The following is a 110,905-nucleotide window of genomic DNA, read 5'->3' as shown; positions in this document are numbered from 1 at the left end:
ATGACAAAGTTCCCCAAGATCTGACACCACCTACTTCCAGCTTCATTTCTAACACCCCTCTCTTTAAAACGAAGGATTTCTAATAATTATCCCATTTAAAAAGGTGAAGAGGGGCTTTGCACATTAAGAAAAAAAACATTTAAGAAGTGACATAAAAAGGCAGAGGGAGAGTAAATGAAATGGGAGGGCCAGGGAGATGGCTGAGTGGGTAAAAGGCTCCTTCCACCAAATTTGAAGGCCTGAGTTGAGTGCCCAGGACCCGTATGACAAATGAACTAAGGCACCACACGCATACACACAATAAATAAAATATAATTTAAAAAAAGAGAAATGAAGTCAGGAGTGGTGCATGCCTTTAATTCCAGCAGAAACAGGCAAATCTCTGAGTTTGAGGCCAACCTGGTCTACAGAGAGAGTTCTAGGACAGCCAGGGCTACACAGAGAAACCTTGTCTGAAAAACAAAACAAAACAAACAAACAAAAAAAACGACAGAGAGAGGGATGGGGATGACAGAGAGATGGGGGAGATGAAATGAAAAACATAAAGAACAGAATCTAACCACCAAGCGAAAATATGAAGACAGAGAGAATGATCTTAGAACTAAGCAACAAGAAAGACAAACTGGAAGGATGTTGACTACCTAGACTCAGGGTCCACTGGGTACCCAGCATTTGGACCGGAAAATGTCTCTATCAGAACCAGCGCTTAGAGTAAAAGGCCAGAAGCCTGTTTCCTTATAAAGAAGCAAGAATCAGAACAATCTAGAAGCCATAGGACAATGAACCAGAACCTTCAAAATCTTGACAATTATAAACCCAGTTAATCATATCTGAAGGCAGACTTAAGATGGAACTATTTTTAAGTCAGGCATGGTAGACAGATGTGCAATTGTGGTTCTCTGGGAATCTGAAATAGAAAGTTTGAGGTCTGGTGTCATGGTGCAAGCCAGGAACACCATAGTGTAGGAGACTAAAGCTCAGGGATTTCAGAAAGTTCCAGGCCAACCCACACTATGTATCAAGACATGTCTAGCTCTTTTCCACTTGAATTTTTGTAGCATTTTTAAAGATTCTCTGTATATGATACTTTGATGAAAACAAGAGCTATGGCCACACTACTGCTCTTCGTAAGATTCATCTTGCTGATTCAAATAAGGATATTTCTCAGAAGCCTGGGAACTTAGTTTACATTCCCACCTAAGCATGTTGCTTAGCAACAGACACATCTGATTAAGGGCATTTTGGAGTGCGTGTATGGGATGAACAACTTTAAAAAAAACATTTATTTATTTATTTATTGTTTATTTATTTATTTATTTATTATGTATACAGTGTTCAGCCTCCATGTATGCCTGCAGGCCAGAAGAGGGCACCAGATCTCATTACAGGTGGTTGTGAGCCACCATGTGGTTGCTGGAAATAGAAATCAGGACCTCTGGAAGAGCAGTCAGTGCTCATAACCTCTGAGCCATCTCTCCAGCCTGGGATGAACAACTTCTAAACACTTGAGAGCATACTGGCCACCCATGGCATATCCCAGTCGTCCTGGCTATTACCAAATAATTTAGGAGGCTGACGTATGAGGAATTATTTGAGTCCATGAGTCTAAGAAGAGATACATCGGGTGGGGGGGGGGCATAAAAACATGAAGCAAAACCTTGGGGGTCACATGTGATATGTGAGCCAAAGTAGTTGCTTCTTGCCTATCTGGTACTATCTTCTGATTTCTCTCTTAAAAAAAAAAAGTTTCTATTGGGGGCTGGAGACATGGCTCGGTGGTTAAGAGCATTGCCTGCTCTTCCAAAGGTCCTGAGTTCAATTCCCGGCAACCACATGGTGGCTCACAACCATCTGTAAATGAGGTCTGCTGCCCTCTTCTGGCCTGCAGACATACACACAGACAGAATATTGTATACATAATAAATACATTTAAAAAGAAAAAATAGTTTCTATTATACCTATCACTGTGCAACAATTTACTCCCAGATTTAGTGACTTTAAACCACAAACATTTCATCTCACGGTTCTGCTGGGCCAGCAACTAGGAGCTGATGATTGAGCTGAGCTATGTGACTCAGTCTCGTGCTATTGCAATCAAGAGTGAGGTTGCATTCTTCTGAAGTCATCCTAGGGCTGGACATCTTCAGACAACAACTCACTTGTATGACTGTTGGCAGGAGGCTTCGGTTTCCTGTTGACTTTTCTTCCCGTGTGGGACTTTCTGCTGATGTAGCCTCGTGGTTGGCAGCTGGCTTCCTCCTGAGGGAGTGACCCACAGGAGAGTAGAAAGGAAGCCTCAGTTTTTTATAATGACCCAGGCTCAGCAGGTGTATGCTGGCTGCCACATACACTTTAATCATCAGGAGGAAGTCACTGGTCTGGGGAAGAGGAATTAGGCTCCGTTTCCTAAAGTGGTAAGTGTCATGGCTGTGCACACAATCTAAAATAATCATACCCATCAGTACTAAATTATAGGGTGCAGATTAGAAGACTATGTGTGATTTATGAGGTCTTAAGTCTGTTACTTAATTTAAACATTTAAACATTTTTATTTAGTATTTTTTGCATATGGGTGTTTTGCCTGCATGTATATCTGTGCACTATGTGCATGTGTGCAGTACTCTTGGAGGCAAGAAGAGAGTATTGGGCCCCCTGGGGCTGAACTATAGATGGTTGTAAAGCTGCTATGTAACTGTTGAGAATTGAACTCTGCTCCTCTGCAAGAGCAGTCAGTACTTTCAACCATTGAACCATTTCTTTAGTCCTCTGTTATATTACATTATTGACTCTCAAATAAGCTAAGACTATCCTATATTTTCATAACCCATCTATTTTACTCTGATATTTAAAATTCTTTGAGTATTGGTGACATTTCTTAGACTATTTTTGAGATTTATTTTTCTGATCATGGTGTGCGTGTGTATATGTGTGTGTGTACTCACATGCATGCACATGCATGAATGCAGTTGTCTGTGGAGGACAGCAGAGGAGGACAGCAGATGCCGTGGAGCTGGAGTTACAGGATGTTGTGAGTCACCCGTGTGGATACTGGGAAGCAAACTTGGGTTTGCTTCTAAGTTGCTGAGCCAACAAAACTGTAGGATGTAACGTTTATGGTTCAAAGTACAGTATATACTTCTGAGACGTCTCTTCAGACATTTTTGTTAAATATTTCTGCTTGGCTGTCACAGTGCTTAACATATTCATTTACATATTTTCTCTATATAAGTATACATCAATTCATTTGTGGAATTACTGTGGAAAATTAGAATTTTGCCAAATGGGTAAGAGAAAAAAGAACCAGGAGTTGAAAAGGTTGAGGAGAGTGATGTTACAATTATGTTCCCTTTAATCCCAGCACTCGGGAGGCAGAGGCAGGCGGATCCCTGAGTTCGAGGCCAGCCTGGTCTACAAGAGCTAGTTCCAGGACAGGCTCTAGAAACTACAGGGAAGCCCTGTCTCGAAAAACCAAAAAAAAAAATTATGTTCCAATTTATGCTCATGTCTTTTTTAAAATCAGAGAATAAACTTGTATTATATCTTATGTGTATGGGTGTTTTGTCTGCATGTATATCTGTGCACCACTTGCATGCCTGGAGCCCATGGAAGTCAGAAAGGGGCATTAGATGGAACTAGAATTATGAAGATGGTTGTGAGCCACCATGTGGAGGCTTGGAATTGAACCCAGGTCCTCTGGAAGAGTAGTCAGTTTTCTTAACCACTGTGCTATCTGTCCAGCTCCTGTGTGCATATATTTTTGCTGAACTGTTCTGAGTTGGTCTGCCTTTTATACTCTGCCTTGTCTTTTCTTTTCCTTGCTAGAGTTGACATTTATTGGTATGGACCCACTCATTTGATGAGAATAGTTATAATGGGGTGGGAGAAAGGACTTTCCATGCCTGTTATCTTTGTTTATTATCTACTTCAAGAACCATATTTAGAAAAACTACAACAGAATACTAACATAATACCCACACCATCTTATTCTATTAAATTTGGAGGCCTTTGTCATTTTGGGCATTAATTCATATAACTCTGTATGTATTTATAAAGCATATTCATTTATTTTTAGGGTGCTTGGGATTAAACCCAGTTATATGCTACACAAGTGCTCTATTAATGTTATACTCCTGGACAGAGAATAACAATGTAAAAGAACACAATACCACATGCATGCCTATGTTGGATTAACATCTTTAGTTATGTTGTCTATTTGATATTCATGATGACCTTCTAAAGTATGTACAGTTATACTGATTTCACAAAGATATCACCACCCCCCCACCACAGAAAACGTAGTCCTAACAGACTTCAAAGTTCCTCCCTCAGTCCCTGTAGAAACTTGATCTTGTGTTCCTCATCTATCCCACCTCCTTCCAATCCTGCCGATGTCCTTTCTCTGCTAGAAGCGAGCAAGTTCTCGACCTCAGGACCATGCCTTTGCTGCTTTTCCTGTCCAGAAGACTCTCCAGTTGGTGGCATGGTGGGCACCTTCTGATCTTAGATATGTTCAAAATTCAATTTCCTCCTTATCCCATAGCATCCATTGTAGCATTTATTACTTTTAAATATTTTTTATGATTTATTAATTGCTTATGTATCTGTACATTAGGGTTCTCATGCCACTTTTAAGTGGGTTCCATGAATTCAATTCAGGTCACCAGGTTTCCATGACAGGCACCTTTGCCCACTGAACCATCTCTATGGACCCTACTCAAATCAATTTTAATCTCTTTAACAGATCATAAGCAGGCCAATACTCTGAGTGACTAGAAATTACCTTCTTCTACACATGCTGATGATATCAAAAGGCTGTATATGTAGAGTGTTTTCATTATTTTTAGGGTGCTGGGGGTTAAACTCGGGGCTAGGCAAGTGCTGTACCAACGTTATACTCCCAACTGGAAAATAACAATTTGAGATAAAGCTCAGAGGATAAGCAAACTTGTTGCTCTTTTTTGCTGTTGTTTTGTTTTTCGAGATAGGGTTTCTTTGTGTAACAGCTCTGGCTATTCTGGAACTCACTCTGTAGACCCGCTGGTCTCGAACTCAGAGCTCTGTCTGCCTCTGCCTCCTGTGATTGAAGGCGTGCGCCACCACCACCAAGTGTACTCCGTGCTCTTGGTGGAGAATCTGGGTTGGAGAACCAGTAGCCACATAGCGGCTCACAACCCTCTGTAACTCCAGTTTCAGGGAATCATGTGGCTTCTTCTGATCTCTTTTGGCACCAGGCACATATGTGGTGCACATACATACATGCAAGTAAAACATTCATATGCATAAAATAAAATAAATAAGAATTTTAAAAAATCACGGCTGCTTGTAATTCCAGTGCCAGGAGATCCGACGCCATCTACTGGCCTCTGTGGGCACTTGCAGTTGTGGCATAAGTTCACACAGGTATACACACACGCGCAAACACACACACACACACACACAAATTTGGGAAAGAAAAAGGCTGCATCTGGAAATGTAACCAGTTGGAAGAGTGGTTGCTTAGCATGCAAGAGACCCTTGGACTTGATTTCCACCGCACCATTAGGAAGCAGGAGGACCAGAGTTCAAGTCCTCAGCTCCAGGGAGAGTACGAAGCCAGCCTGGGTTATAAGAAATTGTGGAGAGAGGGGGAGGGGGGGAGGGAGAGGGAGGGAGAGGGAGAGAGAGAGAGGGAGAGAGAGAGGGAGAGAGAGAGGGAGAGAGAGAGGGAGAGAGGGAGGGAGACAGAGAGGGAGAGAGAGAGGGAGGGAGAGAGAGGGAGAGAGGGAGGGGGAAAGAGAGGGAGGGAGAGAGAGAGGGAGGGAGAGAGAGAGGGTGAGGGAGGGAGAGAGAGGGAGGGAGGGAGAGAGAGATGGAGGGAGGGAGAGAGAGGGAGAGAGAGAGGGGGAGAGAGGAGGGAGAGAGAGAGAGAGAGAGGAGGGGAGGGAGGGAGGGAGAGAGGGAGGGAGGGAGGGAGGGAGAGAGAGGGAGGGAGAGAGAGAGGGAGAGAGAGAGGGAGGGGGAGAGAGAGGGAGGGAGGGAGCGGGAGGGAGGGGGAGAGAGGGAGAGGGAGAGAGGGAGTGAGAGAGAGAGGGAGAGAGAGGGGGAGAGAGAGGGAGAGAGAGAGAGGGAGAGAGAGAGGGAGAGGAGGGAGGGAGGGAGAGAGAGAGGGAGAGAGAGAAAGGAGGGAGGGAGAGAGGGAGAGAGAGAAAGGAGGGAGGGAGGGAGGGAGAGAGAGAGAGGGAGAGGGAGAGAGAGGGAGAGGGAAAAGGAGAGGGAGAGAGAGAGAGGGAGAGGGAGAGAGGGAGAGAGAGGAGAGGAGAGAGGGAGAGAGAGGGAGAGGGAGAGGGAGAGAGGAGAGGGAGGGAGGGAGGGAGGGAGGGAGGGGAGAGAGAGAGAGAGAGAGAGAAAGGAGGGAGGGAGGGAAGGAGGGAGGGAGGGAGGAAGAAAATCTTGTGACTTCCTCTTCTTTTTCATTTTATTACAGAGCCTTCAGCGGTTCCAGGAAAGCAGTGACTTAATACCGAGGCCAGTCGATAGCGGCTCCCGGCTTTTCCCACTCTGGCCTGTAGGGGACGGTGAGGCCAGAGGCCTCCTTCTGTGCTTTCTAGGCTTTCTGCCGCTTCGGGAGTCCCAAGAAACGACCGGGTCACCGCGAGCGAGAGGCCAGCCAACCGGAAGGGGCGGGGCCACAGCGATCCCGCCCTCGGACCGCCTCTGCACCCTCGCCCCGCCCCCTCCCCCGCCCGGGCTGCCATGGCCATTCCCGGCATCCCCTATGAGCGACGGCTTCTCATCATGGCGGACCCTAGAGATAAGGCGCTTCAGGACTACCGCAAGAAGCTGCTAGAGCACAAGGAGATAGACGGCCGTCTTAAGGAGCGTGAGTGAACCTTTCCACACTCTCTCAATGCCTGGACCCGCTTTCGTCTCTGATAGAGCGGAGGCTTCGGTCGAGCCCGAAAACAGAGCGCCCGGCTTGGGAAGGCCTGAGTCCAGGGCAAGGCGCTTTGTCATCCCGCCCTGAGCTGGGGTGCAGCACAGCCTCGACCGTGGAAATGGCCCGCTCCCGGTCCAGGTGGCATAGGGAATAGCCACAGTTCTGAGGTGGAAGGGGAGGGGAGGACTAGAGGAATGAATTGGCTGGGGACATTATCCCAGGTGCAAGGAAAGTAGAATTGGAGTCTCGGGACTCGGGGACGGGAAGACGCTTGGGTCAAAGAAGCTCCAGCAGGACGTGGGACTCACTGAGCAAAAAGCCAGTCGTGAAGCCTTAAAGAAAAAGGGGCCAGTGGCCGTAATAACCTTTCTCGTCTTTCCTCAGTCTTTATACTAGGTGCCTAGTTCGCCCACCCTGAGCACTTGCGTTTTGAAAAGCCTGCATAGTTGAGTTATATGAAAAAAGACCGCAGCTTATATGATTCGGTGAAGAATTGCGTTGGTTGTCTTTAGTATGGACAAACATAGAGTAAGCCAGGTGATCCCGTGTAGCAGTGAAAGATCTGATTCACGGATTATCATTTAGTTTTGTAGCAATCCGAGGGTGGCAGGATGTCATATTTTGTAGTTTGGTACAGTGGGTATGAAACCTGCATAAAGTGAACGATACATAAGTAAACATTTTAACGCAGTTATTGTTTAATTTAAAATGTTGACATTTTATTATTTCAGTAAGGGAACAGTTAAAAGAACTTACCAAGCAGTATGAAAAGTCTGAAAACGATCTGAAGGCACTACAAAGTGTTGGGCAGGTAGGTTATAAAGTTTGAAAGTGAATGAGTAATTTGCCTTTTTAAAAAAAAAAAGCTGTTGGCTGAAGGGTAATGTGACTTTTTTCTTTTGTAGATTGTGGGTGAAGTGCTTAAACAGTTAACAGAAGAAAAATGTAAGTGGGTTAATTTACTATTTAAAAAGCAAAAACAAAAGACTCAGGCCCTTCCCAACTTTTGAAATGCCTATTTTGTCTTTATTTTTTTATTTTTTGGTTTTTCGAGACAGGGTTTCTCTGCAGCTTTAGACCCTGTCCTGGAGCTAGCTCCTGTAGATCAGGCTGGTCTCGAACTCATAGAGACCCGCCTGCCTCTGCCTCCTGAGTGCTGGGGTTAAAGGCGTGCGCCACCACCACCCGGCTTTGTCTTTATTTTTGAGATCAGGTCCTATGTAGCTCTGGATGCAGCTGACTGTAGAACAGACTGGCCTTGAACTCATAAGAGTTCAAGCCTTTGCTTTCCCAGTGCCAGGACTAAAGTCGTGTACTGTCATGGGAAGCTGTTTTAATTTTTGTTACATTTCTTCGTTTGTGAAAATGTGTGAGGGTGTGTGTTCATGTACTGCAGCCCACATGTGGAGATCAGAGGACAACCTGTGGGAGTTGGTTTTCTTCTCTCACTAATGAGACCCAGGGATTGGACTCAGTCGGGTCAGTGGGCCCTGCAGTGCCTATTCTAGAAAGTTGGTGTTTCCTGTTCTTGGGGGTCAGAGGTAAAAGTGCACCCACCATAGATGTGGATATATTTGTCTTCTAACTTTGTTTCCAATTTGTTCTTCTAGTCATTGTTAAAGCCACAAATGGACCAAGATATGTCGTAGGTTGTCGTCGCCAGGTAATACTTTGCGTCTGTATAAGGCTCTGTAACAGAAAGGGTACTTACACGTAAGTTACTTAATTCTTGAGATAGGCAGGTCAGGCATTGTGCCCATAACTCCCAGGGGTGGTTTGTTCAGACGCAGCAAACGATTAGCAAAGCCTGGATTCAGGTTAGAGTTTCTTCTTCCGCGCTGTTTCACATTCTTAGTCAGATATGAGTACTTAGAAATCAAAGCATCTTATAATTAAAAAACGCTTTAATATAATGTCTTTCTTGGAGAGGGTTAAACGTGTTAGGCTACCTGTGTTTTACATTTAAATATTCAAAAATGGTACTTATAGACTCTACAGTAGTTAATTTTATAGGTGGGCATTTAGAGCAGAATAGGCAAATTGGGTTTGTTTGTTTGTTTGTTTGTTTGTTTTGCTTTGTTTTTTGAGACCGGGTTTCTCTGCAGCTTTAGAGCCTGTCCTGGAGCTAGCTCTTGTAGACCAGGCTGGCCTCGAACTCACAGAGATCCGCCTCCCTCTGCCTCCCAAGTGCAGGTTTTAAAGGCGTGCACCACCACCGCCCGGCCTAGAAGAGTTTGATTTTGCAGACATTAGACAAATGACTGAGAGTGATCCAGTAGCAGCTGCAGTCTGAACATCATTCTGTTCTTTAGGAAGTGTTTTCAGCATTGACTTGAGGACTCTGAACATTGCTCATATTGAGTTTATGCTTTCGTTGTTGGTTTTCTTTTATGCAACTTGCTATGTGGCTCAAGTTGATTTTAAACTAACAATACTGGTGCCTTGGTCTCCTCAGAGTAACATATGCCATTTTTCCAAGTTCAGGTTTTAAAACATTGATTCAGCATGACTCTAGAACAGTATTTAACTTTGGGACTGAATCTAATGTTAGGATTTCAGTATATAACTGAATAGTATTCTAATCAAATCTTATAAGTATTGGGGCTGGAGAAATGGCTCCAGTTCAGAGCTACTCTTCCAAAGAACCCAGGTTTGGTTCCCAATACCCACAAATGGGCTCACAACCATCTGAACTCCATTCCCAAGGGATCTGACATCCTCTTCTGGTCTTTGCAGGCGCCATGCATGCACGTGTTAACACAGTGTACATGCAGACAAAGCGTTCATATACATAAAATAAACATTTAAAAAATATTACAGGCATAGAGTCAGGGTTGTAGCTCAGTAGAAGAATGCATGGCAAGCATGTGAGAGACCTGAGGTTCAGCCCCTAGTGATTAAAATGTATTTTCTGGCCAGGCGGTGGTGGCGCACACCTTTAATCCCAGCACTTGGGAGGCAGAGGCAGGCGGATCTCTGTGAGTTCGAGACCAGCCTGGTCTACAAGAGCTAGCTCCAGGACAGGCTCTAAAGCTGCAGAGAAACCCTGTCTCGAAAAACCAAAAAAAAAAAAAATTGTATTTTCTGTTATGTCCTAATCAGGAGGGCTTTTGTAGTCCTTTCAAGGCTCTCGAGATGCCAATATTTGGCATTACTCAGCTATTGATTGTATTGAAGTAGCTTCCTACTGATTACCTCTCTTCAGGTACGCCTTATAAAGACTTAAAAAAAAGCTGGACAGTAGTGGCACACGCCTTGTAATCCCAGCACTTGGAAGGTAAAGGCAGGCAGATCTCATGAGTTCAAAGCCAGTCTGGTCTAAAAAAATGAGTTCCAGGATAGCCAGTACTGTTTCACAAAGAAACCCTGTCTCAAAAAACAACAACAACAACAAACAAACAAAAAAAGAAAAAGGACTTTTAAAAAATACTCAATCCATTAAATTTAGTGTTTTGCCTATTTTTACTTGTGTGTGTGTGTGTGTGTGTGTGTTAAGCGTGTGGTGCATGCATGTGATTGTGATGCACCTATAGAAAGGCCAGAGCAGGACATCATTCTCTGTGTTACTGCTTTGAAACAGAGTCTTATATATAGACCTGGAAGTCTTGGCTAGTCTGGCTGGCCAGCTATCTTGTGATCTGCCTCTCTCAACGTACCAACTCTAGGCTAAATCAGTAGCCGTGCCTGGCTTTTTACAGAAGAGAGGTAGACAGTGCTCTTGTAAGCTGAGCCATTTCCTTACCCCTTACTTAATTTTGAAATGACTAAGGTCACACCACTCTCTCCTGGTGTTATTTTGTCCCTGCCCGGTCACTTCTCAGCCTTCCACCCCTAACAGCTACCTTGACAGTGCTTCTGGGACTGTCCACACCTTGACCATGGTCCAAATGTGATTATGTGGTGCCTGGAAGATACTGATGGGCCTTGTAAAAGAAGCAGATGTTTCGAGACCAGCCTGGTCTACAAGAGCTAGTTCCAGGACAGGCTCCAAAGCTACAGAGAAACCCTGTCTCGAAAAAACCAAAAAAAAAAAAAAAAAGAAGAAGAAGAAGCAGATGTTACTAGGCAACTCCAAATCCCGCACTAATTCTCCTCTCCCCCCCCCCCCCAACACCTCCAGCACTGATTAAGGTTTTGTCTCTAAAAATGCTATATGCTTGAGCTTGGGCACCAAGAAACTTTCCAGACATGAGAGTCAGTTCTTGGTCTGGCCATTAATAAAGGACTCAATACTTTTAATTGATTTAGTCAGTGACAGTATCAGTAACTATCATGCTTGGGTCATTTTAGTTTTAGTGAGCACCATCTCCTAAATTTGTAGCTCATTGTAAAGTCTTATACAAAGTAAGTTATGATTTTGAAAATGTAATGGCAGACAATTTTGAAACTATTGGAAAGTAACTTTTTTATTTCTGACAAGTGATAATTTAAGTATAATGTGCATTAGTTGAATATAATGTCCAGTAAGTTACCATGCAAAGGTGTGCTGATAAATTCAACCTGATGCTCTCAATGTAAGGTCTGTTGTGTACAAAGATGGGGTAGTTGAGTTTTTGTTTTGTTTCTGCATTCCGTAGGTTTTAGTTTTGGTTAATTTTGGTTGGGTTGGGTTGGTTTTGGTTTTTTGACACAGGGTTTCTCTGTGTAGTCATGGCTGTATTGGAACTCCTTCTGTAGACCAGGCTGGCCTTGAACGCAGAGATCCTCCTGCCTCTGTCCCCCAGGCCTGGAATTAAATGCATGTGCCACCACCACAGGCTTGCCACCTTAGTATGTTGATGAAAATCTCTTGGGAGGAAACAATGGCTTTCCTTATCTTTTATGATTATGCATGTACATGTTTCCTTCTAGAAGATTTTCAAAATATATTTAATGGATACACTTACAAGCTATTTCCCTTCCTCCCACAAATGTTCACTAAGGGATTTTTTTTTCCCCTATAAATATTCTGGTACCAGTTCCCAAACTAACTTTTTTTTCTATAAATTTTGAATCAAAATAATGAACAAAATTATATTAAATAATAAGCCTTGAGAATAAAATCTCAAAATCTATCCTTCAAAATCATAGCCACTTCAATAGCCACCAAGCCTGGCCACATAAATTCAATCTCAAGAACCCATGGTAATAGTAGGTAATGGTAGAAGGAGAGAACCAATTCCTGCAAATTGTCCTCTTTCTATATATGCACACTATTGTTTATACATATGCACATACATATAAATGTAAAAAAAAGTTTAAAAAACTAAAAAGGCAATTGTTACCCCAGGTTTTATGTATTAGTGATCTCTGACTTTACGCTGAGTTTGCACAAAGGACGTCCTTATAAGGGTCACATAGAAAGAACTTCAGAGTTACTGCTTTATTAGCCCTTCTATTGACAGGGCATTTATAATATGATATTTGGGTCATTTATGATATATTAACTTATATACAACTTCTGAATGTTGAGTAGTGTTTTTCCTTTTTAAATGTTTGTGTAACACTTTTTGTTTTATAAAACTAGCTTGATAAAAGTAAGCTGAAGCCAGGAACGAGAGTTGCTTTGGATATGACTACACTAACCATAATGAGGTGGGTTTCTTATTGTTTACTTTGCGTTTCATTTTCACAGGGAAGATTTTCTAAAAATATGTGATTTGTGGAGTCATCAAACATTTTACTACTTCTTACTAAGCTGAATGCTTTTTGTTTTTGTTTTATTTTTTTTCTGGATTTTCAAGACAGGTAGCTTTGAAGCCTGTCCTGGAACTAGCTGTTGTAGTCCAGGCTAGCCTCAAATTCACAGAGATCGGCCTGCCTCTATCTTCCAAGTGCTGGGATTAAAGGTGTGCGCTACCACCACCTGGGAAGTTAAATGTTTTTAGAAGGTCCTTACTTATAGGTGCTTGTATAAATAATTTATTTACTATGTAAGCAACGAGAAAATAAGTCATTTGAAAGAAAAGTACCCGAATCTTTTTTCATTTTAGGTATTTGCCAAGAGAGGTGGATCCTTTGGTTTATAACATGTCTCATGAGGACCCTGGAAATGTTTCTTATTCTGAGATTGGAGGGCTGTCAGAGCAGATTCGGGAGTTAAGAGAGGTGGGTGTTGTGTTTCTTTATCTAAGACTACTGCACTACTGCATTTAGGATACCTGAAGAGAGAAATGGGAGACTCCAGCTGGCAGTAGCAGTCTAGCTATAAGCATAGCTGGTGCATATTATTTTGGAGATGTTTGGTGTTAGGAAAATCTCTTTTATGACAAAAGAGAGAAGAATGTAGGGGAAAGTGGAGAATAACTGATACAATCTAATGCCCTTGCCATTTATAGTTCTCAGTGTCTTTAGTGTACTTGGGTCAGAGCTCGTAGGGCAAAGCACTATGTGATTTTTCTATAAAGCCAGTAATGTTAACATCTCAGTCCAATAGGATTATTGTTACCTTTGCCGTAGCATTTACGTTTTTTTATTTTATTCAAACTGTTTTTTTGTTCTTTAGGAAAATACTGGCTATAGAAGTGACTTAAGATTTTAAGTTTTTTTGTTTTTTTTTTTCTTTCTCTGTGTAGCCCTAACTGTCCTGGAACTCCCTTTGTAGACCAGGCTAGCCTTGAACTCACAGAAATCTACCTGCCTCTGCCTCTTGAGTGCTGGAATTAAAAGCAAGAGCCATCAGACTGAATTTTTAAGCTTTTAAGTGGTGAATCCGATTGGGATCTCCTTGTCTCCTGACCCAGGAAGTTAGATTGTTTTCCTGATGCAAGCCTAAGTAGGAATGACTGAGAAGGGCTGGGAGTAGTTCTTGGGTAGGTAGTTCATAGTCATTCATACTTCTTAGACCTCGGCTCATTACACTTTCTGAAACAGTTACTAAGGTATAGGCTTCTTGGGCTGTTAAGATAGCATCTCCAGTAAACATGCCTGCCCTATAAGCTTGGTAACCTGAGTCTGATCTCTGGGGTACAACTAAAAGAGAAGGTAGAACTGACTTCATAAAGTCCTCTAGTGTGCTGTGGCATGCACCTTTGTGAAATCAAGTTTTTCTTGGCAATATTTGAGGAAACACTATCCTGATTAGAAAATCAAAGCACACCCTGATGTTTGAGCTAGAGGAAGGAAGCTGAAGGAAGAGGAAATGTTTTTATGAAACTTGCCTCCCACCAGTGCCTTGTTGCATTTCCTCTGCACGTGCTTTATATCTTTAGATATTTTGGATGTTGGTTTTTTTCCCACACTTTGTATAGCACAAATAATAAAAACCCAGAGACAGATACTGGGGTTCAATCTGAACATCAGAAAAGCAAAACAGCCAGCCACTGACTCTTCTTAACTCTACCTCGGACTGAAGTGGGCAACCGTGCCTCCATGAATCCTCAGACTGAGACTGAGACTGAGTCTGAGACCTATCTTTTCATGTTTTATATTCCTCTCTAGTGCTGGGATTAAAGGTATGTATCACCACCACCTGGCCTCTATGGCTAACTACTGTGGCTGCTGGGATTAAGGTGTGTGCCACCACTATCTGGCCTGTGTGGCTGCTTTGCTCTCTGATCTCAGACAAACTTTATTTATTAAAACACAATAATATCCCACTATACTTTTGTCCATCCTAACCATTCTTTACTCGCATAGTTCACATAGACTTCATCTCCTGTAGTTGGTACTGTGAATAAATCGGATGGTCAGACTTCTACCTCCTCACTTCCTCTTCCTCCTCCTCTTCCTTTTCCTCCTTCCTTTCCTCTTCTTTCTCCTCTTCCTCCTCTTCTTCCTTTCCTCTTCTTCTTTCTTCTCTTCTTCCTCCTTCCTTTTTCTCCTCTTCTTCCTTTCTCTTCTTCCTCTTCCTTCTTTTCTTCCTCCTCCTTTCCCTCCCATTCCTCCTCCTATTTTTCCTTTCTCCTCTCCTCCTTGGAGACAGTATCTCATATATCTCATGCTAGCCTTTGATTCACTGTATCTGAAAGTTACTCTGAACCCCTGGTCTCCCTGCTTTCACCTCCCTAGGACTGCAGATGAGGTTGTAGGCACTCACCGGCACACTTTGGAGATAAACCCAGGACCTTGGCATGTTAAATAAGCACTCTTCCAACTGAGTATATGTCCAGCTCTTCATTTTTTTTTCCTGTGAATTAAAGAGTAGGAAATAGAACTGTTTTTTGTTTTAGACTGTGACACAGTGCCAACAAAGGAAATTTTATATATTTTCTTTCAGTGACCATTTATTACATCAAATCATTCCTTATTTTGTGATTATTTGCATTGCATTCTGTAAATTATTATTTTTCTTTGTTGATTATTATTATTATTACTGTTTTGTTTTTTGAGACAGGATTTCTCTGTATATCCCTGGCTGTCCTGGAACAGGCTGGCTTCAAACTCACAGAGATCTGCTTATCTCTGCCTCCCAAGTGCTGGAATTAAAGTTGTGGGCCAGTACTGCCTGGCTATTATTTTTTTAATACTAGCTATTTACCTTAGTACTGCCCATATGGCAGGCAGGCGGTCCACCACTGAGCTGCACGCTAGTTCTTTCTTACTTTGTCTTCTGAGACGGTCTTGGTATTGTACTCACTCTGGACTTGACCTTGTGGTCCTCCTACATTGCCCTTCAGGCATGTGCCACCAGGCCCAGCTTCTCTGATTTCTTTATAGTGCAATTTTTACTGAGGTGAAATGTGAACCTGATAAATGCACAGGTTTTAAGTATGCATTTCTAATAAATTTTTACAAAGTATATACCTGTGTATAATCAAATATATAGCCTGCTAAAACCAACCGTTTTTTAAGTTTTTAGTTTTAAGACATCTCTATCTTAAATAAACCCAAAACTATTTAAATCATCTTATATATTAATAAGCATGGTATTAGACTTTAAATATTTTAAAATATATTAAAATTTTTACTTAATTTTAAGAAATGTGCAACTTCTTTTTCAGGTAATAGAATTACCTCTTACAAACCCAGAATTATTCCAGCGTGTAGGAATAATACCTCCAAAAGGCTGTTTGCTATATGGACCACCAGGTTGGTATCAAATTATCTCTGCCTCTTCAATAAAGGAGTAGGTGAAGGAATGAAAAAGTAGTAAGATAGGAATTTAATGTAGGCAATCCCACCCAGTCAGGCATGTGGAGGCCCTTGTCCCAGGCCATGTAATTCTATAGACAATAGTCCTTAAACTGCAGTTCATGGGTATAAATGTTCCCGAGACGAGCAGCTTACAGAGACAGTGTGATAGAGCCTTCAAAATCAGAACTACTGTCATCAAACTAATACATTATTGGTCTGTTTCCTGTTGTTGCATCTACTGATGGTCCAAAGGCCTTGTAGGTAAAGTTGCTCAGCCCTGGCATGCAGCAGTTGTCGTCCCTGTGCTTGAGTACCACATACTTGTAGGGTCAGTGTAGATGGCGCGCTCACTCTGCAGGGTGCTGCTAGAGGGGTAGGAGTTATTCTGTTACGTTTTCAGGTGGGAAAACAAAGTATGTCTGGACAGTTGCATGCTGAGAAGGTCATTGTGCTTAGAAAAAGCATTCCTTTAGTTATTTGAATGCCGTCTAAGTGAGAGGCTTTACTTTACCTGAAAGGACAGTTTGCAGGCTGTGGTGACCTCAGACTGCTTGGTGCTTACTGGTGATTAGATATTGATTATTTAGCCTAAGTTTTCTGGAATGATTGAAATGAGTGATACAAACTATTTAGTCATAAAGTTCATTTGAGATCTCAAGTGAAATTAGAACTTTTTTTTTTTTTTTTTTTTTTTGGTTTTTCGAGACAGGGTTTCTCTGCGGCTTTGGAGCCTGTCCTGGATCTAGCTCTTGTAGACCAGGCTGGTCTCGAACTCACAGAGATCCGCCTGCCTCTGCCTCCCGAGTGCTGGGATTAAAGGCGTGCGCCACCACCGCCCGGCTGTGAAATTAGAACTTTTAAAAATAGTTTATTCTTATGAATCTGTATGTCTTGGGTAGGGTTTCTGTTGTTGTGATAAACACCATGACCATAAACAACTCAGAGAAGAAAGGGTTTATTTCAAACTTATAGCTCTCAGGTTGCACTGGGAAGTCAGGGCAGGACTCAGACCTGAAGGCAGGAGCTGACGCAGAGGGTGAAGGAGGGTGCTGCTTACTGGCTCGCTCTGCATAGAGCTAATGTAGCCTTCTTTCTTTTCTTCCTCCTGTTTTGGCTTTTTTTTTTTTTTTCTTTTTGAGACAGGTTTCTCTGTGTAGCCCTGTCTGTCCTAGAACTCATTCTGTAGACCAGCTTGGCTTCAGACTTAGAGATCTGCCTGCCTCTGCCTTCCAAATGCTGGGATCAAAGGTGTTTTCACTACCACCCAACATAAATAATTAAAAACAAAAATTGTTAGCCAGGCTGTGGTAGTCCATGCCTTTAATCCCAGCACTTGGGAAGCAGAGGCAGGCAGATCTCTGTGATTTCAAAGCTAGCCTGGTCTACAAGAGTTAGTTCCAGGACAGGCTCCAAAGCTACAGAGAAACCCTGTCTCAAAAAAACCCCCCCAAAAACAGAAAAAACTTTAGTATGCATAGCCCATATTGTAAGAATTTTTTATTTATTTGTAAAGTTCTGTATTCATTGTGCCTAAAATTAGAAAATGAGATGCTGTCACAACTATTAGAATGGCTGCTTTCAAGGAAGGGGTGAATGCGTGGATGAATGCAATGAATAGCAGGTGTTGGCAAAGATATGAGAAAGAGAATTCTATATCACTGATAGGAATGAAAATTGATGCAGCCATTTTAGGAAACAGTATGGGGTTTTTCAGAAAATTAAAAATAAAACTGCTCTGTGACCTAGCAGCCAGTGTGCAAGGCGACTGGATTCAGGATCTTGAGGAGACATTTGCACCCATGGTACGTTATAGTGATATTCACAATAGCCAGAGCAAACCTCAGTAACCTCAATCAGCTTGTGAAAGGAGAAGACAGTGTGCATTGTGTACACAGTAAAGTATGGTTTCGTCTTGAGAAAGAAGTAAATTCTGTCATTTGTGTCACCATGGATGAATCTTGAAATGATGCTAAGTGGAGTGAGTAGGCCCAGAAAGACAAATACCAATGATCTGTTGAGAGTTGTAGAGAATGGTTTTATTTTAGAGGGCCTGCAGAAGGCGATGATTGAGTTCACAGACGATTACAGAAATACGACTGTTGTATTAGGTATTTCTAGGCTGATGGAAGAGTAGGCTGTAATTGTTCCCATCACAAAGTACACTTAGGAGTTACTAGATAATGTTAATCAGCTTGATTTAATCATTCAACAATGTATACTAGTGGGTTTTGGGGGGTTTGTTTTGTTTTATTTTGTTTTGCCTGTGGATACATCTGTGAAGTTGTCAGACCCCCTAGAACTGGAGTTACAGGCAGTTGTGAGCTGCCATATGGGTGCTGGGAATTGAACCTGGGTCACCTGGGAAGAGCAACCAGTGCTCTTAGCCACTGAGCCCCTAGTGTTATATTCTTAATGTTTGCAGTTATTTCCAAATTAAAATCAGGAGTGATATCTCAAGTTAAAATTAAAGTTTTAATATTGCAAGTAAATTACTTTAGAATTTTAAAAGGAAATTCTATTTAGGATTTAGCTTAAGTTTTAGAAAATTTACTACCAATAGGATTATGTTGTTGTCTGTGTGTCTCTGTGTATGTGAATGCTGTATGTGCGCCCAGGGACACCAGTTCTGCAGAAGTGGAGCCGCAGGTGATTATGAGCTGTAACAAGGTGCTGGGACTGGACTCTGGGCTCTTTATCACGGAGATATCTTTCCAGCTCCAAGATGATGACGATGTTGAAAGACTTAAAAATGCTTCTGCTTTTAACCTAAACGACATTTGATATTTCTCTAGGCACTGGGAAAACACTCTTGGCACGAGCTGTTGCTAGCCAGCTGGACTGCAACTTCCTAAAGGTAAGGGGAAATTCTTTTATACTTATTGAAATGAAATTTATTTGAACTGTCTAATTTATATTTCTATTTTTCTTTTAATCAGGTTGTATCTAGTTCTATTGTAGACAAGTACATTGGTGAAAGTGCTCGTTTGATTAGAGAAATGTTTAATTATGCCAGGGACCACCAGCCATGCATCATTTTTATGGATGAAATAGATGCTATTGGTAAGAATGACACCTTTTAAATTTTTTCTTAAATTTTTTTGTAAGTATTAGAGGAAGTTGTTTAAACCTGAAAGAACCTCCTACCTGAGCAGTAGTTATGACTTGTATGTATCCGGTGAGTGGGTATTCTCAGAGTACCATCTGCCTGAATAGGACTTCTCAGAGGCTAAGAGTGTGACCATTTTTAGTAAATTAACCAGAACTATTCCAAAGTCATTCCTCACTCAATTTCTACATAGTATTTTTAACCTGAGTACTATTACATTCTGTTTTATTAAATGATGGGCACAAAGCAAAAGAATAATGTGTATATATTTCCAAATTTATTACTTTAGGTGGCCGTCGGTTTTCTGAGGGTACATCAGCTGACAGAGAGATTCAGCGAACTTTAATGGAGGTAATACTTGGTATAGAGTGGTGTGTGTGTGTGTGTGTGTGTGTGTGTGTGTGTGTGTGTGTGTATGTGTGTGTATGTACATAGAAAGTTACTTTTTTTGTTTTGTTTTGTTTTAAGACAGGGTGGCCTCGAACTCACAGAGAACCACCTGTCTCTGTCTCCTGAGTGCTGGGATTAAAGGAGTACACCACCACTGCCCGGCTAAGAAAGTTACTTATTAATGAAAAAGTTAAGGTTGCATATTTGAAGTTGAAGTGTATATAGCAGTTTAGATGAAGAATTAAACATGAAATTTGTAATGTTGCTAGTAATGAACACTTTCATATGTTATAATCCCTAATAAGAATAATTACTGATCTGTTGTTTGGGACAGTGGCTCAGCAGATAAGAGTGAATGCTTTGCGAATATGACCTGCGTTAAAATCCCCAGCACTCATGTAAAAAACTTTGCTTGGCAATTGTGCACATTTAATGCCAGCATGAGGGGTAGAGACAGGAGAATTGCTAGGATTTGCTTACCCAATTACTGCCAGTGTAACTCCAGGTTCAGTGAGAGATTCTGTTTCCAGGGCATAAGGCAGAGAGGAAGAGGAGTATGCTGACATCCTTCCATGGGTGGCCTCCAGAGTGACCCCACCACACATACACATTACATCTACACACGTACACCAAAGGAGGAAGTGACTGCTGCTGGAGAACAGGGAAAGACAGGAAAGGTTGATAGTGGACACCAAGTGGACAAGAGCAAGCAGTTTTTTTGTCTGTTGGGTACTGGGGTATCTCTAAAAATCAAGTAATGTCTATTTCAGAAGAGTAAGAAAAATTAGTGTTTTCACCATGAAGAAATGATGAGTGAGGAAACACATGTTTCATCTGATTTAAGTATTATACATGTATGCATATATTAAGACATGGTACCATATAAATGTGCAGTTTTATTGTTAAAGAGGGGAAATGAGGGGTTGGGGAGATTGCTCACTGGTTGTTCTCCCAGAGGCATCGGGTTCAACTCCCAGCACCCATATGGCAGCTTACAACTCTCTGTTACTACAGGGGATCTGACACCTTCACACCAGTGCACATGAAATAAATTCAAATGTTAAAAAAAAAAAGAAGAGGAAAAATGAAGAGAAAATTTGATACTGAAAAGTAAAGTTATTGGGCTGGGTGTGGAGGCACACACCTTTAATCCCAGCACTCAGGAGGCAGAGGAAGGAGAATCTCTTAAGTTTGAGATCAGAGCAAGTTCCAGGACAGTTACCAACTAGTAGGCATTGCCTGTTATCTAGTTATTTTTTGTTGTTGTTTGGTTTTGGTTTTGGTTTTGGTTTTTGGAGACAGAGTTTCTCTATAGCTTTGGAGCCTATCCTGGAGCTCACTCTAGACCAGGCTGGCCTCGAACTCACAGAGATCCACCTGCCTCTGCCACCCGAGTGCTGGGGTTAAAGGCATGCACCACCACGACCCAGCCTAGCTAATTATCTTTAAATAATTTTACTTTACTATTTCATTAATTTTTGTGTGTATGCCCATACACATGCATGTGTTTGGTAAAGTCTGTCTCTTGATTTTTTATTTAGTTACTAAATCAAATGGATGGATTCGATACTCTGCATAGAGTTAAAATGATCATGGCTACAAATAGACCAGATACACTGGATCCTGCTTTGCTCCGTCCAGGAAGATTAGACAGAAAAATACGTGAGTCACTGTTTTGTTGGTCTATGTCAATTTTTTCTTCTCACCACCTTCCTCTCACCTTCTTAAACCAACAACTGGAGTACAAAGTCATTTCTTATCATTTTCAGATATCGATTTACCAAATGAACAAGCAAGATTAGATATATTGAAAATTCACGCAGGCCCCATTACAAAGCACGGTGAAATAGGTAAGAAAGTTGAGTGTTTTATTCGTGTATGCATCTAGCAAATGAAGGACAGCATTATGGGACATTACTCTTGGTTTGCTGAGCCTAGGTTTATTTGTTTGTATGCGTTTTTTTTTTTTTTTTTTTTTCTTTTCTTTTTTGGTTTTTCAAGACAGGGTTTCTCTGTAGCTTTGGAACCTGTCCTGGAACTAGCTCTTGTAGACCAGGATGGTCTCGAAGTCACAGAGATCCGCCTGCCTCTGCCTCTGGAGTGCTGGGATTAAAGGTGTGCCACCACTGCCTGGCTTTATTTATGGTTTTTTGAAGCCAGAAGTTCTCTGTGTAGCCCTGGCGGTCCTGAAGCTCACTCTGTAGACCAGACTGACCTTGAACTCTGAAGTCTGCCTGTCTGTGCTTCCTGAGTGCTTGAATTAAAAGCCTGTGTCACCACACCCAGCTTGAGCCTAGTTTTTTTTGTTTTGTTTTGTTTTTTTGTTTTTTCAAGACAGGGTTTCTAGAGCCTGTCCTGGAACTAGCTCTTGTAGACCAGGCTGGCCTCGAACTCAGAGATCCGCCTGCCTCTGCCTCCCGAGGGCTGGGATTAAAGGCGTGCGCCACCACCGCCCGGCTTGAGCCTAGTTTTATACCAAATAAACATGGTAGTTTTAATTGAGTAAATTTTTGCTGAGCTTACAGTGAATGCTAGGCGGTGGAAGTGATAAGAACGTCATGGCACTGAATGAAACAAATTCTGGCCTTTAGAAAACCTTGATTATTTCACAGAACAGATGAAGGAAGTGAAATATACTGCAAATTAGATGGCGATAGACGGTGTGGAAAAAAGTAAAGCAAGGAGAAGGAGATGGGAAGTGCCAGGAGATTTTGAAGTGGGGAAAGGTTAGTAGACTGAAAGCTTTACCAAGAAGGCCACTTGGTTCATTCATTTATTTATTTTAAGTGCTTGCATGTATGTCTGTGGGTAGACATGTACACCTGAGTACAGGAGTCCACAGAAGACCATAGGTGTCTGGTGTTGGATCCCTTGGAGCTGGAATTACAGGTAGTTGTGAGATCCTGATGTGGGTTATTAGAACCAAACTTGGGTCTTCTGCAAGGGCAGTGTATGCTCTTAACTGTTGAGCCATCTTTCTGGTCATCACGGAGGTCGTGTTTAAGCTATGACTTGAAAAGATGAGTTAACTAGACGTGGATACTCAGGGAAGGCCGCCGAGCAGATGGGGGCCTGGCACATTCAAGGACCAAGCAAGAAGCTAGGGGCTCTAGAGGAGTAGGGATAGAAGCCTTGGAAGTGATGGTGTGGACCAGACTGCAGTGCCTGTGGCGGTCATAAGGTAGGAACTTTAACTATTAATCATGATGCCGACCTCAAATTTAGTTTGTTCTTAAAGGTTGTATAGCTGTAATAGTACTATGTTTAAAAATGGCTACTCAGTTTCTCTTTCTGTGCCATTACTAGCAGGTACATGTTTAAGTTAATTTGAAAGCTGGATTTTGTTTTTTGCTTTCAGTATTATTCGTGGCCAGTCTTGTTTCATCCATAATTTCTGCTGCCTGTTGCATGTTTAACAAACAAATGAATTTTAGGCATACCATTTCATGTATGAATACTTCAGTTCACATAAAATTGCTTTGATAGTGTGCTGGGGACGAATTAGAAACAACAAAGAAAGAAATAAGACATTATTTCAGTAAGTCAGATAAAAAATGGTGGTGATGTGGTAAAGGCTTCCCTCCCAGGTTTGCTGAGATATAATTATAATCCTTTGAAATAGTGAGACTTGAAAGTCATACATGATGACACAGGCCTGTGATACACACACTTGGAAAGTGGAGGCAAGCAGGCAGGTCAGAAATTCAAGATCATTCTCAGCTACAGGGCGAGTTCGATCCAGCCATAGCTCCATGAGTCCTTGAATCAGCCAGGCATTTCATCAGTAAACAAAAGAGACTCTGGATTTAGTTTATGGAGATGTCAGGACGATACAATGTCAGATGCAGACTACAGAAAGAAGCAGGAAAGACTTAGGTTTGGAGGGCTGGTGAGGTGGCTCAGTGGTAAAGGTGCTTGCTGCCAAACCCAACAACCTGTGATTGTTCCAGCACTGTATGGTGGGAGGAGAGAACCAATTCTGCAAGTTCTCCTTTGACCTCTACATGGAATCCTTGGCATGGACATGCTTATTCTCAGACGCACATAATAGATGAATAAGTAACCAGGTGATGGTGATGTATGCCTTTAATCCCAGTACTCAGGAGGCAGAGGCAGGCGAATCTCTGTGAGTTCCAAGACAGCCTGTACTATGCAGAGAAATCCTGCTTCAAATAAAAATAAATAAGTAAACAAATAAATTCTTTCTGTTTGTCCTTTTGCACAAAATTCTTGTTGACTTCTGAACTAGGGGAATCTACTATAATTGGTTGACAGCTTTTAAAACCCTCTAGGATGGGTTGGGGGGGCAACACAACAGCGTATTGCTTATCTACAGTGCTCTAGGTTCTAGGTTCAAGCACCATTACCACCCAAACAAGAGAAGTTCTTAGAGCCAGGCATAGTGTCACAGCTTTGATCCAAGCACTCTGGAAGCAGAAACAGGAGAATCTCTTGAGAATTTCAGGTGTGATGAGTTTATTTAGAAAGTTTCATACTAGCCAGGACTACAAAGTAAGACCCAAGACCCTGTGTCAAAACAACAAAGGAAAACCCTTAGAATTTAATGGTTACAAATAGCTACAAATAGTAGATGGTTACTGCTCGCTGTTCATTCCATTGTTCCTTTGAGGAATTTTTTTTTTTTTTTTTTTGGTTTTTCGAGACAGGGTTTCTCTGTGGCTTTAGAGCCTCTCCTGGAACTAGCTCTTGTAGACCAGGCTGGTCTCGAACTCACAGAGATCTGCCTGCCTCTGCCTCCCGAGTGCTGGGATTAAAGGCGTGCGCCACCATCGCCTGGCGAGGAATTTTTTTTTCCTGATTTTCGAAACAGGGTTTCTCTATGTAGGTTTTTTTTTCTTTTTTTTTTTTTTTGTTTTGTTTTTTTTTTTTTTTTGTTTTTTGTTTTTTGAGACAGGGTTTCTCTGTAGCTTTGGAGCCTGTCCTAGAGCTAGCTTTAGTAGACCAGGCTGGCCTCGAATTCACAGAGATCTGCCTGCCTCTGCCTCCCAAGTGCTGGGATTAAAGGCGTGCGCCACCACCGCCCGGCTTCTATGTAGTTTTTGAGTCTGTCCTGGAACTTGCTCTGTAGTCCAGCCTGGCCTTGAACTCAGAGATCCATCTGCCTCTGCGTCCCAAGTACTGGGATTAAAGGTGTGTGCTACCACTGCCTGGCTCCTTTGAGAATTTTATGTTGGAAAGATTGATGTAAACAAAGGATGCCAGTTTCTAAGTAGCTTTTACAAATATTGATCTCTCTCGGTGTTAGATACCGTGTTATCCTTGGGAATCTTCTTAGGAAGCTTATGGTGATATGAATATGATTTAAGTGCTAACTAATTGCCCAGAGATTGCACGTAGAGATTGATCTGCCGTGCATTGCCTGACAAAGGTGTCCCATCGTTCATTCATACCAAGTAGCCTGTGCTCTGTAGTTTTCCTCACTGGTCTATGTCAGGCTCATAACTAGCACAAAGCTGTAGCTCTTCAGGTCATGTCTGTGTTGTGAGGAAGCAGAGACTTCACTATAACTGTTATTTCAGGTGATACAACTTGGAGTTAGCAAAGAAAATCAGAAAGCTAATAAATGCTTTCTTTAGCATTTAAAGTTCTTATTTTGATAAAAATAATGTCTGCCGTTAGTACATTTTACATTTAATCTCCATAACTAAAGTATATTCCATTTATTGTTACTGTTTTATCTATTTTATGTGTATATGTCTGTGCACATGTGTGTATGTGTGCAGAAGTTAGACAGTTGTTAGTTGTCCTGTGGGTACTGAGAATTAAACATGGATCCTCTGCAAGGTCAGCAAGTGCTCTTAACTGCTGAGCCTTCTCACCAGCCACCAAAGTATTATGTTTTTATTGTTTGATTTTTTAAAAATTTTTATTTATTTTTTTGGTGGGCAGTGACTGAACTCAGGACTTTAGAAATGCTTAGGCATGCAGCCAGGCTGTGGTGGTGCACACCTTTAATCCCAGTACTTGGTAGGCAGAGGCAGGTGGATCTCTATGAGTTTGAGGCCAGTATGGTCTACAGAGCGAGTTCCAGGACAGGCTCCAAAGCTACACAGAGAAACTCTGTCTTGGGGAAGGGGGGATTCTCTGTTAGCCCAGTGGTGATGGTGCATGCTTTTAATCCTGAGAGACAGAGAAAGGCAGATCTACAGGAGTTCAAGGCCACTTGGTCTACAAACTGAGTTCCAGGCCAGGCTCCAAAGCTACACAGAGAAACCCTGTCTTGAAAAACCTAAAAGAAAGAAAGAAATGCTGGGCATGTACTCTACTATTGAGCCATACTGTACCCCTCAGGATTTTGTTAGAGTACCATTTTCATATGTGTGTGTGCTTTGTGTTTTGAACATATTGACCCCATTTCTCCTCTTGTACTTTTCCCACCTCAACAGATTCCACCTCTTGATTTATTTTTATTTATTTATTTATTTATTTATTTATTTATTTATTTTTGAGGTAAGGTTTTTCTATATAGCCCTGGCTGTCCTGGAACTCATTCCACATACCAGGCTGCTGGGAATAAAGGCATGTGTTATCAAGCCCAAATGTTTTTATTATTTTATATGTATGGTTATTTTATTTGTATGGGTGTTTTGCCTGCATCTATGTCTGTGTACCATGTGCATCACAGAAACTAGAAGGAGGAGTTGGAGCCCTTGAAACTAGAATTACAGTTGTTAGCCGCTGTGTGGGTGCTCAGAATCAAATCAGGTTCTCTAGAACCATCTCTCCACTCCCTGACCCAGTGTTTAGTTATGACGCCTACAAGAGTATGGATGCTTTTCCAGTGGTTAGCCACTGAATAAAATGTCTCTCCCTCCTCCATTAGCTATTTATATATTCTCAGCGAGGAGTATTCTTGTGTGTGTCTCGGGTTGTTTAAGCTGAGGTCTGTTTTTCCACCTGGCTTGGAATTTGTCTTCCTGCTACTTTTCTTAAGTCTTGGGGTTGATTACAGGAGTGCAGCAGGTTTAATGAGTCGTGGCTTTGTTGTTACTTCAGTTTTTACTACTTAAAGCAGGTACCTTCAAATCTTTTTTTTTTTTGGTGGTTGTTTGTAGTTTGTTTGTTTGTTTGTTTTTGACACAGGGTTTCTGTGTGTAAGAGCCCTCACTGTCCTGGAGCTCACTCCGGAGACCAGGCCTGCCTCTGCCCTCCAAGTGCTGGGATTAAAGGCATGTGCCACCACTGTCCAATTTGCCTTCAAATCTTGACTTTTTTTTTACTAAAAATTCAGGTGTATGTCTCCTTGATTCTGGTTTGTTTTGCAGTATTTTTATTTAGTTTTAGTTGTTAATGTTGTAAAATAGTAGCAAGGGTAATGCTAATCAAATTCAAATCAACTAGTCCATTTAAAGTTTCTCTGTGGGCAAGACTGAGTCTTGTTAATTTCTTTTTTTTTCCTAAACAGATTATGAAGCAATTGTAAAGCTTTCCGATGGCTTTAATGGAGCAGACCTGAGAAATGTTTGTACTGAGGCAGGTGAGAGGACAAAGCATATTTTTACCATCTATAACAATGCTTTGTGAGTTTATCCGAGAGCAGAGCTGCACCTTTTCAGGATTTCAGTGTTTTGTTTTGCTTTTGAGGTTTGATTTCAAGAAGCAGAACAGAACAGCCCAAAGGAGAAAGTACCACTGTAGTAGTTGATCTTGATTTCTTGTAAGGGGCCTTAGGGAATCCCACAGGATTCCTCTGAGGATTGTGTAGCTAAACATGGAGCCTAGAACATTTATTTACTAGCACCCCTCTCCCATTGGACGGAATCTGCCCTTGGGGTTATTATCTCCAAGCACTCTGATTCCTGCAAGCATGCTGGGGGAAGACTGAATTGCAGGACTATTTGGCAGTTCTGTGTGTGTTTGAAAGAATTACTTTAAAAGTCTGTGGTCCTGCAATTTGTTTAAAATGAAGTTTTAAGATACAATTCTGAATTTTTTGATTCTAGTTTTATTTTTGGTAACAAGATACTTTGAAGCCCTACCTAACTAGCTAGAATCATTTGGTTTTTACTTTCCATGCAGAATATCCACACCCAAGACCTGTGTGCCATCATTTTTATAGTTACTATCTCAGTGATAATAAGTCAGCTAACATATGACTTGAACTATCTAGGATAATTTGTCACATTCCAGAATCTGTATCAGATTGCATTATTACCAAGGATGGCTTCAGTGAACCTGGAGTCAAAAGCAGCACTGTGGGCTTTTTTTGGGAGGGGTGGTGGGGTTGTTTTTTTTTTCGAGACAGGGTTTCCCTGTAGTTTCTAGAGCCTGTCCTGGAACTAGCTCTTGTAGACCAGGCTGGCCAGAACTCAGAGATCCGCCTGCCTCTGCCTCCCTAGTCCTGGGATTAAAGGCGTGCGCCACCACCTCCTGGCAGCACTGTGATTTTTTTAAAGGCTGATGCTATCAAAGTTTGATAGATGCTTTTTTCTCTCACATTGAAAAATGTTTTTGTTTTTTCTATTTTTTAACTGATTGATGGAAATTGCACATTAATATAGGAATCATATTTTTATACATGTATATATCACATAACACTTAGATCAGATTAAATGTACTTGTCTCCTCAAACATGTAACTTTTCCTTCATGGTAAAAACACCTTGAATCCTTTGTTCTAACTTTTGAAATACATAGTAAACAGTGATTATCCTGCCTCTCCCTCCCAAGTGCTGGAATTATAGACTTAGAGCATACAGTGCTGATGGTTGAACCAGCCTTTTACAGACTAGGCAGTACTTCACTGACTCCTATACCCCCAACCTCAAGCCTTGCTGAGTGTCAAATAGTCATTACCAAAATTATTGGGAGTTGGTTTAGTTTTTGCATTGCTAGAGATCAAACCCAAGGCTTTGGGTGTGTTAAGCAAACACCTGACATGTTCCACATCCCTAACCCAGGGGTTTTGATCTTCTGGAGAATCGTTGCATGTTAAGAGACTTCAGTCTAGAATGTGTAAGTCTTGATAATGTGTGTTTGGAGAGGGGCTGGAGAGATGGCTCAGAGGTTAAGAGCACTGACTGTTCTTCTACAGGTCCTGAGTTCAAATTCCTAGCTATCACATGGTACCTCACAACCATCTGTAATGAGATCTGGTGCCCTCTTCTGACATGCAGGCATAGATGCAGACAGAACACTGCATACATAATAACCCTTACGAAAAAAAAAACCCAGAATTACCTTGGAGACTGAAGAGGTGACTCAGAGGTTAAGAGCACTGGCTGCTCTTCGAAAAAAAAAAGGGGGGGTGGGGGAGTTACCATTGGACTATGCAATCCAGATTTTTGTTTTGTTTTGCTTTGTTTTTGTTTTTATGAGACTGGGCTTTGCTGTGATTTTGGAGACTGTCCTGGAACTAGCTCCTGTAGACCAGGCTGGCCTTGAATTCACAGAGGTCCAAGTGCTGAGATTAAAGGTGTGTAGCACCACTGCCCAGCTGCAATCCAGATTTAAATATTTAGATAATTACATTATTTGCTTCATTTAAAAATTATGCTACTCTGCTTGCGGAAATGATTTGAATGGAGATGGCGTATTTTAGTAAGGTAGCACTGCTGGTCAGAAGTAGAGGATTTATACAGCTTCACATTTACTCCACAGAGTTTTCTTCCTCCTTTCTTTTGAGAGCAGGTCTTGATAGTTGCCTGGGCTGGTTTCAAACTTGGAATCCTCCTGTTTCAGTCCCCTAGTTGCTGAGGTTATAGGCATGTTGTAGCTTAGTTTTCTTATGGATCTGTAATTCACATATCATAAGCAGCAAATTTGTTTTGTTTCCACAGGTATGTTTGCCATTCGTGCTGATCATGATTTTGTAGTTCAGGAAGACTTCATGAAAGCAGTCAGGAAAGTGGCTGACTCTAAGAAGTTGGAGTCCAAACTAGATTACAAACCTGTGTGATTTGCTATCAGGTTTTTGATGGCTGCATGACAGACATTGGCTTAATGTAAAAATAAAGTTAAGGAAAATAATGTATGTATTGGCAGTGACCTCATTAAAAGTGAATAAACATATATGAGCAACATAATAGTATGTAATTTAGTAATTCTTTTAAAATTGATACAGAAGAAAGTTGTATGTTAATGTTGCATTTACTGCAGCACAATTTACAAAAGACATATTGAAACTTTTCATAATTGCTTTGTGAGCATTTTGTATAACATTTAAATGATTTGAGATAGTACAGGAGAGCATTTCTTATGACTTATTTTATATTTGTTTTCCTCATTCTGAAAAAAATGGAATAAAATCTGTTTTAGTTGTCCTATATATATTCTTGTCTTTTCTAAGAGCACATTTATTCTAATCTTTCTGGTTTAGTAAGTGAATGATTTGAGAGCCTGGATGAAATTGAAAATTGAAATGGGGCTTTGAATTTTTTTAAAACAGTACTCATAAAGTTCACAAAATTGTCTTGTATACACCTTATATGTGTGCATGTGGGCACATACATGGGCATACATGCATTTGTATCTTCCAGGAAGTACTTACTCTTTACCTACTGCCATTAGCCTATTTGATAGTTAGTTTTAACTTTTTTTATGATTAGCAGTAATGCTTATAGTTCATTTGGTATTCTGAAAAAATAGTTTTCTTTTGAGGCTGTTATGGTCTGGATCCAGGAAAAATCTGCATTACAGAGATACATAATTTTGCATATACATGGTTTCCAGAGATGCATTATTTCCTATGCTCACCCATGGATTCTATACATATCTGTGGGTGGATACCAGGCTGAGAGTGTCTACTTTAGGGAATGTTAATGTCAGAAATGTTTAGAAGTTCTGTTACTTGCACACAATTCTTTCTAATTTCATGTGGCAATCAAAGGTATATAAGGAAATCATCATTGCCTAAAGATTGAGATTTTTTATATTTAAAGGGTTGTTTAAACAAAGATATCAAATTTCAGTTTCATAAATACCAAAGACCAACCATAAATGACCTGTCTAGCTACATAACTCTTTGTTTCCCCTTTCTTTTTGAGACAGGGTCTCACTAGGTAGCCCTAGGTAGCTCACCTGGAAACACTACATGGAATAGGCTGGCCTCAACTCAGACATTCTCCAGCCTTTGCCTTCCGAGTGCTGCGATTAAAGACATTCACCATACCTGCCATCTGATTACTTTTTAATTAAAAATCACTCGCACAGTATTCTTGCCTTTTATAGTTTTTCGAGCTGGATAATAGTTTATGTAGTACTAGAGAACACGGAACACTGGCCAATAAAGTAGGCTGGCCATCTACTTTATTGAACAATTCTACTTCTGGATCCATTCCATACACAAGATGAAGAGAATGAGAATGTCTAAGTTAAATACCTGTATGGCCCTTCCACTTTTTCTAAAGGATGAGTTTTAATAATAGTAAGTTCCAAGGTCTTTAGACTGTTAGTTACACACCTTGCAGGCAGTGAGACCAAAGGTTCTCCAGAAGTTATAGCTGGGCCTGATGTTGTCCTTTAATCTCAGGACTCAAGAGGAGACTAGATAGATTTACTGTGAGTTTAAAGATGAGCTTGGTTGACACAGTGAGATCCTAAGAAAGTATATTCCCAACCTTTAAAACCTTAACTCTAGCATACGCTCCACTCATGGCACACACACACACCCAAGCACGTTATATGTAGAAATTTAACTCAAAGGGAGCTATCGTTTCTGGTGACTTTATTTATCATTTCCAGGATTCTCTGAGTTGTTACACTCCGGAGTTTCCTAAGAAGCCACTTTAAATTGTTTTAAGGAGATGGGTATCTCGTTTTCTGCATAGTCTAACATGGATTTAAACTGAACTCCCGGTTTGGGTTATAACTTCCCTCACAAATTGGGTGGGCAGTCTCCCTTCTGAGTGCCCATCTGGGAAGGTCGGCCTAGCTGGCCTGACAGCGGATGGCCTTCTCCTGGGACCTCCCCTCCCTTCCTCCGGCCACGGCCCCGCCCCGCGGGAGGCCCCGCCCCCCGCGTCTGCGCGCTCGCGGACGGGTGGGGCGGAGGCACGCTGACACCTGGCGGCGGCGGGGGCGGGCCGTCGGCGAGCGTGGGCTGGGATTGGCTGTGGCGCGTGGGTGGGGGCGGGAGGAGACGGTTATGGGCTCGTGCCTGGGCCGGATCACGGCTGTCTGAGGGGCGCGAAGACCTGCGGAGGGGGACGGCCGCAGCATGGCGGCCGGCAGCGCGTCACCTTGCCCTCTGCCTTCCTGTTGCAGCCGCCCGGACACCGTGGTCCGCGAGTGCTCGCTGTGAGCCCGCCGCGCGTCAGCCCGCCGTCCGCCCGCCCTCCTTCCCGCGTCGCCTTCGCCAGCCCGGGGGACGGCCGGGCGCACCGCTGTTCCTCGCGCCGCGCCCACCCGCCGGGGCCCTGGGACCATGGAGGACGTGAAGCTGGAGTTCCCCTCGCTCCCACAGTGCAAAGACGACGCCGAGGTGAGCGCCCGCCCCGCCGCAGGCCGACCCGGGACTCCGGCCGAGCCGCGACTCTAGCCCAACCGTCGTAGACGTTTCCCTTTCCCTTTGGGGGGCATCTGTGAGGTCCTGGTAGAGTACCCAACCTGAAGAGTAACCCCTGGCCTCTCCCTCGGCATTGGGGATTTATTTGAAGATAGACTCAATTTTGATTGCCAAAGCAACACGCTGTGGAGTTGTTTTTAATCTGCGCTTGATGTTAAATTCACACGCGGGACACATAGCCCCACGTGTGGAATAGACCGGAGGCGTGAGCTCTGGAATTGCACCCTCGTAATAGTTCCCTAAGTTAAAACAAAAACAAAAACAAAGTCACAAACCTAGCTTTGAATTTTAAAACTTTTAATCACAAATCTTGCCCTAGGAGGCAATTTACTGTTGAGAGCAAATTACCTTTACCTTCTCCCTATTCCGTAATTCAGGGTTCTTTTTCACTCCACCTTGATTTTTCTCTACGTACCACTTGCAGAGATTTTCCCCCCTTTGTTTTAAGTATTTTATGGTATCAGAAACAATTAACTTGGAGTTCAGTAGAGGCTGTTAGTAACAAGACAAGGACTCTTAGCTGTGACACTGAATAGGATCAAGAAAGGATTCTAGAGTTTTGTTTGTGTGTTTTGAGACAGGGTCTGTCAACATAGCCCTGACTGTCCTGAAACTCAATATGTAGATTAGGCTGTCCTCAGACTCACAAAGATCCACCTGCCTCCCAATCCCAAGTAATGGGATTTTAGCTGCGTGCACCCTTTCATCCCTCCAAGTGCTAAAAAGGTATTTGGAGGGTGGTATAGCTGCCACATTCGTGTGTTTCCACAACTTGGGAGGTGGAAGCAGAAAGATCAGGAGTTCAGGATAGGCTTGGTTTGTATAGCAAGTTTGAGGCCAGTCTGAGTTACATGAGACCCTGTCTCAAAAAAGTAATTGCTTTATTTTGGATTGAGTTTATGCCACATGCTCGTAATTCTGTTGAATATCTTCATTTGATGTTTACTTTTTTGGTGTTTGTTTTGTTGTGGTGGGTTTTTTGAGACATGGTTTCTATGTAGCCCTGGCTGTCCTGGAACACTCAGTGTGCAGCGGTCTGGTCTTAAACTTTTTTTTTTTTTTTTTTTTCTGAGACAGGGTTTCTCTGTAGCTTTGAAGCCTGTCCTGGAACTAGCTCTTGTAGACCAGATTGGCCTCAAACTCACAGAGGTCCGCCTTTCTCAGTCTCCTGAGTCCTGGTATTAAAGGTGTGTGCCACCAAACCTAACTACTTTTTTAAAATGATTTTTAATTTTAAGACAAGGTCTTACATAGCCAGGCTGTCCTGAAAATTGCTGTAGCCAAGGATGACCTTTAACTTCTGATCTCTCAAGTAGACAACAGGCATTTGGAGAATTCTCAATCTTATTTGTAGTAGTGATGCTTGAGACGTAAATATATTTTAAGTTGAATCATAAAAAAGAAAATTGCACTTTTTTCTTTAACATACAGTGGTGTGAGTGAGGTATACTTTTTGTCTTCAAAGAACAGTAATTTCAGTTCTGCAGTCAGTTTCCCTTGTGATGGAACATGATGGAAGAACACACAGCCTTATGACCTCCACTCAGGCATTGTTTGGAACCACACACACAGATTGAGCAGATTGAGGTTTACTTAGAATAAGGGTTATATCCAGGCATACCACAGTACACAATAACTTTGCATTCTTGACTCCTGGTTCTTTTCTTTTTTTAAAGATTTATTTATTTATTATGTATACAACATTCTGCCTCCATGTATCCCTGCATGCCAGAAGAGGGCACCAGGTCTCATTACAGATGGTTGTGAGCCACCATATGGTTGCTGGGAATTGAACTCAGGACCTCTGGAAGAGCAGCCAGTGCTCTTAACCACTGAGCCATCTCTCCAGCCTGGCTCCTGGTTTTTTAGTTTTTAGTCCTGGTTTTTAAATACACCTTAATTCTTCCCTCCCCTATTCTTAGAAATTCTCGTTTAAATTTTTTTTCATATTTTATTCTAATGTTTATAGTGTATTTATTCTCTGGAAAAACTGTAACTTCTTACTGGGAATAATAACTTTTATCTGATTAGCAACATCAATTTACTATTTCTCAGAGATATATGTAAGGCATCAAGAACAATCAGCATTTTCTTCCACATAGAAAACCAAAATTTCAAACCAAATCCTGCTTTGGTAAAAGTGAAATTCAAGAAGAGAGATTTGAAGTTGAACATGGTAGTGCGCACTTTTAATCCCAGTATTCTCTGCTCTTGAAGCAGAGGGCAGGCAGATTTCTGCCAGTTTGAGACTACCCTTCTCCACATAACGAGTTCCAGGACAGCCAGGGCTACACAGAGAAATAAATGGCAGGGATGAGGATGTTTAACTTGGCTTAAGTTTAGACAATAGTTAAGGTTTTTTTGTTTTGTTTTGTTTTGTTTTTTGAGACAAGATTTCTTTGTATAGTTCTAGAAGACCTGTAAACCAGCCTAGCCTAGAGACCTGGCTGCCTCTGTCTCCTAGGTACTGGAATTAAAGGCATAGGCCGCTACCCCCTGACTTAGGCAGTACTTCTTCAGAGAAACTTTGCCTGTCTTTTACCAGCTCCTCTCACCGTTCTCTTTGCCCCAGACCCGTTTAATATCCCATACTACTGTAACCCTTGTTTATTTTATATACCTACCATCATAAAAATTATTGTACTTATTACATTTTTGTTGTCTCTTTTCATGAAAGACTGAACCTTCCATAGGGGACATGGTTGCATGAGGTCTAGAGTTTGAGTCCCCAGAGCTCACTAAAATCTAGGGTGATGGAGGAGGGTCATCTGTCTATGTGTTACTTTCATTGGTTAATAAAGAAACTGCCTTGGCCCTTTGATAGGACAGAAAATTAGGTAGGCGGGGAAGACAGAATAGAATTGTGGGAGAGAGAAAGCTGAGACAGGCAGTCGCCATGACTCTCCTCTCTGTGACAGACGCAGGTTAATCTTTCCCGGTAAGCCACCACCTCATGGTGCTACCCAGATTACTAAATATGGGTTAAAGGAAGATGTAAGAATTAGCCAATAAGAGGCCCAATAAGAAGCTAATGGGCCAAGCAGTGTTTAAAAGAATACAGTTTCTGTGTAATTATTTTGGGTAAAGCTAGCTGGGTGGCAGGAAGCAGCCCTCTGCTTCTCCTTCTACACTAGGGAGATGTGCTGTGATTTCAGAACATTGGAGCTGGAGAGATGGGATCCAGGAGCAAGCTGGCTAGCAAGAGGAGTCAGAGTTCCAAGTTCAGCAAGAGACCCTACCTTAATAAATAATACAAAATAGTCAGATGGGCACACACCTTTAATCCTAACACCCAGGAGTCTGAGGCAGGCTGATCTCTGAGTTCCAGCCCAGCCTGATCTACATAGTAAGTCCCAGGTTAGCCAGGGCTACTCAGTGAGACCCTGTCTCAAAAATAAAACAAGCAAATAGATAAATAAAATAATTAGAAAATAAAGAGCAACTGAAGAAGACACTAGATATCAACTTCCCACCTCTATACATGTACACATACACACATACACACTTGCACTCACATGTGCACCTACATATACCACAATTCCTCCCCTTAAAAAAAACGACAAACAGTTAATAATGGAAAGCCAGGCATGATTGTTCATACCTCTAATCCCAGCATTTGGGCAGTGTCAAAAGGATTGCCGCAAGTACCAAACCAGGCTAGTCTGGGCTACATAGTAAGTCCTACGTCAGGCTTACCTTAGCCATAATGCAGATACCACCACCACCCACAGAGAGAGAAAAGAAAAAGAAATGGGCTAGAGAAATCTAGCTCAATGCAGGATTTTTTTTATTTTTTTAAAGGCTTATTTGGGCTTCTTGTTAAGTACAAGATCAAGGGCCATCATCAATTCATGGCCTTGTTGATAGAGTCCCCAGGTAATATATGATAACATATTACAAGAGACAAAGAATGGTGTGTGTGTGTCTATTCATACATCTCTGTCTTGTATGTCAGTCATCTGGTTTTCCTCCTCAGCAGGATATAGTCATTAGGATTATGCTAATAACATTATTTAAACCTAATCACTTTTCAGAGGCCCCCTCCAGCACACTATAGTTGTATTGATTTTTCCCCCTTTTAATTCTCATAATAGAAAGATATTTCAACACCTTTTCCTTAGGTAATACACTCAAACCATATCTGAAATATAACTGTAGGGTTAGGATAAGAGAGCTCTTGACGATTAGGATCTGATCATGGCAACGGGAATAGTTTGAAATTAAATTTTCTCTGAACATTTCTAGGTTTCAAAGACCTATACTTATTACATGTTGTTTAATAGGCTTGATGTTCTCCAAAAAAGGTTATGTATGTATGTGACCTGTGACTAGAAATAGCTTTCTATTCTCTTTCTGCTATACAATTTGCTTTTCACCTTAGGATTTATTTTTATCATCATCATCATTATTATTATCATTATTATTATTATTAATAGCAGCAGAGTCTCCCTTTGTATCCCTGGCTGTAGAAGGAGCAGCGGGCTGCGTTCCTGCCACCTGGCTCCCGGCCGCCTGGCTAGCTTATGCCCCAAAAATAACGACACACAAATTGTATTCATTTAAACACTGCCTGGCCCATTAGTTTCAGCCTCTTATTGGCTAATTCTCACATCTTGTTTTAACCCATATTTAGTAATCTGTATAGCACCACAAGGTGGTGGCTTACCAGGAAAGATCTGTGTCCATCTCAGAGAGGAGAGTTATGGTGACTACCTGAGGCGTCTGCCTAACTCTGCTTTCTTTCTCCCACAATTCTGTTCTGTCTACTCCGCCTACCTAATTTTCTGTCCTATTAAAGGGCCAAGGCGGTTTCTTTATTAACCAATGAAAGTAACACAAAGACAGATGACACTCCTCCATCACCTGGCTGTCCTGGAACTCAAGAACTCACCAAGTTGGCCACAAACTCAGAGATCCACTTGCCTCTGCCTCCTAGATGCTGGGATTAAAAATAAATGCCACCATACCCTCCATAATAACATTTTTAAATATAAATATGGAGACAGTATGTCATGGTCTATTGTCTACAAACTTACAGAGTTTGAAATTTTGATTTTGTTTAAAAATTGACATGCCTTTAATCCCAGCACTCAGGAAGCAGAGGTAGGCAGATCTCTGAGTTCGAGGCCAGCCTGGTCTACAAGAGCTAGTTTCAGGACAAGCTCCAAAGCTACAGAGAAACCCTGTCTTGAAAAAAAGAAGTAAGGAGTTGAATGGTGTAACCCAGACCCAGAAAGTCAAATATAATATCTACTCACTCACCCTGTCTCGAAAAACAAAAAACAAACAAAAACAAAATATCTACTCACTCATAAGTGGCTTTTAGACATAAAGCAGAGAAAAATCAGCCTATAGTCCATAGCCCCAGAGAACTTAGACAACAAAGAAGACCCTAAGAGAGACAAGACATACATGGATCAGTCTACATGGAAAGTAGAAAAAGACCAGATCTCCTGAGTAAATTGGGAGCATGCAGATCATGAGAGGGCAGAAGGGGAGGGGGGGGAAGAAGGGGAGTGGAGAAAAATATATAGCTCAATTAAAACAATAAAAAATAATAAAATTTTTTAAAAAGCTGAGCAGTGGTTGCATCCTTTGCATTTGAGGATCTCTCTGAGTTACAGGATAGCCAAAACTACTCAGAAAAACCTTGTCTTGAAAAACCAAAGAGAGAAAGAGAGAAAGGTTAAAATTTCATTTTATTGTTTATGTTCTTTTTCTTTCTTTTTTTTTTTTTTTACTTAATAGCTTAATAGTATTGAAAGTTATCCCCCTACACCCAATTAAATCTTTTGGGGAGGGGAAGTACTTTAAAGATGCACTTCACCTTTGAGTTCTTTCTTCTAGCTTCTTGCTAAATTGAAGGAGTTCAGAAAAGTTCACCCCAAAATAGTACTGTTTGACATACTGATAACTTTGATATATAAAAACAGCAGATGTAGAAGAGGCTTTCTGAATGCCCCTTAGTTGCCTATAGATACAAAAGGAATTTAGTTCCTTCTCAGGAGGTTTAGTAAATGACAAATAATAGCTTACATAAGAAAAAAAATGGATACCATACTGAGATCACAAGCCATCACCTGATATTCTAAGAGTACATGCATATCTGTGTCTTTTTCTTAAGGATACACACACATACACACATACGCAGTCTCAAAACTCTTCCTATCCTACCTCAGACACCCAAGTGCTATGCCTGCAGGCATGTGCCACCATACGCTCCTAAATATCACTTGTGTTAGATGATTACCCTGTGCATGTAGTAAATTTATCCCTTTTCTCTTATTAGTCTATTTACTATCAGTTTATTGCATATTCTTAATTTTTATCATACCCTAGAGCAGTGGTTCTCAACCCTTTGGGGGGTCACATAGCAGATATTTGCAATTCATAAGAGCAGCAAAATTACAGTTATAAAGTAACAACGAAATAATTTTATGTTAGGTGTCACTGCAACACAAGGAACTGTATTAAAGGGTTGCAGCATTAAGGCTGAGGACCAGTGTTCTAGAGAATAGTCTTCCCTCTTCACACAAGTACCCCTCAGAAGATCTGGACACTTCTCCTATAAGTGCTTCTGTTTTGTTTCTTATTTTTCCCTTTTTAGTTTCTCGAGACAGCATTTTTCTGTGTAGCCCTGACTGTCCTGGAACTAACTCTGTAAATCAAGCTGGCCTTGAACTCAGTACCACCTGCTTCTGCTTCCCAAGTGCTGGGCTTAGAATGTGGGCACCACCACCTGGCTTGGAAGAGAACTCTCAAGCACTGTGACAAGGACGCTGAAGTGTAGCTCTCCACACTGGACAGCTTCTGGCGTGAGAGTGACTAGGGAAAGACTCAGTTTTCTTTTTTCTTTTTTCGGTTGAGACAGGGTTTCTCTGTGTAGCTTTGGAGCCTGTCCTGGAACTTGCTCTCATAGACCAGGCTGGCCTCGAACTCACAGAGATCTGTCTGCCTCTGCCTCCCCAGTGCTGGGGTTAAAGGTGTGTGCCCCCTCCGCCCGGCAAGGGGTTAGCTACTGGGAGTTTGAGCATGTTCCAGTGAGTATATAGACAACACAAATTGGACTTGTGTTTTGTTTTCTTTTGTGGGGGTTGGTCATAAGGTAGGGGGTGGACCTTGGAGGACTTGGAAGTGAGTGTGATCAAGGAATATGAGAAATTTACTAATAAAATCAATAAAAATAATACATGGGGGAGTTGGGGATTTTTATTTTGTTTTGTTTTGTTTGAGACAAAATCTCACTATGCAGTCCTGGTTGGCCTGAACACTGTATAGACTAGGCTTGCTTTGAACTCATCGAGATTCACCTGCCTCTGTCTTCTGAAAGCTGGGATCTGCCATGCCCAGCTTGGAAGAAATCTTTAAGTTTGTAAAATTTTATCTGTGTGCTGTTGTAGGAGCAGGGCCCCTTGTTTGTCCCAGCCACCCGAAATAATCACACAGAAATTGTATTAAATTACTGCCTGGCCCGTTATTTCTAGCCTCTTATTGATTAACTCTCCCATATTAGTTTAACCCGTTTCTAATAATCTGTATATTACCATGAGGTTGTGGCTTACCGGGAAAGATTCTAACCAGTGTCAGTCTTAGACAAGAGACTCATGACATCTGCCTGTCTCTGCTTTTCTTCTTCCCAGAATTCTGTTCTGTCTTCCCCGCCTACCTGAGTTCTGACATATCAACTAGGCCAACGCAGTTTCTTTAATAACCAATGAAAGCAACACAAATACAGAAGGGCCTCCTACACCAGTGTGCATAAGTGGATACGCTTGTGTATTCACACACAGTCCTTTATCACTCTGCCTGTTCTGAGCAGGGTCACTGCCATGAGTCTGGTGCTCATTTTTTCTTGGCAAAAGCTGAAGGCCAGGAGACCCAAGCAATCTCCTGTGTCTGCCTACCTCAGAGCTGGAGTTACATGAATTGGTGGGTTTCCTGGCCTGTGGCATGAGCACTGGGACCAGAGCTCTGGTCCTGATGGCTGAGCCACCTTTCCAAGGATGCTTTTATGTGGCATTGCCTTCTGTTTATTCTTGTTCCTGAAAAGTTGACTTTCTGAGCTTTTACACTGGTGGTTAAAGTACTGTGTTGCTAATTTTTTTATCTGCATGGCACACTGAGCAATTATGAGGAACAAGCCAGTAATTAACAGTCCTCCATAGCCTCTGCATCAGCTTCTGCCAGCTTCCCATCTAGTTTGAGTTACTGCCTCAGCTTTCCTCAGTGGACTATGACTTGGGATATGTAAGCCAAATAAACTGCTTCCTCCCCCCAAGTTGCTTTTGGTCCGGTGTTTGATCATAGCAATGAAAACCATAAAACAGGCTTACTTTTGAATTTTTCCTACCATGGCTTAACCTAATTCTTTTTGTTATATAGTGTGTCATTTTGGCTAAGTGCTCTGTTGTTGTTGTTGAGTTGGTTTTCTTGAGAGGTTTCTGTGTGTAGCTCAACTGGCTGCTCTGGATTCATCCTGTAGACCAGGCGGGCCTCGAGAGATTCCCCTGCCTCTGCCTCTCATGTGCTGGGATTAAAGGCATGTGCCACCATGCTCAGTTTAGGTGCTCTGTTTAGAGTGCAGTGTACAGGTATTAAATGTGTAACTCAAGGAATTTTGGTAGATACACTGTACTCATTACTACTGACTACTGCTGTGTCAAGACTGAAGAATATATAAGTGTAGAAAGGTATCATTGAGACTGGAGAGATGGCTCAGTGGTTGCTGCTTTTCTAGCACACTTGGGTTTGATTGCCAGCACTAACATGGCAACTCACAAACATCTGTAACACTTTCAGAGAATCTAACACCCTCTTCTGGCCTCTGAGGGAACCAGGCACACAGTGGTACACAGAATACAGGCAAAGCACTAAGACAATGTAATAAACAAAAGAAAATAAAACTAAAAGAAGAAAAGTGTCCTATATCTGTTCAGACGTAATACCAGGCAAATTGTACCCTGATTTCTGTCACCAAAGATATCTGCTGTAGGGGTAGATGTGTGTGTGTGTGTGTGTGTGTGTGTGTGTGTGTGTGTGCAGCCCTGGTTTGTTCATTGTGTAAACCAGACTGTCTTAGACCTTCCTGGCAGTCCTTTTACTTTTGCCCCCTAAATTCTGGGATTGTAGACATATACCACCATAACAGGCTATTTTTATTTATTTGCAGTTCTAGAGTTCAAACTTGTGTCCTCATGCATGTCAGCCAAAATTTCTACCACTGAACTCTTGTCCAGTGTTGTAAAAAGTTTTCAAGTTTAATGTAGTTTGTTTTTAGGGGGTGCAACTCCGTGGTAGACAACTTGCCAAGCATGCATAAGGCCATGAGTTTGCTTTCCCAGTACCACACACACAGAGGTATAATGTTTTAAAACTCTGTATTAAAAAATTATTATGCTTAATGTGGAATTGGTTCTTTGATTTCATCTGTCCGTGGGTGCTTCTGTGAAATTCAGGTTGTCAGGTGTTGTCGGGGTTTCTGTCCTGCCCGGTTCCCACAATCATTAAGTCCCAAAGACATCACACAGAGGTCTATATTAGTTATAAACTGATTGACCCATTAGCTCAGGCTTCTTATTAACTCTTACAGCTTATATTAGCCCATTATTATCTGCGCTAGCCACGTGGCTCGGTACCATATTCGGCGGGGCAGTCACATCTTGCTTCTTCTGTGGCTAGAACAGGACTGCAGACTAATCTTTCCTCTTCCCAGAATTCTCCTGTTCTCCTTGACCCACCTCTACATCCTGTCTGGTTGTCCCACTTATACTTCCTGCCTGGCTACTGACCAATCAGCATTTATTTAAAATATAATTGACAGAATACAGACCATTGTCCCACACCAGTCAAACTTGAGTGTGGCAAGCACCCTTTACAGACTAGCCATCTTGCTGGTCATGAATCTAATTTTTTGGTCACATCTATATGGCACTTAAAAAAATAACGTTTTGTTGTTGTTGGTGGTGGTGGTGGTGGTGTGTGTGTGTGTGTGTGTGTGTGTACATGTGTACATGTATGTGCTTGAGTTGTGTTCTCACATGCTCAGAGAGCATTTGGAGGTCAGAGGATAATTTTCAGAATTCCTGTCTCTTATCACCTGGGTTCCAAAGGATCAAACTTAGGTTATCAGACTTGAGTTATCTTATTAGCCTGTGATATTTTTCATGCTATTTATTTTAATTTTTGTTTTCCTTTTCAAGGAGTGGACTTATCCTATGAGACGAGAGATGCAGGTATGACACCTTTTACTTTATTCAAGACAGCCCCCCATTATTAAATAACTCTTACTTTACAAAGGAGACCTGCTGCCTCATGATCTGTAGGTTTGTCATATTTACCTAGTTATGAATATTATATAATGTATATATGCATTATGTGCCATTTGTGTCAATAAAATTTTAATATGTGAAATGAATTCTTTATCTCTCTTGGATTAGATTCAGGGTCAGAACAATATATGGATGTGCTTAAGGAGCCACTGCTTCTCTCATTTCAAAAATGACATGTTTGGGGCTGGAGAGATGGCTCTGTGTGCTTAAGAGCACGTGCTGCTCAAGTGTCAGCTTTTCTACTGAATTTCCCTCTCACAACCCTCATGTTTTATAAAGCCCCAACTCTGCCTCATACATGGAGAGAGAAAAAAGCTCCCTTTTAAACTTTTAACCATATGTGAGTATATATGAGAACTAACTTGATGCTATGAGGAATGTAAACATAAGTAAAATGTGATTTATACTTGTAAAATGCTGTTGGGGCCATTCCTATAATCTCTGCACTCAAGATGCTGAGCAGGAGGACTTCCTGGATTTCAGGGCGAGTCTTAGAAGTCAGTGGGCTCAATGCTGTCCACCGTGATTAATTATGGCTGGTTTTACTTTTGTTTACTTGGATGACATTTGGGTCCTGTTTCATCTTGTGATACTTGTTTTTGAGGGGAGGACAGGGTCTGAGTGTGAGTTCCTGATGGCCTGGAACTTAATCTGTAAACCGCCCTGCTCAAACTAAAGATCCTTCTGCTTCAGCCTCCTATGTGCTGGGATTATAGGTATGTTCCACTGTACTTGGTTCTTGTATTGCTTTTGTTTTGACTAATTAAAAGTTAGTGTATGTATAATTCGTATAATTCTAAAGGGAAGATTTTCTTTGTCTTTTTTTTTAAGACTATAGCAGAGGGTAGAAGCTAGAGAGGTCTTATTAATGTGAACATCAATAATATAATGTGCAGACTCTATCCAACCTTCTTTTAAAAAGCTCTATAGGGTCTCAAATCTCTGGCTTTTTAGAATGAAATTTAAATTTGGAGCATCTCACTTGGATTTATAAAGGCACCACCTGTGTTTCTCATACCAGTTTGCTAAATGTGCCTGGGAAATGCTCCCTGAATAAAGTTTTAACCAGACTATTGCAAAGCCCCTGCATATACAGACAAATCCAGTTATATGTTACACATTTACTATAGGTTTAAGTTTGACATAAGTATTTTTTCTTCTAGGAAGTTTTGCCTGGATTGTTCTTAGGCCCTTACTCTTCTGCTATGAAAAGCAAGGTATGAACTTTAGCTTAGGTTCTCCAAGAGGCTTTAGTAAACCAACTTTTTATCAGGTAAGTTTTTAACAGTAAGAGTTTTAGACTAGGGAACATTTATATACAACTGTGTTCATACTACTTGTATGTACTTCCAAATTTACTGGACCATTAATAGTTTTGAAGTGAGCCAGATGGTAGTGGCACATACTTTTCATCCCAGCACTTGGGAGGCAGAAACAGACAGACAGATCTCTGAGTTTGAAGCCAGCCGGTCTATAGAGCAAGTTCAGTACAGTCAAGACTACACAAAGAAACCCTGTCTCAAAAAAATAATTGGAGTGTTTCACCACAAATTACAAGTGAATTTTTATAATTTATTTTTCTCATGAAATCTTTTTTGTTTGGGGATTTTTTTTGTTTTTGTTGTTGGGTTTGTATTGATTGATTGATTGATTGATTGAGACGGTTTCACTGTCCTGAAATTTGCTTTGTAGACCAGGCTGGCCTTGAACTCACAGAGATCTTCCTGCCTCTGCCTCCTCAGTGCTGGGAAGACAGGCATGCACCGCCACTAGATTTGCCAATCCTACAATCTTTAGTAATTTATTTCCTATCTTAAAAATGTCACATCTTAGCCGGGTGGTGGTGGCGCACGCCTTTAATCCCAGCACTCGGGAGGCAGAGGCAGACGGATCTCTGTGAGTTCGAGGCCAGCCTGGTCTACAAGAGCTAGTTCCAGGACAGGCTCCAAAGCCACAGAGAAATCCTGTCTCGAAAAAAAAAAAAAAAATGTCACATCTTGGGGAGGTTGCCAGGGCAGAGGGTGGATGTGAGGGGACAGGGAGATGAGTGGGATCAGAATACATGATGTGAAAGACACAAAGAATCAGTTAAAGTTAAGTAAATAAATAAATGTTATATCTGTTCTTGCCAGACATCGTCTAAAAATATCAGATACATGCAAAGTATCAAAGTAGGAAACAGCATTTTTTAACTTTTATCAAAATAAGAGTGCATGTTTTATAGTTAGTATTCTTTTAGAAGACTGGAGTCTGAGGATCATTTAGTTAGGAAAGCCTTGTCCTGTAGACCCTACAGATTAGAAATTGACTTTTTCAGTTGCTCAGTTAAAATCAAGAGAGGTGTCTTCATTTTAGTATATAGTGTTGTTCCTGCCACTTCCTAAGGTATTCATTATATGGATTATGGGAATTATACTAATTCTTTTTGAGTGTTGCACAGTGTGGAACATTGTGTAGCAAATATTTCCCCAAGGATTTGCTGATTTCAAAGTCAGTATAGTTCAGTCTGATAATTTCATGAAATAGTTTTCAGAATCATCTTGACAATTGAGGTGGCTAACAAGGAAGCTTGGAAAGGGTAGGTTGTAAAGTGAATCAGCAAATAGAAATTTGACTTTCTAGAAGATAGTGTCAGCAAAGCTGTTGCCCCAGGAATATAATGTTGGTCAAGTGCTGGTTGTACCCTTATTAAAATGTATAATTATGCCTAATAATTGGTTTTCACTGACATTTGTGCTACATGTATATAAACTATTTTGGTCATATTCAAATACCTGTTATCCTCTCCTTTCCTCCACAGACTCCCATTAATCCTTTTCCCAACTCATGTGTTTGTGTATGTTTATATATCTCAGAGTTACCTTAATATAGTACCTTTCAACAATAAAAAGTAATAATGAGGATAAAGAAACCTAGAGGGATAAATTCCTTTTTCAAGATTGATTTACTTAAGGCATTTCTCTTACTACATTCAAACACCATTTAAATAAAAGATAAATTCAAGTGCTTGGTAACCAGTGATCTATTTCTTTTTATATTTTTTGTCTATTTGTATATAAAAGATAAGGTCATAGTTTTTTAATATAAATGCATCTGTTGAAAAGTATAAATATTCTTTTTGCTCTTACGTTAGAATTTCATTCTGATAGGTTTGCTTTACTTTCTCTAATGTGCCTTCAAAGTTTTTAAAGGCGATTTCTTGCTTTGCTTTGCTTTGTTGTTTGAGACAGTGTCTCATCATGTAACTCTAGCTGACCTGGAACTTGCCGTGTACAACAGGCTGACCTCACTCAGCTCCACTGCTGTGTCATAGTTAGGGTTTCTTTTGCTGAGACGAAATACCAAAACCAAAAGGCAAGTTGGAGAGGAAAGGGTTTACACATCAGCATTGCCGTTCATCACGAAGGAAGTCAGAATAGGAACTCAAACAGGGCAGGATCCCAGAGGTAGGAGCTGATGCAGAGGCCATGGAGGGGTGCTGCTTACTGACTTGCTTCCCATGCTTTGCTCAGCCCACGTTATAGAACCCAGGACCAGCAACTCAGGGATGGCATCACCTCAGCGTGGGCTGGGCCCTCCCCCATTGATCACTAAATGAGAAAATGCCTTACGGCTGGATCTCAAGGAGGTATTTCCTCAGCTGGGACTCCTTCCTTGTGTCAAATTGACATACACAACCTCCCAGTACATCCTGCTCTTGCCTCCTAGGTGCTGAGATTAAAGGCTTCTGCCCCCATGTCCAGTTACAGCAGATTTCTTTATGTCCTCTTGTAGTTTTTCATATTAGTAAAATTAAATAGATACAGAAACCCCATCTTGATCATTAAGTGTAAATTAAGAAATGAATGTTGAGTTAATTTTGGAGGTTGCATACATATAGAAGGTTGGATTATTATTAATCCTATCAAACACTTCTAATTAATTCATTAAACACTCCTGCTTATATCCCAGGATATACTTAGAAAATACAAAGATAACTGAACTCTGATCTATACTGACAAAGTTTGCTGTCAAAATTAACCTTTAAGACTTTGAAAACCGCCATGCTGTGGTGGTGCACGCCTTTAATCCCAGTTCTCGGGAGGCAGAGGCAAGCAGATCTCTGAGTTCGAGGCCATCCTGATCTGCAAAGCAAGTTCCAGGACAGCCAGGACTGTTACACAGAGAAACCCTGTCTCAAAGAGAGAGAGAGAGAAAGGGAGGGGGAGGGGGAGAGGAGAGAGAGAGAGAGAGAGAGAGAGAGAGAGAGAGAGAGAGAGAGAGAGAGAGAGAGAGAGAGAGAGAGACTTTAAAAACCCTATTGTCTTAGTCAGTTTGGACACCTGTGATAAAATAGCAAGGCATGAGTAACTTGCTGCTTACGTTAGTGCCTGCATCACACATTATGCTCCTGGGAGCCTGGTTTGGGCCTTTGAACAGTATCTCCTTGCTTTGTAGTCACATGGGCACAAAGTGAGCATGTTCTTTTCTTTGTCATATAAAGGTCATATTCTGACATGGGATTTCCATCTCATGGCCTGTTTAAACTAAGTCTTTATAATACACTTTTTTTTTTCTTTCTGTGTATAGTTAGTTGTAGCTGCTCAGGTAAAGGTAGTGTTTTTCCCCATTCTCACATAACAGAACTGAGCCACACATGGGCAGAGCTGGGATTTCTAGCTTAGGTTCTCACGATTCTAAACTCAATGGTTTTAGCCATGATTGTTACTAGTACTGGCTTCTTGACAAGTTATCTTTAAGTTCTCCTCAAGCTCTAGAGTCAAACATAAATAATGTCCATGTTAAATTCTAGAGAACAGTTTAATGTGTTAATCTTGAATCATTGAATTGCTTATGGATCTTGTCAATTACCATAAAATTAGTTTTCATCTTCTGTAGTTAAGTAGTAGATATGAGTTTTGTCTGTTGTCAAACTTCTGTATTAGGGTGAGGTGATTGATGCTTTGTGTTTTAAACTATTATTTCTTCTCTTTTTCATAGCTCCCTATATTACAGAGACATGGGATAACTCATATAATTTGCATACGGCAAAATATTGAAGCAAACTTTATTAAACCAAACTTTCAACAATTATTTAGGTAAGAATTATTGCTGTGATTTATAGAAAAATGTTAAGGGCCGGGCGGTGGTGGCGCACGCCTTTAATCCCAGCACTTGGGAGGCAGAGGCAGGCGGATCTCTGTGAGTTCGAGGCCAGCCTGGTCTACAAGAGCTAGTTCCAGGACAGGCTCCAAAGCTACAGAGAAACCCTGTCTCGAAAAACCAAAAAAAAAAAAGAAAAAAGAAAAAATGTTAAGGTCAAAACATGTAATGTTTTATTATTGTTACTGATTTGAAGTGTTAAGGATTGAACGCAGAGCCTTAAGCATGCTAGGCAAGCATTCTGCCTGTCCTGTAATGACCTTGTTTCAAGTTTGTTACACAATATAACTTTCCTTTGTACCCACCTATTTTGTAAATATCAGCTATTATGGAATATATTTTAATAGAATTTAAAATATTTAAATCACGTTCCTAATTCTAGAGGTTTAAAAGGATGTATAATAAAACATATGTTTCTGTACTCTTATCTCCTAGATAGTCAGTCCCCTTCCCCAAAGGCATCTACTGTTATTTCTTCATTGTATGTCCATTCAGAAGCATACAAGCTAATTCCTATAGATAAGGTCGTTTTACTAGTTTTTTGAGTCTGCTCCTCACCCCACTTCCCACTCCTATTTACACATGTCAAGGAATAACCAAGTTGAGACTTGGTCTTTTGTTCACAGAAGCATGTGCCAGGTTAATTGGCCCTCAGGTTTTGGGGCATTCCCTGCCGTAGGAGAACCGGGCTTACAGATGTGAGCGTCCAAGCTTAGCTTTACTTTTCAAGATACTGGATATTTTTGTTTTGGTTTGGTTTTTGATTTTTCAAGACAGGGTTTCTCTTTGTAACAGCCTTAGCTGTCCCGAACTCACTCTCTAGACCAGGCTGGTCTCGAACTCAGAGGGATCGTCTGCGTCTTCTTCCCAAGTTCTAGGATTAAAGGTGTGTGCCACCACTGATCTGGCTCAAGACACTGTTTTTAATTATGTGTGTATGTTTCTGTGGATATGTACACTGAGTGCAGATACCCCTGGAACTGGACTTACAGGTGATGGTCACCTGCCAGATTTGGATGTAGGAAGCAAATTGAAGTCATCTTTGAGAGCAGTCTATTCTCTTAACCACTGAGCCATTCCTAGCTCTCATACCTAGCTTTTAAAAAAAATTTCTTATTTGCACTTCAGGGCAGGCCCCATGCCCAGGAATAGTTAATTGGCCAGCACAAAATAAACACCATGTTTTACGTGTGCTTTTTGTTTTACTTTGTTTTACCATGTTTTGTCTTGTTGGGTTTTATTTGTTTTGATTCTCATTTTTTGCGTATGTGGGTGTGTGTACGCATGTGTGCGCGCATGTGTCTGTTTTTAAAGAAAACCCTTTCATGTGCATGGGTGTTTTGCCTATGTGTATGTCTGTGTATCAGTTGTGTGCTTGGTGCCCATGGAGGCTTGAAGAGGACATCAGAACCCCTGGAACTGAAATTACAGTTGTGAGCTGCTATATAGATGCTGGGAATCCAACCTCAGTACTGAAAGAGAAACCAGTTCACTTAACAATAATTAATAGTAATTAATACTTAATAGTAATTAAGTAAACTTTTTCTAGCCTCCACACCCAGCTTTTTATATGGTGGGTCTTGGAATTTTAACTCAGGCCCTCACAGTTGCATGGCTAGTGCACTACCCACAGAGCTGTCTCCCCAGTCTTCCCCCAAACCCACTATTTATGTTTTTAAATTTTTTTTGAGAACAGGGTCTTATGTAGCCAAGGCTGATCTTAAATGAATGATCCTCTTGCCTCAGCTTCCTAAGGCCTGGGATTTTATCAACACTATACCCAGTTTTAATCAATGTCTTGTGCATTTCTATGTTTGCAGATTTTTTATATATTCATATGTCTATATAACATGTAATAATTTTCATTTAATTTAAATGTAAATATACTGATAGGGTAAATTTGTAGAATTGTATCTAAGAATATGAGCACATTACATTTTAATAGGTTGCATATTACCCTCCAGTGTAATGTATCAGTTTATATTTCACTATCAAGAGTGAGTGACTGCTCTCTTAGTACTTCTCCAAGACAGTTATAAAATAGGAAAATTTGTTTCCAGTCTGCTGGAGTTAAATACTTTTTCATACAATTTTTGCTTTCTCATTTTATTTATTTATTTTAATTTCTCTATATAACAGCCCTGGCTGTCCTAGAATTTGTGCTGTAGACTAAGCTAACCTTGAACAGAGATCCACCTTTCTCAGCCTCCTGAGTATTGTGATTAAAGGTATGTGCTACCAGCACCCAGCTTCTCATTTATCTTACTGATAAGTGCAGAATAACTAATGGTCTGAATATTTGTTATTTTAGATTCATTTTTAAAATAAAGTTGGGTTTAGTGATTCACTCTTATATTCCTACCACCAGGAGACTGAGGCAGGAGGATTATAATTCAGTGCCAGCCTGGACTCCATACTGAGACAGATTTATAAGACAAATAGTATAACAGTAATAAAGACTATATTACACATGCTAAAGATAAAAGGCAAATGAGCCCCCTGATTATTGGAAGATAAGTATTACCAGTGTTTTCTTTAATATTTTTTATAGAAATACCCTGTGTCTATATAAAAGTATTTGTTAAAAATATCTTCTTTAACTTAGGATATGTAAGCCAAATGTTAAGAATATCTTAATGCTTGTTTTACTGGTTGTAAATAATGAGTGTAATTTATATATATAGGGCACTCAAATGTATGTGCAGCTAATAGAATATTACATAATTAAACAGGAGTGAATTAGACATGTGTGTTGATCTTAGTGATTTCAAGAACAAAGAAGGGTGCGTGTAGATGTATATTCTCAGTATTTAAAATATTTATACTTTATGTATATAGGTGTTTTGCCTGATGTATATCTGTGTACCATGTGTATGCCTGTGGAAATCAGAATAGGGCATCAGATCCCCTGGAACTAGTGTTACAGTATGAACTGCCTTTGCTAGTGCTGGGAATCAAACCCAGGTCCTCTTCAAGAGCAGCCAGTACTCTTAATTGCTGAGCCATCTCTCCAGCCCCAAGTTTATATATTCTTATATGTATATTGAAAAGTCCTGAATCAACATGCTTGAAGCTTGTGTAGTTGCTTTTGAGAGGGAAAGTCATGGTCCAGGATAGTAAGGAATCTGTTTTCCATCTTATACAATTTTCCACTGTTAAAGTTGTTTTTTTTTTGGGGGGGGGGGATTTTTTAATTTTGTTTTTATTTATTTTTGTTTTGTTATGTTTTTCCTTTCTTTCTGCAAGTTAGTATGCTTCCCAGACTCAAAATTGATCTTCCTGCTTCAGCCTCTTATGGGTATTGCTGGATTGTGCTGTACTATTAGAGAAGATCAAAATTTAAAAACCTCTCCTCAAAATGAGGTTTAGGTTTTGTGTACCACTGTCCTTGAACTCAGAGATTTGCCTTCCTCTGTCTCAGAGTCTAAAGCCATGGGTCACCACACCTAGCCAAATTTTTAAATATTGTTGTTTTGTTTTTTCTTTTTATTTTGGAGTTGTTTTTAACTATGAGGAATGTTTGCTTCTTAAGTTTTTAGGCATGCAGGAAATGTCTGAGTTATTGCAGTTTTAGAGTTGGGGGTATTGATGGCAAGATCCAAAAAGAGAAGGAAACTAAAGTGATGGGTTTTGACCTGGGTTAGGGGTGGTAGATAGAAGGAGCTGGCTGTGAGCGGGTATGTTCTCTGTAAAGGCTTCTGTCCTGGTATTTACTTTGTCTGCAGCTAGAGTGCTGATGGTGCTGCCTTTCTCCTGTTTTCAGAGGGCAGTTGTGCAGTGATTAGGAGGAGCCTGGGGTGTACAGAACAGTGACAAAAAGGCTGTTATTAAGTCACATGTCATTCTGCAGTCCTGGGGAATACTTCAGAAAGTGGACACTCCCCGCCCCACCTAGACTTTCTAGGATGTTGATAATCATACTGGTTGCTGATGTTTGAAATGGCACCATGGACCTGTCAAGTAGTGTAGGTCACCGCTATTGTCAGACCCTTGTGGTGTGTACATGGACTTCCCCTTTATCCTGAGCTTTAACATCTCTTTGTTAAGACCTGAATTTTTTGAAGATGTTACCTTTAAAAGGGTCATTGAAACCTTATATTTTTAAAAGCCAAAATGATTTATAATAATGATTTCATAATTTATCTACAGTTTGTCCTTAAACATAAAGTGATGCTGAATAGTTGAAGTTAGAAAATTTTTGCAAACTATACTATTTTTTGTAAACATAGCATAATGGTGGCTCCATATTTTGATTTCTAGCATAAAATTCCAGGATGAAAATTCTCTTAGCTGTTTTTTGCTTTACTGAAGATGACTGGTTGATTCAATGTTTCACCAAACTTGTTTTTTAAAAAATGTATTATTTTCGCCAGGCAGTGGTGGCGCACGCCTTTAATCCCAGCACTCGGGAGGCAGAGGCAGGCGGATCTCTGTGAGTTCGAGGCCAGCCTAGTCCACAAAAGCTAGTTCCAGGACAGGCTCCAAAGCTACAGAGAAACCCTATCTCAAAAAAACAATTATATGTAGATATGTGGTTATGTGCATGTGAGTGCAGGTGTCCCTGGAGGCCAGTGGCATCCAAGTCTTCCTGTTGAAGTTAGAGGCGGTTGTAGGCTACCTGATGTAAGTGCTAGGAATTGAACTCAGCTCCTCTAAAAGAGCAGCACATGTTCTTCACTGTTAAGTCATCTCTCCATCCCCTTGTTTTGTTTTTTAAAACTAGAATCTTAGTAGCTCAGGCTGGCCTGGATCTCGACAGTCTTGCTGCCTCAACCACCCCACCCCCGGCAAATGTTGGAACTGCAGACTGAGCCACCATATCATTTTGTTTTTGTTTAGCTTCCTCTCCCTCAGTCAAACATTAAGCTTCCTTTGAAATGTCCTCAAACCTTCAGAAGCAAGGAACACTTTCAGAACTCTGGAGAACCATCTTCTGCTCTGAGGAGTGAATGTACTTTTTGTACTAATTTTCTAGATCCTTCGGAAGCTCTCTTTACTGCTTATGGTTTTTGCTTTAACTAGATAAACATTTTATACTAAAATCTTAGATGCTGTGTTACATGGCTTTAGGTATCCTTGGACAACATAAATCTATGGCACAGTCCTTTGGTATATGATACTTTTTTTTTTTTTTTTTTTTTTTTTTTTGGTTTTTCGAGACAGGATTTCCCTGTAGTTTCTAGAGCCTGTCCTGGATCTAGCTTTTGTAGACCAGGCTGGCCTCGAACTCAGAGATCCGCCTGCCTCTGCCTCCTGAGTGCTGGGATTAAAGGCGTGTGCCACCACCGCCCAGCTGATATATGATACTTTGAAAATTATTTTACACCTTTTTAATCAAAATATTATCAGGAGCTGGAGAGATGGCTCAGTGGTCAAGACCACTGACTGCTCTTGCAGAGGACCTGGGTTTAGTTCCCGGAACCCACATAGTGGCTTACAACCATTGTAACTTGAATTCGAAGGGAATAGGCTTTCTTGAGTACCAAGCATACATGTGTGAACATACATACACATATAGGTAAAACACTCTTACATATAATGAAGTCTTTTTAAAAAGTAATTATCAAACCAGGCAAGAGGCGTAAAGTTTGGGAGGAAAATGTTGGAGTCTCTATTTGGGAGGAATGTGGGGATCAGAGAATGAATATGCTCTAAATATACTGTATGCATGTATGAAATTCTCAAAAAACTAATAAGAATATGAAAAATAATTATAAATTTTCACACATTAAAAATGGTGCACACCTTTAATCCCAGCACTCAGGAGACAGAGGCAAGCATATCTCTGTGAGTTTGAAGCCAGCCTAGTCCACAAAAGCTAGTTCCAGGACAGGCTTCAAAGCTACAGAGAAACCTTGTCTCAACAAAAAACAAACAAACAAAACCATATATGGAAATGGAGCTCACAGATTAAGTATAGCTTAAAAAGTCATTTTGGGGGCAGGAGAGATGACTCAGCAGTTAAGAGCATTGACTGCTCTTCCAATTCCTAGCATCCACATGGCAGCTCACAACTGTCTGTAACTCCAGTTCCAGGGACCTAACGTCTATGGCAAAACACCAACGCACATAAAAAAAACCAAACTTTGTTTTTAAAGTCAAACTGTTAATACACAGATATCACATACATGAAGATTAATAGAAATGTAATTGAGGATTATAATTTATATATTTTTTTATCTTTTGGTTTTTCAAGACAGGGTTTATAATTTATATTTTTAAATAAAGAGATAGGTTGTTATTTATTTGGGATTTAAAGCATCAATTTTTTTGTATGGAGATTTATCTGAGAGTATACTTATCATAAATTTTTTTTTTCCAGATATTTAGTTTTGGATATTGCAGATAATCCAGTTGAAAACATAATACGTTTTTTCCCTATGGTAGGTATAAGTATTTTAATATCACTTAAGACTTATGATTTAGACCTATTAATTTAGATTCTAAAACTACTTTTACTTCATTATGGCTGAAAAAATGTGGACTTATTTTAAAAAGAAAGTGAATTACTTAAACCTTAAAAGTATCACTGAGGACTTTTTATTTTTATATTTATTATTGTGTGTTGCCTGAATAGATGTGTGTGTACCACATGCATGCAAAAACCCTCAAAAGTATTGAATCTCATAGAACTGGAGTTATGGATGGCTATGAGCCAGGTGCTGGGAATCAGCCCCTGGTCTTCTGCATGGGCAGTGAGTAGCTAGTGTTCTTAATTGCTTAACCATCTCCCAGCCCCCTCACTGAAGCGTTTTGTTGTTGTTATTTTAATTATATTACATTTTATGTATGTAAGTTTATGCATGAACACAATTGTGTATGCCATGTGTGCGTATGAAGGTCATAGGACATCTTTTGGGAGTCTGTTTTCCCCACCATGTGTCCTAAGATGGAACTCGGGTCAGGCTTGGTGGTAGGTGGCTTTACCTGCTGAGTCATCTTACTAGCTCAAGAATTTTCATTTTTAAATATTTTAAAAATCTTTTTTAAAGATTAGGTCTTTCTTTGTAACTCAGGGTGACTTTAAACTTGAATCTTTTCAACTCTTTTGTTTTATTATATATGTTTATCGTGTGTGTGTGTGTGTGTGTGTGTGTGTGTGTGTGTGTGTGTGTGGTTTTTCGAGACAGGGTTTCTCTGTAGCTTTTGGAGCCTGTCCTGGAATAGGCTGGCCTCAAACTCACAGAGTTCCACCTGCCTCTGCCTCCCAAGTGCTGGGATTTAAGGTGTGCACCACCACTGCCCAGCTTTATGTTTATCTTATTCTACATGTTTTACTGTAACCTGTTGTCTCTTGCCCACAGACTAAAGAATTTATTGACGGAAGCTTACAAAATGGAGGTAAATATATTTTCTGTTATTAAAAGATTTATTTAGGTTAGGAGTATTTTGTCTACATGTATGTATTTGCACTACATGTGTGCCTGGTGCCTGCAGAGGCCAGAAGAGATCACTTGATCCACTGGAACTGGTGTACAGGCAGTTGAAAGCTGCCATGTGGGTGCTAAGAATCGAGCCTGGTCTTCTACAAGAGCCACAATGCTCCTAACTACAGAGCCATCTCTCTAGACTATAGTGTTTGTTTTAATTTTAGGAAATTATTTTGTTGCAGTTATCTTTTGGTTGATAGTTTTTTTGAAATGTATGATAGGGTAATTCTATTTTTATATGGTAGACAGTTTTCTATATTTTCCAGCTACTTCATCTTGTTAAACCTTTTAAAAATTTCCCACCCAACTACTTTCAATTTCTCTCAATCTGTTGTATTCTGTGCATAATTAAAATAAAGACTTGAAAACTAATAGTTAAGTGGCATGTACATGATATAAAATATTTAAGGAAGAGATAGCTCAGAGGTTAAGAGCATTGCCAGCTCTTCCAAAGGTCCTGAGTTCAATTCCCGGCAACTACATGGTGGCTCACAACCATCTGTAATGAGGTCTGGTGCCCTCTTCTGGCCAGCATGCATACACACAGACAGACTATTGTATATATAATAAATAAATAAATATTTTAAAAAATACTTAAGGAAGACTCACTGCAGCCTGATGTAGCTTTGGTATATGTCTGAACTCTGCTCTTTTTTAAACTTTTTCAGGAAAAGTTCTTGTCCATGGGAATGCAGGAATCTCCAGAAGGTATGAAGGTAGACAATCTTGGGTCTCTTATGTTTAGTTATGAGTTGTTTTCTAATTGTTTCTCTGTCTTCAGTGCTGCCTTCGTTATTGCATACATCATGGAGACATTCGGGATGAAGTATAGGTAAGTGAGCATACTCAAAGTAGTACTTCACCTCACCTAAATGGACTTAATAGAAATAGTTGGGAATTTACAGCTAAATATTCCTTTTTGAAAAAATATATAGTCATAATTGATTAGACAAAACTGGAAAACTTGTTGAGAATTGATTTGTCTCAGTTTAAAAATTCTTGGTACAAATTTTGTTGTTTATTTTAATTGATGCAATACTAGGTATGATAGAATTAATGCCAGTAATCAAAATACTCAGCAGACTAAAGTAAAAGGATTACTGTAAAGGCAAGCCAAAGCCTGGACTGCACAACCAAGACTACAGATCAAGATTGTGTTTAAGAAAAGAAACTTAAGTCACACTCTTTTATTAAGCAGTGAATGAAAAATTAATTAAAAATTGTCTGTAGCACTCGTTTATAAACCAAGCTGGTATGAAGTACTACTTTTCTTACGAAAGAAAGCTGGAAATCTTGTCCTGTCCTTGTTAATAAGTCTATATCACTTCCAAACTGAAAAGTATTTCTTTATTTGGATTAGAGAAATGGCTGAAGACCTGGTTCAGTACCCAGGTGGCGTCTAGCTGTCTGTTAACAATTTCAGGGGATTAAACACTTTTTTTCTGCCTCCTGCACGCTCCATGCACACATAGATGATATAAACAAAGCTCTCATACACATTTTTTTAAGTAGTTGCCTCTAATAGATTTAAGGAGCATGGAAAACATTGCTTTCAGTTATATACCCATTGATGACCCTACCAGGCTCTGATACATAGTTCCGACTCAGAGTCACACACTAAATTGGTCTGTTGTGTGACAAGACTTTTCCTGTGCAGATGCAATACACACATCTACTTACCTCAGTATGGAGCCCATGACAAGTCAAAGTATGGATATTACCACAGCCCAGCTTGGTGAGCCACTGAATTTTATTGGGGTTACTGACAGAAAAATGGGTGAGGAGTTACTTAAAGAAGAAAAAATGAATCAGACAGCTGCATTGCCAAGCCCACCCCTGCTGTGGATTAATGCTCTTGTACACTGTAAAGATTTGTCACTCATATTGATTTAATAAAACACTGATTGGCCAGTAGACAGGCAGAAGTATAGACGAGACTACCACACTAGGAGAATTCTAGGAAGAGGAAAAGCAGAGACGCAGTTGTCAAAGACAGAGGAAGCAAGATGAGAATGCCTTACTGAGAAAAGGTACCAAGCCATGTGGCTTGGTATGGATATGGCAACTAGGAATAATAGAATAGGACCTTGGTTCTATACACAGGACTCTTTTGAGGCCCTGTAATTAGAATGAGTCCATGTTAAATCCTTTAACAAGGATTCATTGGAAGGCAAATCTGCTGCCAGCATCCGCAGTAATTCCAGCACCAGTAGCGTATATTAAAAGTTGCTGCAGTTAAAAAGCTCATACTTGGATCTTGGGAGCTGGTGGTAGTCCACGGCACCCCTTTTTGATGCTCTTAGCTCTTAGCTGAGTGTCCCTTGGCGCTCAAAGTGTTTACCTTGAAAAAATTAGAGTGTTTAAAGATTAAGGGGGAGGTGTGGAAATTCATTTCAGCCAATAGCAATTTGAATACTAACCCATTAGGGCATGATCTGAGGTACTATAAGCACAGACAGGAAGCAATATTGCTCTCTTGGGTGGTGGTTGGAGAACTGATTGCAGCTCCTAGCACAAACACAGCAGAGGACTGCAATGACTCTCTACCTTGTTGTTAGTGTTACTCAATAAATAAATAACCACCCCCTTTAGCTTGTGGGCTTTCGTGGACTTGCTTACACATGACAATACACCCCAGCCTGGGTGACAGCTCACAAAAGCTGGAAACCTGGAACACACTGTACAGGTTGGAGAATATACTTTACATGTGACTTAGTTCTTGTGTGTAAACCTTTCAGGCAATTTAGTGGTTATCAGCTTCTTCAAGGCAGCTTAGGTTGTCAGAGAGTATCTCTGAGTGTTCTTTACTCTTTGGAGCTAGGGGCTTGTCAGTCTGGTCAGTTTCAGGGACTTCCTGAAGCTATTGAGTTGTTTGCTTTAGCTTCCCTGCAGGAAGGAATGTTTCAACCTTGGAGGAAACTTTACACAACAGGGTCACAACACCAAAAGTGATTAATCCCTGAAAGGGATTGGCAGACTGAAGAGGCAGGGTCCAGAGCTCCAAAGGGGAATGGGGGTGGGTTGATAGGGATGGGCAGGTGATAAGAGGGTGGGGGGGGGGCTTTCACATGTGTGAAATTATCAAAAATAATTGATCAATACAATTTTTAAATATTTGAATACAAGTGTAGATGGAGGCTGTTCGTTTGTTCTTAGTCGCTCAGACCCAAAATAATCACACAGAAACTGTATTATTGCAATACTGTTTGACCAATAGCTTAAGAATATTTCTAGCTAGCTATATCCTAAACTAACCTATCTCCATTAATCTGTGCATCACTACAAGGCGGTGGCCTACTGGCAAAATTTCAGCGGGCTCCACGGAAACTTCTCCCTGACTCTGCCTTCTTTCTCCCAGCATTCAGTTTAGTTTTCCCACCTACGTCTATTCTGCCCTATCACAGGTTAAAGCTGCTTCTTTATTCATTAACCAATAAAAAGCAACACATACAACTTGCCACATCATACAAGTACTTGAAAAAATATTTAACATACATCAATAGACTACATTTGATATTCTTTTTATTTGGAATCTTGTCAGTGATATTCATCATCTCTTGATTCCATTGTGCTTTCTACTAGATGTCACATGACATGAAGCTTTATAATACAAGGCAGTTAATTACTAATTTAATATTTGAACATGTGACAGGTATGCTACATGCACAAAGTGCTTTACACTTCTCTCACCTTCATTGATCTCAAAATCAGCATTATATTATCTATTTTACCAGCAAGAAAACGTGGTGCAAGTTCCCTGTGATAGGTGGTAAGCCTGGGAACTGTGAATTTAGTTGACCCAGCTTCTATCCACAACTTACTACTTCTCTATATTATTAAACTGTATGAATATGATTTCCTACTTTGGCAAAAATTTTAGGTGGTTTTTAATGTTGTAGGTTTTTTTCTGCTGTATTGGGGACTGAACCCCAGGGCCTTGCATAGCTAAGATTCTACAGGGCTCTATCCTCAGCCTTAGGGGAAATTTCAAATAAATTCTTAATGATTAAAAATTTTCTTTCATGAAATACTTTCCTTATATTAATTTTATTTCTGTTTTCAGAGATGCATTTGCTTATGTCCAAGAAAGGAGATTTTGTATTAATCCTAATGCTGGATTTGTCCACCAACTCCAGGTAATAACTCTCTTTAAGGATTAAAATGACCTGTCTATGCATCTTAGGTATAGAATTTATTTCGTAAATACTTGATATTACTATAATTTAACTAAGTTGATGATTCCAGTTTGCATCTTTATTGAAATGTTCTTTTGGTTTGGGTTTTCTGAAATAGTTTCTATTACATAGCCCTGGCTGACCTGGAACCCTCTATGTAAAGTAGACTGGCCTCAAACTTACAGAGATCTGCCTGCCTCTGCCTTCTGAGTATTAGGATTAAAAACATATACCTCTTCACCCAGCCCTTCTTTTCTTAAACTGATCTTGATGACTCGTATCTGTAATCCCAGCACTCAAGACACTTGATGCAAGAAGATTGTCATGAATTCAGGCAAGCTTGGATTGCAGTTGTAGTTACCAAGAAAATGGGTTAAAAGTACATAGTTAAATACAAGGTAGAGGCCAGGTGGTGGTGGCCCATACCTTTAGTCCCAGCTCTTGGGAGACAGAGGCAGGCAGATCTCTGTGTTTGAACCCAGCCTGGTCTACAGAGCAAATTCCAGAATAGCCAGGACTACACAGAGAAGGACTGGGGAGATGACTTACTAGGTTGAGGTACTTTATAGCAAAGAACCAAATTGTCCTGCCCTTCACACACACATCAAATGTGTTTCTTTCCCCAGTAAGTCAATTTAAATGAATGACTGAATGCAAATAAAAAATATATACAAGATAGAAACTATGGTGATTTCCCCTCCCCCCAGTTTTACAGTCCTGAAAACTTCAAAATTAAAGAAAGTCACTACATACTAAGTATATGAGCACATTTTTCTGTTGTTTTTTTTTTTTTTTTGATGCCTTGTACAAAAACATTCATTTTACAGTATATTTTTGTACTTGAAAAAGTAGGGTATAATATGATAAATAAAATGACAATTTAGCATTGTGTAAGAATCAGATGTAAAATTAAGTCCTTTTAATAATAAATCTTGAAGAAACCAAGTGTAGTGTCATATACTATAATTTCATTTAGGAAGGAGAGACAGGTATATTGAATAAATACGTTTAAAATAATAACATCGAGCATATTTCTGTAATGCCGTCATTGGTCACAGAATGTTTCTATGCATAATGGGCCGCACATACAATGGTGGTCTCATGTGACTACAGTGGAGCTGAAGGTATCTTATTACATAATGGCTTTGGAGTCATGATACCATTTCAGTGCAGTGTGTTACTTTTGTGTGTGTGTGTATGGATGTTTTGTCTGTTTGGGTGTCTTTGTAGCAGGTATGTGCCTGTTGTCCTTGGATGCCTTGGGACTGAGTGAGAGATGGTTGTGAGCCACCATATTGGTGCTAAGAACTGAACCCTCAGAAGGAACAGGCAGAACTCCTAATCACTAAGCATCTCTCCAACCCCTACAACTTGGTACTCTTGGGTTTGTTGTGATGCTGGTAGAAAACTTCCTGCCATAGTTGACACTCTAGTGGAGGAATGCTTTCTTATGAGAAGGTCATTCTGGCTAATATCTTCAGTGAAGACTATAGAGAAAATTGAAGGCAACTGCCAGAAGGAAGTAGACCATTTTAAAGGATGTATTAAGAGAAGTCAAGAGAGGATAATACTGGGAGCTAGTGAGATGCTTTAGTGAGTAAAGGCACTTGCCAAAGACCTAATCCTGATCCTGGGAATTCCTGTAAAAAGAACCAGCTCCACACATTTGTACTCTATCCTCCATGTGTGTGCTGTAGCAGGCATGTTCCCATATGCATATACATGCAAACAAGAATAATAAAAAAGATTGTGTAACATGAACGGGGCCTGCTTGTTGGGGTTTCTGTCCCGCCTAGTACCCCACAGCCAGCAAGCCCCAAAGAAAATCACACAGAGATCTCTATAAGTTATAAAGCTGATTGGCCCATTAGCTCAGGCTAGTTACTAGCTCTTGTAGCTTATATTAACCCATTATTCTCATATATTTTTGCCATATGGCTGGGTACCTTTTTCAGCTGGTAGGTCACATACTGCTTCCTCGGTGGTCTGCACAGGACTGGGAAGAATCAACTTCCTCTTTCCCAGAATTCTCCTGTTCTCATTGCATTGTTTCTACTTCCTGTCTGGTTTTCCCGCCTCTACTTCCTGCCTGGCCAATCAGTGTTTATTTAAAACATGATTGACAGAATACAGACAATTCTCCCACACCAACATTGGCTTAAACAAAAGTGGTAGTGGAGGAAAATAGATCAAGGTTTATTTGAAAGTGTTGATAGCTTGGTAGGACGTGTTACTTGATGGATATAGGTTCTGAGAGGGGTGGGGATAAAGATGAATCTCTGTTACCTGATGGATATAGGTTCTGAGGGGGTAGAGATAAAGATGAATCATTGTTACCTGATGGATATAGGTTCAGGGGTGGGGAGATGTTTTGAGGCTCCTCTACCATTTGTACTAAGTTTAACATGGAATTAGACCATTATAGCTAATGCTCCAGCGGCAGAAGATATATCTGTCTGGCAATGGGCTATTGGCACTACTTAATTTCTAATTATCAGTAATTGACAGTTACCAGATAAGGATTGTGAACCTTCATTCCTTTTGTGAGACTATGGTACCAGTCTTTTGGCTGTAACCTAAGAAAACAAATATCCACCTAATCATTGTTTTGGGTATTCAAGAATATAAATGTATATCTGAACTAATTAAAATCTTCTTATTAGGAGTATGAAGCCATCTACCTAGCAAAATTAACAATACAGATGATGTCACCACTCCAGATAGAAAGATCCTTATCTGTTCATTCTGGTACCACAGGTAAGGGTGTTTTCTTTTTCAGAAAATTGAAGGGTAATGGTGGGGGAAGTAGTACTACTGGGCAATCTAAGTTCTTTAGAAACTTGAATAAAATTTCAGAAGGATTAGCTTTCTAGTAATAAACAATGATGATAAACCTTTGATGTTCATAAACTATAATTCATAGCCAATTACAGTAACCATTTGAAGATCACTTGGTTTAACTTTCTGTTAAGTTGTATATAAAACTATATTTCAAATTCAATAGTGTAGCTAATGTGAGCTACCTCAATTTCCCACTACTATTTTGAGTTTTTGTTGTTTTTAAGCTTTATTTTATGTATATGAGTGGTTTGCCTGTATATATATATATATGTATATATACATACATACATACATATATACATATATATATATATATATACATACATATATTCACCATGTACATGACTGGTTTCTGAAGAGATAAGAAGGTGGCAGCAGATCTCTGAAACTTGAGGTATAGGTGGATATAAGCCACCAAGTAAATACTAGGAACCAAACCTAGGTCGTCTGCAAGTAGCCAGTGTTCTTAACTGCTGAGCCATCCCTCCCCTGCAATGGTTGTTTTGAGACTGGGTCAGTGTAGCACTGACTGTCCCAGAACTGGCTATGTAGACCAGGCTGACCTGAAACTTACCTGGTGAAATGGCTCAGTGGATTAAAGTGCTTGCTTCTGGAGGCAGGAGACATGACTCAGGTTAAGAGCACTGGCTGCCCTTCCAGAGGTCCTGAGTTTGATTTCCAGCAACTGCATGATGGCTCATAACCATCTATAGTGGAATCTAATACCCTCTTCTGGAATAAAGGCATACAAGGTGTACATGCAGATAGAGCATTCATATACAAAATAAATAAATAAATAAATCTTTAAAGGAAAAAAAGGAGCTTGCTACTGAAGTCGACAACCTGTCTAGTCTCCTGAACCTATATGCTATAGGTGAGAACTGCCTCTACCTTCCAAGTGATTGAATTAAAGTTGAAAGCCACTGTACCCAACTCCTACTTTGATCTCTCCTCTAGTTTTAGAATAACTCAAATCCACTTATTTCTTACTTAACAGTCTAAGCAAACTCTCAAATTTTAATCTTTACCAATTTCTTGGCACTCATTTGTAGCTAACTGTTCTTGTTGAGCTGGCATTTAAGCACAAGTCCAGAACACACCTTTCAGGCCTGATGTTCTTTCTTGGGCCCTGCTTCCCAGTTATCTTTGACTCTTTAATCTTGACCCTCTCTCTAATCACTGTTTAAACACTGTAATATTTGTCAGAATCTTTAAAGCACACTTCCTTCTAAATAGTACTTTAAAGGCTAGTTAGGGCAACACAAGCCTTTTGCTAGATTATCCTGGTATATTCTGTACATTGTGCTCAAATTTATTTTCTTATTTGTAATGATGTTTTTATTTTGGCAAAGACTTCATTGACTATTCTTACAGAAGTGTAGATGGGGAAATCCAAAATGAGCATGCCAGTTTAAGAGAACCCTAATGGTTCTCATGCAGAGCCACAGCCAGCCAAGGTAGTAAATGTGTAGTAAAAACCCTTCTGACTTCTCAGTTTGTCTCATTGCTCATCTTGTGTCTACACTCCAAAAAACTAAATGGATGGTCTTCTGCGGTGTTTTTCTTACTACAATGCATAAGATTCCTCTTCCCTGGTCTCACACATAGCTTAGACACCATCTCCTCAGATGAGGCAGGGTAAGAGCACTCTTCTCCAACCCCCAGGCGTAGAGTCCTGGAGAAATGCTTTACTTTGCCTGTTTTAGCCTTAGGCGTTGCTTTCCACTTTGACTGTGTTGATACTATATTTGCATCTTTACTGATCTTCTAGAGAAGAATAACTTGTTTAGAACTTGCAATCTAAATTATGACTTAGCACAATTCTAAATCCATGCTGTTTAGTCACAGAATACAGCTAGCTTCTGGCTTAACTGTTCCTTCAGGTTCCCCTTCATAAGACTCCTTTTTGAATGTATCTACAGGCATGTAGAGAATTCTGATTCTTTGTGGGATGTTTTTGTAAAATTGACTCTGGTGTAGGGAATAAATCAGAACTTTTAATCTGCTATATACTGTCCTTGCTCTTATCCCATAGGTCTGGATGATAAAAAGCCACAGCTTTAACAAAGTATTTTCAACTGATCTTCATACAGCAGCTCTATGAACAGAAAAACTATATCTAAAAATCATAGAAACAAACTGACCTAATAGATGTGGTGTCCTATGACATGTTAATGTTGCCTAAAAAGCATAAAGTTTGGTGGTAACCAGATTTAATGTACCACTGACTCTTGAAATGTTTTACTTTTCATGCTATTTTAAAACTGTTTATTATGTGCAATACCTGATACTGTTACTAAAGTAACTTTACTTCATGATACAACAAAAAAATTTACTAAAGTTTGCTATAAATTCAAGCATGAAATTTTTGTAATACTTATGTATAAATTCACGTAGTGGAAGAATATATTTTGGCTCCCTGTAGTATCTGAACATGAGTTTATGTAAGTTTTCACTTTATATCACTCAGGTAGTCTGAAGAGAACACATGAAGAGGAGGAGGATTTTGGAAACATGCAAGTGGCAGCTGCACAGAACGGCTGACTCTGAGCACTGTCACACAAATGTGAATGTGTCACAACGGATGTGAATTTTTGTTTAGAAAGGAGGAGATCCTAGTGATGATAATGTAAAGTGGTAAAAACACAAGTAGTTTCTTTTCAATTATATGTTGCTTCCAGACATGTTTCTCTGCAACTTGTTGAGCAACACTTTAAGATGTTGGACTTCTACAGTAGATGGCGCTGGTGGGTGATGGGTTTGCTTTAAAATAACAAAACAAAAAAAAAAACACTTTATGGTTTTATTGTAAACCAAGAATTTAGGACTTGCAAAAAGGTATTATTGCAATAATGCACTTTTCATACTTGAAGTTTATTTGTATGATATAAAGTTATTACTTTAAACAAAATGCAAGTTAGGGGGATTTGTTTATAATTTTTGGATAATTTATAACAAACAAATTTCCTAGTGTTTCCTAAAAGCTCATTTTGTGTTATATATATTACATTTAAGTAATTTTACAGTTAAATTTTCTGATGGAGCCTCTTACAGAAACAGTAACAAAATGTAGAACTCTTTCACATTTTTAAATATAATTCAGCCACTTAATTACCATTTTTTTTAACTTCTTGGTCCCTTATTTTTAAATCATGATTTTAGCCAACTATCCTACTTTACTAATTTATCTAATTAACACTTCCTTTCCAATTGCCTTCCTTATTGTAAACAAGAAAAAAAGTTGTAATGATGAAAGAGGTCTTACTTATTCAAAATTAAGGATAGTGTTATATTTCCACCTGCTGTTTTTCTTTTTGCTGTTTAAGCCAAATGTTGACTTGGTCTTTACAGAGTTGCCTAGCCCTTTTCACTTTTGTCCAAGATGGTTCAAAGTAGACTTTTAAGAAACCAAACCAATGTAGCACTGTTTCTTCAGTATGAACCCCAAAGAAAAGTGCCTTGCATCAACCAATTAAATCCTCGTGACCTCTAAATTAGATAGCAGTATAAAGCTATGAACATTTTTTGTAATTTTTTTTTTTGTTTTTAAACCATAAACTAAACTAAATCTGTGAAGCTTGAAGAAAGTAAATTATTTGGAATAATATGAGACATTTACTTCATTTCATGTTGTCTTGCTTCTGTGAGGTTCTTAAGTTGACTGCTTTGAAAATTCATTGGATAAAGCAGTTCGTGGGTGGCTTCAGGGTTTTGTAAATTACTGTTTTAATTTGTTCTTAAATTAGTTCAAATTTACCCCATAATTTGCAAAGTCACTTTATGGCTCTTTAGTTTTCCATGTTTTTATCTATTTGTATAAAAGTTGTTCTACAAAAAAAAAATTTGCTATTTTAAGTGTGATGTGCAGAAGAGAGAAGTGTTTTAACCTTCTGTTTGATGACTTTAGGGTAGCACAAACACAGCTCCTTTGTAGCTCACAGTCCGCTCTCAAGGTGCTTTACTGTTGGGAATGATGTCTACATTTCCAGGGTACCATGAGGCATGGTGTGAGATAGCGTGTTACTTACTTTCTTTGCTCTCCATCTTATGGTGTAACAGTACAGAGAAGGCTCTGTCCTGCACAGTAGGAGCTGAATGTAAACCAGAAGTACTATTAACTAGACTTAATTTCTCTTTGGATTTCGCATTCCACCCTAAAACCAGCATTGTGATCCACTGTTCTCTTGTGTCACTGATATGGCGGGCTAGTGGAGTCAGGAGTATTATTGGGTGTTCAAAATTCCTGTGTACACATCATCACTGGAAAAAGTCAATAGAGATCTCTCAGTCAACTCAATCTATGGTTCATTGAACAGAAATTGTGCGTCAAGTAATCTCCATAAAAATGATTTTTCCAACATGAGACATTTGAAATAATTTTTTTAAGTTTCATAAAAATACATATTCTAGCCGGGTGGTGGTGGCACACGCCTTTAATCCCAGCACTTGGGAGGCAGAGGCAGGCGGATCTCTGTGAGTTCGAGGCCAGCCTGGTCTACAAGAGCTAGTTCCAGGACAGGCTCTAAAACTACAGTGAAACCCTGTCTCAAAAAACCAAAAAAAAAAAAAAAAAAAAAAAAACATATTCTATCTCTTTAAGAGTTTGGCCAGAATTACAGAATAGGTTATTGATGGTCATTTATAGCTGGTAATTTGTCATTTTTCTAACCAGTCATTTTTATGTTCTCACATAAAGTGCCTATCCAGCACGATACACTGGAGACAGTCTCAGACATTATAGACTGCTATCACGTTGAGCACAGTTGATGTGAACAAATGAGGTTTGTTCTTTCATAAGAAGCCTGCAGTCACTGTATTTACTAAGTAGGTCTTAGGTTCCATTTCCAGTGATGTTTTGTAACAGTCAGCTATGATAAACTTAACCAATCATGTCTTATTCTCTAGACAAACTGAATGATACATGAATCATGAATGTTCACCCAGTTTCAACATAAATGTGTAATCTGGGTTCAGAATTAAGATTTTTTATCAAAACATAGGGAACTTCATTATTTCCCTTTTTGAAAGTTTTGAGACAGATACTGAACTTTGGAGTGGGGTGTCTTATTTTAACTGGTTCATGTTAATTTCTTGTCCATTAGATGTTGACTTGTACCAACTCTGTAGTAGGAATGTTCAAGTGTGATAGCATTGCTACCAACTTTGAATCACTTGTAGAACAGAATATTCATTTGTAAGGGTATGGGGTTGTGCTTAATCTCAGTCTAGAAGTAATGTCAGAAATGCTAAGCATGTCCTTTGTAAGAAAACTTAAGGTTCCTAATTGTTTAATTACTATAATTCAAATTAATTAGAAGTATTTAAGTGCAATCTTGAATTATGAAGTTGAGATGTATATATTAGGATCTCAACTTGATGTAAAGTAAATGAGCAGTTACCTGACGGATTTTTTTTTTTTAAATAACTGGTTTAATCCATAATCCTAAAGCATAGCTTCACTTCAGTATTTACATTATTTTTGTCCATTCAACAACACTCCAATAAGGAAATGATAGGAAATAGCTGAGACTTACTCAAGGATTTTATTTTTTTTTAATTAGGAAGATAAGTTTCTAGAGTCTTGAGTGCTGGATATTCTTTGTCTTTCCCATTCATGGCAGCTAAAACAAAACAAAAAAAATCACTCAAAATATTCAGGTTTACATGTTAAGCTCTCTTACAGGGAGCGGCCATACCTCACAGTTCAAAGTGTTTTCTCAATCAGTCATATGATACTGACATGTAATTGCAATTTACTATGCAGCAAAAAATGATTCAAGAAGAATAACATAGTGTCTAGTTACCTCTGTATAGGCAATTGCTTACGTTACTTTGCTTTTAACATTTGTACTCAGATAAAATGCTTCTGTATGTATAGGAATGTCACAGATGCAAGATGCTGCTAGCCTGGGCACAAAGTATTAAAATTATTTTGTGAAGACTGGTGGTTGTATTTAAAGTGCTGTGCTATTGTACCTCAACAAATGATTGAGAAGCTCCCTCATACTTAGGCCTTGAAACGTCTTAGCCTTCTGGGTAAAAGTAGCTCAGCTTTACTCCCACAAATTAAGAAGTGTGAGTGAACATTTAATATTGAAACTGTTGGTGACACAATGCAACTGTTTCTGTAAAGGGGGATTTAAGAGAAGCCTTCAAAACTCCATGGTATTATTGAAACACTAACATAAATGGTTTTACCTCAGAGTCTAATGGTAAGATACAGAATACGGTATTCAGTTTTCACTTGGGGGCAGGCTTATTTAACATGGGTAAAACTTCATGAAAACTATTTTCACTAGTGATATAGGTCACTTAGTTTACTGAATCAACTGTCAGGTAAAACCTGTCCCTCTACATTTCTATTCTGGAAAGTCAACTAGTAATTAGAGGGAAATCCAAATCCAATGGAAATAACTCCAAAATACATAAAACTACGCTGTTATACGCCATTTCTTAACCTCAAAGACTCCAGCCTATTTTGGCGATGCATGCCTGTAATACAAGCTCTTGGAACATGCATGGAAGTTCAAGGTTCTTTCTTATATTACATAGTGAGTTTCTGCTAGCCTGGATTACAGGTTGCCCTGTCTCAACAAACAAAAACACAAGATTCTAATGAGAGACTATTCATATAAACAAGTTTAATGTAAATAACATGGAATACAAAAAAGATTAGAACCATTGTTAATAAAGTGTCTAATTCTACCTTTAAAAATCATTAAAATAAATAAAACAGGACAATTATCAGAATAATAATACCATCATATAAATAGAAAAGCTACTTTTTTTTAAGGATGGAACAAAGACAGACAGTACCACTTTTTTTTTTTTTTTGGCAGCTCAAAAGCTTCAGATGCCCATGATATGGAAACCAGGTGAAAGTACCAGGTGAAAGAGCTGCTCACCCACTAATGAAAGAACCCTGGGTCTCTAGACTTGCCCTTGGATAATTCTAACATCACTTAACAGACAAGACAGGTGGTGCAGTGTCTGCACAGAACTATATACCAACACTTAGTAAAATAAACTCTTATACCTTGTCCAAGTTGTGTGGAGTCTTAGAATCAACAATGTTTAGATGATCTAGTTATAACAATAGATGTGTCCAACTCCCTATAATGTGAGAAATGATGCACCCTTAAGTGTATTTAGGTATATGAGGCAAAAATAATTTTATGTGATAAAAGCCTTATTCAATATATATACATATATTTAAAAATGAGCAGCACAGAGCAGATACAACTCTTTACTACCCATACTCTTGACTACTTCAGAAATGAAGACAAACTTTAGAAAAATACAATGCAAGAAAAGATTCAAGTTGAAAATATATTCCTTTGGTTAAAAATCATCCCCTTTATGATCATTTGTATTCCTTGAACGCAGAGCAGTCCCAGCAGCCACAGGCATGCTCTTGTGTCACTACTACAGTTGCTTCCAGTCTAGAAGGAATGGAGCTCACTGGGCTGCAGCAACAGAAATGAACGGAAAAGCCCTGGAGCATTATCTTCACGGTGTTCTTTACTTTAGGTACCTCCGACACATGTAATTTTCTTCAGACACTGTATAACCAAACTTTTGGTAGAAGCCAACGTTTTGTGGTAGACATTCAAGGGTGATCTTGTAACAGTTCAGCTTCTTGCTTAGCAAAGTCAGAGTTGATAATAACCTGAAATTTTGAAAAGGGAAGTGTGGGAGACAGTATTAACCAAAATGGGCCTTGATGGTGATACAGATTAGTGTTAGACAAATAAAAGTATTTATTCAGCATTCCCTTACATATACAAAGTTGATAAGCATTTAAATTCCAGAAGCATTTTTATTTTATTTCAAACACAGTTTCTAGCCTATTAATAACTAGCTCAGCCGATAGCTCTTTTTTTATTATGGGAGGAGGGGTACAAGTACAGCATGAATGGAAGTCAGAAAAGGACAATTTAGTGTTTTCTCCTGTAGATGGGCTCTGGGCATCCAACTCAGGCTTATCCTGCAAGTGCAGTCACCCTCTCACCCATCTTGCCAGCTTCTAAACCTTTTTTTTTTATTATTATTAATAAAGTGTAACAATTTATGAGGTGCTGAAGAGATGATTTTCCAGAGGACTGGGGTTTAGTTCCCAGTACCCATACAGCTGCTAACTGTATCCACTTGCAGGTGATCTGTTACCCTCTTCTGGCTTCCTGACCTCTACAGGCATCAGACATGCAAGTGATTGACAGACATATCCAGGCAAAATACCTATATACATAAAATTATTTACAAAAAATCACACAAAGGCTACAGAGCTGGCTTAGCATTAAGTTAAGAACATTGGCTGCTCCTGGACCTGACTTCTGATTTGATTCCCAGTACCCACATGGTAGCTCACAATCATTTGTTACTCTTGTCTCAGGGCATCTGAGGGCACCAGGAACACATGTGGTATGGAGATATATATGCAGGTCAAATACCCACTCAAGTAAAATAATTTTTTAAAAAAGAATTTACGTATGAGCCTAGGTATAGTGAGTGGAACACACTTGTAATCTCATTGTTTGAGAGCCATGACCTGCATTATTTTTATGAAAGGCCTCAAGCTGGCTGTGGTGGCACACCCAAAGGTGAAATAAAGTAGGAAGGTGTGAAATTGAAGGTCATCATTTTCTATAGCAACATGAGACCATAAGTCAAAAGACAAACCCCAAAATACCTTTGTTTCAGGGGCTGAAGATGTAGCTCAGTGATGAGGGTTGCCTAGCATGCAGAAAGCCCTGAGTTCCCATCTAACACTGTAAAAGGTTGTACATTAAGGTACCTTTGTTCTAGGTCTACTTCAACTATACACTTGCTATGTTCACATAAAATGAGTAATAGCTATAGTCTTGAGTTATATAGCCTTGGCTGGACATGGGCATGCCACCATGCCAAGCTTCTTTAATCATTTTAAAAGCTGCTTTTTAATGACAGTGTAAATTAGATAAACTCAAGATTGGTCTGAATAATATTGTAGGCATACTATTCAGAAACCATCTTACAAAGCCCAAGGAATCAAAATCTTGCATTAATATACGATCTAAGCTGGGCTGTGGGGTGCACACCTTTAATCTTAGCACACAGTAGGCAGAGGCAGGTGGATCACTGAGTTCAGGCTAGCCTGGTCTACAACAGGGCTACACAGAGTAACCCTGGTCCCAAAAACTGAAAAGGAAGAAAGAAAGTGATCTAGCTGCTCTAAGAGATTAAAAACTCCAAAGGTGCTAACTAAAGGGTTTTCTCCTGTATATTTACAGATCCTGTCATACAGCCCAAGCTAGCCTTGAACTTGATGTGGTCTTCCTGACTCAGCTTCCTGTGTGCCAATTTTATAGCTAGATACCACCAGCACATCTGCCTTATATGTTTTAATAATTATCATTTTTGAAAAACAAAACTTTCTAAGACTTTAGTTAAATGGTTTAGAGGAATAGTAAATGCTGATATGTAGCACAAATTCTAGTTGATCTTAGTAAAACTTAGAGTCAGATATTAGGGGGTGAAAGCTGAGAGATCAGAAAAGCAGAGTAGACAGCCACTCTACCAATGCTCATACTGAAGGGGCAATCCTGTCTCTATGAATCCTCAGACTAAATCCTCAAGATTGCATCTGAGCTCCTGTCTCCTCCCACATATTCCTCTCCGTCCAGCCATATCCCTTCCCATCCCCACCTCCTTAGTGCTGGGATTGAAGGCATGTGACTCCCATATACTTGGATTAAAGGTGTGAGCCAACATTGCCTGGCTGTTGCTCTTTGATACTGGATCAGTCTACTATAGCCCAGGGAGGCCTTGAACTCAAAGAGATCCTTCTGCCTCGGCCTCCCAAGTGCTGGGATTAAAGGTGTGTGCCACCACTGCCTTGCTTCTATGGCTAACTAGTGGCTTAGCTCTGCACTCCGATCTTCAGCCAAGCTTTATTTATTAGATTACAAACAAAATATTACTATACTGATACATACAGTCAAGTATTACAAATACCTAGAATACTATCTGATACATACTTGAGAAGACTCAGATTATATTTAAAGGGAGATTCTGCTTATAACTTGGCTATAAACCTATACAAATATTAAACATTTCCTTTGATTTTAATCTGACATAGGCACTGGGTACTCACTGTAATTTGTAACTACTCATGTCTAAGAATGCTAGTATTAAAAATTAAAGAGGTTACTTTTTATAAGCCAACACTGTTTTCCACTACTCCGGAGGCTGAGGCAGGAGGGTCACAAGTTCATAGCCAGACTGAACTTAATGAGACACTTGTCTCAAAAAGAAGAAAGCTAGGCAAGGAACACACCTTTAATCCTGGCACACCTTTAGTATCAGCACTAGAGAGGCAGAGGCAGAGGCAGGCAAATCTCTGAGTTAGAGACTAACCTGGTCTACAGAGCGAATTCCAGGACAACCAAGGCTACACAGAGAAACCCTATCTTGAAAAAACAAAACAGTGTAGAGGGGGTGCTACTAGCGACAATGCAATTCAGTTCTTGTTACTCTTGGTATACTCTATTGAGTATGTTTTCAATTCTCAAACTCTGGGGTGAAACTAATAACACTCTTTAATTTTTCATTAAACTCAGTCTAAGACACAGAGTGAGAATGAGTTCAGAATAAACGAAGATCAGAAATAATCAAGAAAACCTTATGAAATAAGTTTCTTGGCAAGAGACCAAACTGGGACAGGCCATCCAGTTTGCCAGGGTCATGTGTACTTACAGTTTGCCGAGCTGCTTCCCTCTGCATGCATCACTAACAACGACGTCTTCTACTCTCCCTCTCTGCAAACAACCACAGTTGGACAAGATGAGCCTTCAGCCTGTTTTCCACTAAGCTAGCAAGTAAGAGTTACAATTCCAGTCTTTATTATAGCTCCAATCTCAATCACCATAATGTTATCTTGCCATAAAGATAGTATATTCAGCTTGTTGCTTAATAACAATTTACCAATTTCAAGTGCAGAAACCAAAACCAATAACTTACAGAGTGCTTTATTTTTTTGTTTTTGTTTTGGGGGACAGGGTTTCTCTGCAGCTCCGGCTGTCCTAGAACTCACCAGGCTGGCCTTGTCTCCCAAGTGCTGGGACTAAAGGTGTGCACCTTCACATTTCTAAATGTTTCTAAATGACCCTTTTTTCTACATTCAGAGAGAGAGTATGAGTCAGTGTGTGAGAGTGTGTATGTGGGGGGGGGCATCTGTGGAGGTCAGACTACAACTTATAATTGTTGTCTCCTTCCACCATGTGGGTCTCAGGGATGGAACCTTGGGTGGTTAGGATCAATGGCAAGTACCTTTACCCCTTGAACCATTTCACTGGCTCATCTATCTGATTGGATTGTAACTCATAAAAACATCAGAAAAGTGTCTTCTACTAAAGAATTCCAGCAATGAAAAATTATGGAAAAACTGATTTTGCTAATGAAGCTTCCAAGTCGGTTTCCTTAGAAATCATCTGTGCATTTTACTCATAGACATTAATGTGAGCACATACCTTAGCACATGAATGGATAAATTTATGTTCTATTATCAGAGTTGCTGTTGCAACAATTTGTCCTAGGGTGACATCTTCCACAACTGTAACATAGTAATCCCCAGACTTCTTCATATGCTCAAAAGATTCTGTGGAAATGTCAAAAAAATCTGTTAGATAGTGGACATTCTATTTTATTAAATTCAAGAAAAATGCCAGGCTTGTCTGACTTCATCTTTAAATATTAAAGCTGTTTTCCCACGGGGCTTTAGTTTCCACTTTTTTTTTTTTAAAGACAAAGCAAGTGAAATAGACTGAACATGAGATATTTATTTATTTGTTTGTATGTTTATAGAGACAGGGTGTCACCATGTGGCTCTGGCTATTCTAAAGCTCACTGTGTAGATCAGACTGGTTTCAAAGAAGAGACCTATCTGCCTGCCTCTGCCTCCCAAGCTCTGGGATTAAAAGTGAACACCACTACACCTGGCTAGTTTAAACTTATAAAAGTACTTTTATTTATTTAAAATGCCAAGGAGCAGAAATACCAGCAATCAGCACTGAGTGGTCCATACATTTAAAGTCAGCTGTCGTTAGAGCATGGAGACACACACATAATCTGCTAGCAAAGTTAAGACTCGGGGATATTTTAGATGAACAACACTGTATGGCAGATAAATTGTACATGTTGCCGTCTCTGTGACTAATTAAAATGTCAGTATCTGCCAATTTAATTTATATTTATTTAAAACAAACACTCAAAGATTCAAGGAACAAAACTGCAGGGTTTTACAAGAGCCTTTTATATCCACGATCCATACATAGTCTTGGCTTCAAAATATTTTGACTAAACAGTTTTCCATTTATTTTTCCAATGTTTCATGATTAAATATTTGTTCTTTTAGAAACAGGATCTTTGTTTGCTTTGAAAGCACCTTACAAAGATGACACAGATACGTCCCCACTTAAGCAGTTTTTCCGAAGTTGTACAACAAGTGGAAGCAAAGCTGTGTTCCCACAAATAATGTTTAGCACTTTAAACTGCTGGAAAACGACAGTTCTCATCTAACATGTATGTATGCAAACCCAAAGTTTGTTTGTTTTTTGGTTTTGTTTTTGTTTTTCAAGACAGGGTTTCTCTTTAGCTTTGGAGCCTGTCCTGGAACTCACTCTGTAAACCAGGCTGGCCTCGAACTCACAGAGATCTGCCTGCCTCTGCTTCCTGAGGACTGAGATTAAAGGCGTGCGCCACCACTGCCCAGCTAAGCCCAGAACTTTAAAAGTTTAATTTGATAATGAAATTTCTGTGTTTAACATAATCACATGGAAGGAGATAACTACAATAAAAGGAAAATAAAGTGGTCCCCTCGTAATTACTTTTGCATTCTATAAATGAGGATGGCTAGTTCATAACCTTCAGCTCTTTGAATGACTGGGCACTGGACCGCATGCTAACCATTCAGACAAGGTACGCTGTGGTACTTACTCATGAACTGCTCAGGGCTGACGACGCCAGTCTCTGTCAACTGACCCAGTACCTTAAAAAAACCTAGTTTTAAAACATTTCAAGTCAAGAGAAAAGTAAAAGAAAGATTAAAATATGAAAAGAAGCAAAATGTTCGCTGGGTGGGTTAAAGGAAATTACTTTTTCAAAACACCATAATCATGTTTCCATTATAATCTTAATCAAATTTTGTTGATTAAACCTGCAAATTTCCCACAGATCTGTTGTGTCACGTACATAGCACTGAAAGACATTTTCGTACTAGCACCTATTTTTTTTAGAATCAGAATAGCAAATAACAACCTTCAACAATATCTACCTGCATAAAACTAGAATTGTGCGACCTTAATATCAATAATTACAGAACCTGCATATACACTGTTCATTGCTATTTGTTTTTTTTAAAAGGGATACTGCATTTTCCCAAATACTTAAAGTGCAAGATTCTCACCTCCACCACATATCACTTGTAAGCTAAAGTGCAGCTAATAGAACACTGTTGAGACAACTTTATAAATTTCTAATTGTAGTATTGTACTAATGCTAATATAGCTGGGGCACAGTGGCGCACGCCTTTAATCCCAGCACTCAGGAGGCAGAGGGAGGCGGATCTCTCTGAGTTCAAGGCCAGCCTAGTCTACAAAGAGTTCTAGAACAGCCAGGACTATACAGACCCAGTCTTTAAAAAAACAAAACAAAACAAAACAAAAACACTAATGATAATGCTAAAAGTACATTTAAAACTTTGAGTCTTAATTTTTCTACATGCGGTAATTCTGACCGAAGTTATTTTCTTCAAATACCCATGAAGAAGAAAATAGTGAGGTAAAATGTTATTTATTACCAAAGTTCCAGAAAATTATTTTGGTTAATTTAGATATTAAAGAATTAGGGACTGGAGAGATAGCTCAGGGGTTGAGAGCACTGGCTGTTCTTCCAAAGGACCCAGGTTCAATTCCCAGTGCTTGCATAGCACTTCACAACTGTAACTCAAGTCCCAGGGGACCTTGACACTCTGACAGACATAAATGCAGGCAAAATACTGATGCACATATAAATAAATAAATCTTTAAAAAAATTAATTGTCCTTCAATTTGTCCAAGGAATGTTATTTCTGACTGTCTAGCTTCTTGGAGAAAAACTCTTACATGTGTTTATACATTATAACTTCATTTTTGTTTTTGAGATATCTTTTTGTATTTAGTTATTTTAAATACATCATAATATCTGGCCTCCGTGATACATACCTATTACAAGTGAGTGCTCAAGTCATTTTAAGTACAAAATCAAGTACTGTTCTTTTAATTTTTTTTAAGATCTTATTTATTAAGTAGACAGTATTCTGCCTGCATGTATGCCTGCTGGCCAGAAGAGGGCATCAGATCCCATTATAGATGGTTGTGAACCACCGAGTGGATGCTGAGAATTGATCTCCGAACCTCTGGAAGTGCTCTTAACCTCTGAGCCATCTCTCCAGCCCCTCAAGTACTGTACTAAGCATCATGCTTATGAAAAACGCATCAATTTCTAGTCAGGTTTTGCAAAAAGTTGGGGCGATACCTTTATTCAAGTCTGCAGTACAAAGAGGCCTCAAAACCAAGCCTTCTCCAGGATTCTTTGGAGAAATGGCTGGAGAAAATGTGGCTGTATTCTGACTCCAGTCCACTTCTTCAAGCAGACTTGGGTCAAACATAGGCGTTTCATCGGGTTTCATCTTTCCAGTAAAATCTAAAATAAAATTTCAAATGTTAAGAGGCTTTATTAGTTAAAAAAAAGTGCTTGATAATTTCATCACATAAATGATTTTTATAACACTATATGAGCTGTTTTACTTTAGCTACCTAGAATTGACAACAATTTTACTATCAGATGGAAAATGGATTGCCATTAGGGGTGAAAACAATGGATGAAATCAAAAACAAAACTTTAAAACTCCATTTTCCAGAAGGTCCCTGAAGACATTTTATCCTGTGGGCTGGTGCTACTAGTGTGGTGGTTCTCAACCTGTGGGGCACAGGCAGGGGCTGTCAAATGACCGATTATAGGGACCACATACCAGACATCCTGCATACCAGGGATTTCCATTATGGTAACAGCGAAATTACAGCTATGAAGTTCCAACAAAGATAATTCTATAGGTGGGTATCCCCACAACACAAGGAACTGAATTAAAGATTCCAGCATCAGGGAGTGTGAGAACCACTGCTCTCTAGTAGAACACCGACATCTTGTGGACCCTTGTGTTTGTACAACTGCAATCTTGCATCTTAGTGCTAGGCTCCCCGTTATTCGGCATCTCCATCAATAAAGACTCACTTGAGCATGTGACCTGTTTGTTTTATATGAACCACAAAAAACATAACTGGGAATTATTCAAATTACTTCATTATTCTCTGTGTTCTTAGCCATGACAGACACTGGGTGTCTGCATTTTGTTTTCATGACAGCTTTCTTTTAAAAAGCCTGTGTTAGCTGCTTCTAAACAGGTTAAGACTAACCAGTGGGTTTTTGTTTTGTTTTTCTCATGCTATGCAACAGACATAGTGGTGCATGCTTGTAATACCAGAACTTCAGGCACTGAAAGAAGGGTTTTAGGCCAGTCTGGGTACACTGTGGGTACTGCCTCAAAACACACATGACCAATGTGATAGTGAAACTCTATCTAAGGAAAAAAAATTATGAAGTTATAATAAATTTAACCAGTTACTAGTTTCAGTTTCCTGTACATTTAACTAGATGGTCCTATTCTGTGAATAATCACAGATACGTAATATTAATTTGGTGAGTACTTTATAATTAATTCTTAAATAAGCAATAAAAGATGTATCCTGATTTATCCCTAGGATAAATAAACAAACCAGGAAGTAGACAGAAACTTGCTCCTGGGCAAACAGAAATAATAAGGCAGAGACGGCAGCACAGGTTAATGTTCGCTGTATCCACCAGTGAGCCCTGCAACTGATTCTACATGTTTACCACAGTTACACCACTGATTCTGCTCCACAGTAGGATGTCTGTCATCCTGTCAACTACTAGACCAGTGCATCTGAATCCCCGCACCCCGCTGTCAACTACTAGACCAGTGCATCTGAATCCCGCACCCCGTTGTACTGGAGTTAGAACAGCACTTGCAATCTCTAGTTTGGAAATGAGAATTTCAGACTAATCAAATGTATAAAAGCATTCTTGATAGAAATAACCCATTGTCCAGGCACCAAGAAATGACTATCGTGTTCTTTTAATATGCTGTTTACAAAACAAGCAGCTACATTTGGGTTCACTTGAACTCTCCTCAACTAGTAAAATCCTGTGGCAGCCAGAGAAGGGGAAGATGTTGGGAAAGGGAAGGCAAGATGTGATTGACACCAGATTCCCTGGAGAATTTTAAAGAACTAAATGGGTTATTAATAATTGATTTCCAGATGGGCGGTGGTGGCACACACTTTTAATCCCAGTATTTAGGGACAAGGTCAGCCTGATTTACAGAGTGAGTTCCAGAACAGTTGGAGATACACAGAGAAACCCTGACTTGAAAAATCAAAAATAAATAAATGATTGATTTCCAAAAGAAATGCCTTAAAGGCTCCCAGATAAAAGCTATACGCTCACTGAACTGCACAGCTGAAGCTCAGTCTCATCACAATGTAAAACCTGCAGCTCCCAGGTACCTGAACTCGTGGCAACTCTTAGGTCTGCCCAGGGAAGGCATGCAAGCTGTGCCCCCAACCCCTGTGGGGCGTGGCCTCACTCTGTAGTTCTGCCCCTTCCTCCCTTTATCCCTTGCTAAACTGGTTCATCAGGCATGCTGAAAACGCCAAAGGTCAGAGCTCAAGGAGCAAGTAAAAAAAGGTTACTTGTGATTGGCAGGGTAATTTCTAGCCACATTCTGCTGATCAGCCACCCGTGTCCAAAGGCAGTGGGTGAGAAAGCACATTAACTACACGGAAGCCACATAAATGATGGAGGAGGAGAACTAAACAGCACAACACCATCACCACTTCCTAGGAAGAGGGATTCACGGTGTAGCTTAGGTTGCCCTCCCACTGTGTTGTATGTGTGTTGGGTACACGTGCACACATATGCCTTTGAGTGTGGAGGCCCCATGTTGACATCAGGTGTCCGCAATCACTTCCACTGTATATACTGAAACCAGTTCTCTCCCAAACCCTGAACCCACTCTTTAGGTTGGTGTGAACAGCCAGTTTACTCACAGGATCTGCCTCCTGATGCTGCAAGCACTAGCCCTCCCTACTTCCTCACATGGGTTCTAGCAATCAGTCAGAACTCTGGTCCTCAATCTTGCACTGCAAACGATTTACCCTCCCAGCCACCTCCCTGGCCTACCTCCCACTCTTGATTCTGCTTCCATGTTCCCCATGCTGAGACTACAGCAGTGTCCTACCATGCCGGACTCCTTCCTAGCACCCATTACTAAACAGATGAGGACAGTCACTGGTCCAATTAAACACAAGATCTAAGTAATAGTCAAACTCCTTTTAAAACAGGATTTTAAAAAAACCTCAAACAGGAAAAAGCCTATCTTCCTAGTCATAAAGATATGATTCATGCCTCATTACAAGCTAATAAAAATTCAGATGAGGTGGCAAACACCTGTGATCCGGTGCTAGGAAGGCTGGGTCATGAACAATGGAATTCAAGGCCAGCAGGGCTATCACAATGACACCTGTCTCAAAAACAAAAACAAAACACACACACATATAAAAACTAATAAGGATTGGAAAATTCTTTTTAAAGTTGATTTTTAAAAAGCCATACACCAAACTTCATTTATAATAGTTACTGAGGTTTTTTGTTTTGTTTTCTCCCAAATTGAGTATTTTTTTAGAGACAATTTCAAGTTTGGCTTCCCAGCCTCTGAATGAGATTGGATACATACATACATACATACATACACACACACACACACCATACACACACACAAACACACACATATCCCCACACCAGTGCACTGGGTAGGGCAAATTTTAGGTTAGCCCCAGCTACATAATACCTTCATTGTTTAGAGGTCAATCACCAGCTAACTAAAGTTTGGTTCTATGAATAGGAATATACAAAATGTAAATAACTCACAGCACTGGCCCACCAACCTGCTTGTTTACCTGCTAAATTAGCATTCAAGGACAAGGCGTGAGGATTGCCTTGGCTGTAGTGCAGCAAACCTCTAGTCAACGAAGAATGACGACACAAGAAAAAAAGACTGCCACACTTCCCCAAGTGACATCACAAAAGCCATACACCAAACTTCATTTATAATAGTATCGAGGTTTTTGTTGTGTTCTTTTTCACCCAACTGAACTTGACGATTTCAAGTTTGGCTTCCCAGCCTCTGAATGAGATTGGATACAAATGGGGAGCAGTTGCTCCTAGGAAAACAAAAGGGAGCAACAAGTAGTGAACACTGAAGACCAAGATCTACAGATTTCTAAATATGATCTACAACCCTATCAAAATTCCTGTGATAGGTGACAGGCAGGTAACCTTCACTCTTCAATGTTTGAAGTATTTCTCCAATCTAGTTGGATAGTTGGAGCATAGCTTTCCCAAGACTAGCCTAAAGGTGCCTGTGATGAGGGTCTTCCGGTTGTCCCTCTAAGCTCTACAACAGAAAACAGACGACAATCTTTGCATCACGGTATCTGCTTCTACGTGGTCTACCTTATCTACGAATTCTGCCTTAAAATACCTCAATTTCCTGAGACCCATTCTTGGATTAATTAAGGGGTGATTATCCCAACAAAACAAATCCCCACTTATTTTTACATTAACAAATTTTGTGTTTGCCTTTCACAAACATTAGTTCCTACACATAACAGAAATCACACAGCGTTTGTAGGGGTACAAATCCCAGATCCCCCATCCCAGGCTTCAGACAGTCTGAGCAGGTGGGGTTCTTCAGAGCCGGAGCGTGTCTTCAGCAGCTCTGACCGCTGGACCAGTAAAGGGGACCCCAGTGTTAAGCGCCCTCTCAGAGCAAAGGCTGCAGACAGGGCGAGGACTATCCCCAAGTCCCATGCCACTGACAGTCCGGTTCCTAGGCCATCCAGGACCCTGCCTGGCCGGAGCGCGGGCCACCATGCTTAGGCGCCGGGCTCCTGGGCAGGGGCGTCTCGGCCTCAGCGGTCTGCAGCCTCAAGGCGGTCCCAAGCCCGCCCTTTCTCCCGTCTGAGCCCCGGGTCGCCTCACCACACCGAAGCGATCCACACTCCCCTCCAGGCGCGTCAGTCTCCCGGCCGGTCACAGCGCCGCATCCGGATCCGGCTGCAGCGCCAGCCCCACCCCCTCCCTTACCACCCCCCACCGCGCCGCAGCCGTAACGGCCGGGCCAAACGTGGCAGGACCGGCGCCTCCGCCCTGCCCCGCCCCGCCCTCACGCACGGGCTGCGCGCGCGGAGGCCGAGCCACGCACACCATTCCCGGGCTCCGGGGGCGCGGGGAGAGGCGGGGCTACGGGAGGGGCGGGGCTACGGGGCTCCTTGGCGACTCTGAGGTGCGTCACCAGTTTACCTTCTAGGCGCGGGCCCTAGCTAGGTGCAAGACTGTGCCACTCACTCCTTACCTGAAATAAATTCAAAGGAGTTTAAGCAGCTTATTGCGATGCTCCCTCCCTGTAGGTTCCTTTGATTCTCAGAGCCCTAAGGCTCCTGCCTCATTAGTCCCCTCTGTCCTCTGTCCTCTCCCTTCACATGCAGTCCGTTAATCAGGACTTCGGTTGCTTACTGGGGATCACGGCCTCTGATGCCCAAATGCCTGACACAGGGCTCTTGTCTTCTAGAAACTTGAGTTGGGGCCCCTCATCCTCCCCCGTCTGTGCTGTTCTTTCATTTCTCCATAGCTTTTTTTTTCTGAGACAGAGTCTCTCCACATTTCGATGACTGTCCAGAGGAGGCTGGGCTAGGTCTCCTGTGCCTCCCAAATGCTGGCTTAAACGTGTGTGCCACCATGCCTGGTGAGCATAGTGGGCCCCGCAAGTACAGCACTTCATCATCTCAGGAGCATTTCAGCTCGCTCTGGGGAAGAAGTGGCGCTGGGTTCTCCAGACAGTAACGGGCAGATGCGGAGGCCAGGCCTCTGTAGAAATCACCTTAACAGTGCGCCGTACCCAGAGCGCTTGGCCTGTAATGTCAGTAGTGGGGAAACTGAGAAATACGGCTTATGAGAAGAAGGACAACCCTTCTGTGGGCTCCCACCTCTGAAGTGTTTTTCCTAAGTACCATTTGACCGTGAGGAAGCAGAGATTTGGAGCCCCTAACTGCTTTAGAAAGTCACACAAGTGGTAGCTCTTGTTAAAATTAGAAGGTATTTATTTATTCTCAAGGCATAGGTTCAAAAGGCAACGGATTATCAACAAGAGTTGTATTGTCTCTCATTTTGAGATTTAAATTTAAAGGTTTTGTTGTGGTTGTTGTTGTTGTTGCCAAGATTACCCTCGGCTACCTGTGCCCTGACTAAAAGCAAACAAGCACCTGGTATCGTGACTCAGACTTTTAATTCCAGCACTAGAGAAGCAGAGGCAGACAGATCTCTGTGAGTTCAAGGCTAGCCTTGTCTACACACAATGAATGGACAGCATAGTGACCATTGCGTTTTGACATTGCAGGCCACACTTCTCCAGCACATTTTAACTTTCATTTTTAATGGTTCTAACTATTAATGCCTTTCCCTTTGAAAAATTTTGTGGGGACTTTAATAAAGGATGAAAATGTGTAAAATGGGGCCGGGCGGTGGTGGCGCACGCCTTTAATCCCAGCACTCGGGAGGCAGAGGCAGGCGGATCTCTGAGTTCGAGGCTAGCCTGGTCTACAAGAGCTAGTTCCAGGACAGGCTCTAGAAACTACAGGGAAACCCTGTCTCGAAAAACCAAAAAAAAAAAGAAAAAGAAAAAGAAAAAAAAAAAGAAAATGTGTAAAATGGTAGCCTCTCCTAAACAAAATAATTCTTTGGGAAAAAAATCCCCACCACCATGGAACCAGAAAAATGACGGTGCCCTCCTAATTACACCAAGAGCAGGAAAATTGGAGATTTACCAGGCACACGTAATGGATGAAATGCCTACAGTTCAGAGCCTGAGGCCATTAAGTGAAGGAGCAAAACAAATGCCATTTTGAAAAAGAACTCCAGTTTAGACAGGACCTAACCAGGGGGGTGAATTCAGTCCAGCAAAGTCATAAACGTTCCCAAGAAACCGTGCTGTCCTGGTCAAAGTGACCCCCCAGGGCACCCAAACAACATCTGTTTATATCTGCTTGTTTCAAACGTCCTTGTAGGCACCTGATTAACCACTGTTTTGCCCCTAAGCTTAGCACAGGTTCAGCAGAAGTCTGGAGGATGTAACCAGGGGGGCTGTTGCTATATGTTAGATACTAATAGCCTATCCGAAGCAAACAGCCTTCAGCTGTGACCTCGCCTTTAGCCAATTGTGATACAGGCTAAGTAATTTTGTATTTTGAGACTGTAACCTTGTGACTGCTTTGTGTAAACGGGGTCCTTCTCCCTCCATCTGCTGTATCATACTGTGAGGCAGAGGACCCGTGCTAGCCCGTACTTAATAAACAAAAGCTTGCTTTTGCATTCAGAAATGTGGCTCCGTGGTGGTCTTCTTAGGGGTCCTTGGACTCAGGCACAACATAAGGACAAGACTTCCATTCAGAAATACAGAAAAATCAAGATGGTAACCCGTAAAATGGGGACAGAGGCAGACATCAGTGTTAAGTATTTTCTTAAATGCCAACTTCTCCCCTGACACAAATAATCCCAATCAGACCAAATCAGACCAAATTAAAAGGTGCCCAGGTTTAATAGATGAGAATACTCCCTGGGTGGCTCTGGGAAAACATGGAGAGGGGAAGAGAAAGAAGGGGAGACCAAGTGTAACCGGGACACCACGGGTAACCTGGAAATCACGTGTTCATTCTCTGGGGCAGTTTAAATAGCCTGTAGGATTGGTCTTTACCCTCCCTGAGGAGGGGTCACCGTTTGGTGGGCTTTCTCAGAGGTGGAGTTTGGACTGAGGCAACTCCCAGGGGAGGAAGCTTATGCCAGGAGCTGGGGTGAAGCCCCCAACTAAATACTCCAGACTTTTTGTATAAAGGGGTACCACGGAGCTGAGGTGATGCTTCCAACCAAACACTCCAGACTTTTTGGATAAAGGGGTGACAGCAAACTGAGGTGAAGCCCCTCAAACAAACATGTTAGATTCCTTGGATAAAGGGGTGCCGGCTCAAGTCAGGCTACTTCCTGCGGGCATGGAGTGACATGGGAGTGGGGAGAGCTGGGAGTTGGTGGGCTCACGCTCAGCAAGAGGTGTGGCTGGAAAGGCATCCAGTTTACTGTCATCCTGGAGATCTCAGGCAGCTGTTTCTTGAGGGAGGTGGGAAGGCAGGTGGCAATGGTGAAGTCCCTGCAGATGGTGCAGGTGTTGGCATTGTCTGGAAAGAGCTTTGTAAGTTGGTCTTGGTCCAGACAGCAGGAGTGACCTGTAAAATATGCTTAAAATGGGTGGGGTTAAAACAGGCTCTGGAGACTGTTAGCTTTTACCAGGCCTGATATTTTTGATAAATCAGTAGAACTTTTTTTGGGAATTTGCAGGTATCTGTAAGAACTGGAAAAGGAACATTTTAGAAGGCAGTTAAAGGCAATTGGAAACTCTAAACCTCTGAAGGTATACCTGAAACCTGCTAGTCCTGGACTATGAAGCCTGTTAAAGAGGCACACCTGTCTGTATTTTAGCAGAAAACTTAATAAAGTAATGAGCTACCAGTACCTTAAGTCATCAAATGCCATTAGATAGAGCTAAGGGAGATAAATGAGCAGAAATGAGACAGCTTTTTTTAGTGCCCCAGGCAATCCTAAGTCTCTCCTTAGTCCTTGGAGAACACCAGCCTTAGAAGCAGTGCTTGCTGTTAGCTGTTGAGTCCAAGAGGCCCAAAGATTTTCCTGTGGGGGGAAGATTAGTCTACCTGTCTTTGGCAGGATGAGAAGATCGATTCCCCATGTGTAGCATCCAGGAAGCTGAAGAGGTAGAAGGCCACATTTTGTAGTGTAGGTGGCTTTGCCAAACACAAAGGCAAGCCTCCAGGCAGAAGGTCTTTTGCAACCATGTATCTTCTTGGAGGAGCTCTAGGATGCTGCTGGAGCTGGCGTGTCTCTGTGTTAGCTCTTTTGTTAACTCTCAGATCTGTAAAGGCACTTGAGAATTGGGTACCTGTTATATTTAAACTAGACTTATAAGTTAAATTTAGACATCTATTTTACCCAGTTAGTTACATCTTACCAATGCTAGTAAATGTAAGAAGATTAAAAGAAATATTTTAATAAGTCAAAGAATACTAGCACATGTGGGTACTCTTACCCAAGATGGTGGTACAGTCAAAATGGAGGTTACCCACGTGTTTGTATTTTTCCAGAGCTGTTGTAATCAGGAGTTACAGATTAAGCCTTACAGATTTTTAAACACGCACACATACACATAGAGAAATGAGACGAGCATATTGTGAAATCAAACACACATACTCACAGAGACATAAAGCAAGCATACTGTGGAAACATACCCCCATACTCACACAGACATAAAGCAAGCACACTGTGGCCACATTATTTTAACAGACAGACAAAACTCTTTTAGGAACCTGTGTGAGCTGACCAACTTAAAAAATCTGGTGTAGGCAGGCGACGGAAGCCAGGAAAGCACAGAGGTGGTTTAAGAACCAGATTAGCAGATGTTGCAAGAGGAAACAAAAACAAAAGGACAAAGAATTATATGGTTTTAGAGATGAAGGACAGTGGGAAAACAGGATTTTTTTTAATAGGTTGCACTGCTGCCTGCTGCACTTTATTATTATTATTTTTTTTTTGCTTTTTATTGAGCTCTACATTTTTCTCTGCTTCTCTTCCTGCCTCCCCTCACCCCCCTTCAACTCTCTCCCAAGGTCCCCATGCTCCCAATTTACTCAGGAGATATTGTCTTTTTCTACCTCCCATGTAGATTAGAACTATGTATGTCTCTCTTAGGGTCCTCATTGTTGTCTAGGTTCTCTGGGATTGTGATTTGTGGGCTGGCTTTCTTTGCTTTATGTTTAAAAACCACCTATGAGTGAGTACATGTGATGATTGTCTTTCTGGGTCTAGGATGCCTCACTCAATATGATGTTTTCTAGATCCATCCATTTGCCTGCAAAATTCAAGATGTCATCATTTTTTTCTGCTGTGTAGTACTCCATTGCATAAATGTACCACATTTTTCTTATCCATTCTTTGGTTGAGGGACATTTAGGTTGTTTTCAGGTTCTGGCTATGACAAATAATGCTGCTATAAACATGGTTGAGCACATGTCCTTGTTGCACAATTGAGCATCCTTTGGATATATACCCAAAAGTGGTATTACTGGGTCTTGAGGAAGGTTGTTTCCTAATTTTCTGAGAAATAGCCACACTGACATCTAAAGTGGTTGTACCAGCTTGCATTCCTACCAGCAATGCAGAAGTGCTCCCTTTTCCCCACAACCTCTCCAGCATAAGTTGTCAACAGTGTTATGGTTTTTGTCTCTTTAAGAGACAAGTCATGCCGGGTGATGGTGGCTCACGCCTTTAATCCCAGCACTCGGGAGGCAGAGGCAGGCGGATCTCTGTGAGTTTGAGACCAGCCTGATCTACAAGAGCTAGTTCCAGGACAGGCTCCAAAAAACCACAGAGAAACCCTGTCTCGAAAAACCAAGAGAGAGAGAGAGAGAGAGAGAGAGAGAGAGAGAGAGAGAGAGAGAGAGAGAGAAGCCACACCCACTCCCAGTGACCCCCTGCCCTCCTCCCGCCATCTTGGATTCTGTCTGTCCCCTCTTGGTGTGCGTGTATCTCTTCTCTCTCGGGCCCTTCTCTGTCTCTCTCCTTTCTCTTCTCCTTCTTCCCCCCACACTCTCTCTCTCCTCTAAGTAATAAATGTCCAATTCTATTCCGTACAATGTGTCTATGTGCCTTCTACCTGCCGCCTGCTCACACCTGCCAGCCTGCTGGGACCAGCTCATCGCTGCATGGCTGGGCCCTCCCCTGCTGCTCGGGACCAGGCACCGGGACCAGGCACCGGGACCCACCAAAAGCTGCTCAGGACTGGCAGCCATCTCTGCCTGGAACTGGCTGTTCTGTGGGCCTGTCTGCCTACTGCCACCGGGGACCCGCCAGCATTTCCTGCTGCCAGCTGCTTGGGACCTGCCAACATTTTTTTTTTTTTTTTTTTTTTGGTTTTGGTTTTTCGAGACAGGGTTTCTCTGCAGCTTTTTTAGAGCCTGTCCTGGAACTAGCTCTTGTAGACCAGGCTGGCCTCGAACTCACAGAGATCCGCCTGCCTCTGCCTCCCGAGTGCTGGGATTAAAGGCGTGCGCCACCACCGCCCGGCAGGACCCGCCAACATTTTTAAAAAATCATAAAAATCAGTGCTTTTGATCTTGGCCATTCTTATAGGTATAAGATGAAATCTCAGAGTTTTGATTTGCATTTCTCTGGTGACTAAGGATGTTAATCATTTCCTTAAATGTCTTTCAGCCATTTTAGATATCTCTGTTGAGAGTTCTCTCTTTAGGTCTGTACTCCATTTTTTTATTAGATTATTTGTCCTTTTGTTGACCAATTTCTTGAGTTCTTTGTATATTTTGGAGATCAGCCCTGTCTGATGTGGGGGTTAGTGAAGATCTTTTCCCATTCTGTAAACTGTTGTTTTGTCTTGTTGACCATGTCCTTTGCTTTACAGAAGATTTTCAGTTTCAGGAAGGCCAATTTATTAATTGTTTCTCCCAGCTACAGCAGATTTTTAAGTTGGTCAGCTAACACAGGTTCCTAAAAGAGTTTTATTTGTCTGTCAAAATAATGTGGTCACAGTGTGCTTGTTTTATGTCTGTGTGAATTCCCTTTAACTGCCTTCTAAAATGTTCATTTTCCAGTTCTCTTACAGATACCTTCAAGTTCCCAAAAAAGTTCTACTGATTTATCAAAAATATCAGGCCTGGTAAAAGCTAACAGTCTCCAGAGCCTGTTTTAACCCCACCCATTTTAAGCATATTTTACAGGTCACTCCTGCTGTCTGGACCAAGACCAACTTACAAAGCTCTTTCCAGACAATGCCAACACCTGCACCATCTGCAGGGACTTCACCATTGCCACCTGCCTTCCCACCTCCCTCAAGAAACAGCTGCCTGAGATCTCCAGGATGACAGTAAACTGGATGCCTTTCCAGCCACACCTCTTGCTGAGCGTGAGCCCACCAACTCCCAGCTCTCCCCACTCCCATGTCACTCCATGCCCGCAGGAAGTAGCCTGACTTGAGCCGGCACCCCTTTATCCAAGGAATCTAACATGTTTGTTTGAGGGGCTTCACCTCAGTTTGCTGTCACCCCTTTATCCAAAAAGTCTGGAGTGTTTGGTTGGAAGCATCACCTCAGCTCCGTGGTACCCCTTTATACAAAAAGTCTGGAGCATTTAGTTGGGGGCTTCACCCCAGCTCCTGGTGTAAGCTTCCTCCCCTGGGAGTTGCCTCAGTCCAAACTCCACCTCTGAGAAAGCCCACCAAACAGTGTCCTCTCCCTGTGGGGGAGGGGGTCAAGAAGGCCCACAAACAGTAATCCCTCCCTGGGAAAGGTCAAGGGCACTCCCACAGGCTATTTAAACTGCTCCCAGAGAATGAACACGTGGTCTCTGGGTTACCCATGGTGTCCTCTTCTCTCTTTTCCCCTCTCCATGTTTTTCTGGGGTCACCTGGGAGTATTCTCATCTATTAAACCTGGGCATCTTTTAATTGGGTCTGATTTCATCTGATTGGGATTATTTGCATAGGCCAAGAGGTTTGGTGTTTAAGAAAATACTTAACAATTAGGACCTTCCCTTTCAGGAGCCTGTGAGGGGAATGGCCCAGACAGTAAGACTAAGACAGAAAGGGACACACTTTGGGAATAGTTCAGTACTTAACCCCCCCCCCCCCCTTTGAGGAATGAAAATTGTTCTTAAATTGTAGTGTATTGTCTGATCCCCAGGTCAGGCATTTGGATAAGGACCTCTACCCGCTCAGGGGCTTGAGGAAAGTTCCTGCTTGCTAAAGCACTCATTCTCCTCATCTCTGGCAAAAAGCACATGTGGCCCTTCTGTTAACACTTGGCTGGTGCCTATTAACTCGTCAAGGTCAATGCTTCCTCAAACCCTATCTCTGGTAACACTTCAGCCCCCCTCCCCCATTTAATTCTATTTGCAACTATAGAGTATAAAAGGTGTATTCTTTTTCAATAAATGCTGCTGGCAGCCATCCCAATTCACCCTGAGATCGTGTCCATACACCCCCACCCCAGCGAACTACACACATCCTCCTCGGGACCTGAACTCCCGCTTCAGCTCAGGGCAGCCAGGGCTACACAGAGAGACTCTGGCTCAAAACAAACAAGAAGAAAATGTATAGTTCTATTTATTCATTCACTCTTACTATGTACTCCAGGTTGGCCTTGAGCTTTGGCCTCTCCCCAGACCTCATCTGCAGTTTAAAATGGGGTGGTCATTGAAGGCTTCTCTGGGATGTGATTTGAGTAAAAGTCTGAAAGGAAGTAAGCCTTGTAAATATCGTTAGAGAAGGAACTTTCCAAGGAAATAAAATTATTAGAGTTTGAACTCTGATTTAGGGGTGGAGCTTTTGCTTGCCTAACGTGCGCAAGACCCTGGGTTCAATGTCAGAACCAAACGGTAAATATAAATTAACAATAAAACAACAACAACAAAACAGCTAGAGCCGGATAAAGCTACATTTTGCTTGTTTTATCTAAAAATTCTCATGGAAAATTTTTCAAAAAATAACTGTAAAATTTGTTTGTTTGTTGTTTGTTTTTTTCAAGACAGGGTTTCTCTTTGTATCTCTGATTGTCCTGGAACTCACTCTGTAGACCAGGCTGGCCTCAAACTCATAGAGACCTGCCTGCCTCTGCCTCCTGAGTGCAGGATTAAAAGTGTGTGCCACCACTGCCCGAATCTGCAGAATTTTAATAGAGTTTTTGTATGCATTTTAGGAAATGGCCAGAAAGTCTATAAAAATTAATAATACTTTAACCCCCTCCATTTTTTGTTTTGTTTCAAGGCAGGGTGTGTAGGCCTCTTTGTAGGCCTGGCTGTCCTGGAACTCACTCACTCTGGGGACCGGGCTGGCCTTGAACTTACAGAGATCCTCCTACCTCTGAGTAAGTGCTGGGATTAAAGCCACTGCCCAGCTCAGAAACTTTCCCTGGTCATATGTTTATGGCTCTTCTACTTTTAAAATGTTCTTACATGATTTGATTTCTGTTGTCATAGAAATCAGCTACATCACATAAACATTTGGTAACTTCCATCATATTTGGCTAAAATGACTTAGAGACTCAGAGCTAGACAGGGATGACTGCGGCAGAAAATGGGATCCGCCCGGGCTGAGCCCTGAGCATTGGCTCAGCTCACTGGACTGACTATCCCGTGGAATAACTCCCAGATGCACAGGGAGTGTCCTGGAAAGACCACTCCTGAACTACTCAGTGCTTACGGGAAATGGTGGCAGGACGGTCACTTAGAACTCTTGTTGCAGACATGTTTTTACCATTAGTAAGACAACTAAGGCATGGTGTCCGAAGAAAACACCACTTGTTGAGGCATTATATAGAAACAGTTGAGGCAGGCAAGGTGCATGTAGCTTAGTGCAAAAATGTTTGTTAGCGCATGTGAGGGCCTGATCTCTATCCCCGGTGTGAGGGGAGGGGTGTGGGAGAGAATCAGGCAGGGTGAGTTCATGACACCAGCAACATTAAAATCTGTTTGGTTTGCATTATGCAGTTTACCCTAATTAGAATCTGTTTTGTATGAGGCAAAAATCTCTATTTGGAGAATGTTGTCACCTTCAGAAGGAACAGTTATTACAGTAAGCTACCATCTGGTTGTGGGCAGTTTTAGGGTTTAGGATGAATGGTTTTCATTGGCAGGACAGACTTTGATGTCAAACAGAGAAAACACATGGCTTTATGGTAACTCAAAGTCTTACATACTCTCTTGAGAAGAGAAGCAGTAGTTTTAGTCTCTGAACCTTAATATTATTTTCCCATTTGAAAAAAAAGAGAGAGATAGTCTTTGTTATGCAGGTTCTCTAGACTCACAGAATTTATGGCATGAGTATATATATGATTTATATATTTTATATTTATATTATCTTATTAATAATGTATTACTAATATTATAAATTATTTGTATTTTATATATTATATTTATTAAATTTATTAACAGATTTATTTTATATATCTGTATAAATATATATGATTTATTGTAATGGCTTCCAGACTTTTCCAGCTAATCCAACAATGGCTGGCCGTGAACAGAACGTCCAAGAGTCTAGTATTTGCTCAGTCCCACAGGTTGGATGTCTCAGCTGGTCTTCGGTATACACTGGAATCCCAAAGAAGTAGGTTCTAATGCCAGTTAAGGAATGGAGGTACTGTAAGGTGAGGGCAAGCAGGGAAAGAGCAAACGCTTCATTCTTCTATGTCCTTATACAGACTTCCACTTCCGGAATAAGGTTTGGTCCAGATTGAAGGTATGTCTTCCCACCTCAAGATTTGAATTAATGGCTTGTGTCTTCCAGCCTTAAGATCTGGATCAAAGGCATACAGTAGAGAATTTCAAGTCAGCCAGGACTGAATGACACCCACACAATGTCAAACCAAAGAAGCCAGGCATAGCGGTATCTATACATCTCTCATCCTACCCATGAGAGCCAGAAGCAGGGTTGCTGCAATTTTGAGGCCAGCCTGTGATCTACATAGAAAGTTCTAGAGATAAGTACGGAGATCTTGTCTCAATATCTATACCCTGTGTGTGAGATTTGAAAGAAAGAAAATGAAAAGACAACAAGCTGCCCAGAAGAACATAACGGCTGAGGTGACAAAGCCCTTGAGCAGAGGGCAGATGCTGCGTGGACAGGAGATAGGCCCAAAGCACACAGGCAGAGGGCAGATGCTGTGTGGACAGGAGATGATAGGCCCAAAGCACACAGGCAGAGGGCAGATGCTGCGTGGACAGGAGATAGGCCCAAAGCACACAGGCAGAGGGCAGATGCTGCGTGGACAGGAGATGATAGGCCCAAAGCACCTGGCAGAGGGCCTGGGAAGCAGCTGCAGACTGTTTTCAGTGAGATCAGGCAGCTGCCAGTAAAAGTCTTCTGTCCTTTAGTCAGGGGATCTCTGGCAAGGATCAGGGCTAAGTAAGGAGAGTCAGACCTAAGATGGAAGAACCACATGAAGTGGTGTGATTGCGCTGATGTCAGCAATTATTTAGTCTGTCAGGACTGCCCTCAAGCCTGATAGAATAGGAACCTTTGAACTTTTGTACCTGAACACTCAAAACTCACCTCCAGGAGAATGTTTAAAGGTGATTAGTTTTCGCTTGTGGGTATTATCGTTAGTTGGTCTGTATCTGGCTCCCTTTTATCAACAGCTAGCTGATAATTGGTAGTAATGGGTAGCGGAGTTCACAGTGATCCATAGACTAAGGCTGCCATCCAGTGAGCACAGGGCAGTTTTAGACGGCCCTTGGGCCACACAAAGTTGCTTTTGTTATATCGATTAATGCTAAAACTAAGACTCGCCAAATTAAGAAACTTGGCTAAGACCACAAAAGTAATAAATAACTGATTGGGTTTCAAAATCAGGTCTGAAAAAAAAAAAAAACCAAAAACACAAAAGCCAACCTCCAAAACCAAGGCTCTTTGACAATGATGCCTCTTAGAAGAAAGGATTAAGATTCTTAAATCTCTTCTCAGCCATTTATTTACTTTTTTAAAGTAGGTCATATAATCACTTGGTACATAATTCAACAAATACGAACGGGTAGAAGCTGAGTGTGGTGGGGCCCAGCTGCCGACCCCGAGGACGGGGGACTGGTGCGGGGGGGGGGGGGGGGGGCAGGGAGAGGCTGATGGAGGAGGATAGCCTTCAGCCTCAAGCCCATCTGACTGCACAGGGAGACCCTGTCTCAGCCAGAACTATGCAGAAAGTGTTGTTTCCAGATTGTGACCCCCAAGGGAGACCACCAAAAACCAGAGAGACCGGACTGCAATGAACAAAGTTTTATTGCCAGCTAGTTCAGAACTCCAACACCCAGTTGCAGCAAGGTAGAGAGGAGTTAAAAGGTTGGGGGGGGGGGGGTTAGTTTTCAAAGGCGAAACTACACGCAAGCCTTTCAGAGCTCCTTTGGCTCCCGTGCAAGGTCTTCTGCTCTTTCCCGTCCTGGTCCTGCCACGTTAGCTTTGTTTTCAGAGCAAGGTCAACTCTGCCATCTTTATCACCAGGTGGTGGCTGAGTGTCCTTGTGCTTTGGAATTTCCCGGGTGGGAGGGGGGAAGGAAAGCGCTATCTTTCTGGGAACGTGAAGCTAGTCTGTGTTTCTAATTTTAAAACATTCTGCTAGGAAATTCCTTCTTGTCCCTTTGAGAATAGGGGTGAGGGTCCCACAGAAAGTGGGTGCGAAGGAGATGGCTCAGGCAGCAAGAGCCCTTGTGGGTGCAAAGAGCCTGAGGACCTGCTTTAAGCTCTCCAGAACTCACATAAAGGCCAGCTGTGGTCCTGCAGCCCCAGGGCTAGGGGCAGGCTGATGGTAGGGCAAGGCAGACACCGGAGTCCGGCTGAGGCTGGCTGAGGCTGGCTGAGGCTGGCTGAGGCTGGCTGAGGCTGGCTGAGGCTGGCTGAGGCTGGCTGAGGCTGGCTGAGGCTGGCTGAGGCTGGCTGAGGCTGGCTGATCTCTAGCTCCACCTTCAGCGAGACTGTCTCCAGAGAGTAAGCAGGCAAGTGACAAGTCCGGACGCCACACGCCAGAGAGCAAGAGACAAACAACAGTGATTAAACAGGCACAAACCTTACATACACGCCCTCCCTCCCTCCCACAGAACCCCTCAATACAAATGAACATTCACTCAAAACTGCTTTCCCTCTACCTCCTTCCCTCTCCCCTCCCTGCGCTTCCCAGAATCCTCAGCTCTGGCTTCTCCTCTCCCTTTTCTCTGTCGCTAAAACTTAAACCCAGGCCCTGATGCACGCTGCGTGAGTGCACTACATTCCCAGAGCGAAATCTATAACGTGCCCACAGTCACCAAATTCCCCTTTTCTGGGTGTACTAATAATACCCCTATCTATCTATCTATCTATCTATCTATCTATCTATCTATCTATCTATCTATCTATCTATCATCTATCTAAAATGTTTCTTTTAGATGTAAATATTGTCTCCTTCTTAACAGAAATGTATGTATACACTAGATCCCCTTGGTTTTATTCCCTCCACCAACATAACTTGGAATTCACAGCTACAGCCTCGCATCCAGGTTAGCCAGTGTTTGAGTCTTTCATTAGTATCCATCCTGCTGAATGTTTAGCGTTCAGATGTATTTACTGTTCCCCCGGCCATCTTATTTGCTTCTGACAGAAGAAATGAGAAAGAAAACGGCCGAGAATAAAGCAGCAGGAGGTGACAGGGCTCTTCATCAAAGACCTCCCTTCTTCATGTTCTTGCCTTGCCTCTCTCCCTCAGCCACAATTTCCTGGTGTGTGTCACATAGCCATGGCCTCTGCTTTCTACTTCCGGGTTCTTCATAAATGCTTGCACTAGGAATGTGAGCGCTTACTTGGTTCTTTTAGCAGTGTGGATCATCTGGCTCCTAGCTCCAGGCTGAGAGACGCTTCTACAAACATGACTGGCCAGTCTAGAACAAACCTCACAATCCCCAGGTCTCTGTCCCATTATACAGTACTTGATTGCATTCAGTCTAATGGATTTCACTGACTGCTACTTTCATGCGGTAAATTACAGTATAAAATGTTGAGGACTGGGCTGTAGAGATGGCTCAGCTGTTAAGAGTGCTGGTTGTTCTTATAGAGGAAAAAGGTTCAATTCCCAGCACCCACATGGTGGCTCAAACCATCCATAACTCTAGTTCCAGAGGATCTGTCGCCTCCTTCTGACCTCTGTAGGTCAGAAGCATGGATTTGGTACAAAGACATACATGTGAACACAATACCCACACACATAAAATAAAAATAAATGTTTCTTAAAAAAATCTTGAGGGCAGAGGCCCCATTTCCCCTCGCTATGCTGAAGCCAGGCAGGTATGTATTTATTAATAGATGCCAAAGAACAGAGGATAAATTTATGAGCCTAATGCTTCCTTGTGCCTCGACAGAGGCTGCTTCTATTATAACGTCCCACACACTCCTACATCCACGTCTCGGTTAAAGCAAGGGAGATGCCCACCTTGCAGGGCCCTTTATTCCTCTACCCTCATTCTCCTGGTTCAAAATCAGAGCCAGAAGAAGGGAGAGGCTGTGCGGCGAGCGCAAGTAGCAAATATCCATTTTGGATGGTTTGCTACATTTTTAGCAGTTTATTTGTGTGCACGTGCAAGCATATGCCAGGACACCCATGTGGAGGTCAGAGGGCAGTACGTGACTCCCCAGATTTGAACTCGTATGTTCAGGTTGACCACAGGTATCTTTACCTGCTGAGTCGTCTCACTTGCTCCAGATGCAAGTTATTAAACCCTTTTTCCTTTTAAAGGAAAAGATTGGGCCTGGTGGCACAAGTTTTAATCCCAGCATTCAGGAAGCAGAGATAGGTAGGTTTCTACGAATTCAAGGCCAGCCTGGCCTAGCCTGGCCTACATAACAAGTTCCAGGCCAGCCAAGGCTACATAATGAGGCCCTATCTAAAAAAAAAAACAAACAAAAAAACCAAAAAAAACAATAAATGAATAAATTAAAATAAATAATAAATGAAAGAAGACAACTCTTCCATTGCTCTTTCTATATCTTTTAATCTTTCTTGTTGTGATAGTAACACATAAAAGGGTGACCCTACTGCCAGGCTGTAGGGAATTGACCTTGTGCTCCTAGGTGCTAAGCAAGGCCTCACCACTGAGCTACATCCTCAGCCCCCTTTTACTCTGAAAGAGTTGTGTGTGTGTGTGTGTGTGTGTGTGTGTGTGTGTGTGCCAGGTGATTTATACACCCCACATGTGTCTGTCAGCCCACAGAAGTAAGGTGAGGGGGTCAGATCCCCTGGAACTGGAGATAGAGACTATTGTGAGTGTAGAGGACAGAACCTGGATCCTACTCAAGAGCCTTCTCTGTAGACCCCAAACCCTCTTTATACCTTTTAGTTTAGGACAGAGTCCCACTCTGTAGCCCAGAAAGGCCTTGCATTCCTGAGTCTCCTATTTCAGCTTTCTGAGTAGCTGGGATCACAGGCCTACTCCAGCAACCACATTTTCAAGGGCCAAGTCTAAGAGACAGAGAGAGCAGACATGAGCATGGGTGACTCAGAGGCAGAGTCTGCTTTTGCCTGTCCCAAAGGTTTTATTTGGCTGAAATTATCCCCCCCCCCCCTTTTTTTGAGACAGGGTCTCATGAATTCTAGGCTTGCTTCAAACTCATTCTATAGGCAAGAATGACCTTGAACTTCTGATCTCTTTGCTCCGTTTCCAGAGTGCTGGGATCACATATGTGCCACCATGCCTCTGTGATGCTGAAGTTTGAGCCTATGGCCTTGTCCATGCTAGGCAAGTGCTCTGCTACCAAACTGAACTACATCTCCAATCCACTGCCTCAGCCCTCCTCCTCCTCCTCCTCTTTCTCCTCCTCCTCCTCCTCCTCCTCCTCTTCTTCTTCTTCCTCCTCCTCCTCCTTCTTCTTCTTCTTTGATCTTCCTGCAAAATTTTCTGAGAAAGATTCTGGTCTTATGATGTTAATATCACCTAATAAACACACCAATGTTTCCTAATATTTTCTGATTTATTAGCTCTTCAAACAGAGCGGCCCTCATTATTTTCCTTAGGGTTTAGTAAAACACAGATCGGGGTACTCAATCCCAGAGTTCCTCATTCAGTAGATAAAGTCTTTTTTTGTTTGTTGATTGGTTTTTGTTTTGTTTTGTTGTTGTTGTTGTTTCAAGACAGGGTTTCTCTGCGTAACAGCCCTCACTAATCCTGGAACTCACTCTGTAGACCAGGCTGGCCTCAAACTCCTGAGTGCTGGGATTAAAGGCATGTACCATCACGGCCCTTCCTCATTTAGATTTCCTGAAAGTATTTTTATTTACATGCTTGCCTATGTGTCTGTGTAGATGTTTGCCATGTATGTGTGGAGGCCTGCAGAAACCAGGAGAGCACAACAAGTCCCTTGGTGCTGGAGTTACAGGCAGCTGTGAGCAGCCAGGTGTGGGGGTGCTAAGAACTGAACTGGAGTCCTCTGGAAGGGCAGCTCTGAGTCACCTTGACAGCTCATCATTTAAAACCTAAAACAACGAAGATCACGATGCATCCTGATGTCCCTCTCCCAATTCAAGCATAAAATATACTTTGAGTCCATCTACTTTTCTACAACATTAATGCCTCATGCTGTCTTGAACAAGGGTAATTTCTTATTTGATGTCATTAGTACTAAAGGTGAGCCAAAGTGAAAAAGGAATAGAATTATGTAGTTGAGCACTTATATTTTACATACTATTAAATATGAAGAATATGTGACTTTGAGCCAGGCATGGTGGCTCACAGTTATAATCCTAATGCTTGAAAGGCAGAGAGAGGAGACTTAGGAATTTAAGGTCATCCCCAGTCACAGAGCAAGTTTGAGGACAGCCTGTGCTACAGGAGACCCTATCTCAAATAAGGAGAAAGTATATGCATATGTATACATACACACATAAACGTGTGTGTATATATACACACGTTTGCATGTATATAATTTTAAGGTCCTTTTATGGTTCTAGTGCTGGATATCAGACTTTATAAGTGTTATGCTATTGTTGAATATTTTTATTTTGTTTTCCCAGAGAGTTTTGAAAGGCTTTTCTTGACATACAGATTAATAGTTAGGGTAGTTGTGGGTCATCTAGATAATGTTGAAGATTTTTTTTTGTTTGTTTTTGTTACTGATTTTTAATTGAACAGGATCTTTCTGTGTAGCCCAGCTGCCTTACAACTTGTGATTCCTCACTTGAGCCTCTGAGTGTTGTGATTACAGGCATGTGCTTACGATGTTTTGGCCACAGAGTTGATGTTTAAGCTCTGTTGCCGACAGCTGGAATTTTCTTTACTGCCCCAGGGCTAGATCAGCGTTGATAAAGTGTCTGGGGTGGGGTAGAATCTGGAAGCCTCCTGGCCCTCCAACATGTCTGCTATTCTGTGCTCAGCCTCACAGAATCTTACTTTAGGACTGCAAAGATTGTTAGTTAGCGAGACTCAGAAGTCTCTTGTATAGATCTGGGAGCTCTTTCTCTGCATAGCTTTGTCTTCTCCAGTCCTCTGCTTCAGCACAAGGGAAGACAAGAAGCTCTAGGTATAGCTGTGTGACAGCCACACAACAGTGTGGTGACTTAATGCCATTTAACCGTCCGTTGTAGTTCATTGCAAGAGCAGCTGCGCTCCTAACCATTGCTCTAACGCGCTTCCTTATTTTTGGAGTCTGTCCCCTGTGTCCCAGGTTGGCTTCAAATTGGCCTTTCTTCAAACCTAGATAGCTTTGGATCCACCTACTTTTAACACCTGGAACTATAGGCACGTGGTGCTCAGACCCTAGCGCTATAATCCTTGGGGTTTGTAAGGCTAGCTCAACAAGCTACTGGCACAGAGTGCCAAGCCTCAAGCACTAAGTAACATATTCTTTGCCTGTTTATGATTTCTACCAGACTAGAGTAAGAGAACTGTAGCCAGCTGCTTGTGACACCTCCACTCATTAAGTTTGGCCTTTTTCTTACCTCCATTCTTTTTTGTTGTTGTTGTTGTTGTTGTTGTTGTTTTTCAAGACAGTGTTTCTTTGTAGCTTTGGAGCCTGTCCTGGAGTTAGCTCTTGTAGATCAGGCTGGCCTTGAACTCACCCAGAGGTACAACTGCCTCTGCCTCCGGAGTGCTGGGATTAAAGGCGTGCGCCATCACCACCACCGAGCTCTTACTGCAGCTCTTGATTATAGAGATGTTCCCACAGTACCATAGCTGAAGGTGTAATGGGGAACAGTAGTGTGGCAGAGTATAAAGGGTGAGCACGTAAGGTGCCTGCTTTTCTCTTTCTTTCTCTCTCTCCCTCTTCCTCTCCGTCTCCCTCACTCTCTCCTCCCCACCCCCTTAAAGCTTATTTATGTTTTCAAGTACTGTGGGGTTCAGATTCTGAGTCTTTATCTGGTTGCCAGCATTATCTTAGATCCTAACTTGTGTGGATCAGGAAGTACTTGTGGTCTGTTCGTGACCCCTTATCTCCCCAGAGATGAGTGGCTGTCTGAAAAGATAAAACATCCAGTAAACACATGTCAAATGCTGCTACACAGTAGCATTGCAACTGCAGTCATGCTAGACAAAGGGCCGATTGCGGCGCCATTTATAGTCTAGTCAAGAAGTGTTCGAAACATTTTGAGTACAAGTGCATTTGTCAGTTTTCATGAGTTTCATAAAACACACTAGGCAGGGTACTGATGAAGAAAAAGTGTATTTAACTCACAGCTTGGGATGCTCAAAGTTTAGACAGTAAAGGTATCCTGCTTGCTGTGTCACCTACCAGATGACAATGGCATATGGCAGCGGTGGGGACATGCAGACAGAAGAAATAACGTGGTTAAATATAAGCCAGAGAAAGCTGGGTGAGCTTGGCTCATTCCTTTCCTAACTCTCAGGAAAGACTACCAAAGGATCCCCGAGAACTCTGGACCCCTCCATTCTGTAGACACAAGGACTGTGGGCTGGGAGGTTTTCCCTCACTCCTCGTTACTTTCTTCTGAAGCTTGAGGACAGTTTTGTTAGTGTTTAAAAGAAACAAAACAGAATAAAACTAATCTAAAACAAAAAAAAATAGGGCAGGCAAACTCTAAATCTCAGCAGCTGCTGGGGAAAGGAGAATGGAGGAGACCGAAGAAAAGCCACATCAAGGAGGAGACACATGGCCGATGAGCAGTCATATGTCGGGGAGTTTTAGAGAGCAAATCTCAAAATGTCTAAGAAGCCCAGAGTCTAGTTAGGAAAAGCACTCCAGAGCACAGATAGAGAAGTGAGGTGGGCACTCTTAGGCCAGCTGCACTTGGTGAAGCTGAACTGGAGATGGGATCTAAAGGAAGTACAGTGTCTTATTAAAGGAATAATTATTCCGCCCATCTCTTTAGCATGACTTCAGGTGAGCCTGCCTTCCTGAGAGTGGTCCTTTGCCCAGGTGGTTGACCTGGCTCAAATGGGAATCTTAGGTCTCTACCCAGGCTAGGAACTATATTATGTTGACTAGGAGTTTTTCTTCTTTCTTTCTTGAGTTTTTGAGACAGGGTTTCTTTGCATAGCCTTGACTGTCCCAGAACTAGCTCTGTAGACCAGGCTGGCCTCAAACTCGAGATCCACCTGCCTCTACCTCAGAAGTGCTGGGATTAAAGGCATATGCCACCACTGCCAGCTTTTTAAAAAATGATTTATTTATTCTTATTTTATGTACATTGGTGTTTTGCCAGCATGTTTGTCTGTGTGAGGCTGTCAAATCCTCTGGGACTGGAGTTACAGACAGTCGTGAGCTGCCATGTGGGTGATGGGAATTGAACTTGAGTTCTCTAGAAGAACGGCCAGTGCTCTTAACCATTGACCCATCTCTCTGGCCCCCAAAAGTTTTCCTTTTTTCTTTTTTAAAGGGCCTTTATTGCTGCTCTACTGCTTATAAAGTAGTATAATTGCTCTAAAATCATTTAGGAACCAGATCAGAGCTCAGACCCCCTAAACAGTTCTGGAGTCTCTGGCTTGTGGAGAGGATGAGGCTGCCCGCGGCCCAAGAACACTTCGGGTGTTAATCCCACTGGGATAGGACCACAGCCACAAGTGTGACCCAAATTTGAAGCAAGCTTTAATTAAATACTGGCCAAAACTTCCTGGGGTTCCTAGGAAATGGCCATGAGTTATGTTTTTAAAGGGACTCAAAAGGGTAAAGCCACAGGGCCACCATATTTCCATACAGGTCTCGTCAGGGGCAAGCTGGATCCTTCCCCCCCATGTTCCTCACACCCACACCCAATCAGAGACGAGCATGCATCCTGATGCACTTCCTGCCCACATACCTCCCATCCACATGTGAACAACGGTCAGACAAACATGGGGCAAACAGGAATTTATTCCTAACTGTTTCGATTGCAAACCCTCAAGCTGCATCATGTATTTTTCCTGTTTCTCTCTCACACTACCATTTAGTCAAGAAGAAAACTGATTGCTTCTCTTTGGGGTCTTTTCCACCCTAAACTGCCTAACCAATTTCTACTTCCTGTTTTCATCATTCCACTCTTGATGAGGAAGCCCAGCTTCTTATAGCTTGTTGCCACCTTTCAACACTATCGAGCTGGGAACAAAGCCTTCTGCACAGGAACCTGTGGAAGGACATGCTTGACCATCTGAGCCATGGGAACATGTTAATCTGAAAACAAGCTTTGTTATTTGGCTCAAAAACCAGTAAAAATGAAATATTTTATTGTTTGGTTTTGTTTTAGTGGACTAAACCCAGGGCCTTACATTTGCTGGGTAGCCACTGTGTTTTTTTTCCTGGACCAAGTTAATGTTTTAGTTAGTGACCACATCATTGTCTAGAGGGGAAAACACCTGGTAATGGAGAAATTCTGAGAGGCTCCCACCAAAGCCTCATCCAACCAGCAGCCTTCTGGTCTACCTCACCCAAGAGACCTGATCTCTTTTCCTCTTTTGGTTTTTCATGACAGGTTTTCTCTGTGTAATCCTGGCTGTCCTGGAACTGACTCTGTAGACCAGGCTGGCCCTGAACTCAGAGATCTGCCTGCCTCCTGAGTGCTGGGTTCAAAGGCGTGTGCTACCATGCCCAGCTGGCCGCTTTACTTCCTGAGTGTGTGGTTAAATAAAGAAAAGGAGAAAGAGTCAGTGCTATCAAGTTTGGGTTTATTTGTTTGTTACAGGTAGGTGACACCAAGCTCGTGTATCTGCTATCATTTGCTTGTTTTTAAAAATACTGGCCATTTTGTACAATCGGTAAGACACAAAAGGACTGATGATTGCTCTTCAGGGGAGAGGTGAACTACCTTAGGCGAAGATGCTGGAAGGAGCTTCTTTGAATTCAGGTTTAACTCCATAGGGAACTAAAAAAATAGCACAATGCCTTATAAAAAAAAACTGTGAATTTGGTAAATGTCTTCACTATTCACCTTTAATACCGACTATAGGGTGAATGCCTTCACTGCTCACCTTTAATACTGTCTGTGGTGATTGGAATGAGAATGGCCCCCACAGGCTCTTGTTTGAATACTCAGTCTCCAGTTGGTGGATTGGTTTGAAAAGGGTTAGGAGGGGCTGTTAGAGGAGATGTGTTACCTCAGTGAGCTTGAAGTTTCCAAAGCCTATGCCATTCCCAGTTAGCGCTCACACACACACTCTCTCTCCCCCTCTCTTTGTCTCCCAGTCTCTCTCTCCCTCTCCCTCCCCCCCCCCCCCCCCCCCCGCCCTGCCTTACTGTTGTCTCAGAATGTCAGCTCTGAGCTACTGATCCGGTGCCATGCTTACCTGCTTGCTGCCCAGCTCCCCACCATGATGGTCATGGACTCACTTCCTGGAATCAAGAGCCTCCAAATTAACTGCTTTCTTTTATAAGTTGCCTGGGCCATGGTGCTTTGTCATGGCAGTAGAAAAGTAACTAAGACACTGGCAGATATCTGCAAAATTGGGTGAATATTTAAGCATTTTAGCTAAGAGCTGGATGGCAGCCCTGTGAACTTCTGTGCAAGACTGCAGCAATCAGTGTTTGGTACGGAAACTCTGAGTTGAGCTTTTCTAATGTGCCATGGAAATCATATTTGAGATTTAAAAATCATTTTCCTCAACCGTCTAGATGTCTCTTCTAAAGTACAAATCTGTTTCTTAAAATCCACAGAAAACTGACCAAAAAAATCAGTAAAAGACATGAATGCTGCATTCGCACTGGAGAGCACTTGCCAACTGCGCGTGAAACCGGTGCAGCTGCGGCTCTGTGTCACCCCACTGTGAGATCTTGTCACGAACGGCAAGGTTCAAATATGATTGCTGTTTATATCTGTATCTTTATGTAACTCTAGGTTCTTAAAATTCCATGACCCAAGAAAAGACAAGAGAAATTGTCTGGATATTTTCAGTGTTTGGTTTGGTGTCCAAAGTTAATACAAATTATAGCCAAACAAGACAGATAGGAAATTCTTTCCTCCTTGATGTTAAGAGTCATGTAAAAATGTTAAAACTAGGGCAGTGACGTTCTTGCCTTGCATGCATGAGGACCCTAGTACTGGGGAGGCACAAAGGTGAGTCCAAGGGCTTGTTAGCTATCCAATGTATTTCTAAAACCAACAGGAGACTCTTTCTCAAAAACACAGCAAATAAATAAGAAGGAGAGTGATGGAGGATTGACCCAACGTCAATCCATGGTCTATATACTTACAGTCAGGGGCATGCTCACTGCACACACGTGCGTACATGCATGCACTCACATACACACATGTACAATGACCACAGTAGGGTGAACAACAGTTCACAGTTTATGTCCGATCAACATAAACTGTGTCTGTTGTCCTGCGCTCTTCGCTGTAGGAAGCTAATGCGAGGCTTTTCAAACCTACCCACTGGATTGACTGGAGAAGTCGGTGAGGCTGTCTTGGCACACTGTCACAAGAACTCAGGGGACATCCCACCACGCTTCCATACAGCTTCCCCCAGACTGGGAGAGCATGTCACCGCATTGTTCCCACAGTTCTTAGTCCCTAGAACTAGTCGAGGTTTTGTGACCGCAATGGCAGATCATTAAGAGACATCGAAGTACTCAGAGATAAACACTTTACCAGCATTTTATAGGACCCATCTCTAACCTTCTTGTGGCAAACAGGATAGCCAGGCACCTTGGAACACCGACAGTGCCCAGTACCTGAAACTTCAATGCCAGAAGAATCATCTATAGTGTATGAATGTAAATATTGAATAGATCATGATTTTTACATCTCTAATGCACACCCTGGGACAGTTATAGACATTTGCGTTTGAGCTGGAAATGAGGGCATTGTTTATTTTCTCAGGTGTAGCAATGGGGCTTTGAAGGGGAATGCACTTGTTCTTAAGTGAGGGTGGAGGAAGCATTTAGAGGGAAGTCGTCATGACAATCTACAAGTTATTTTCAGTGGTTCAGAAATACGGCTAGATGTCAGGCATGGGGACACATGTCTTTAATCCCAACACTCAGGAGGCAGAGGCAGGCAGGTCTCTCTCTGTGAGTTCCAGGACAACCAGGGCTCTGTAAAGAGACCCTGTCTCAAATAAACCAACAAATAAAAAGAAACATGGTTAGATAAAGAAGAGAGAGTTATAATAGTAATAGTTAAATGCAGGTGACTGGTGCTATTCATTATGGTTTGTTAACAGTGGATGATAATGGTTGTAAAGATCGGCAGGAGTTAAATGTGCTAGTTTACAGTACTTGGGACTGAATCCGGGATCTCAGGCATGCTTGGCAAAACTGTGCTTAGACCTACACCCCAGCTTGCTCTCCTCCTTTTAAACTTTTCTGGCTGCCTAACTGTTTTCAGAAGAAAAACTTTGGGAAATATTATCATTAGTTTTGTTTTTCTCTGTCAAAAACAAGATTATGTAATTCCCCCAAAGGGAATCCCTTCCCCAAATATGAATTAGAAATTGGAGGACATACAAATTTGAGGAATTTTCAAGCAGCTTTTGTATATGTGTGTGTATAGTTCTTTTAAATCATTGCTCAAGGGTAAACATAGATCTGAAGCAACAGTTTCCTGACCTTTGTCACAACCATCATCAAATACTACTTACCCAGACTCCACTGGACTGCGTACAATCAAGTTTACCAGAGATAGTGGGTCTCCGTGGCCATAAGCAAACTTCATCACTTCATCATACAGTTCACACACATGCTTATTATAATATGACACTCCTGGGGGTCTGTGAGAACAGACACAAGATGCTCTTTCCCTTGAAGAGTTGCCAGTTCCATTAGAAAGCAAATCATGATGAAGTTGAAAATGAGAGACACAGAAAAACTTAGACGTATAAACTAAAACAAAGCAGCTCCAAAAGGGATCATGGGGAAAAACCCATCACCACACATGTGAGACAAAGTTCTCCTAATAAGCTGCGTGTTCATGGCAACTAGACATCCACAGATCTCGTGTGTACACGATTCGTTTTCTTTTCTTTTTTTTCAGGTCTAAGTAGATTCAGAACATCACAACTGCAATTTTCGGCTGCTCTTCCCCACATTCCTAATTCAAGCATTCTTTCTCTGCCGTGAAGGCCGGAACAACGTTGGATATTTAAGTGGGGGGCTGGTGGCTGATGAGGCTGGAGAGAGGTTCAGGGTTGTTTTGACAGAGGACTTGAGCTTCCTTGCCAGCCCCGAAGTCTGGCTGCTCACAGCTGCCTCTAGCTCCAGCGCCAGGAATCTGATGCCCTCTTCTGTCTTCCGTGGGTCCCTGTACGGATGGGATGTGAGTGTGCGTGAACACTGACACACAAATTCCGTGGGTACCTGTATGTATGTCATGTCTGTGTGCGCGAACACAGACACACAAATTCCGTGTGTACCTGTACGGATGGGATGGGAGTGTGCGCGAACACAGACACACAAATCACAGGCTGCCATTTCATCATCCCGCCCACAAACCTCTGGATAAAGAGTGTGTCCCCGGACTGGGTAAGGGTGACACCTGTGGCACTCGTCGCCTTGGAACGTTCCTGGCGCTCTTAAAGGAGGCTGAAGAAAATAGCATTTATTCTAGAGTTAAATATGGGGGGAAAACCCCACTGAGAGTCACATGGGAGTCAAGAGTTCTTGTAGCTGCTATGACCGATTCATTTTAAAAACTTTGTCCATAGCCAGGAGGTGACTGAGCACGCCTTTAATCCCAGCACTCAGAAGGCAGAGGCAGGTGAGTATCTCTGAGTTAGAGGCCAGTGGTCTACAGAGGGAATTCCAGTTCAGCCAGAACTACATAGTGAGACCCTGTCTCAAGGGATGGGGGTAGGGAGTTTTATCCTTGGCTCTCTCTGTGTGTAGTATCAGTACTTGAGAAAAAGAGACAACACAAATTCCAGCCTAGCTTGTTTTCCTAGCAAGTTTCAGGCTAGCCACAGCTACATAGTAATACTTTGTATCAAAAAACAAAACAAAAGATACAGTCCACAAGGGCTGGGGACACAGCCTAGTGGTAGAGCGCTTGCTCCACATGCAGAAAGCCCTAAATTCAATCCCAGACCACACATATTCACACAAAGTTTATCTCACACGACAGCTCTATTAAAACCCTGACATTTTTACCCAGGTAGTTTTTTGTGAATCTTAAATATATTGACTTGAAATTTTGGTTTTAAAACTAAAAACATTATTTTTTATATTTATTTAGTGTGTGTGTGTGTGTGTGTGTGTGTGTGTGTGTGTGTGTGTGTGGTTGTGAGACACCTGATCAAGAACTGAGCTTGGGTTGTCTGGAAGACCAGTGTATGCTCTTAACCCCCAAGTCATCTTTTCACTCCTGAAATATCTTCTATTATTAATATTTTTTGACAGAGCCTCATGTATCTCAGGCTATCATCACATTTGTATGTAACTTAAGATAGTTTTGATGTTCTGGTTCTTCAGTCTCTGCCTCTCAGGTGCTGGGATTGCAGGTGTGTGCCAGGATGCTTGGTTCACATGATGCTGGGCCTTGTACTCAGGGTTTCATGCATACTAGGCAAGCACTCTAACAACTGAGCTACATAATTAGTTATAAAAATTTTTAATAAGTAAAAAATATAGAAAAGTGTTTTTGTTACTTCTAGATGGCGCTGTTTCTTTTTGTTTGCATTTTTTTAAAATAAGCAGAAACCACCACAACTTTTGACAATTTTTGAAGTAAAAACTTAGGGTTAGGAGCTGGGCATGATAGGGTATGCCTGTCATAGCACTGCTCAGCAGGCAAAGGCAGTAAGTAGGAGAGAGAGCTGAGTCTATATTTATTTAGTCTCTGTCTCAAAAAGCCAACGGAGGAAAAATTATGGCTTGGAGACAAAATATTAATATTAATATATTATTTATTTGGCAAAAGTTGGTCATTCTATATTTATTTGACAGCAATTTTATTATTTTTAGTTATGTGTGTGTGTGTGTATGCACATAAGTGCAGGTTCTTTCACATAGTACTGAAATCCTCTAGCTGCTGGAGCCGCAGGTGGGTGTGAATTGACTGAGGTGGGTGCTGGGAAATGAGCTCAGGTTCCCACAGGAACAGCGCCTGAACGTAACCACTGGACCGTCTCTCAGCCCCAAGCAGCATTGTTCTATTGTGATAGGTTTAAGAATTCAGTTTAGCCGGGCGGTGGTGGCGCACGCCTTTAATCCCAGCACTCGGGAGGCAGAGGCAGGCAGATCTCTGTGAGTTCGAGACCAGCCTGGTCTACAAGAGCTAGTTCCAGGACAGGCTCCAAAGCCACAGAGAAAGCCTGTCTCGAAAAACCAAAAAAAAAAAAAAAAAAAAAAAGAATTCAGTTTATTGATTCATAAAATTTTCCTTAGAAAACTCTGAAGGAAAACATTTCTTTTGACTGAGGACATTATTTCCTGGACACCTAAATTACTTTATTAGAAACTCCGAATGCATAAAGAACACAATGATGATTTACCGAAGGGGAAGTACAATGCAGATAATTGTATGAAAATACATGCATGCTCACTAGCAATCAAACCAACACTAAAGTGAGGGGAGTCCTTTTTAGGAATAGGTCTGTAAAGCTGTCCCCTCCAGGGAAGCTAAGCAGAGAGAGAACTTGACTATGTAGTAAGACCCCATCTCAAGAAAGAAAGAGATCTTAAAATGGCCAGATGTTAGCCTAACACTGCAACTTCTAATATCCTCTCTGAAGGAAATAATCAGAAGTATGGACATACTTATCTAGAAGGAAATGAATTATAGCATTAGATATGATTATTGCATAAATTAGCGTATGGTTTTGCTACTTGACAGCCAAAGGAAAAATTCACCAAGAGGATATTGCATTTCTAAACATTCATGCACCAAACAATTTGTAAAAGAAACACTACTGTACTGAAATCACACATTGACCCTCACACAGTGATAGTTGGAGACTTCAGTGCCCCGCTCTCACCAACAGACAGGTCAGTCAGACAACAACTAAACAGAGGAATGTTGGGACTAGCTTATATCATAAACCAAATAGACCTATCAGACATCTACAGAACATTCCGTCCAAACATAAAAGAGTACACCTTCTTCTCAGCACTTCATGGAATTTTCTCCAAAACTGACCACATACTTGGACGCAAAGCAAATCTCAACAGATACAAAAAAGTTGAAATAATACCCTACATCCTATCTGATCATCATGGATTAAAGCTGGCTATCAACAACAACAGAAACAACAGGAACTTTACAAATTTGTGGAAACTGGACTACTAATCACTGAATGAAAGCTGGGTCAAGACAGAAATTAAGAAGGAAGTTTAAGACCTGGCGGTGGTGGTGCACGCCTTTAATCCCAGCACTCGGGAGGCAGAGGCAGGCGGATCTCTGTGAGTTCGAGACCAGCCTGGTCTACAAGAGCTAGCTCCAGGACAGGCTCTAAAGCTGCAGAGAAACTCTGTCTTGAAAAACCAAAAAAAAAGAAGGAAGTTTAAGACAGGAGGTGGTGGTGCACACCTTTAATCCTAGCACTCAGGAGGCAGAGACAGGAGGATCTCTGTGAGTTTGAGGCCAGTCTACAGATCAAGTTCCAGGACAGCCAGAGCTAAACAGGTAAACCCTGTTGCAAAAAAAAAAAAAATTAAAACTTCTTAGAATTGACTGAAAATGAAAGCACAACACCCAAGCTTCTGGAATACAATGATGATGGCAAATCATAGCAGCAAGTGCCTACACCAAAATCCCGGAGAGAGCTCATGTATTACCACCTTAACAGCATACTTAAAAGACCTAGAACAAGCCAAAAGGTGGTATTGTACTCTTTTTAATCCCAGCACTCAGAAGGCAGAGGCAGGCAGATTTCTGAATTCAAGACCAGCCTGGTCTATAAAACAAGCTTCAGGACTGCACAGAGAAACCACATTGCAAAAACAAGGAGTAAACTGCAAGAAATAATCAAACTCATCAATAAAATAGAAACAAACAAATGAAGAACAATACAAGGAATGAAACAAAGAATTGAATCTTTGAGAAAATCGATATGATTGATAAACTCCTAGCCAAATAACTAAAATAGAAAGATGCAAATTAATAAAATTAGAGATGAAAAGGGGATATCACAAGAGACATCAAGGGATCCAGAGAATCCTAAAGACCTACTTTAAAAATCCGTACTCCACCAAAAATGGAAAACCTAAGAGAAGTGCATAAATTTCTTGATACACACAACATGCTAAAGTGAAATCAGGGTCAGTTAAGCAATTTAAACCATCCAGAACCTCTAGTGATATAGAAGTAATTAAGTCTCCCAACTAAAATAAGCCAAATTTCATATGGATTCAGTGCAGAATTCTACCAGACATTAAAGAAGAATTACTCCCAATATTCCTCAAATTATTCTGCAAAATAAAAACAGAAGGAACATTGCCCAGTTATGTTTTAAGCTGGTTACCCTAATAACTAAATCACATAAAAACCCAGCAAAAAGAAAATTATAGCTCAATTTCCCTTATGAACATAGATGTAAAAATTATCAATAAAATACTTACAAACCAAATCCAAGGACACACCCAAAAGATCTGTCATGATCAACTAGGCTTCATCCCAGATATGGAGGGATCACTCTGCATATGTAAATCGACAAAAGCATTCTACCACAGAAGCAGACCATGAGGGTCCAGCACTGAGAGGGCAAACAGACATGAGGCCCCATCCCTAACCCAGAAGCTGCCTCCAGTTGATGACCACTTACAAAAGACAAATTAGTTTTCCCTAATGGAGTCTCACTGTGTACACAAACCACAATTAAGGGCTGGCCTTGTACAAAACAAACTCAATAGCTGGGTATGGTGGCGCATGCCTTTAACACCAGCACTAGAGAGACAGAGGCAGGTGGATCTCTGTGAGTTCGAGGCCAGCCTGATCTACAGACTGAGTTCCAGGACAGCCAGAGCTGTTACACAGAGAAAATCTGGTGATAGATATGGGTCTATTTTCATTCTTCTACATGTTGATATCCAGTTATGCCAGCACCACTTGTTAAATATGCTTTCTTTTTTCCATTTGATATTTTTTGTCTTTATCAAAAAATCAGGTATTCGAGATGTGTAGATTGATATTGGGTCTTCTATTTGGTTCCATTGGTCCTCCTGTCTGTTCTTATGCCAATACCAGGCTGTTTCCAGTACTGTAGCTCTATAGTAGAGTTTAATGTGAGGGATTGTGATGCCTCCAGAAGTTATTGTACAGGATTGTTTTGGCTATCCTGGATTTTTTTGCTTTTCCATATGAAGTTGAGTACCATTCTTTCAAAGTTTATTCTTCTTTAATTTTTGAGACAGCGTCTCATTATTCAGCCTTGGCTGGCCTGGGGCTTGCTATGTAGCTGAGGCTGGCGTTGAACTCAGAGATCTGCTTGCTTCTGCCTTCCAAGTGCTGGAACTAAACATAAGAGCCACACCAAAGTTTACTTTAAGCAGTAGGCAAATGTGAATGATCCCATTTAAACGTCTGTTACTGAGTCTCTGTAATCCATTTGTCTTCTTCATATTTCTCTTCATTTTATTTGATGGTTTTTGTTGACTCTCTTAAGATTTAGTTCACATTTTTGTTTTGTTTTTTGAAACACTGTAAGTAACCAAGGCAACTCTCAAATTTATGATCCTCCTGCCTCAGTCCTTTTAATACTGGGGTTACAGACATGTGCCACATACAGCTTTGAACTTGAATTTTCTGCACTATAATCCACACCAAGTTTTCTTTTCCTTCTTTCTTTCTTTGTTTTTTTCA

At 41.2% G+C, this 110,905-nt stretch overlaps 3 protein-coding genes and 1 long non-coding RNA gene across 9 annotated transcripts; 2 read left to right on the top strand and 2 right to left on the bottom strand.

Moving 5' to 3' along the window:
• The first annotated feature begins 6,701 nt into the window (after window positions 1–6,701).
• Window positions 6,702–29,753, top strand: Psmc6 (proteasome 26S subunit, ATPase 6). The gene is made up of 14 exons (XM_038310267.1): window positions 6,702–6,859; window positions 7,648–7,727; window positions 7,822–7,861; window positions 8,527–8,579; window positions 12,423–12,490; window positions 12,889–13,003; window positions 15,838–15,925; window positions 18,763–18,824; window positions 18,907–19,030; window positions 19,366–19,427; window positions 21,008–21,128; window positions 21,236–21,316; window positions 26,893–26,964; window positions 29,266–29,753. The coding sequence occupies exons 1-14, from the start codon at window positions 6,733–6,735 to the stop codon at window positions 29,382–29,384; spliced, it is 1,212 nt and encodes a 403-aa protein (XP_038166195.1). The 5' UTR covers window positions 6,702–6,732; the 3' UTR covers window positions 29,385–29,753.
• Window positions 29,754–31,604: 1,851 nt separating this feature from the next.
• On the top strand, window positions 31,605–66,344 carry Styx (serine/threonine/tyrosine interacting protein). Its single transcript, XM_038310592.2, has 11 exons — window positions 31,605–31,907; window positions 42,191–42,223; window positions 43,483–43,536; window positions 47,300–47,397; window positions 53,784–53,844; window positions 54,766–54,802; window positions 55,560–55,599; window positions 55,673–55,723; window positions 58,955–59,027; window positions 61,730–61,823; window positions 64,378–66,344. Exons 1-11 carry the CDS (start codon window positions 31,851–31,853, stop codon window positions 64,449–64,451), a joined length of 672 nt encoding a protein of 223 aa, XP_038166520.1. The 5' UTR covers window positions 31,605–31,850; the 3' UTR covers window positions 64,452–66,344.
• Window positions 66,345–67,427: 1,083 nt separating this feature from the next.
• On the bottom strand, window positions 67,428–81,254 carry Gnpnat1 (glucosamine-phosphate N-acetyltransferase 1). Of its 6 annotated transcripts, XM_038309878.1 has the most exons (9): window positions 81,102–81,201; window positions 80,018–80,281; window positions 79,509–79,581; window positions 76,458–76,625; window positions 74,880–74,942; window positions 73,415–73,542; window positions 72,642–72,703; window positions 69,442–69,576; window positions 67,428–67,528 (listed from the first exon to the last, which is right to left on the bottom strand). In XM_038309878.1, the coding sequence occupies exons 4-9, from the start codon at window positions 76,609–76,611 to the stop codon at window positions 67,465–67,467; spliced, it is 606 nt and encodes a 201-aa protein (XP_038165806.1). In that variant the 5' UTR covers window positions 76,612–76,625; window positions 79,509–79,581; window positions 80,018–80,281; window positions 81,102–81,201; the 3' UTR covers window positions 67,428–67,464. The 6 variants fall into 6 exon arrangements, with proteins under 6 accessions (XP_038165806.1, XP_038165805.1, XP_038165804.1 ...); XM_038309877.1 differs by lacking the exon at window positions 79,509–79,581; XM_038309876.1 differs by lacking the exons at window positions 79,509–79,581; window positions 80,018–80,281 and having other exon boundaries at window positions 81,102–81,254.
• Window positions 81,255–101,826: 20,572 nt separating this feature from the next.
• Window positions 101,827–102,614, bottom strand: LOC119800453. The gene is made up of 3 exons (XR_005283022.2): window positions 102,462–102,614; window positions 102,147–102,251; window positions 101,827–102,040 (listed from the first exon to the last, which is right to left on the bottom strand). It is a non-coding gene; the product is annotated as an uncharacterized LOC119800453 (long non-coding RNA).
• Window positions 102,615–110,905: the final 8,291 nt, after the last annotated feature.

This window comes from Arvicola amphibius, chromosome 13 (genome assembly GCF_903992535.2).
Source record: "Arvicola amphibius chromosome 13, mArvAmp1.2, whole genome shotgun sequence".
In the NCBI taxonomy this organism is placed as follows: Eukaryota; Metazoa; Chordata; class Mammalia; order Rodentia; family Cricetidae; genus Arvicola; species Arvicola amphibius.
This window is presented reverse-complemented; position numbering and strand designations above follow the sequence as displayed.

Excerpts from the sequence above, each read along its gene's own strand:
- Psmc6 (XM_038310267.1), top strand. The coding sequence starts at position 6,733 with ATGGCCATTCCCGGCATCCCCTATGAGCGACGGCTTCTCATCATGGCG. Across the intron at positions 7,728-7,821 it reads CACTACAAAGTGTTGGGCAG|ATTGTGGGTGAAGTGCTTAA; the intron begins GTAGGTTATAAA and ends TTTCTTTTGTAG. Across the intron at positions 21,129-21,235 it reads AAGATTAGACAGAAAAATAC|ATATCGATTTACCAAATGAA; the intron begins GTGAGTCACTGT and ends TATCATTTTCAG.
- Styx (XM_038310592.2), top strand. The coding sequence starts at position 31,851 with ATGGAGGACGTGAAGCTGGAGTTCCCCTCGCTCCCACAGTGCAAAGAC. Across the intron at positions 43,537-47,299 it reads CTTCTGCTATGAAAAGCAAG|CTCCCTATATTACAGAGACA; the intron begins GTATGAACTTTA and ends TCTTTTTCATAG. Across the intron at positions 47,398-53,783 it reads AACTTTCAACAATTATTTAG|ATATTTAGTTTTGGATATTG; the intron begins GTAAGAATTATT and ends TTTTTTTTCCAG.
- Gnpnat1 (XM_038309876.1), bottom strand. The coding sequence starts at position 76,611 with ATGAAACCCGATGAAACGCCTATGTTTGACCCAAGTCTGCTTGAAGAA. Across the intron at positions 73,543-74,879 it reads CAGCCCTGAGCAGTTCATGA|AATCTTTTGAGCATATGAAG; the intron begins GTAAGTACCACA and ends ACATTTCCACAG. Across the intron at positions 67,529-69,441 it reads GAAAATTACATGTGTCGGAG|CTGCCATGAATGGGAAAGAC; the intron begins GTACCTAAAGTA and ends GTTTTGTTTTAG.